Genomic DNA, 144,179 nt, shown 5'->3' with positions numbered 1-144,179 from the left:
ACAATGGCAGTTCGTCATCATACTGGGTCAAGAAAGTAGATTTTGGATTGAACTATTACTAGTACAAGGGAATCAAGGTATGATCGCTTGAACAAGAAGTTGCACACATTTACATTCCTCAGCTGTTCAACTACGAAATGGATAAAGGAGGATTATTATTAAGTTTTATTATTAGCTTGTACATATGATATTTTTTCAAAACGATAATTTAGCATGATATAAATTTTAAGTAAAATAAATCTGAATTGGCTGTATTTTATGTGTATGAAAGAACATATATGTTTGGGGAAAAATAGGTATTATGAATGAACTGAAATAAAAGACATGACATACCTTACAGAAGATATATACAAAGTTACATAACTGCTTCCAATTTATTGGACTTGTGTGCCCTTTTTTTTCCCCTCCTGGTGTTTTCCCAGACTTTGTTTATAAATAATGACACTGTCATGTCTCAATTTATGTTTGTCATAAAACTTATTCCCAACCGCAGGCGCATTCCCTCTTACATCAAAGCATGCGACAAAGCTCGGATTGAACAGGATCTTCCCATTTTGCTTGACTGTGCCTAAAAATCTCAAAGTGCGTTATCAATGAATTTACCATTAACAATTTTTCTTTGAGATTATACAATAATCTTGAATGGAATTTTGATGGCCATGGTGTGAAATAAAGTGAATAAACACCATTTAAAGGTATGTGTGATCAAAGTCTCCAAAATGACACATAAAGCTGTGAAAGTGAGTCAGAGTGCACACATGAGTTATGTCACTTGTACTATAGCAAATGTACAAATATTCTTTATTGAACAATTTTGGACAGCTAAAATATTGCAAAATAACTTCTAATGGGGAATAGGCATTCAAGAGAGACATGACTGTCTTGTCCATGTTAATAGGAGGTCATAGACGGACATGACTGTCGGAAATGATCAAACAATGAATTGCTAACTTGGTTATCACAGATCAAGGACCTCAAGATAATATGTGGCAAAAATTAAATCCATGCTTCATAAAAGACAACATAAAGTACATACATGAAAGAAAATGTAGATCTGAGCATATTCTAGTCATACAATGTGAAACATCGACCTTGATATTTATGTTTTTGGGGTCCCCCCCAAAACAAAAATACCCTCCGGGTCGATGTCTTTACGTTGTTGTATGGCTGAATATACCTACCCCGTTTTATTGTACCCCTTCCCCCGCCGATTTAAGAAACGAAAAGCATAATGAGATTTTGAAAAATGCATAGAACTTCACTCATTGAATTTATATTTCAAAACCTGATTATGACCGGTGGTGAGGTGCTGTGGGGGTCCTAACACTGTCATCAACTGCGCGTTTCATACCTTACGGACGTTTTTAGTGTACAAGTAGTCCAACCTGTAAGACCCGACGCTGATATTTATGTTGTTGGCGTCACCTTAACAAAATCAAAATGTGCTATGTCTTACATGTAGGACTAGTGTACAAGAAGACCTTGCTTTCTGGATAAGTTTATTTTCATCCAAGGGGTGAATATATAACTAACGATTTATGTGCACTGAAGGTGAATACGACGTAGTCTGCTTGCGATATTTACAATGTTGAATCAAGCAAAGGAAAATAATCATCGCTACACATTTGCCTTTCACATAGCGGTATAATTTAAGAGTAAATGTGTGCAAAGGGTTATAACTCTCAATTTTATGATAATTTACGGAAATATCCGGCAGTTACCAAATAAGATGAACTACTATCACTGCGTTGCCGAGTATAATAGAATCTTCCATAGTGTACGCAATATGGCGCATTGTTAGTATAGAAAGTCCGTGAAGAATAAAACGCGCAAGTTATGACATGTCAGGGCCAACCTATCAGAGTCAGGTTCGAAATTATAAATCAATGAGAGAAATGACTAAGTTCTTTCATTTTTAATCACATTGCCGATTTATTTTTGATATTGAAGTTGGTAGGAAGGTACGAACAAAATGGGGATTTATGCAAAAACTATAAATGATACTCGTGTTATTCTCGACATTTCGGAATCCCTCAATTTTAGACAGAGGTCTTTATCATAAAGTTTATGATTATAAAACTAGGCGATCACATGTTGTGTAATGAGCCAAGAGATCATTTATCAATTGTTAGTTGTGTAAGTACTATTTTCATTCATATTTATGTCAAGTGATTCTGCAGTCCTTAAACCAACAAGTTGTACTCAGCGTTTTTTTTTCCCCCTCCGATATTAATAGGTATCCAGTAATGTCAGAAAAAAGGCAGCTAACAATTTGTTGGTCTACTGTAGTCCTTAGTCCTACAGTGCGAGAAGACTATCGACCCAACAACATAATGAACTGGGTAGGCGTCCCACACTAGACTAGTGTTTTGTCTTTTGACATTTACTTTATGTAAGCGGATACTCACTTTCAGACTTGATTTGATCTGTTAAAATCCACGTCTGACATTTGGAATTGTCAACGAGAATGTACTTTTGGGATAGATCCACTGATATTAATGAACATAAAATTACAGGAGAAGCTCAGCTTAAGGTATGATTTCACTTTTCTCATCACCTGTTTTGGCACCTCGACAGAATTTCAGCCATAGAATGTAAATAAAATATATGTGTAAGGGAAGCTACTTACGCTAGCTTGCTTTGTCCAATTACAGGTCTCACACAACTATTTAAATTCATTCTAATTGCATAGTGTAAAACATTTCAACAAACAATTTGAAGATTTTTTTTTTACGTTTTTCCAGTACATCATCTTGATTTTTTACCAGATACATAAAACAGCCCGAGAAAAAAGTATGTTGTGCAGGAATTTGTCGTAGTAGTAGTATTGTATACTCATTTTAAATGCAGACAATATCAAGAATATTTTTATATTTTTTTAAACAAATGCTCCTCAACGTAGTAATTTCATTCATTGATTATAAATTCTAACTGACAGTGGCTAGGAGGTCCAAAACCTGTAAACTTATTGAAGTTTCGAATCAAAAGTAGTTTCTATGGCAACATGGTCGCCATATTGGCTTAGGAAGTCTGTTTTCAAGCAACAGATATGATGTATTTCATCGTCTTTGAAAATCTCAGTAACTAATCGATAAAGGACGAGTTACTTGAGCTTGCCAGACATTATGATCTTACTGAAGCAAAGGCTTCTTTAACAATACAAGAGACAAAGAATGTTTTGATTCAGTATTTGGTGGGAAATAGTGTTTTGGATAAAAGTGGTTTGGATTTTGATTAACAACTCTGCATCTAGTTTTGTTTGGAAATTAAAAACATTACAGTAAATAAAATATAAAAAAAACTAGACGTAATTAGAGTTAAGAAAGCTTCAGCTGAAGAAAGAAATGTTGCTGTTGTAGGGTTTAACGCCATTTTTCAGCACACGATAGGCTATACATGGCGGCCAGTATTAATGGTGGAGGAAGAACCCGGAAAAACCCCGGAAAGAACCACCGACCCACGAGAAGCTACTGGCAAGCTTTCTCACATACCCACATTAGCCGAATCCGAGACTCGAACCCACGCAGACAGAGGTGAGATGGCAGTGATCCGTAACGGATAGTGCTTTAGACCACTCGGCCACTCGCGGCCCCCGCTGAAGAAAGAAATGATGAAGGGAAGCAGCAGAGAGGGCCAACAGACCACTTAAGGGAATGGTCACCCGCCTGTTTTTAGACAAAAAAAAAATAGTGACCCTTCATAGAGGTCAATACCACGTCTACGATTATTGTTTGTCCCAAACAGAATTGTAGACAAGCCCCTCTCTGCTGCTATGTTATTCTGAATAATCCTGGGAATCTTCATCTGAATCCTGGGAATTTGTATCTAAATCCTGGGAATTTATTCTATGTTTTAAGTAATATTCAAGTTCTGATGGTGGTTTTTCTATTTTTGGATTTATGTTCTTTCTTTTTCTGTAATATATCATGAAACTTATGTATCGATCTCCACCGCAATTTTTGCAAATCTGATATAATCCTCTAACGCCGTTGTTACATCCAACACAACTTCGTGGACCAGCATGAGGGTTTTTCTTTATAAGATAATTATGTTTTTTGCAATATTCTCCACGACAATTTTTATCACATTTGTTAGTGGTTCCTTGACGCAGCCACGTACAGTTGTTCATTATATTAATGATATCTTTTTAATTCAATTTAATTTTATCATTACCCCTACTATCCAAATATTTTATCAAGACCTACACGATATCTTGTTCTAGGATCGTGCAAATTTATTGTTATAAATCCATGCGGAGTAGCTTGCGCTCGTGAAAAGAAATTTCTGAATTTAATTATATCCATGTCACCGCTGCACCAGGTTTGATGAATATTTCTAAGTGTGTGTGTATCTACGCCATTAAACACAACTAAAATATTACAATTGTCCCTGATCACTTTTGGTATTTGTGTATATCGTTGAGTAACATAGATCACATCTGTATTTTTATGTCTACCACGAGAAAATATTCTGGCTGGATTTGATTGTTTATCTAGCATCACATCATCATACACAACTAAATTATTAATAAATCCGTCTAAAACATCAACGGACGGTGCTTCATCAATATCTGTTATAAACTCTATGACATCATTATTTTCGTCCAGTAATCTTGCATTTTCGTTAAAATCTTTTAATACTTCATAATATCGTTGATCATCAGCGGATGGTGCTACCAAATATAATTTATCCCATTTCAACCATCTCATTATCAGATTAAGTAATAATTGCGTCTTACCCGATCCAGATGGTCCTATGATAATCATTCTGATGGAATTCGGTAGCGCAGGATGATGCTTAACAGGTTCTCGTTGCCGAGTTGCTGAGAAATCAATTATATCCATATATATTATAACATGAATTTATATTGTTTACGCTCTAAAGTTAAAACTCCAACCACTGATTTAGCTACGGTTATAACAAAAAATAAAAAAATAGCGTATGGTGGAAAATGTTATGTGTGCGGTAGAAAGAAATTTTCGTTTTTACCTAATAAGCGCGGTGGTGATGTTGCTAATTTGATGTCAAAGTTTCCAGGTGCTCCATGGGCTAAATACCCAGGAGAAAAACATCTACCAGGATATAATTATTGCGGTCCTGGTACTCGACTTGATATCAGGCTCGATAATTAGGATCAACCAAAACCAGGTGAGGAACCAGTAAACGCTATTGATCGAGCTTGTCATGTTCATGATGTAGCTTATAAGAGTAAAAATCTACAAGACAGGCATATTGCAGATGTGAAATTAATTCATGCATTAAATTCTATAAAAAATAAAAATATTAGAGAATCATTAGCTAATTGGTTAGTAAGATCCGCGATGAAAGGTAAATTAGCGTTTGGGGCTGGTAATTAATAATGGAATTAATTTATTATTCACCAAGAGGATACTGGAGAGGCAAAGCAGCAATTGGTAAACTTGCTGATGAGCAGCGGTTAAGCATTCTACTGCTAAAGCGTGGTTATCCAAACAGGCAATATGGCAAATTTATCTACCACCACCGAAACGAATTCAGTACGCGTATTTCGATGTTAGTGTTCCTAATGAAGTTCATCAAGCTGATATTTTTTTTTTATCACATGATACTGTTCGTGGAAAAACATACAAATACGCGTTAACTGTAGTTGATGTTGCAAGTAGATATAAAGAGGCAGAGCCGCTATCAACAAAAACAGCATCTGAAGCAGCCGATGTGTTTGAACGAATTTATCAACGAGGTGGTCTGCGATGGCCACAGCTACTACATGTTGATCCTGGTAAGGAATTTCTTGGTCCAGTATCATCGTTGATGAAACAACATAATACCAAAATACGACGAGCTCATACTGCAATTCACTGTGATCAGGCAATTGTTGAGCGATTTAATCGAACACTTGCTGAGCGGTTATTTGGATATCAATACGCGAGGGAATTTATTCAGGATACGAGATCTCGCGAATGGGTTGCAAGATTACCGAGCGTGATAGCTGCGCTAAATAATGAGATTACACGAACAACCAACATGAAACCTATTAGCGCAATCACAAAAAAAATATACTAACACAACGAAAAGATATTGAAAAACAAAAAATATTGGGTGATGTTACAGTTAGATATTTATATGAACCGGGTGAACATGAAGGTGGTAAAGCGAGAGCGACTGATCCTATTTGGAGTGTTACCACACACAAAATATCCACCGTGACAAGATCCTCAGGTAGACCTGCAATCTACAGATTAGGTTCGGCTGCTCCTCAGCGTGGATTTACACGTGAACAATTACAAATAATTCCCACGGATACACAACTACCACCGCGATCACTTAACTAGCGCCTCTACGTCGATTACACTCAAGACAGGTCAGCATGATATTTTCTCGTGTATGACCGCGACTATTATCTTTTCTGTCTACGGTAAATTGTCTTGAATCATTATTCGAATACCTCCACAGCATTATACAATTACAACTTGCGCAATGATTATTCTGCTGCTGTTTTAACTCAATAACAAATTCAACATCAAGATCAAAGTCGCGTTTATTTTTTTTATCAGATTGTTTGTATCCGATTAATTTTTTTCTTATTATATCATCATCGATGACGTTGAATTTATTAACGATTTCAGGAATTATAATTCTACGTAATTGAGATATTTTTCTGACCCTCGATACCGCTAAATAGACTAAATTTGACCACTCGATACGATCGTCTGCAATCCAGACTCGTATATCAGAAATAGTTAATCCTTGAGACGAGTGGATCGTCATAGCGTATCCCAACACCCATGGAGATTTGTCAGCGCGTAATGCATCTTCGACCACACTGATATCAACAGCGACAATATCATTTAATACGAGATTTTGGTTCTCAGTCTGTCCTGGAATATCAACATTAATATTCTGTTTTCGTGTATTTGATGGTCTATAACACAACGGAACAGGCAATTCTGAATGTTTTTCTTTATGCAGCTGAAATAACTGCTGTTGTAAATCGTCTCTGATTATTTTTCTGCTTGCTACTATAAAATCGGTGGGTCTCCATAAATTTAAAAAATCACTCATTGAGGTCTCTACGATTACTCCACGTATTATTTCACACTGAATTTTGTTTGATTGTAATCTGATTAATTTTTTAAATTCCTTTAAATTTGCATCGAGAGCTCTATGATTATCATCTATTTCTTCGTAATAGTCAACGAAAGTTTTTAACCAATCATGTGGAGATGGTCCAACAAAAGGCGGCGGTTGACAATGATCGCCACACATTATTATAGCGGTATTTTTCATCAACAACCAATCAAGAAACATTTTTAATGTATCCAATGACACCGTACATATCTCGTCCCAAATAATTATTTTAGGCATATATTTTTCTCCCATTCGCTCAGGAGTCCATGTATCCCCGCGCCACCGAAAGAAACTATGATACGTGCACGATTGTACTTGCCTTTGTTTCATCTCCCGTGCAAGTCTGTGTGTGGGTGTCAGCACGATCATATCTGAATTTCTAAAAACATTAATCGCTCGAGTCGTTTTGCCGCATCCACCAGGTCCATTGAGATATACTTTCTTATATCTAGTTATTGGATCACTCAACGATGGCACTTTCGACATTTCTGATATTTTATTACCCTTACGATAAAAATCTCCCATTGGAACATCTGCTGATTCTGTATAATTGTGTAATATTTCCTTTTTTATTCTCCATGAACTCCATCGTTCATCATTACTTGTAAATTTCATAACAAACTCTAAATATTTACTCGAAATATAAAACGAATCTGTTGCGACTCTGACTGCGGTCTCAGGAAATCTATTAATCATCGATAATAAATTTATAGAAACATAAGCCAACATGGAAGATCTTAGATGAGTATACTGTGGGGAGATATCATTTATGTAACTAACGATCGTACCCAATTTTGTTCCGTCGGATAAATAAACACTTTCTCGATTTACAAATATATCTTTCGCTGTTGTATCAGCGATTATAAAATCGTACTCGGCATCATCTAGAATTAATTGTGCGTGATGTCTATTATGATCATATGCACCACCTTGAGTAAATTTACCTATAATTTTTCTACCTAGATCTTTTGCGGTTTTGAGTTTAATCTCGAGAATTTTATGAGCTTCTTTGATAATATCATCTTCGGAAACGCCAGGACATTTTTCCTTAAACTCGCTAATAACTTCATCAGCACTGATAGAATCTGACATGGGCAACCAAACTTCGGTCTGCGCGTGATATGATATAATCGCCTCACTGACAACCAACGATGTCAGTGCCGCACAATCTAGCATATATCGTAAAAAAAACTATAGGTACCCAACGTTTTTCACAAAAATGTCTGCCAAACCAAACATAACAAATTTGGTGAAGATTTTCGTTAACCTCGAACGATTCAACACAAGCGAATCCAGTCAGATCAAAATCAGGTAATGGTCCATTAATTGCCACTCGCGTCATCTCGTTTGTAGGGTGACCGAATCGCTCAAAATACACAGAACAATCTCCGTATCCTAGAAAACTTCCCGGATAGCATGCAACCATATCAACCGAAATGACATCATTGTAATTATACTTGGTATTCCATAATCCACCGTGTCCGTATTCGACGCAGCTTGCGCGTACATCTTCAAGTAAATCAAATCGTGTTGCTTTCCATGAATTTCTTTCTCTAGCGAAATGAGCCGTTACAGATGGAACGGTAAAGCAATTAGTTAGTAATTTGTCAGTATTTTCCGCGTGCTTGCACTCTAAAAACTTCGCCGCGAGATTTTTCATCTCGTGGAGATATTCTGTTCGATATATTTCACCGTTTGGTCTAACAAACTGATCAAATCCACCTTCCTCATTACTTTCAAATAACCATACTGATACAGGATCGTTTTTACTTATTTCGTTGATAAAACCAAGCATATTTATATCTGAGGGGTAAATCTAATAGTTTGATCACGTGGAAATATTGTTACTGCGCTGGTCCATGCGTGCGCGTTATGATCAATAATATTTATTGAAGCTCCTTTCGATTTATATTTCGATTCGTACAGTATTTCTCCTGTTATTGTCGCTACGGTTATTGGAAATTTTAATATTTTTCCTAACTCAGCAAATCTTTTAGTGTAGCACCGGTATCCTTAACTGAATCAGCCCATGAGTTTATTTTTTCACGTCTTAAATCAGTTAATCCGTTTCCACGCACCGCATTTGTAAAGTGTTCTATTACTCGTTCGGCTACACAATTTAACCTTGAAAATTTCATGGGTGTCAGTTTATCAACGTTGGGTTTTTTATTTATCTCATAGATTCCATAAATAACCGCTGTTATAGGATACGCTCGCTCATAATACGGTTTGTCAATACCCGTCAACAGACCCGGTCTGGAATTTTTACTTAATATGGCGATTTTATTATTACCAAGGACAGGGTCATATTTGTCACGGATAATCCAACTACCTGTTTCTGTTAATACAATAAATTTTACTCTAAAGAAATATTTTTGATTCCCCTCATACTCAGCGATGTAGTTAATGATAGTTGCCGCTCGCTTGTCATTCATTGTAGCGTCCTTGACAGTGTTGCGTATAATCTTGAACGTTGACCATGTATGAGATGCACCATCTGCATAAAATTCTTTCTTGGCGTCGTGAATTTTATTGAGCAAACTTTTATTTTTCGGATCAACCAGATCTCGTACTGGTAAATCAGAAGATAATCTGTCGAGGTTGAATTTATATTTAGAAGGCCTAGTTTGGGATAATGTCTCAAACTCATTCATATAATTAAAACAAATATTTAAATAAAGAATATTATATATACAATGTCTCAATGCAGATGGTTCATGATCGGTTCAGTAAATCGATGCAGTAAATCCTGTAGAGGTGAATTTTGCTGGATGCACTTACAAAGTATACGACGAGGAAGTCTAGGACCAATACCGTGTCTGCGATGTGGTATTGGAGTGCGATTATGTATTTATGTACGTATGTGTGGTTATTTATTTATCGAGTAATATTAACAACTAAATACTCCCTTGACCAATGTTCATGGATACAGATTTACGAGTGTGAAATCTCGTAATATATATTTCTCCATTGAACAGTTATAGGAAGGATGACAAAATCTAGCAGTTAGATGATCTGGACCGGATGTTCTATCATAGATGGCGTGGTATAGTAGATAGGAAATTCCTGCTTTATAAATCTAACTTGTTTGGTGAGAATATATTGTATAAACGTATTTCTTGAATTCAGAATTGTATTTTCAGTTAATATATTTGAAATTAGTTCCTTTTCAATGATTATTAGCTATATATTAACTTTCAAACATATGTTTGTAACAAGCTTCGATAGCTCAATCGGTATCGTATTGGACTATGACGCTCGCGGTCCAGGATCGAATGCCCATGGCTGACATGTCGTGGTTTGCGCATAATTGCGATTTTTATAATAATTAGGGGGCAACCGCAAACCCCCCCCCCCCGCTCAGCAAAACTCAACCACATATCAACTGGTGGTTGATACATATTTTCGTATCACCCACGGGCTTGATTATTGTGGGTGGGGTTTTTCTGAGCGTATATGTTTGTACTGTCTTTCATTCATTTCATTCATTCATTCATTTCTAACTTAATGAACTTGCTAAAAAACTCGAATAGAAGTTCATTTCATAATATATGTTTGTGCCGTTCTTCATTCATAATCTGAGCTCGCTAAGACACTCGAATAGGGGCTCGTCATTCATAATCTGAGCTCTCTAAGACACTTGAATAGGGGCTCTTCATTCATTGAAACATCCCGACGAACACGCTAACCACTCGATAGGGGTTCTATAGGGATAATTTTTTTTTATTTTAAAGATTTATATATTATATAATGAACCATGAAACTATCAAAGACATTATTTCTGCTATTAAAAAACTAGAAGAAAACGAATTAATATATCTAATGAACTAAATCCTGAAAAAATAATATCTGATTTTGAAATGTTAGAAGAACTTAAAAATGAAAATAAGTATGTTATCATCTCAATATAAGTTCATAAAGCGGATTCAGGCAGCTATGTTTCAGTCACTGGCTATGGTGAGCGATGATAAATGAATTTATTCCTCTTTCTATCGCAGTAGAAAAGGTCAGATCGGGATTATCCAACGAGTACGAAACGAAAAAAACAATCAGTACCCGCATAAGATACTTAAGAAAAATTATGTCAGTGGGTAACGACCAAAGCAACCCTGAGTAGTAATATAATTTCCCTCATCATGTATATCACATCAGAATTAATTTACATAAAACAATAAAATATTTCAGAATAATAATAAAATATTTCAGAATAATAATAAAATATTTTTTGTGGTATTTTTGGGAAAACTGATTAATTTGCATAATTTTCAGTACCAATTACCCCATCAGAATTAACAAACTGATTGATTTGTATAATTTTCAGTACCAATTACCCCATCAGAATTAGCAAACTGATTGATTTGTATAATTTTCAGTACCAACCACCCCATCAGATTGATTCATTTCAGAATAATAATAAATTATTTCAGATTATAAAAAAATTGATTAATTTGTTTAATTTATTCCATCAGCGATTATATTTATTTATTTTGAAATATTATTTTTTTAAGTTGATCGACTTTAATACAGGAGTGTGCATAATTTAGAATCTGATCTCTGTTACAAATGATCTCAATAATATGTTTTTGACGGAGTTCGTCTAACTGTTCTTGTGTTAATAAGAAATCCTCGCTTCCGTATTCATCAATAACTAAATTAACGCTAAATTGCTCTGTGTTTTGTGAAAACACTAGTCTGATGGCGTTTTCAAGTGCTTCTTTGTCATGCATAAAAACCATCACGTGCTGGTACATTATATAATATTTACTGGATTAATTAAGATTTCACGTACATATTTATTACAAGCTCTTCTCCACGCATGTCAATTAAGCGATTAAGGTGGTCTGTGAGCTTAAAATTTATTCGTGTTAACATATTACTGTGACACCGCAGATACACAGGATTATTTGATTCTTGCACGATTAAACTTCCAGGGGATACTTGTGGTGTAAATGTATATAAAATATATCCTTGTTGAGCCTGATTTGATTTTCCGAGATCTATTTGATAGCTGCCATCGACTACGTCACAAACCAGATTGACCACGATCGTGCTGGTTATATTAACGATTCCCGGAGATACGTGTCTGCCGCCGCCATGTGGATCATTATTGTATCTTAAACAGTTGGAGGTGGTGCTAGTTTTCTCCATGCATCGAGTATTTTAGGAAAATATTCATCAATGACATCATTGACATATTTTCTCCGAGCGTCCGGGTCATAATCGGGAAATCTGAACGTCGGTATATCAGATTCCTTGATTTTATATTTATCAATTAAAATCTTTTTTGAAGCAGGAGATGATTTTAAAATTAGGTCTATAATTTTGTTGTGATTGCGTTCTATAGCTTCTGTGATATAATTCAGAATTTCTATTTGTTTGATAATTTCCCCTCGTGTCTCGTGGGATGTTATATCGGAAAGATACTCAGTGACGCGTTCACGTAGTTTATTTAGTTGATCTTTATGATTAAGATTGGAACTGTCAATAGTTCTTCTAATTTCGTCTTCTTGAATATGAAGACGAAGTTTACTTTCTGGTAAACCTGAAAATATATTACCACCATAACCAATTAAATCATCCAAGCTAATATCCCAAGTGTGAAGTCCACGCCACCACCACCAAATAAGTGTCATTTCAATATCGTGACGAGAGCTACTTGTTGACGTAAAATCAGATTTTTTTGGTTATGGTGGTCCTTCATACACTGGGGGAACATCCGGCCAACCTAGTACGGATCTTATCGTGGATTGATAGATATCAACGGCATAATCAGGAGAATGTATTTCAACCGTCGAGGATAGCGTCGGCTCATGAACATTAATTGATATTTTTGCTTCTTTTCCGGTTATTGATTTTATTCTACGTTGAAATTCCTCATTGATTTGTTCGATCTCATAACTACCAGTGGGTATCCCAACATCTATCCAGTCAGGAGTACCATCTGGTTTGTTCTTGTTAGCAAATACAAGCAAATTATTTGCTGATGTACCATGAAATGATTTTGATCTGATATTTGGCCAGCTGTAATATACTCGTAATTGAGCTAACGCTACTTCTTTTACTGGAATTGCAGTAGGAAAATTAATACTAAATTCAGGATTAGTTGAACTTACCGAGATCATCGTTATCTTTGACGGAGTTGTATTAGTCACGATCTGTTGGAGTAATTCTGTCATTATTAGTATTTATGTCTTTAATACCGATACCTTTGTCGTATATTTTAGTCATCATTGAAAACTCGAAATCAGATATAATTCCATCACTGAGACTCGCTGATAACAACGAGGACAATTTCGAGTATGCTACCGTCGTTGTGTGTAATCTTGTCATGTAATCGGATAATTTTTCATTCCTGCAAGTACATATTTTTTTTGTGATGATGTTGAGCACACCTGCAATCGTTGTTGCTGCTGAAATACAAATAGTTACGGCTACTGGTGCCATTGTTGTCACCGCTGATAATATAACACCTGCTCCAGCAACAACAGCGGATACTGAATAAACAATCACATCAACGATAACTAATCGTCGATATTGTTTTACTTTTACTGTATATTGTTCGACTTGATCTTTTAGCGCCGCCTGCTATTCACGCGCTTGATTGTACCTGTATTGTGCACCGTCCATATATTTTTATGCAGTAACAATTGAGGTGTTTCAGCTACAAATTCCAAACACCACCAGTAAGATGTTGCGGTTAATTTCTTATCATCTGCTTCCAGAATAAATATTTCTTCGGTTCCGCTATTTAATATAACAGATACAACCCCGGAAAACCTATCTGTTGAATGACGCCATGGAAACGTTGTAAATATCTCAAATCGCGCAGCACTGAACACAGACAACCTGTACACGCCAGTGACTGTTGCGGTATATTTGATAGTTTTATTTTGCTGCGACCAGGTTTCGAATTCAGATGATACTGTGTATACGATATTTGCGATATGTCCGGGAGTTATTCCGGCTGAAATTTTAATCAAATTGGTTTTATTAACGATCTCAGGAATCCCCGCTACGATGTCTTGCTGTGTTCGTTTGATCGTGTCTAGGTTTGTTTTGATATCAATGAGTTTTATGTCAACGACAAACGGAGTGCCGAAGAATTCTTCTGCGGTTCTTTGATGGTTTCTGCGAAATCTTGCAAAAGCACCCACGTGAACGTCATACTCGGCCCGCAGCGTGGATAATTTACCATCTACGGTGTCGACGTATTTTTTTGTTGCTTCATCTTCGTCGGATGTTGGATCTCTTAAAACTACTATTTTATTTCCGTTCATGCTGATTTCACCCGTCATTGTGTCACCTGTATTTTTCACGCGATTAGCAACACTTGCTGTAATTTGGTCTCTAATTGTTGTAAACGATATACTTGAATCTCTGATTCTACCACCGTCAGTAAACACAGGAATATTATCTGTAACTGCACCAAGTACTCGTCGAACTATATCATTCCATCTGATATTGTTCGTTTTTTGTTTACCGTATCGATCTTGAAAAAGAACAACCTCATCTGGATCAACTCCAGCCAGGTTCATAATGTCAGCAAGTTCATCTTTAGTCGCATACTTTGACAGATCATTGTCATCGGATTTTCTATTAACGCGGGAAGATCTTCTTCCGTAAATATTAACCATTATATTTTAAGATCCAAGATCTGTTTAAAACGCTTTACGCGCAACGAATCGGTTGCTTGTATAATCATGAACAACTTTATGTGGCGCCGCGGATGATTTTGATATAGCGTTAAGTACATTAATTACCTCACGGCCACATATTGGCGGATCTGTCATTTTTTGTGTGGGTAGCGTTGAATACTAAACTTTACAACCAGAGGTTCTTGCGTGAAGTGGTGCGACATACTTGATAAATTCAACAGGTGGAGCTAACCCTTACGAATCAAAATAAATGATTCCACGTGGATCTACCGCGTATGATACCCAATGAGTGCCGGGTCCTGAATTTGAGTCGAGATTGATAATACCTGTTTCGAGTTTGTTTGGTTGTTTTGGTAATTGATCTCGCATAAAAACACCTCTAAAGGCTTTTATTTTTAATCGTTTAGCAACATCAAGTAAATCAAAATTTGATGTTGGAACATCTAACGTGGAAGCCCCAGACCTCTTCCCCAGCGAGATCCCGGCAATCTTAGGCCGCGTCCTTTTTTTTTTGTACCCATTTCCTGTCACTTTCTTTACAGCCATTCCAGCAGCTGTTCCAACAGCACCTAATGCGGCTGCTTTTGCTACGGCTGGAGCGGCAGCAGCTATTAACGCTGGAATAGCCACAAGAAGTGAAAATATACCACCAGTTTTAACCATGTCCTTGATGGCGCTCGGAGAAAGATGGAACTGAACTCCAGTTTTTGATTCTAGGGCTTTATTGAAATGTTTAATCCGATTATTTGTCAACGATAATTTGTTTGGACCACCACCAATCTGATCTCGTTTTAGTGATATTTTAGTTCCGCATTTGCTGGTGGTTTTTTATTGAAGATTGTTGACCTGACCAGGAGTCAGAGTAACATTAACATGACCATACGACATTTTTATATAAAATATATTTTTCTAAATAACATGATCAAAGGTTTTCCACTGGTGCATCAACGACTCTTATTCGACCACTACCACCTTCAAGTAACATGGCTTTATCGCTGAGTATGACCGCGATTGCTCTGTAGGTGCCGCGAATAAGAGGTGGACCAGCTATATAAGGAGGAGAGTTAGTAACACGAGCTCGAAAGTGTATATCAACGACAGATTGTTTGGATAAATCAAGATGTTCCAGTGAAAAATAATAAATCGGATATAGATTTGTAAAATCTAGTTGTGATATTTGCAAACCAGTATCGATATTTTGATCACGTCCCATGAATGACATTAAACGATGATACGCACGCGCTACGTGATTTTGATCAAAATTTAACAAGATATCTTCAGTTGGTTCTTGATGTCCATTTATCCGCAAGGAAACTTCATTAACTCCAAGGTTGTCAAATATCATATGTGAACGTTCTTGATTATTCGTCCGAACATTATCTTGCAGCGCAATAAAAATATGTCGTGGTGCAGAAACACCTTGTTTTGATGCTATATGCCATGTGAATAAACCATTAACATTACTTTGAATAGCATCTGTGGTTACTGTTAACCATGATAGCAATGATTTACCGCCTTGATCCATAAAAGAAATTAATTTTTGTTCCTCATTAATTGATGGAGTCATTACTGGCATCCACAGTGAAAGCTTTGATATATTTACTTTTCCATCAGCAACACCAGCACCTCGCCAGATTGCATCATTATCATCACCTTTTCTTACGAGCACAATTGTGTGTCTAGCTCCAAAGATGACCTTTCAAACATTTCTGCAAAATCCAAAGATGTGAGATAATGGAATTGCACATGAAAAATTTCTATCATTTCCTGATAGCTCTACTCGGCGTGCTGCAAACCTAAGTTGTAAGTCGCATTAACACTTTTTATAATATCAAAATCAGCACCTGGTCTGTCTGCGTGTTCAAAATCAACTGGTTGTGGATCAACTGCAGTATTTCGTGGTGCCAGTAACTTAGTATATCGAACATAATCAGCGTGGTTAGTAATATCCTTGGCAAACATCATTGTTGGACCGGCTGATCTTGTGTAATCATCAGAATATCTCGCTAGACCAATTATTGTTGAAGCAACATCAACATCCTTCTGAATTGATTCAATATTTTTTGCATCAATCATGTATGTGGCGCTCTCAAACAACGCCATAATCCCGTTGTTGACAAAACCAACTCGTGCATTGGCAGCATATGGCGTATTAGCTACAACATTCGTTACAAGTCTACCTTCTACTTCAATAAACGCCTCAGCGGGTAAGAAATATCTACTTGTATCATGAACCTGTAATTCTATTCTCCCCCGCTGATTTGGTTGTCTTGCGTCATAGGAGTAAAATTGATAATCACGTACCGATTCATATTTAAGGACAGGTGCTTCCATATCAAATGCTGTGTCTGATTCATGTCTGAACATTTTTTATTATAATTACCATTTTTCCAAATGATGATCTAAATCATCGTCGACGAAGACCGCTTCCTGCTATTAAATTTGCTGTTATATTTCTTTCAGCTTCTTCAGATAATTCCGCTAGTTTTTGATTTGCAGCCTGATTTATTATTCTACTGACATCTGCTGGCATAATTTCAGTACTTGGTAATTTTACTGATGGTTGTTGTTTTCGTCGCATTAATCGTGCTAGTCTATCTTTGATTGCCGAGAACGCCTTACCAGCAACATTGACAATTGCTCCAGGAGCTTTATCACGAACAATGTCAATAGCTTTCATCGATAATTGTTTTGCAATGGGTGTTACTTTTGGAGCTATCCTTGTAAATAATCCCTGAATAACATCACAAGTCCATCTCCGTAAGTAGCTTTGTAGATTGGTAATCGTGAGTTTACAGCTCTGACCTGCACGGGTTTACGATGATTATTATGTATGATCATCTTATTTTATTTGTTATTTATCTAACAATTAGTCACTATAATCATCAGCATGTTCATCGATAAGTTCTCGGTAAACTCCGATATCCATGATACCACCTTGAAATAATCGTCGACAAATATCAGCTGCTTCATTAATTATTTCTGGGGAATTATTTCCGGCACGTTTTCCTCCTATGAGAACTTCTAACCGTGACACATCATTAATGATATTATCAGGACATAAACCAGATCCTGTTTTAGGTTCATCTTGAGGTGTTTTAAATACTGGTGGTTGTATCGCAGGATAAAGTACTTCAGTGGTGACCGGGGATATGTCAGGTGAGTATAATCCTTTCATTCGTCTAATTTCATCCAATTCCAGATCTTCCCTTTCCCTTTATTTTCTTGCTTGTTCAATTGTTTTAAGTTTTGAGATCAACCTTTGCTGCGGTGAAGAAGATTGTTGTTGTTCTATTTGTTGCGGGGGGGGGGAGGAAGTTGATACTGGGAGAGTTCTTCTTGTTCTGGTTGTTTCAGTCTCTCTCTATAAAGTCTTTTTATTTCTTTATCAAGATTTTTGTATTCTTGACCTTCAGCTTGTTTTTTGTTGTAATATACGCGATATATCCATTTAATAAGATTATCATCATTTACTTTTTCATGACGGGGTTTTAAAATATCAGATTTATTAAATATACTATTTAATATTACTTCGGGTAATTGTTCTTTTTTAGTATTTCTAATATCTTCGACAACCCCCTTCCTAAATTTTGCAATCAATTCTACGTTTTCTTTTTCTTCTACTAGTTCGGGTTCAGGTGTATGTTCTTTTTGCACGTCGGTGACATCAGCACGAAGTCTTCCAATATCTTAAAGTATTTCTTCGCCGACAGGTGGAGGTTGAGCCGCAGCTATATCAGTTGGAAGATCTCGTAAAATCTTCTTTGTCTGTTTAGTTCTTCTTGCTATTTTTTCAGTTTGTTCTGCTGTTTGTTTTGATACCGGAAGAAGATCTTGTTTGATGACAGCTGTAACTTGTTCAGTAGCTGCAGTGACGGGTTTAAACAGTTTTTTAGTTTCTTCTTCGTACTCAACTCGTGCTTCTTGCTGCGCTTGTAGATTTTTTCTAAATGAATCTCGCACGGGAAGAAATTTTTTAATTGCTTCTTATCGTTCTCGTGCTATTCTTGCAGTATGAGATTCTGGATGTACCATTATTTTTAATATAACAATTTTTTAATTGATATCAGCAGAAGGGGTGTAAATTTAATTAAACAGATAACATTAATATAATGAACAATTGTACGTGGTTAATTCAAGGAACAACAAATAAATGCAACAAAAGGCGCCGTGGAGAATATTGCAGACGACATAATTATATTTTAAAGAAAAATCCTCATGCTGGTTCACGAAGTTGTGTTGGATGTAACAACGGCGTTAGAGGATTATATCAGATTTGCAAAAATTGCGGTGGAGATCGATACAGAAGTTTCATGATATATTACAGAAAAAGAAAGAACATAAATCCAAAAATAGAAAAACCACCATCAGAACTTGAATATTACTTGAAACATAGAACAAATTCCCAGGATTCAGATGAAGATTCCCAGGATTATTCAGAATAACGCAGTAGCAGAGAGGGCCTTGTCTACAATTCTGTTTGGGACAAACAATAATCGTAGACGTGGTATTGACCTCTATGAAGGGTCACTATTTTTTTTTGGTCTAAAAACAGGGGGGTGACCATTCCCTTAAGTGGTCTGTTCACCCTCTCTGCTGCTAGGGAGTAGAGAGAAAAATGAAGATGCAGAGAGAATATAGGCAGATTCAGAGAGAGATAGAGAAATGCCAATTCCGTCAGAAAGAGAAAAAGAAGGGGTGGGGTGAAGTGGGGTGAAATGCAATTGAAATTAAAAGAATTAGAGCTGGTAGGTGGAGCACCACCGCCATCCGAGTCATACAAGTTCGGGTTTTGATATTATTAGAAGTATCAAGTTAGTAATCCCTTCGATAAATTTGTCTTAATTTTGAAAATAAACTTTGCTAAAAACTTAAAGCCATGGAATTTGTTATTACATAGCGTACTTAGTGATATCTATATTTCACTGTTAGTACAACAAAGCGATGCTTTTCGTGTGGTCAAATAATTGATTACGAGTTGTTACCTGAGGCATATCGACATGTGTTTAGGAAATGTGTAAAATAAACTGGATAATCCTATTTCGAATTTGTGCGGGAAAAGGGTAAACTACATGTAGGTGTTGCTCAGCCAAGAAGGTTGATCAAAATTACGATAACTTCAGACAGGTCATATTAACTGAAGTCATCAAAAATTCCATCCTTAGTAATTTCAATACCTATATTACCGAGAAAATTTTGAAACTTTGGAAGATACTGCGCGAGAGCTGCTGATTATTTAGTGACTCACAACGTTTCATTTGTCAATAAGTCTGCCTTTCAGCAGTTGTTTGTCAAAAAATAATCTCGGTCTCATACGAGTACTTCCTCATTTCAGTTTGGCAAAACATTTTGAAATCAAATTTCTGATAAGACTGATAAGAAATCTTTTTCTCTTGTGGTTAATCGACATGTAACTTACAAACCTTGTTCGTATCAAAAGGTTGATCTTGTTCAGATCGATATACCAGATTTATACCCTGCATGTGCAGTTACAAGAGCTATAACAAAAAGAGCTTTTGAGAATGATGCTGATCAGGAAATTATTCATTTAGCTGACACATTTATTGGTCAAGCTTTGTGCGAGGCATTGCTCCTGGTATTATCAACCAATAGGTATTGATTACAGCAATGCTCTTTTTATTACTCATTCTCTCTATTCTAATCAGGGTCACAAAAGAGAATCACTCGCTGTATAACAGGAGCATAGTCCTGAGAGTTCCTGTCTATTTCAGAGGGCTTTAGCGAACTTGAAGCTGCACAAGTACCAATCAATTCCTCTGAGGAATATTAAAACTAAAACCATTGTAAAAGCTTTGATAAATTTATTGTACACACTTTGTCCATCCCAAATTTGTTCAGTCTGATTTTATGTCTGGAATTCTCCAACAAGTTACGCATGAATTAGGCATCCAACTGTTTAAATATTATGCCTATTGCCCTGAAACTCGTGGGGTGTTGGAAAGATTTCATCACACTTTAAAGAATTTGATTCGTGGCTATTAATTTGATACAAAAAAACGATTGGGATGAAGGTGATCGTTTGCTGTTAGAAAATCAGTTCAAGTATCATTAGTTTTTAATCTCTTTGAATTAGGATTTGGACATATTGTACGTGGACCATTGAATTTTTTTTTAAAAAGAGTTACTTATTTCAGATGAAGATTCCAAGATTAATCTTCTTTACATCTTTCTGATTTCAAATATAAGTTGTCAAATGCGTGTGAAGGAGCAAGAACTAATCTTCATTTTACTCAGTCAAAACTGAAATTAAGGTATGACAGAAAAACAAAGGGATGGGGTTTTCGGTCTGATGATCAAGTTCTGACTATCTTGTACATAGATCAGAATCATCATCGGGCAAAATTTCATGGTCTATATGCAGCTGAAAAGAAAGTAAACAACTTTAATTACAACATTAATGCTCCTGGGAGGCAGAAACAGAAAGAATTTCGTGATATAAATATATTAAAAGATTATTTGGGTATAGATGACGCAGTTAATCATTTAATCAGTTTAGTTCCACCTGTTCCACACAGCGAGGATTTAAACGTTGGAATGCAGTCCGACAGTATTGTCTTTGGTTTAACCAATCTTCGGAATTCAGAAATATTAAACAATCTGGACTAGAAACATTCAGATCTACACCCACAAGAAAAGAGGGAACTAACAAACTATTATGTGAATACGAGCACGTGTTTTATGATATTCCAACATGAATAAACTATTGCATAGTGAAGAAACTGATTTTTTAATGTTGCTGCTGCACACAGTTTAGGAAAGAAAATGAATTTTACTGTTGCAGTAGCACACATTTTAGTGTAAAGAAAATTAACCTTTTCCTGTTGTACTAGCACACACTGTAGTAGATCAAATTGACTATTACTCTTTCAGTAAGACACACTTTAGTACGAAAAAAAACAGACTTTAATGTTGCAGTAGCATACAGTTTAGTCATGAAAGAGACCTTTGCTGTAATGAAGAAACCGACCTTTCCTATTTTAGCAGCACACATTTAGTGAAATATTACTTTAACTGTCTGAGTCTTGGATAATAGTTAACTGGGTTGATTGGGGATTTGGCGTTGGATATTAGATCACTGGGTACCAGACGGTACATAACTGGATGCTGAACCCTCTTAACGGCATGTTGTTTGCATAGTTTGGGTACTAGATACGAATTAACTGGGTGCTATATAGCAGATAACCATGTTGACATTTTCATTTGTTTAACAATGCCTTGAATCTAACAGGTACTTGTTAAATTTGCTTAAGCGCTATGATTTGGCTCATCGCTATTTGAGCTAGCGGGACTTATTAATAGGTGCTTGTTTTGAAAACCAGGCCCCCACTGTTAATTTTGCTGTTTCAAAAACTTGCGGAAATTCACATCTTTATAGTACAAGTAAACTTTCAGCTTACACTAAAGTCTAACCGTTTGAGTAGATGTTGCACACGTATAATAAAAAGCTTAATTTCCAATCAAAATCATGTTTGTTTTTTTGTAAAAGTACCTAAAATAAACTTTGACAGTAATGTTTAGCATTTTACATCTTCAAATTTGCAACCTTTCCAGAAGAAACAAAAAGTCATAACTTGCATATGACCAATATTTTCCCGTGCGTGCCCTATATCCGGATATAGACATGATTATTTTTTTTTAAATTCGAACAAAGTTGGTTTGTATTATGTTACGTGTTTAGGCTTTAATAAACAACAACAAAAGAAAGAGTGAAAACAACAAGCTTTGAACAATTTAACAAATAATTTTATTTCCATGGAAAAACAAAGTAAAAATGAAAAAATAAAAACTTTTAAATCCAATAATAATCCAAGGATAATCCACGAATTAAATTTTTGAAGTCCTAGTAATGAAATGTTCTAATGAGTTCACGTTCAGCAGCAGAGAGGGTGAATCCCACAAGCTATTTCGCTTAACAGAACCTTCTATCGAGGACATTTTAGATAGAGATATTATTTTCACAAAATCAACCCTCTATTCAGAAAACATGACAAAATGGGCTTTCTCTGCTGACTTGAAGGGTTATATCGTGAAAATATCTACCTATACAACTATTTCTGTTATACAAGGGTCTATCTTGCGAAAACACTCGGGGATGTTTAGCCCTCTCTGCTGCTCTGTGAAAGTCCCTGGCAGGGTTTGCCTGTCGTCTCCGTTTCTGCTGCTGTAAATTAAAAATTTAAGTTAACAATAATGGCCAACATTGGAGAAGCACATTCCGCTAGACTAGCTCGAGAGCGACTAGAAGCAATAAAAAAATTTATCCCTGTACGAGATAGTGTAAGACAAAAATTACAAGAACGTCAGCAAGCACAGGAAGAATTTGCGACAGGTGCAGAAGAATTATTTAAACCTGTTACTGCGGTTACTGAAAAAGGTGTAACTGCTATCGAAGGAACCCCCGATGATGGTAAACCGAAAAAAAGTCTTCTTCAAGCGATAGAACAGATTACTGCGGCTCAGCAAGCGGCTAAACCCGAAGACGAAACAGATGTCGCTGGTAAAAAACAAAGGGGTTTTGAATTTATGATAAAATTTACTAACGACGGCATAAAACAAATAAAACGATTTCAACCATTAAAACCAAATGAAATATCTGATTTTGGTGCGTTTGCTGCTGCTAGTTATCCTTCAAGGAAAGATTTTCTAAAATCCGAGTATAATAAACATGTAAGTCGTAATGATTGGATTGATTGGATGTATAAGGTAAATAAGGGTATTGGTCGAATAAATACAAAAGAATTATCTTATATTGCATATCGGGAGGGAGCAGATAAATATGATGAAATGATGCGACAACAAAAACAACAAAAACAACCACAACAAGAGCGAAAACGAGTCTCGAGACAGAAAAGACAACCATCGCCAGAAAAACCCTCTCATTCGCTGCAGCCCATAGAAACAGCGAAGGGGAAACAAAAACGTGGGAGACCCAAAAGAATACCAACTGATGTAATTACAGTGCCACATGCAGACATCTCAGATTCTCCTCCGTCTCCAGAAAGAGATATTCTTGCGGATCTTGGGCTTACTGAATATAAAACTGGAACAGGTCTATCTGTTTGTCCTGATAATATCATCAATGATGTATCGCGGTTAGAAGTTCTCTTAAGAGGAAGACGTGCTGGAAATAACTCGCCAGAAATAATTAATGAAGCGGCTGATATCTGTCAGCGATTATTTCGCGGCGACATCATGGATGTTCACATTTATCGAGAACTTATTGATGAACTCGCGGACAGCGACTTAAAGTCGCCGCGATTAGAGAAATAACAATTAAATAAAATGATCATACATGACTCTCATCATATGACTCGACGAGTCAGAGTGGTAAATTCGCGATATCCTGTTTACAGTGCATATTATGGAGATGGACTTGGAAATGTTATTCAAGGATTGTTTACAAGAATAGCTCCAAAGGCGGGTCCAATTGCAAAACAATTATCGTCAAAAGCTATTGATGTTATTAGAGATAAAGCTTCTGGTGTAATCGGTGATGCTGCCGGCAAAGTGTTCTTGGCAATCAAAGATAGACTAGCACGACTAATACGTAGAAAACCTCCGCCGGTTAAATTACCAAGCACCGCGGACATGCCTGCAGATGTTAGCAAAATAATAAATAAAACTGCAAATCAAAAACTAGCGTCACTGATACCTTCCAAAGAAATAGAAAAAAAATATAGCTTCAAGTTTAATAGCGGGAAGTGGTCTTCGTTTTAGATAATGATACATTACAATAAGATGTTTCAACGCGTATCCAACGTAGCATTTGATATGGATAAACCAGTCAGAAAGGATGAATCGCTGCGCGATTATCAATATTATTCCTATGACGCAAAGACACCTAACGCACAGGGAAGAATTGAATTTCAAATTCATGATACAAGTAGATATTTTCTGCCCAGTGAAGCTTATATTGAAATTGTAGGGAGAATCGTAAAAACGGATGATCCTGGATATGGAATAGGCGATCGTGTTGGCTTTGTTAATAATGGTGTGATGGCGTTATTTAACAAAGCCACATATTCGATTGATGGAAAAGATATTGAGTCGTGTTTGGACAATGTCGATGTTGCCACGACGATACTTGGTCTTACAAGATATTCTGATGATTACACAAGATCAGCTGGTCCAACAATGATGTTTGTAAAGGACACATCTGATCATCCCGAAAATAGAAATGTGACGATGAACGTGGCTGGGGATGCAGTTGCATCCATGAACGAAAATTTCAACTTGGGTTTTCCCGCGCGTCGAGCAATGCTGAACGGCAACGAAGAGTTTTCCTGTGCTATTCCACTATCTCATATTTTTGGATTTTGTAGAAATGTCCAAAGGGTTATATTTGGTGCCAAACACACAGTAGTGCTTGTCAGAAAAAACTCTGATAATGATGCAATATGGCGAGCTAATGGAGTTGATCCTGGTAAAGTAGTGTTAACAAAACTATCTCTGTGGATGCCAACAATGACTCCATCAGCCACTGAAGAACAACGGTTACTTTCTTTTATGGATCAAGGTGGAAAATCGTTGTTATCATGGTTAGCAATGACAACAGATAGCACTTCTATCAACGCTGCTGGATTGTTTACGTGGCAGTTGGGATCACAACAGGGAATATCAGCAGCACGACATATATTTATCGCGTTTCAGGCAAATTCTAGAATAAATAACCAAGAAGCAAGTCCAATGATATTTGACACATTGGGAGTTTCTGAAGTTTCGTTAAGAATAAACGGACATCAAGAGCCCGCTGAGGACATTAATCTAAATTTTTAACAAAATGATGTTGTACGGGCATATTATCGATTGATGTCTTATGATGGGCGTGATCAAAACGTTGATACTGGGTTGCAGATATCCAGCGTGATTTTACAACGTTGTATCCGAGCTATTACTTTTCGTTGGAACATTTGGATTTATTCAGAAAATCTGTCGTTGATATAGTTATTCGGGCTCGCCTGGCTCGAGTACCAGCAGCAGTAGCTGGTGGAACAGCAGTTCCTGGAGGTGCTAGAGCAATCGCGGTCATCCTCAGTGATAAAGCAATGTTACTTGAAGGTGCTGGTGGTCGAATGAGAGTCGTTGATGCACCAGTGGAAAACATGTAATGTTTTCAAAAACATGTAGACAATTAGATCAATCGCAAAGTTATAAGAAATGTCATACAGTCACGTTAATGACTCCTGGTCAGGCTAAGAAATTACAATCGAAAAACGCGGGCACATGTGGGGCAACGATAACACTAAAAAATGATCAGATTACTGGCGGTCCAAACAAGTTATCGCTGACTAAAACCTAACTAAAACATTTTAATAAAGCAAAACAAGCAGCGCTGGAGTTCGACTTGATTTCTCTCCAGCCGCGGTCAAAGATATGGCTAAAACCGGTGGTATATTTCCACTTCTTGCAGCAATACCAGCACTGATAGCCGCTGCTGCCCCAGCTGTTGCTAAAGCCGCTGCGTGAGGAGCAGTTGGTTACGCAGGAAGTAAACTAGCACAAAAGTCACTGGTGGAGCGATCCAAAAAAAAGGGAAGATCCGCTCGCGGATCAGGGCTAAGACTTCCAGGAACTCCACCATCATGGTACCCAAAAAGGTTCTAAGTGTTTTCACACCGATGTCAAATTTTGATTTGCTCGATGCTGTTAAACAATTAAATATAAAAAATTTCAGAGGCGTCTTTATGCGAGATCAATTACCATAACAACTAAATAATCCAGAAACCGGAATTATTAACCTTGATAACAGCAATGGTCCAGGAACTCACTGGGTCGCTTACGCGATCGATCCACGTGGAATTATCTATTTTGATTCGTATGGGTTAGCACCACCAGTTGAATTTCTAAAATATACAAAACAACATCCCCCTGTCAAAGACAACGACAAAGGTTTGGTACTCAACACTACCCACACAAACACTGACCGGTCCTCCGATATGTGGCCGTGAGGTATTAAATGTTCTTGATGCGATCTCGAAATCAGCGAGTTCACCTCACAAAATCGTGTACGAGTATACCATGGGTCGATTTAAACAGTTTCCTATCAAATAATGGTTGATATTTATGGAAGATCTCTTCTCGAAACAAAGACAAAAAAACGCGCCGATGTGGATTTATCAAAATATGCGACCAAAGATGAAATCGATAATCTTTTAACGTTAACCTGAATAGACCCAGATGAGGTTGTTATTTTTCAGGACCGGCACAGAAAACTAAAAACCAGCGATATCAAATGGCATGAAATAATTCGTAGGGTTCTTGGAGCTCTCCCGGGTAACCTTCCTGTGTTCACCGACAACGGAAAAATCAGAGATTCGCTGATATCAATCGCGGCGCTTCGAGATGATACGCAAAAAGCTGCACTAACCCGTGTAAGTAAATCCGGCGATACAATGACTGGTCATCTCGATCTTGGTGGGTTCAAAATAATAATGCTGGCAGATTCAACCTCGCCAACCGACGCCACTAACAAACAATACGTGGATGCGCAACATAGCATCGCTGCGTCGTTAATCGGACAGCGATTAATAAAATCCGGTGATACAATGTAGGGTGAACTTAGCCTCGGCGGGTTCAAAAGAACAACACTGGCAGATCCAACCTCGCCAACCGACGCTACTAACAAACAATATGTTGACACAGGCACTAGCACCACTGACGGTAAACTAACAACGTTGCGGGCCGAGTATGATGTTCACGTGGGTGCTTTTACAAGACTTCGAAGAAACTTTCAAAAAACCGATGATGCCACGGATAAGTTCTTTGGAACTCCTCACGTCATCGACATGAAACTTTCTGATATCAAGACGAACATTGACACGATCAAACAAACACAGCAAAACATCGTAGCGGGTATTCCTGATATCGTTAAAAAAAACCAGTTTGATTAAAGTCCCCACTGGAGTTACGTCTGGGCATTTTACCAACATAGTGTACACGGTATCATCTGGATTTGCAACATGGTCTCGACAAAATAATACGTTGAAATACATCGCAACAGCCACTGGCGTGTATAGGTTTTCTGTGTTCAGTGCCGCTAAGTTTGAAATTTTTACAACAACATATCCCTGGCGTCATTCCACTGACAAGTATTCCGGGGTTGTGTCTGTTGTTTTAAATAAAGGAACCGAAGAGGATTTTATGTTGGTAGCAGCTGATGATACATTAAACTCAACATCTTACTGGTGGTGTTTGGAATTTGTAGCTGAAACGCCTCAATTAGTTACTGCGTAAAATAATAAAATGGCCTCAACGACGCAACAATACAGATACAATCAGGTGCAAAAATGTCATTCAGAGTTAAAAACCATCATTGACACATGCACGATAAAGATAAAAAAATATCGTCGACGTGTAACCATGTTAGACACAATAGTGTATTCGGTATCCGCGGTAGTTTCGTCCACGGGGATATTATTGTCGGCGTTAACACCAGTAACAACTGCAATCGCGATCACAGTTGCAGTTTCAACATCTACAACAATTGCACGAGTTGCCAATATCATCGCGAAGAAAATATCCTCGTGCTCGTCAACGAAATTACACGAGTATGAAAAATTAAACACCGATGCCACAAGCGCGTATATGAGATTGTCATCGTTGATATCGTCTAGTCTCGACGACACAATCATATCAGATTCCGAATTCGCGCAAATGGCCAAGATGTACGGGGATTACACCAAAAATTTTGATTTGAAACAACAGCAGATAAATAATGACAGAGTCGCTACTTCAGCAGATAGTCGCAAATACAAGTCCGTCGCGAACCTCTCTGCTAACAGTAACCTCAACTAAGCCAGAATTCAGTATTAATTTTCCAACTGCAATTCCAGTAAGCGAAATCGCGGTAGTACAATTACGAGTATATCACAGTTGGCCCAATATCAGATCAGCGTCGTTTGGTAAATTACCAGCAAATAATTCGTTTGTGTTTGCATAGAAAAATAAACCCGATGGCACGCCAGACTGGAACGTCATTGGGTTACCAACTGGGTCTTATCAAATCGAAGAAATCAATGAGGAATTACAACGTCGAATAAAAAACATCACAACAAAGGAATCTAAGATAACAATAACTGTTCATGAGCCAACGCTGTCGTCCGCGATTGAAATAAACACCCCAGACTGCACCGTGGATATATATAATAGTTCAATCAGAACAGTGTTAGGATGGCATGAAGTCGCTCCGCCGACACAACCAATACCACCAACACCTAAAAAGTATGACTATGTCACTGACGCGCAGTCATATCATGAAATTACCCCGCCATATAAATGGAAACTGGATGAAATAAAAAATGCATTGGTGGGTAGTTGGTTTGAATTTCGCAACAAGGACAGTATGGAGTGGAATTTTACTCTTAAACCAGGAGGAAGAACAAGTGTGTTTACTGCCGGTGGTGAGGTTAATGATAATTTTAAAACCATTAATCAATTACATCAATCACAACTAAATCGGCTACGCCGGCTCTTCCAAGAACATCTTTTCGATATAACAAGTTCACGCAGAGAAATTATTACGCGGATTGAAATATTAAATCAGCTTCCCGCTGACATGGAATATTTTAACCAGCGATTAATTCAGGTGATAATCGATCATGTTGACGGCGTAACCAAATATAAGCAACAATTTTTAAACTTCTTTAGAATACGAGAGGCGAATCTACCAAATTTTAAACTTCTCTGGTATAATGTTCCCGAACTAAAAAAATCCGTCACCGACCTCATCAATGAGTCCTTCGACGACATACTTGCACAACACAGAAAAGCACTACCGGAACCAACTGTCCTCAGACACAATAACAGTCAGGTCAGCGATGGCCGGCATGTATCCCCGAGCATCGTAAACATAACCGATGTGGCCGTGGTCAATCTTGTGTGTGATGTCATTGATGGCAGTTACAGCACAAACACGACAATATCAAATCAAACCCAGCAAGGATTTATTCTTTATTCATTTACTCCGAAAGAACCACCTGGATTTCTGGTTGTGCAAGAGCCGATCAATCCGGTCTATCTACGATGGCATAATCCGTGGCTGACCAGAATAAATTTCGCGCTGAGAGACCAGCGTGGGAATCCTCTTGATTTACGAAATGAAACACTACATATTAGTCTCCTGGTAAAATCCTAAAAATCTTGATTTTCGGGTCTTTCATCGTAAAACGATTTTCAATTAATAAGATTTTATTATAATAATGTCCTTGAAGAAAAAATGTGATGATGATTTCATTGATGATAGCACTGACGATGACAGTGATGATGATTTCATTGATGATAGCAGTGATAGCAGTGATGTCACTGACGACGACAGTGATAGCAGTGCCATCACCGTCAACGTAAAAAATATTTCAATAAATTGTTTTAAACAATAAAAAATATAGCATGTACACGCACGTGAAATGTTTTATACACGACAAACAAGTTCTTGAAGAATATATCAAAAAAGTATTCAGCGGATCGTTGATAGGCGGTGTTAAAATAGTTATTGATGAATACGGCAACGATATTGCAGTAAAAATATATTTTCTGCAACACTGAAATTTATAGGGTATTTACTAGTAAAAATTATGCGAATTTAGTATATAAAAAAATACCGAAAATCGCGGAAGTCTTCGACTTCTGAGATTTCCACAATTAATCAAGCAAGTATTATATAATGTATCACGGTGTAAAATGTTTCATACATGATAAAGAACTTCTTGATAAAGCTGTCAGAACCGGAAAAGTTACCCCGGTAAAAATAATGGTTGATATATACGGTCATGACAATTTTATACTGACTGATGCGCAACTACAAGTATTGATAAAAGATCATGTTGTGATTGCGCATTGCAGTGTACATCAAATCCGCGAGTACATACGCGTATTTAGATCGATAAATCTATAGATAAATCTCAAATATGTATCACCACACAGATGTTTTCGTGTATGACAAACAATCACTCGAGCAAGCAGTTAGCACAAGACGAAATTAACGTTAAATTGCTTATTGATGAATACGGAGACGAAGACTTCTTACTAATACAGCAACAGTTAGATAGTCTCAGACGCAAGCATATTACCGCAATAGTATGTGACAGAGATCAAATTCTCAATTATGCACATTCCTGCATTGAACCCCACCGACTAAGGAAACTACTATCACCTTGACGCTGTCATCTTGACTTTGTTGTCCAGGGACCTTGTTGTCCCGGGACTTTGTTGTCATCTTGATTTTATCAAGGAAGTAAAAAAAAGTGATATATTTTTTTTACTTTCGATTTCATTTCCAAGTAAATCAAGGTGAGGTATTTACTTCCTCGTCGTCCTTAATTTCATCACTGACTTCGTCCTTGATTTCATCAAGGGACATACAATGTTTCAATTTTCCAACCCGAGTATTTATTATCTTTTTTGTTTCATACTCGGCTGCCAATGACATCCTAATCTTTTCAAATGTACGAGACAATGAAACAAATTCATTTATTTGTGCTTCTTCTACTGTAACCAGCGATTTATACAAATTATTTTGAAATTGTTTTATGAATCGATATTGAGTAGGAAGAATATAAGGCCCTGCACATTTAGTTTCATGCAATGATTCAAAATCGGACATAATTGTTTCAGAATTTAGTGATAAATTAAATCCGCGTTCTTCTAAATTTTTAATAGCAGCAATCACATTATTGATATTTTCGTAATTCATATTTATATATATTTTTATATATTTAAAAGAAAAAAAACATCACATCTCCTTGAGTCTCTAGGGTGTCTTATGACATCTTACCAAACTCAGGAGCGGAAACACGACCCCCATGTGAGTCCCTAACCTGTAAAATAACAGTCTAGAGAGCCCAGAGGGTGTGTTTGCGAGCGACGAGACATTCCCCATGTGAACCCCTAGCTTACCTGAATGATATGCTAGCAAGGTTCATATAGGGACAACACAACATGTATTTACATTGTAAAGCTTCTAAATTGCCACCGCATTTTAGCCAGCTTACAGTAGGACAGTACAACATATAGTATTTACAGTATTGTATTTACACTATATAACTTAATTCTCACTTATCCTAGGACAGCACAACATATAGTATTTACAGTACTTATCCTAACGGAGTCATTTTCTACACTGAACAGCGGGATAATGCCATCCCGAAAATCAACTCCTGGATGACGCAAAAAGCATCCGCCATGAGCGGATATGACGAGATGGTATTGATTGCTGTTGAACTTCGAAGACTCCGTCTTCTAATAGGATCGTATCGTATATAAACCGACTAATACTTGGAAGTTCAAAAATAGCTCACGCGTGACTTGTTTAAAATGTTTTTCCTTAAACATGATCGTGTGGAAAATACAGATGAACCATAACCCCGAACAAGTGTAATAAAATATAGATTTTATCCGCAAAGAAAAAGATAAATAGACAATTACGCCTTTGTCAAGGATAAAATCATTCTTGACTTTGTTAAGGATAAGGGGAAGTTATTTACTTCCTTGTACACAGAAAACCGTCTGCTCGTTGTGTTACCTGTAAACGATTTACCTATGTAGTGGTAACAGACAGTTAAGAAATTCTAAATTGAATTTTAAACACTGAATTTAAGTTCTGAACTCAAAAATACCTATAAACGCGGAAGTGTTGGCTGTAAAAAAAATAATATACCGTTAAGCCGCACTGAATAAATTTACCCACAACAACATCTCAAGGAGTATTGCACAACGGAGGGAACTAATTGCATGAGATATACTTAACGGAGTTATCTCCGTTTGGAAATCCTAGGATTTTAGTGATAATGAAAAACAATCTTCTGCTTATTATATTTCTTTGACAGAGCTGATTTGGTTATATTTTCTGCGACTTTTCGTACTGAGGGTACACAAATATCAAAATACTTGCCAGCTGAGTTCATAGATGGAAATATTATTTCTTCATTCGTATCTAAATTTATGGATACAACTGCCCTAGACTCTCTTTTCCCCCCAGCATCCCCACGTGTAACATTTTGGCGTTGTGTAACAGCCCTTAGATTTGATAAATTATTATTAAGTCTTTGTCCATCAATGTGATCAATTACAAGACCGTCTTTGATCTCTCCATGGAAACACTCGAACGCGAACCTATGACAGAAATAATTTTTCTTTCCAGCAGTAAACATTAAATAACCAGAACTATTAACAGCACCAACTGGTTTTTTCAACCTGCTATTTCTGACTATTCCTTCACGAGATGCTTCGTAATTCTTAATGGTTGGATGTGGAACAAATTCTTGGCTCATTCATATAATAACATATTTGTCTAAATCATAATTTGTCTGAAAACTTAGTTATATAATCACGCTTGGATATATCGTTATTTTTTTGTTGTAATATCGCTTGAGTTCACGGTATCGTTTTCCTCCGCTACTTGCACATAACTGTGTTTTACCCCTGACTCCGATGCCATATCGCAGGCATGGTATTGGTCCTAAACTTCCACGTCGTACGCTTTGGGAATGTGTCCCGCAGAATTCACCTCTGCAGGACTTATTACAGCGAGTTGATGATTTTGTACCAAGCCACTTACAATGATTCATATATATAATATTTTCTTATTTAAATATTTGTCTTAAATATAATATGAAGGAGTTTTCGAGGTTATCTACCATTGGCACCGGGAGATTCGATCTTGACAGATTAACCCCTGACTCGCGACGATGTTCCCTGACTGATCTGTTTGATATTATCAGGAATGCCAAAAAAGAATTCCGCGACGACGGCGCATCTCACGTATGGTCGTCATTTAAAATTATCCGCAACATTGACGAAGTCAATGTCGTTGACTCTCTCATCGATGCTACAATGAATGATGCACGGGCAAAAACAATTATCAATTACCTCGCTGATAGTCGGAAATATTTTTTCAGAATAAAATTTATTGTGCAAGCAGATTCCGATACTTTGATTATCCGTGACAAACTCGACCCTGTCCTTGCTAGCGGAAAGACCATTCTGTTAAGTAGTGGTTGTAAACCAGGAATGCTGACCGGGATTGATAAACCATATTACGCTCGAGCATATCCTGTGACCGCAGTCATTTATGGAATCTATCCGATAAAAAAAACCAAAAATTGATAAACTCACCCCGATGAGGACGTCATCAACGACTTCGTCGTTGGCGCTGAATTGTGTAGCCGAGCGAGTAATGGAACATTTTAAAAATGCGATGCGGGGAAACGGTCTGACTGCGTTAAGACAGTCCAAAATAACAGCGTGGGCTGAGCGGGTCAAACACACAGGAGCATCAATAAACGATGTCGCCAAGCTAGAAAGCGCATTAAGATTTCCCATAACCGTAACAACGATAACAAAGGAAGTATTATACAAATCGAAATATAATCGATACTGAGCTCCAATAAATATCATTGATCATAACGCTCATGCTTGGACTAACGCAGTTACGATATTTCCACGGGATCGTATTGTGAAATATTATCGCGGGAACATATTTGATGCTATCAAACAGATAAGCAAAACCGACCCTGTGTCGATGTGGCTGTTTAAAAGTTCCGAAGATTCCGAGTATGATCAATTTGTAAAACCCAACGGTGAATTATACCGGACGGAGTTGTTGCAACAACAAATGAAAAAACTCGCAGAGAAATGTGAAAATCGAAGAAAACACCGAGCAGTTGTTAACTACTTGTTTTACAATTCCGAGTGTTGTCGCCCACGCTGAAAGAGAAAGAAATTCGTGGAGACCAACCCGAAGTGAGTTTCTTTCGGATATACAATTGAGTTGTGTCGAGTATGGCCATGGCGGACTGTGAAATACCCAGTATGACTACCGGGATATGATTTCCGTGGATATGATTGCGTGCTACCCGGGAAGTTTTCTCGGGATGGGCGAGTGCCGCGAGTATTTTAAGCGATTTGGACATCTCACGAACTCGATGACACGAGTTGCTATAAACGGTCCTTTACCCGACTTTGACTTGACAGGATTTGCTCGTGTAACTTCGTTTGAATTTGCTGAAAAGATTCATCCGTGCTGTTATGTTTAGTTTGGCAGACACTTCAGTGAAAAGCGTTGGATACCAATAGTGTTATTGCGATATATGCTTGACAGTCGAATACTGGTATCGTTGACTGTCAGTGAAGCAATCATATCATATCGACCGCAGACTTTAGTTTGGTTACCAACACCGAAGCGTATCAGTGTAGATGATGTTATTAGCGAGTATGCACGAGAGAGTCCAAATACCCCGATGGATGTCATTGTCGGTGAAGCTCCTAAAGTTCTCAAGATCAAACTTAGCAATAGTGAAAAAACAGCAAAAGATCTTGGACGAAAAATAATCGGTAAATTTACTCAAGGTGGCGCATATGATCATAAACTACATCACTCACGGCTGATTATCGATGATGCTGAATTGGATTTTATAATTGCTGATGCCGTTGCGAGAAATATATTTTGTAATCGGGAGGATGCTTACTTGTCCAACGGGGAAAAGTTGGGCACAATTGTAAGTTATATCGACGGAGAATCACCTTAATATACACATTTAAAATCTTCGATGCTGGCTTATGTTTCTATAAATTTACTATCAATGATAAATCGATTTCCTGACACTGCAGTTAGAGTTGCAACGGATTCATTTTATATCGATAAAAATATTCCGAATCACTGGCTCGTTTTACAAAGAAAGTCGAAGACTTTTGCTACGAATCATGGAGTTCGTGGAGAATAAAAGCGGAGATGTTACATGGATATTGTGAATCCGCTGATGTTACGATTAAGGATGATTATTGTAAATCAGAATTATCAGAAATGTCGAACGCACCATCTGTGCAAGATATAATCACTAGGCACAAAACCGTTTATTTGAACGGACCGGGAGGGTCTGGTAAGACAACTCGAGCGATTGAATTATTTCGAAAATCGTCAGATATGATTGTGCTAACACCTACACACAGATCTGCCAGGGAGATGAAACAACGAGGAGTTAATTCTTGTACTTGACACAGCTTTTTCAAATACAGCGGTGGTGTATGGACGTCAGATCGAATGGGAACAAAATATATTCCCGAGAAAATAATTTGGGATGAGATATGTACGGTACCGTTGGAAACGTTAAAAACGTTTCTTGATTGGCTGCTAACAGCAAATACTGCAGTGATAATGTGCGGCGATCACGGTCAGCCACCTCCGTTTGTAGGCGTATCTCCACATGATTGGTTAAAAGATTTTGTTGATTATTACGAAGAAGTGTCTGATGATCATAGAGCACTTGATGCAATGTTGAAGGAATTTAAAACATGAATCAGATTACAACCGAATAAAATTCAATGTGAAATCATGCGCGAGATGATTCCTGAAACTTCAATGAGCGACTTTTGGAAAACATGGAAACCAGATGATTTGATAGTGGCAAGTAGAAAGATTGTCAGAGACACACTTCAACAACAGCTATTTCAATTACAACAAGAAAAGTTTCCAGTGTTGCCAACTCCGTTATGTTATAGACCAGCTGATACGCGGTTACAGAATACAGATGTTGATATTCCTGGGACAGAGTCAAGGAAACAGAATTTAGTATTAAATGATATTGTGCTAGTTGATATTAATGCTGTCAAAGACGCACTAAAAACGAATAAATCCCCGTAGACGCTAGGATACGCAATGACCATTCATTTATCTCAAGGACTGACTATCAGTGATACAACTGTCTGGATCGTTGATGATCGAATCGAATGGTCAAACTTGGTCTACTTGGCTGTGTCCACAGTCAGAAGAATATCTCAACTGCGAAGAATTGTCTTGGAAGAGTTAATAACTGATAGCAATGAAAACAACAGCGACATAATAAAAAGAAAACTAGCCGGTTACAAACAGAATGACAAAAAAAATAATCGCGATTTCGACCTCGACGATGACTTCGTCATTGCGCTGAAACAACAGGAGAATAATCACTGTGCGAGCTGTAATTGTATAATGTACTGGCAGTATTCGAATAAAAATTCAAGACAATTTACCGTAGATAGAAAAAATAACAGTCGCGGTCATACACGTGATAATACGATTTTGACATGTCTTGAGTGTAATCGACGTCGGGGTGCTGGCACCCTTGGCGCTAGTTAAGTGATCGGGGTGGTAATTGTGTGTCCTCGGGAATTACTTGTAATTGCTCACGTGTGAATCCACGTTGAGGAGCAGTCGAATCCAGCCTGTAGATTGCTGGTCGACCAGTGGATCTTATTACGGTGGATATCTTATGTGTAGTTATACTCCAGATAGGATCAGTTACTCTTTTTTTACCACCTTCAAGTTCACCTGGTTTATATAAATATCTCACAGTGACATTACCCAGTATTGGTTGCGCTGAAGAATCACGTCGTTGCACGGGTATATATTTTTTTGTGATCGCGATGGCAAGTTTTTATGTTGGTTGTTCGAGTCATTTCATTATTTAACGCAGCTATCACACTTGGTAATCTTGCAACCCATTCGCGAGATCTCGTATCCTGAATAAATTCCTTCGCGTATTGATATCCAAATAACCGCTCAGCAAGTGTTCGATTAAATCGTTCAACAATTGCCTGATCACGATGAATTTCAGTATGTCCTCGTCTGATGGTAACCTTATGTTGCTTCATCAGCGATGATACTGCACCTTGAAATTCTTTGCCAGGATCAACTTGTAGCAGCTGTGGCCATCGCAGACCACCTTGTGGTCCAGGTCCTCGTTGATAAATTCGTTCAAACGCAGAAGCAACCTCAGATGCTGTTTTAGTCGTTAGCGGTTCCGCATCTTTGTATCTACTTGCAACATCAACTACAGTTAACGCGTATTTATATGTTCGACGACGAATGGTATCGTGTGGCAGAAATAATGTATCGGCTTGGTAAACTTCATTGGGTACACTAACATCGAAATGTGCAAAGTGAATTTGTTTAGGACACGGTAGACAAATTTGCCATATTGCCTGTCGGGATAACCAATTTTTAGCAATAACTCGCGTAACTTTTGCTGCTGCAGCGAGTTTACTAATTGCTGCGATACCTCTCCAATATCCTTTTGGGGAATAATAAATCGACTCCATTATATACCAGCACCTAGCGCTAATTTACCTTTCATTGCGGATTTTATTAACCAGCTAGCTAACCTTTGTTTGAAAGATTTATCAGTGATGGCATTTAACGCGTGAATTAATTTCACATCCGCGAGATGGCACTGTTGCAAATCCTTACTTCGGTAAGCTAAATCATGCGCATGACATGCGCTATCGATAGCATTTATCGGATACTCACCTGGTTTTGGTTGATCTAAGGCATCAAGTCTGATATTAAGTCGGGTTCCAGGACCACAGTAATTATATCCTGGAAGATGTTTTTCTCCAGGGTATTTTCCCCATGGAGTTCCGGGTAACTTTGTTAACTTAGCTGCAATATCACCGCCTCGCTTTTTTTTTTACCCGACGGAATAAATTTAAACTTTTTTGTACCGCAACGTCCACACTTGCCTGTAAGCGCTTGTCGATTATTTTTTGTTGTAATCGTTGTTATGTCCGCAGTTGGGGTACGTGTTCTACATTTCACACAATATAAATCCATATTATTTTATAATATATCTAATGGACATCACTGACTTTTCTGCTACAAAACGACGAGAGCCAATCAAACATAACTCAGTGCTACCAAACTCAATTCGAATGATTATTATAGGTCCATCTGGGTCGGGTAAAACGCAGTTGTTACTTAATTTAATAATGAAGTGGATGAAGTGGGATAAATTGTATTTGGTAGCTCCATCTGTGGACGATCAGCGATGCTACAGCGTGCTAAAAGATTTTAACGAGAATGCAAAATCGATAAACGACGGTGATGATGTTATTGAATTTATTACTGACATCGATGAGTCGCCGGGTATCGACGATATTAATGGAAGTATTAACAATTTAGTCGTGTACGACGATGTGATGTTGGACAAACAGACAAACCCTGCCAGGATATTCTCACGCGGCAGACATAAAAACGTTGATGTGATTTATGTAACTCAACGATATACACAAATCCCGAAAGTGATTAGGGACAACTGTAACATTATCGCGCTGTTTAACGGCGTTGATACTCATACACTGAGAAATATACATCAGACTTGGTGCAGCGGCGACATGGATATAAATAAATTTAGACATTTCTTTAGTCGTGCTCAGGCAAAACCACATGGATTTGTAACGATAAATTTACATGATCCTCGAACACGATATCGAGTTGGGTTAGATACAATTTTTAACTAGACAGGCGACGACAGGCAAACCCTGCCAGGGACTTTCACAGAGCAGCAGAGAGGGCTAAACATCCCCGAGTGTTTTCGCAAGATAGACCCTTGTATAACAGAAATAGTTGTATAGGTAGATATTTTCACGATATAACCCTTCAAGTCAGCAGAGAAAGCCCAATTTGTCATGTTTTCTGAATAGAGGGTTGATTTTGTGAAAATAATATCTCTATCTAAAATGTCCTCAATAGAAGGTTCTGTTAAGCGAAATAGCTTGTGGGATTCACCCTCTCTGCTGCGTTCGAGTCCCGACGAAACATCCAAAATGGATGGCGATGACGTATAATGCAGTCAGTATAGCGCTGGTGTGTTTGTAGTTCTTTGTGAATCACGGTAAATAATATTCCGGTGTTTGAATTCCGAATAAAAATTAAAGAAATGTCTTCGTCCAAGAATTCTGTATGAACACTCAAATATTTGCAGGAAAATTAATTAATCTTTTAGAATCCAAATAATCTGAATAAAAATTAAAATGGTAGCAATGAAACACTTTCCATTGCCCAAAGTAAAAGCCCAAGTGCGAAATATCTCTCTAAACATCACTATTAAATCTAACTACTGTGCAATTTCGGAAAACCCAGAATTGCGAAATAGAGGTTGTTTACATATCTAAAATTAACACTCCCAGTATGACCTTGATAAAAACCAATCATTTACTCCGAGAAAAAAAAAAGAAAGTTGTTTACTTGTCTCAGTGATATTTTAATCCAGCTCGGAAACTAAGGCAAAAATAGAAACAGTGTTTCTGTTATTAGGTGTTTATGAAAAGAGTCGGGTCAAACTAAATTTTCTGAAGAAAAGCGCCAAATCAAGTAAACAAGATTACATTACTTTGACAGGTAATGAAATTTAAAAAAAAAAAAATTTACAAACAGACAATTAAATGAAATCAAATATAAATTAAATCAAATATACATAACAGTTAGTATCAAACTGATTAAAACAAATTAACACCTTATAACCCCAATCTGTCTCAGACGAAATAAGGCATTGTTCAGTATAGTTGCAATTGCCAATTGCACACTGCGCCATGAGTATGTTACTTTGTGAAGCTACCGGCATATTGTAAGAAATTCACAAATGAAAATTCTGTCTGCCTTGATCATGACCAAACACAATACCAGTATATGGTGCAATTTATTTTAGTGATCATCATTTATTTAGATATTGTATACATTTTAAAACTCCCTTATTGAACTTCTTGCAAGCTTTGTAAACGATATTTTGGTTGTTGTATAAAGTAAGCTAGTTCACTATTTGTAAATCTCCATTCTACCTTTCATTTTTGTTTAATCCAGTGGTCAAAATTATATGGATTCCAGAATGGATCAGGTAACAGTATAGTAACTTTATCTCCAAGCTAATGATGGAAGAGGGGGTTTGCTCTGTTTATAAGGGGATAGTAGGGAGATAAGGGTATCATTAAGTTAATTTCTGTTGATAAGGAATTTAAATTCTCTTTTTATACCTCTTTTTTGTGTGCAGCTTACCACTGTTTTATCTTCAAAAGTAAATTTTAGCAATAACAATAGTTACCGTTCAGTTGTAAGGGATGCAAGCTATATGGTTTAAGGGTATTGGACAGTATGGGTGGGATAATGGATAGCACGACACAGTGTATAGGACAAAGCGTGTTAATTCGATTTCTTCATGTACCTAGAAACACCCATCATGTTAACTCTATGGACATCGGAGTCCGATTGTTACTATTGGTGGGTATTATTTCTTTTATTTGAAGAGTGTCTTTATCGATCTATTGAGACCAATATCCCCGATATCTCTTTCTCATTTTCACACATATAATCAGATGCTCCCCTCTCCCCGCCAAAAAATATCTAGGTGGGCAGATATATCTCTTTTTTTTCCTATCTGTTACTTGCATACGCACACACACATCTAGGTTGGCTGAGAAAAAGGTGCATTAGGTTTGTATAAATAAATAAATCTCTCTCTCTCTCTCTCTCTCTCTCAATAAACCAACGACAAAATAACTTCAGTTAGAAACTCCAGATCATCGCCAAAACAGGAGTATATAATCGCACAAACTGATCTCGGGTCAAGCCCCCCCCCGCATAAAAAATGGCGCCCAATGTTAATCCACATACCTTCGCAGTCTTAGAGGCAAAAATGACCCATCATGTTAAATCAATAAACATAATTTTATCATAGGATTTCCATTTGTTCCCAGAATCCTACACAAATGGAAATCTAATTTAATTTTCCAGTGTACCCCAAAAGCGATACAAATGTCTGCATAATGTTAATTCCCATAGTGCATATAATCCACATACCCTCATCGGCAGGGGCGGATTAAGGCTCACTGGTGCCCTAAGCACTGACAAATCTTGGTGTCCCCTCCTTTCCACGTACACCTGGGAAGATAACCCTAGGGTGCACCATGATCAAGAAACAGAACATTATGATCAATTTGCACTAGTTTTATCAATTTTTTTTTACAAATCTTCATTCGTTCTTTTTTTTTCTTTTCACCCTTTTCTCAACTTTGTGGTGCCCTCTTTGGCCCTGGTGCGCTAAGCACGTGCTTAGTCTGCTTAATGGTTAATAAGCCCCTGCTCATCGGGTTTCAAAAAGACCAATGATATTACAATCGTATGATTTTCCACCAAAGTAGAATGATGGCGGTCATATGGTAATTTCCCGCTTGACTATAGAACTCGTTCTACTCTGTTTGACATAAGACTCCAGTTTGGATCTCAAGCTGTTGGATGTCGGCCTATTCTGCGCGTCGGGTGATTCTGCGCAACGATGCATCATTTCTGAAAACATTGGATCACGTGTTATTTTGGGTCAAAAATTCATTCTGTATCAAGAAAGAAACCGTACTTTTAATTCAGAAGAGTAATATTCATAAAGTGTACAAAAATCCCACATTTCGACTCGAAATGCATATGAAAATGTGATTTCTACATGAAGACCCACTCCATGACTTTCTTGAACCTGTAACCTAGAAAATCTTACTTGCTGTGTATCTTTTTTTAGAATCAAGCAAATAAACACATTATTTAAAAGATGGAAATGTACATCTTAAAAGAATTCTGCATCTTAATCCAAATTTCCAAGTTTGCAAGAAGTTGTCCCACATGTACAAAATCGTCTGCTACCCTCCGTGTCAACTTGCCGATAGAACGGGATTCTCAAGAAATTCCTCGGTTTGTTTCTAAATTATTTAGTAATTTTTCCCCATAAACAAGACGATGTAAACACATTACATCATATTCATTGTTGTTTCTCTTCCACATAATAGCTTATTTTTGTTTTATAAAATGTTGAACTTAACTAATTTGTTTACAAGATCGGTTTTGTTTGCTTAATATCTCTAGCCATTTATTGCATTGTTACGTTGAATTTTACAAAACTAGCTATAAACCTGACCTAATTGCTTGACTGAAATGTTGACAGAAACAGTCCAAAGTAATGTATTTCATTTCTATTGTTGTTATGGGGTTTAACGCCATTTTTCAGCACACTATAGGCTATGCATGGCGGCCAGTATTATTGGTGGAGGAAGAACCCGGGAAAACCCCGGGAAGAACCACCGACCCACGAGAAGTTACTGGCAAGCTTTCTCACATACCCACATTAGCCGAATCCCAGACTCGAACCCACGCAGACAGAGGTGAGATGGCAGTGGTCTGTAACGGAGAGCGCTTTAGACCACTCGGCCACTCGGGGCCCCATTTCATTTATATAGCCCTGTGGATAAACATTTCATCTTTTCTAAGCTGTGCGCAGAATAGGCCGACATATCGCGAGCCATGAAAACACGGAGGTGGTATCCCGTGTGTCCAAATTTACTATTATTTTGAACAGAATATTTTGGTGACAATTGCCTATTTTCAAATGGGAAGCATTGCAATATTTATTTTCGTCAATTGGTCGAATTCAGTATGCGTTTTGCTTCAGCAATGGAGACGGAAACCTTACGTGCGCAGAAATGCCCAACAGCATTGCTTTATACAATGTACGTCTCTTTTATCCTCGTTTGATCTCTTTCTGCTTTGGTTCTCCACACCTCTTTTTGCCCCGTTTGGTTGATTTTAGACCCCATAGAGAAGCTAAAATATTTTTACACTCCATGTAAGACTTTTCGCCTAATGTTAACCTCGTTTCGACGCATTTTAATCTTTTCGCTTCTTTGCATCCGTTTTCAATATTAGGTATGGCGGTCTGAAAAACACGGAAGTGACGAGACCCGGAGTAAAGTCATCATCGTTGACGATGATGAAATGGTATATTTGAAACATCTTTCTTGTTTATGGTCTCGGAAATCCAAATATTAGTTATAGTTGCTGGATTTCTGGTGCTGAATAAAATATGAATTAGCCGGTAAAATCGACATAGAATACGAATTATTTTGTACAAGTGCTTGCCTCGAGATTCTAGTGAGGGTCTACTTGCACTTTAATCGTTTATCAAGTTATGACAGCTATGAATTTAATCCTTCGCATTAATTTGTCGACACAGATCAATCAGTTTTGGAATCTTTTGGACCCTAAACATTTTACAGAGTTTTAATGATCGATACAATGTTAAACACTAAAAGGGGCAAGAAGGAAAACGTAGGAGATCCTGAAGAAGTTGGAGATGATGCTAGTTCAGAATCAGAATCGTTAGAACCTCTTCATGAGAATGATAACAAACCAAAACGAAAAGCTCCTCGTAAAAAATCAAAGACTGTGTCCAGTCAAGTACAGTGTAAGCTGGATTTCCCACCATGCCGTGTATGCTTAGGGAAAGGGTCCGGTTTGCATTATGGTGTGAATAGTTGTGAATCTTGCAAAAGTTTTTTTAGACGTTGTCTGACAAGGAAAGAGGAATACAAATGTTCAAAAGAAAGTAATTGTCCAATAACAGACAGAGCACGTGGAAACTGCTCAGGTTGTAGATTCAAAAAATGTTTAGAAGTTGGAATGTCAAGAGAAGCAGCATGTCTTGGACGATACACTTTATCAAGGAGAACCCAGACTATCAGGGAAGCAAAAGGAGGTGACAGTGTCACTTCCTCCAGTCCCAGCACGTCAGTATTTATATCTAGTGATTATGAATCAGAAAATACATCTCAGTCACTATCATCTCCAATATCACAAGTAAAAAGTACAAAAAAAGAGCCAGAACCAGAAGATAACTTAGATCCTGAATTGCTCGACAAGCTCATGCATGCAATGGATCAGATACGCCCATTTGGAAATATTGTTACAGAAGTTGAAATAAGACAGAGGATTAAAGAGGAATATGAAAATTATGTAGCCAAAGCTCATTTGTTTGGTAAACTTTCAGCTGTTCCAAAAGAAGAGTATGCAGCCTTCTTTGAAAGCACAGGAATAGATATTGATGGGCGTCAGGAATTCTTGAGACAGTCTGCCCTCTCATGTCAACCAGTGCTAAATAGTTACATCTCTTTTGCAAATATTGTCTCTGGTTTCTCCTCACTATCTCTAGAAGACCAGTGTAGTTTACTCAAGGCTTCTCATTTTGAATTCATTCTTCTGCTTACATACAAGGGTTATGACCCTGATCTGCAAATGATTCTGACGGAGACAGGGAAAGCCTATCATATTGATCAAGCTGCTGACATCTTTTACACTAGAGAACTTATTGATTCAATATTTGATGTTTGTAGGAAAATCCAAGCTCTGGAACTCACACGTGAGGAAACGGCATTCTTGCTAGCAATAGCTGTTACATTTGGGGACAGATGTACATTAGATAATTCTAACCAAGTAGAGAAAATTCAGGAGAAGATGGTCAGTTGTTTTAGGACTCTTTTAAAACAAACAAGAAAAGAAAATGCATCCCAATGTTTCACCAAAGTTGTGGATTGTTTTATTGCAATGAGAGCTGTAAATGATCGGTACCAGAAAGAATATGGCATTATCTGTCAAGACAAACTTGTACAGAAAGAGGCACCAATTTGGCTTGCTTTAGTGTAAATCTTTTTTGTGTCTTGCCAAAATAATTAAAGGATACTGTTCGTATTTGCATAAAGTTTGATTCAGTTGCAAACAACATCACTGGGTATATCATTGCATAATGCTTTAGCATGTCAGGGTCTATTCTGTGTGTGCAAAAGATTGGCTCAAACAAACTGCATAGACCCAGATCTGCAGGCATATTATATGACATTAGATCTGTGACTATGATGTTTGCAGACTTTGGATCCATTGTATATGTCAGTATATAGAAAGAACTGTTTGACATTTAAATCCTGCAAGAAAGTGGAAGCTGTGATAATAGTGCCATATTTTTTTGTTAGCTGTTTGTTTTGTTGAAGTTTCCATAGACTGTCAGGGCTGAGCAAATTTTGTTTTTAACCACTAGTCCAGGACAAGTGGTTTCAGAAAATTCACTAGTCCCACCTTTCTCTTCACTAGTCCCACCTTACTCGTCACTAGTCCCACCTTATTTTTCACTGGTCCCAAAATGGTAATCACTTGCAGAGATTTGATGAGACATATGTGCTTAATCCTTAGAAAAAACAAACAAAACGATATACAACATAATTATTTCTTAAAAGAATTTAATTTTTCAAAAACATTGGTTGTTATACATTTAGCTTCTTCAGGTTCATGTATATATGTTTTAGCTGATGGATTTGAAAATATGTCCATGTATATGCCTGCCACCTGCACCAGCACTAAGCCAGCAGTTGATAGCTGTATCTGGGTTAAAGTCCTCAAGCTCTGGTCCATTTGCAGAAATGTTCATTAGCATTTGTAAACTCTTTTGGTTTAAGGAATTCCTTAAAGAAGTCTTGATTAAGTTCACACTCAGAAATAGCTACTGCACACTCAGTATCCGTCTTACGTTTTAACCCTCCATTTTCAAACAAATTTACCTTCGCCGAATCGCCGTTATTACCTTACTTGCGAAAATAATTTAGCAAACTCATTTTATCCACAGAGTAACTATCAGCTTGCTTGACAACTACTTCTAAAGTGATCATAACATCAGTTTTCTCCTTTAAATACGAACTGAAACAGTTCATTAATTAGCATAATTGTTTCGCTTCAAACACAATATCGCACGTGGAAGTTAATCATCTGTATAATCAATTTTAATTAAAGAATCATAACTGTCATTTAATCAGTTCATAAAGGAAACCAACACTGGTGTCAGTAAAGTACTTTTCATTAATTTAATTACACTGACTCGCTGGATTAAAATCATAGTGAGCCGCTCGTTATGATCTAGATTGAGTAAACTTATTGCAACAAAATGGTTACAACACTGCTAATTGATCATACTGGCTTTCTTTTGTTTGACGTGTTTTGATTTGCCGATAATTTGGTTGCTTAGCCCAATATGCAGTCAAGCGGTAAAAGGATGTAAATGTATATACGAAGAGGGGTAGAATCAAGTATTCAGTACGCCCAGAGGGCATGATTGGCCAAATAAAGGCAGATATAGTGATTAAAGCACGAAAATAAGGACTAGCCCGACTTTTTTAAAAAGCACTTGTCCCGGACTAGTGACTTGGAAAATTTTACTTGTCCGGCTTCAAAAATGACTAGTCTGGGACATTGGGCTATGGGATTTGCTCAGCCCTGACCATGTTTCATACAGAAATCATATTCCAATAGCAGTCAACCCAATCACATTAATTGTACTAAATGAAAATGTTTTTTTGATATTTTATGGTGTAATGAAACTTTTTCTTATGGGAATAGTTAGAATCAGATCACTGAGACAAAATGTTACTGGCTGTAAACCTTGTTCCCTCATTTGCATTGGAAAATCCTTATTAAAGGAACAGAATGTTTAAAATTTAAGAGACTTGCTTTTCTAATTACAAATAATTTAACTTAAGATCTGAGGTAAATTAAGCAATATTTTCTTAGTGATTATAGCTCATGCTTACTTATTTCTTTAAACTTTAGGTCACTTTTTAGATCTTGTCTGTTACAGATTTGCATGGTAATTAATCCCTTAACACTATGCAGTCACTAGTCGTATCCCTGCTATTGGTGGTAGGTAAAGAGATAAGGGAGGTTCCTAAAAGTAAGTTGTAACTGTTCATTTTTATCTACAGAAGACTTTTTGTAAGACAGAGTTGCAGGATTAATGAGGGTTATTTCCCTTACACTAGGATTTTTTTGTGTTTCATTTCCTACCAGAATTTTTATTTAAAAATATACTTTTCCATTTTTGCTATAAATGAAATAAGAATTTTTTTAAATCTGTCATTAGAATCACTTGTCTTCTGTACAACATAGTTAAACAAGATCGGGACAGAATTGAGAAAAGTTCGGGTCTCACTGCTGATTGGTTTCTTTTTGAGAAGCTTCATCATTGTATTTTTAATATTTGTGGAACATTTTTCTGTATATTTTAACATCCTAAATATACTCAACCTACAGTCTGTGTGAGAGATTGGATGTAATGAAAATCAAATTGGTTGTTTTAACAAGAATTTTACCATGTTTTTTCAGTTTATAACAGTATGGTCTAGAGAACTTATGGTATGGTTCATTCTGTACTGTCTTTTCCCAGTTACTACTTATATCTTCTCAAAAGTGCATAACCAATGCCATGATACACCACCTTTTGATCTACAAGAGCATTATGGCATTAAAACTTTTCAGATTTGTTTTATTCAATATGGGCTGCCTATGCTGCAAAGAACAAAAAATCTCATAAGCCACTCAACAGAATTTTGTCAGATTTGACAGAATGCTTCCAGACAGGAAGCGTATTCAGATTTGTGATAATGGTGGCCAATCCTGCCATTCAGTATCTAGCTACAGTTGCTACAAGAAATTAAAACTTTAATGTTTTCTTGAAACAGCTTGATAGAATTTGACCACATGTAACAGAAATTATTCTGGCATAGATTATGTTCTGGTTTGTACTGATGCTAGTCTGCTGTCAAATACGGCTGCAGTTACAGAAGATAATAAAACTTTTAAACAACTTCTTCTGACAAACTTCCAAACTGAATTTGGCCATAAAGTGTTAAATATGGCCTTTCAAATTAGCTCTCAAAACCACTGAACAGAATTAAGCCAAGATTGACAGAATGCATCCTGGCATAAAGGGTTTTTAAAGGTGCACAGATGATATATGCAAATCTGCTATTAAATACCGCTGTTGCTACTAAAAATGACGATTGCTTCTTCTTAAAAGTCACTTGACAAAAATGAGAATGTGAACAATTTGACAGCATTGTGGCTTCAAGGTGTTTCATGTTTATATAAATTATTCTGATTAACAGCAGTGCACTGTATGTCCACCTTAACCAAAAATACAGACATTTGCACAACTTTATCTCAGAAAATCACTTATCAGATTTTAAACAACTCTGAGGCCAATGGAGAAGCCTTGAAATAATTGTTTTATAAAATAAAACAGGAATCAACAGCACTGAAAGAAATTTTAACAAAGCTTCCAACTGATCCTGATTTCTTAACTAATTGCACTTTTTGCTGGATGAGGATTAGTAAGCTTACTTGGGCCTCTTGCTTGTTCATACATTTATGGCTTTATAAATTGTTTTAAGTTTGGTAATGGTAACATTTTGTCTGATTATGTGTAAGATACAGATCAGTTATGGGGGTGGGGTGGGGTGGGGAAGGCCTGCTATTTTTTGTTAAATTGCAAAATCTGTTTTTCTTATACATCAAGAAACCTAATGAATATCATTGTTTTGGTGTTTTAAAAAAATATAAATCAGAGCAAGGATATTTTTTTCAGGCTTTTTGAGAGATGCAAATTTTGTTTTAAAAAGTTCCAGGCCTTTCCTTCTGAAAACTAAATGGTTGGTACATAAGAAATACCAAAATCTGATGTTATGTAAAGTTCATTATAATTTAGATATTACACTTGAAAGAGATACTCACTTGTTACTGTGATAAGGGCTGCACATTGTCAAAGACACATTTGTTTTTTAATGGCTTTAAATGGGAGGTTTACAGGACTACTAGTGTCTCTCTGACCATCCAGACTCCTGCCTAACTGACCATCTAGACTCCTGTCTGTCCATTACACAATTTTGTGACTGCAACTAGTTTTGCACTTTGCAGGTTTTACTATGCTGAACAATCAGCTGATATTGCATCCTGTTTTAGTTATAAGAAAAATGATTTTTCCTGTGAGAATAATGTTGTTGTTGATATTGTTGTAGTAGGGTTTTCGGAGGCCAGTATAAATGGGGAGAACCCTGGAAAGAACCACTGACCCACAAGAAGCTACTGGCCAGCTTTCTCATGTACCCACATTGGCCGAGCCTAAGACTTGAACCCATGCAGACAGAGGTGAGACGGCAGTGATCAATAAACGGAGAGCGCTTGAGACCACATGGATACTCTGGTCCCTGGGAGAATAGTGTAATCCATCATATGCATTGGTGTGGGATAGAGAAATCCCACACTGAGTCAAAACTTTGTTGTAAGGTATGGGGCTTTTTGATTCTAATCTTGTGGGAGGGATTTCCCTTTCCATTATAATCATAGGCACTGGTTTGAGATAGAGAAATACCACCTGAGTTCTCAGTCATTTTCTTTTGTCAGGTGTGAGACTTTGCAAGTCTAATCCAGTGGGAGAGATTTCCATATCCATTGTGTGCACTGTTTTGGGAAAAGGAAGTCCCACATGAGAGTCAGAATTTGTAGGCAGGATAATGGAGTGCTAATTCTGATCCTGACAGAAGGTTTGATCTATCCTGCATCAGTGCAATTGATGGATTATTTTTGTCTCATTTCAAGCTTTGATATAGTTTTGTTAAGAAAAGATGGCATATCATTGGTAAGAATGTAGCTTTGTTAGTACAGAGTATTTTCTAAACATTATATCATTAGAAAGACCATAAAAAGGTAAAAAAGATTTGTTGTCAAGAGTCATTCCTGTTTGTAGGCAGGTAGATATTTTTCGATATACATGTAGTACCAGTACTGAAACAACATGACATTAGCTACAATGTCAGTGAGTGTACATACTGTATCTGGGATAGGTACATGTATATCCCACATGACTCTCATATGGGAAAACTTTATCATGCATACAGGAATGAGAAATAAGAATCACTTTTAAGATTTGTTTCTTACATTAAGTATCTTTATAGCAATATGTTGATTGCTATATTCAAATGAAACTATGCTGTAACATTACTGTATGCCTTCAGTTTGTACCATTGATATGAACTGGTCTTTTGCCATGATTGCAAAAGTAATGTAAGTGGTATTATATTCTGCCTTGCTTGCAACACTGACTTGAGTGGCCTCAAATGTAAGGGTTTATCATCATTTACTGTTTTCACTTCTTTAAATTAATTCATGTCTAAATTTTTTACATATAAAATATAGGATTACCTGTCTCACCTGCTTAAGCAGAAAGGCATTTTCATAATGCCATTTACAGTCCTGTACAATTTTAATTTTTCTTTTCTATCATTCTTTCATTCTTTTGTTGGAAACATTTTTGAGAATGCTAGGATTTGCATACAAATAGCGTTTTGCAGAGTTATATGTACTTATTTTGAACCTCTTCAGGTTTTAGATGTATTTAATTGTTTCCACCTACATATGGTACAGTAACAAGCTATGTTTAACAAGGAAGCCAGTGTGATCATTTGGTAAAAAAATAAAAACAAAAATGGATCCACATTAATAAGGACCCTTTATCATGTGTATAGTGGGACTCTTATAATTGTGTCACATTGTTCTAGATGAAGTATGTATTGTCCAGTGAAACTTCAGTTATCAGAATCTCAGTTGTCCATATTATTGATGATGTGTGCTTAACGTTACTCTCAAGTTATCTTTCTGATTATTTGATATTGTACATATTGTCTGATTATCTGTGTTCCCCCTGGCTGCTGTCTTTTTTCATTCTATATTAAAAAGATTAAAGACATGCTGTGAGTACCAACAAAATCATAATTATTTATCAGGATTTTCAATAAATGATACCCTTATGTTTTGCAACTTCGAAGTTAAATTTAAAACACTTCTGCAACATGGAAATTCCATCCTGTTTGTTTGTATCACACACATTGATTTTGGCCTGAGGAGTCTTAATTACCCTTGATTCACCTTCAGGTAATATACTATTGAGCATGCGCTATCCCAAAATCATATGCACCAGTGATCAACATGCGGGACTCTGTTTACCCCTTATCTGCCAGTATTATTGCATCCATATCAGTAAGTACTGGGTTGAACTAACAGTTTGCTGATGTCACTCTTTGGTGTTTTTAATTGGATTAAGGTCAGATTGTTTTGAGATTATCTTTGATGTTTATGATAGTAGAAGAGAGAATCATTTCTGACTTGATTGGATTAACTTTTAATCAAATATCAGTTGCTTGTTTGAGTGCCCTTCCAATTATTATCAGTTAGACAAAACTGTGGAAAAAATATGGCAGTTCATGAAGCAAGTTATCAGAGGTAAGTGGACAAGCTGATTGCTTTTTATTGATGATTAATTTGCTTTAATTGGTGAAAAGTTAATAAATTTAGATCGTTTAATTAATGTATCTTTCAGCAAGAATTTAAAAGCCATTATGCTCAGTTATTTATTTTGTGCTTTGGCATTAGTCCAGATTGAGTATCGAGATGGATTTGTTTTGTTATGTTAGATGCATTTGGGAACTGTTTAATCACATTGGCTTATTGAGTTATATTTTCTTTTCTTCACAGTCTCAGAAACAACCTGCCAGGCATACATAATTAGAAAAGAGAAACACTTTACCAAAAATCAGTAATGGCCATGTTTGTTTGTCTGCTTGTATGTTCTTCCAAAATACTGTACAAATTTTTCTCCTTATTCATTATGGGACAAGAAATCTTACACATCAGTTCACTTGACGAATAACAATCAATCCCAGCTATGAGTTCATGACTGTCAAAAACAAATTACGTTTGAGATTTCAGTTTTGACCTGAGATTTTCATTGTGACTCTTGGAATTTGGAGTCAAATGACTCTTCAGTTTTATAATATATTAGAAGCATGTTGCTTTACTTCTGTCTACTTGTGGGATTATCCATTTTTATTTAATATATCTAGATATATTTTTTATAATTAATTGTATGTATATAGTTGGACAAGAACATTAATAATGCATTACACATGCACACACCAGTGAATAAAAAATTGTTTTTGGTTTATTTAAAGTTTTTTTTATAGATAAATTAGATATTTTGACAATGTGTCAGTATTGTTCACAGACACATTCTTTCAAAAGTTCCTAATATATTCTTGTCTGACCCTGGACTGGTTTCATGTTTTTTTTGTTACTTGATGTGTAAAGCTTTTCTGTGTATGTGTACATGATTCAATGTGGATTGTCTTTGGAAGCATACTGGTGTGTTTTTGTTAAATTAACGATGTCATATTTTTTAATACTGGAATGCAAAAGTATTTTTATACCAGATGTATAAAATAAGGTATTTGACACAGTATATATAAAATAAGGTATTTGACACAGTATGAGTGTTATGATTTTCATATATAGTCTATTAAAGCAAGAAGATTTTAAGTGAGGGTATACAATAGAGACGAAACAAACGGTTGTTTGTGTTATAACCTTCTCTCTAGAAAAGCTGGTCAATTTTTATGTTCTACTGGATAGAAAATCATTGCATCACATTTTTAATACATTATCTGTCTGTAATGGAATGAAACATTGCATCTTAGTTTCAGTAAAGACTAATTTGATTTAATGGTATTGTCATTTTCCATCACTACCCATCTTAAAAATATGCAGTAATTTAAAAAATATTCAAAATTCTTTACAAAGTTATGGGTTCATTTTGAAAGTTGCTGTCTTTAGGCTGTGTGGGGGAATTTTTTTAAAATCAGTTAAATTTGGAAAACAATGTTGCTTATTAATGTGCATGTAGAGTAACGGTCCAATAAAAATGAGTTTTATGGTCACAAAAGTAAATGCTAAAGTGGATGAGTATGTTGAGTACAGTGGGTTTTCAGTCATTGTCATCAAATACAAACCTACTCAATGTACTTTGAGTCAGAGTTGAAATAGTGCCAAAAAAATAATGCTTCACACAGCTGTTATAATTTTACAGCCAAGCAATTGACATCCTTTGACAATTACCATATATACTTGCTTATAAGTCATGTCCAACTGCAGACTTCACAAACGCAGATCTGTTATTGCATAAAATGTGCTGGCAGATCTGGGTCTGTGTTGTTGGTTGTAGGATGGGCTTGTATACAAGTATTTTTGGTATTCAGATGCTGTAGTCTTTATTAGACTCTTACACTTGGAATTCAGGGACTTACATGGTAACAATTCTCATGGTTTTGTGAAAATTATGTTTGGTACTTAATTTCATGAACAGAAGAAGGGCTCCTGTCATATCCACAAAAGGATTATCTTATGTTGGGAGTTTAAATTCATGGTTTTAGCAAACACAAATTCCATTATGCTAATACAGTAGTGAATACAGTTAGTACCAAGAAGACGGGTGATGCAACAACCTACACCAGGAAAGCCGTACATAGAGCCTACCATCACAGTAAATGGCGAAACCCTACTGGCAGTCGACAAGTTCACTTGTCTAGGTAGTACAATGTCATGTGCATCAATATTGATAATGAAACCAATACCAGAATTGCTTTGGGGCCCCGAGTGGCCGAGTGGTCTAAAGCGCTCTTCGTTACGGATCACTGCCATCTCACCTCTGTCTGCGGCGGTTCGAGTCAAAGATTCAGCCAATGTGGGCATGTGAGAAAGCTTGCCAGTAGCTTCTCGTGGGTCGATGGTTCTTTCCGGGGTTTTCCGGGTTCTTCCTCCACCATTAATACTGGCCGCCATGTATAGCCTATCGTGCTGAAAAATGGCGTTAAACCCCACAACAACAACCAGAATTGCTTAAGCAAGTATATACTTTAGCAGACTATGTGCAGATGTGTGGGAGCACAGAGGCAACAGTGTACAAATAAAACTTAAGGTCTACAGAGCCATTGTGTTGCTGACCCTACTCTGTGCTTGCAAAACCTAGACAGTATACAGACACCATACCAAGATGCTGAACCATTGTCATTGGGCTGCCTGATGAAATTGATGAGAATAAGATGGCAGGACAGGTTTTTATTTGAGCAGGCATTCCAAGCATCCACACTATGCTAATGAAATCACAGTTGGGATGGGCAGGCCACATCACCAGGATCTTGGAGGAATGTCTACCAAAGATCTACGGTGAACTGAAGGACGGAAAACGATCTAAGGGTGGTCAGAAGAAATGTTTCAAAATCATCCTTGAAACATGTCAATATTGACACCATGTCTTGGGAAGATCTCACACAGGATTGCACCATCTGATGGAGCTACAGATTTTGAATGCAGGAGAACTACAAAGGCAGTGCAGAAGCTTAGCAGTGTAAATCTCAGACAAATAGCACATACTCCATTGATCAGGCAAACATAAGTGATATCTCCTTTCAAGTGTGTCACAGAGCACACTAATTAGCCTGATCAAACACACTCGGAAACAAAATTGGTCAGGTATGTCATGGTCATTTTTGAACTTAACGGATGAAGACCAGTGAATTCACACAAACTCATATTGGTGCACTGATATCTCCAGTTATCATTTCTTTTCATTAATGGAAGTGGTATTAATAAACATTGTGAACAAATAATTTTTGAGAATTCTGTGCAACACATCAGTTAAAAGAATTTAATTGTCAAAGAAACACATACAACTTTGTGAAGAAATCCATCACTTTCATTACCTAATAGACATCATTTTTGCATCATTGCCACTTGACTATATATAGAATTCATTTGTTTCCATGTTAATAACTCATGGAATGCAATTCAGTAAATTCAAATCTAAATTCTTGTACCTGGTCAAGTTTGTATATTGCATCACTCAACAATCTCTGCAACAATGATATTAACCGTGTCATGGTTTTTAATTCACCAGGTTGTAAAGCCAAGTTTGTTCATGGCATGGTTCTGTTGATTGTTAGCTGCTTTTTACCACACTGGATGCCATATTTATGAGATGATGTTAATAAACTTGGAATATGTGCTTGTATCATCATGATCTCAAACAAGTTTCATAATGAGTGAGATCAACACATTATCATGCACCTGAGTTACTGAGCTTGTTGTACCAAGGAGTTGGAATATGTGCTTATATAATCAAGATCACAGAGACATTCAGTGATAAGCAAGCTCCATGTATATTAATATAATATTGCATCTACTTGACTGAGCTTGTAAAGACTGGAGGCCATATTTCTTACCCGATTTTGATTCGACTATGAATATGTACATTATATCATCGTGAACTCTAATGATCAAGATCCATGAATATTAACGAAGTGATCTTGCATCTGTCTCATTGAGCATGTCAACACTCTAGGGATTTTTTTAATCAGAGTTTGATCCAAGTTGTTAACTAGACTGATATAATCACGACAAGCTGTTGAACAAGTCTGATTATTATAAGTTCTACACATATCTGTGAGACATACTTGTATCTGACTGGCTGCTTGGTTGAGTGTGTTGCCACTGAATTTGGTAAGAAACATGTACAATTCTGGTTCAGTGACAAGTGATATCTGCATATATTGCATTTGGTTGGTTGAGATTATTTCTCTTGACTATATTTCTCAAGTGATTTCAATAAAACGTAGTAAAAAGGTTTATATCACCATGGATATATTTGAATCTCTCCCTCTCTCTCTCTCTCTGTCTCTCTGAATTGTGAGAAGAAACCAGCCATCACCAAATATTAAGAGGTATTTGTTATAAACGAAAAGTGAAAATATATTGAGGTTAATGCTATTCACTTGGAGATTATATCATATACAGCGTTTCACAAATACTGCAGTTCAAGAAACTTGTGAGTGGGTGTTGTGTTTGTGAGTGAACTTAGTGTGAAGTTGCATAGACTATACATGCAAGTACCTTAATAACATTAAATGTGTGAAGATGACAGATTGTTTGAAAATGGTAAAAGCAGAATTTTGTCTGCTTAGGATGAGAATGATTGGAAGTATAGATGGAGGATGCTTTCCTTAAAAGTTAAAAACTCCCCCCAACTTGTAATGATATTTCTTCTTCAAATACATTTCCCAATCACATTATGTTAGGAATGTTAGTATTTTACCTCACGAATCCAGCCCTACTAAAAGAAAAATTTGTATTTTTCTGTCAGTTTCAATAGACAAAGCGTAATAACTCTTTCCCATTACTTCCTCTTGGTACCACCAGATGTCACTAGTTTTTAGCTTCACTGCTTTACTGGATGATATCCTCTAGTTTATCTTCCGACAGTCCAAACTATTTTTGTGTTCTATTTGACTTGCTCAACATTACTTTTGGATTTATTGTGTGGATTAATCATATATTCATTTTACAATTTCTGCCAAATTTGAGTGATTTTGTCACCTTTAGGACATTGTCCTTTTAAGACCATGTCACACCATGCTATCGTTGACCTCTGCAGGGTCATTATGATTTAGCGTGACTTTTACTTTTTTTTGCTTGCTTTGTTTGTAATGGAGTTGGTGTTAGCAAGTTTTTAGCATACTGCATTTCAATTTTTCCCTTCTTGTGTAGTTTCAGTAGAATGGTCAACTAAATATTTGAAATGCATAAGTTCAAAGCATAGTCTATAAGTTTAGAATGCAACACTGAATTTTTCAATTCCTTCGCTAGTAATTGGGAATATATGTATATTAGTGAGTTGGTAACTTGATGAATTTCTAAGTGATGCTTTGCTTTCTCTTGTGTCTTTTCAGCAGAATGTCATTTAAATGCTATTTAGGCAACTTCAGAGAATGGAAGCCTACCATTACTCGTGTTTTGTTTCTGCTAAGTATACACTGTCTTTGATATGCAGCATCTGTAATATGTGAGCAAAGAAAGTCTGGGCTACCATATTAGCTAGTTAGTCGCATACTGATTTGCTTATCTATTCTTTTGTTCTTGTATTGTTTCCAGAGAAATATTTATAAAATACATGAAATGCATTTTCAGAGGCATAGTCCATTACGCATAGAAGGAAGGAAAGATGGAATAAGTGAACAGAGACAATATATGGTTCGTTGTTGGCAATACCAACTCTTTGGGAAGTATTCACCAATTTTAGGTAGCCCGTTGAGTGTAAGTACCCTGCATGTCCAAGAATGGCCTTTCGACCTGTGAGTCGGTGCACATGGGATTAGTATCAGATCAGTTGGATCCACCTCCTTATACCAGTGCACAGTTACCGGCTGTCCAGCCTTCACCAACTGTCCAGCATGTGAGACCTTTTAAGCAGACAGCCCAGCAAACTCCTATTCATTGGGGTAGTGTTCCCCAATTCTAGGCAGCCCAGTGGGCGTAAGTCACCCTGCATGTCCAAGCACGGTCTTTGGGCCTATAAGTCCAGACACATGGAGTTTGTACCAGATCCATTGGATCTAATGCATATTAAAACAGCATCATCACTGGTCATCCAGCAGTTCCAACATGGGAACGTTTTCACTGAATCGGTCCAGCCAGCTATAATTTACAGGATTACTAGGGTCGGTAACCAGGGCTGCTCACCATACCAAGGCCAATACTTTGATGGTTTGGCCATTTTACCTCTAATATGACACGTTGCATGACTGCGACCCCTGTCTCTCAAGCCTTGTAATACCCTCCCTTTCTGGACGACCCTGTTTGAGTCGCTGTTGCTTTCGAGGAAGGATAGTGGAAGTTCGGATGCATGCGGCTCAGGAACTGCCCCTCCACTCTGCCGCTCAACCCACATGGGTGTTTGGAACCATTTTATCCCCTGCCAATGTGAAGGTATATTAAGGGGTTCAGGAAAGGGGATCGCAGTTATATATGCACCAATATCAATCCCTAGAAAGCAATGGTACAGAGGCAGTATGAAACCATATTTTGAGTTCAGAACGGGGAGGGGGTATCCAGTTCATTCAGAGGGGCTTTGGGTTTACTTCATCAACAGTCCTCTCTCTTCTTCCCTCTTCACTGATGCACTTTCAGTTTGGGAGAGGGTTGCCTTTCTACAACAGAAAATACGGTCACTCATCCAGAAACAAAAAAAAGGCAGTGGAACTTTTGCAAAGACCACAATCACTGGGGTTTATGCAAGGCTTTTTCTTTTCGGAAAGCAAACAGCAAGTTGAGAACCACCATCGACTAGAGTTGCCACGACCATATCAAGATTGAGATGGCAAGTCGTGAACATTTGCTCTGTTTTTGCTTACCACAGTTTATCAGTTCAAAGTTCACCCTTTGGCCTCAACATCAGCCCTTAGGCTTCTACCGAAATCATGGATTAGGTCGTCATCATGTTCTGGTTGACGTCATCTACAAGGATGGCAGCGTAACTGGATGACATCCTCCAGAAACATATGGTAAGTTTTATTCCACCCCAAGGCAGGAACGATCTCCTCTCTTTTAGATCATCCAGGATTTCTAGTGAACTTGGAAAAGTCAGACCTCCATCCATTCCAGAATTTTGTCCATCTGGAGATGGAATTTTTAACCAACCAGAATGTGGTTTGACTATCTTGTGTTCCCGTATTCAGAATTATCCAGTTTGTTGAGTCCATTTCCAATAGGACTTGGATTTCAGTGAGAGAGTTTTGAAACTCCTCAGTTTATTCAATGTGACAGTGGATTTGATCCTGCTAGACCTTTTTTATATGGACATTGCAAACACAAGGGTGACCCTTTTCAAGTCCCCTTGATCAAACAGTCGTGATCACATCCAAGATTCAGTTATTCCTGTGTCATCGGTGCAGTCTAGGTTGGCTGACCATGGGAATTGCGCTGGAAAAGCTCCAAGTGGCAATAATGGTTGGTACCGATGCCAGTGCACACGGTTGGGGTGCCCACCTGTTGCCAACTTTCACTACCATGGATGCATTGTTAATCACTTTTGAGGAGTTGTGGGCATTTGTCTCCCCTCCCACAGTGCTGAGACCTAAAGTAATCCAAAAGTTACAGAGTCAGAATGGCAAGATGATTCTGATAGCCCCTCTCAGATGGGAAAAACCCTGGGTTGCTGATCTACTCATTCTAGAGATAGATATGCCCAGGTAGTTTCCGGCCAGTCCGAATATTCTTCAGCAACCACAGTCACAGGTGGTCCTTCCCTACCCTACCATCCTCTTCTTCTACATGCTATGCTCTTATTGGGACAACCTTGTGTGACAAACAATTCAAACCTTCAATTGTGGAGAGAATCTTGAGAGCAAGAAGGCCCTCTACTCTGAAGGCTTATGAGGGAAAGTGGCCTGTTTTCAGGGAATGATGCAATGCCATCAACTTCGTCCCTCTCCATACCTCAATCCCTCAACTGGCCAACTTTTTTCTCTAGCTCTTTTAAGAGAAACATTTGGTCCCAATCTCTGTCAAAAGCTACTGCACCATGATATTGGACACATTTGGCATCATAGCAGACATGATTTTGGTCAGGATATAGACTTTTCAGTTGTTTAGACCTTTTTGATCTCAATCAACCAAAATCTGTCACTGTGTTGCCAAATGTAACCAATCCTGGGTTTCAACATTGCTCAGTTAGAATCCGTTCAAACCTCTTGCCCACAAATTACCGTAACCAAAGTCTCTGTCATGCAAGTTATGTTTCCTGATAGTTTCAGGATATGAGAGCTGCATGTCATTTATGTCAACCTGAACTCTCTTCAGTTCAGATCGGAGGGATCAGTGGTTCTCTTGACACAACCAGGATTTGTAGCCCAAAATAGGTTACCGTCTCTTGGTAACCAACAAGTCATCACTTGCTTGCCCTCTTCCATAGACAGGTTGAAAACAGCAGCCATGCAAGATCCTGTTTGTGCTCTCAAGCACTACTTGAAATGCTGAGACAAGTTGTGGCACATCCAAATGCCTCTTCCTTCCTCTTTGAGCCAGAACACAGGATATCATTCCTCAAGCTCTTGCTTCATGGCTGAAAAGTGAGTTGTATGCTTGGTGTACTCGGACATCTCACCAGATCAGTCACCTCACGAAGATTGCTGCTCAGAGGCTTTAAGCCATCTCTGTGAGCTTTGTGTTAGAACGCAATATTTTGATCCGAAATATAATAGAAGCTTGTGGCTTGCATGCAGAATCAACCTTCACGAGTATTCATCAAGATTCAAGATTTAGCGTAGCAGAGGCAAACCTTGAGTCTGGTAGACAGCACAGACAGCCACCAGATCCAACTAGATCAATCAACACAGCCTATTGGCTTTGCTGGATGCACCAGTGAAATTTTGTTGATAAGATTTCAATATTTATCTTTTTAACAGATTAACCTTTGGAGGTTTTTGTCATTTTCGCCTGAAATTCGAGTAGGAAACACATTTTGAAAGCTATTTCTGAATAGATCTGAAAACACCAAATTCCAGGTGATCTTTCAATTACATACTGCCAGGTTGTGTTAGAAACATCGTTTTTCATTGGCTATTTGGCTCGTGTGTGAGCAGAAGGGTAAAAGTTGGATTTTTTTATTATTTTTTTTGTGCTAAATGGAGCCATTATTTTTGTATCGAGACCACTCTTTATTCCAGATGTCCATCTTATCCTAGTTTTTGCAAAGGTTCATCTGTCTGTATGCAGTTCATACCGGTTTGCCTTAGATCTGAGACCAAAAAGTCTAAAATCCAGACACAAAATTGAATTCCGACCACGGGCGAATTTTTGGTAGAAAAAAATTAGGTCCAAAAAATGAGGTTTTTCCCTCTGTTTTTTGTAGTGCAACTAGATATTCCAGATTATTTGGTATCATTGTAGAGCTACATCTGTTTGCCATTCTGTAATGCCACCCACTTTAGGGTATCGTGCATGACCATGATGCTACAGAGCTCGGCAGTAGGCTACTACCTCCTGCCCCATTAACTCGTCGCTAGGGATTAATGTGTTAACAGTATGTTAGGATCACAGGTCAATATACCTCCAGGCTGTGTTACGTAATTAGGATAAAGGGTTATCATTCACATGGGGACTCCAGCTATTCTTCTCTAGGATACGTGAGGTAGTCAGATGCTCATCATCATCTCCTATTACTTATTCTCCTAACCTACTGTGACAGGAGTGTATTCGAAGGAGAAAGTAGTTGTTGTTGTAGGGTTTAACACCATTTTTCAGCACAAGATAGGCTATACATGGCAGCCAGTATAAATGGTGGAGGAAGAACCCAGGAAAACCCGGAAAGAATCACCAACCCATGAGAAGCTACTGGCAAGCTTTTTCACATACCCACATTAGCCAGACCTGAGACTTGAACCCATGCAGACAGAGGTGAGAGGGCAGTGATCCATAACGGTGAGCACTTAAAACTACTTGGCCAATTGGGGCCCCCAAAGGAGAAAGCAAATTGTAAGTAAACTATGTTTCTCTGAGAATACTTACCCAGTCACATTACTTAAAAACCCATTGCCTTTTTTCTATTTAAATAGACATAAAAGATGATTTTTGTGTTTTAATAGGGCTGGATTCGTAACGTAAAGTGCAAATATTCCTAATGTAATGTGATTGGGTAGCTATTGTCGGAGAAACATAATTTACTAAATATTTTTGCTATCTTCTAAAAGTTGATTCTCGCTTTTGCATAATCTTTCATTTTTAACATGAGTGGAAGTTGTGACAGATATTCACGGAATTTGCCACCGATCCCTATACCAAGGGTAGATCACTCTGCCTTGCACATACCTAGGTGGCATCTAACTTTGGGTCTGTGTTTGTTCTACTTGCTATGCAGTGGCATATCTGGGTCTGTGTTGTTTGTTTTACTTGCTATGCAGTGTCATATATGGATATGTGTTGTTTGGTCTTTCTATGCAGTGGCATATCTGGGTATGTGTTGTTTGTTATATTTGCTATGCAGTGGTATATCTGGGTCTGTGTTGTTTGTTCTACTTGCTATGCAGTGGCATATCTCAGCTTGTGTTGTTTATTGTACTTGCTCTGCAGTGGCATATCTGGGCCTGTGTTGTTTATTGTAATTGTTATGCAGTGGCATATCTGGATCTGTGTTGTTTGATCTACTTGCTATGCAGTGACATATCTGTGTCTGTGCTGTTTGTTCTACTTGCTATGCAGTGGCATATCTGGATCTGGGTCTGTTGTTCAACTTGCTATGCAGTGGCTTATCAGGGTCTGTGTTGTTTGTTCTACTTGCTATGCAGTGGCATATTTGGGTATGTGTTTGTTCTACTTGCAATGCAGTGGCATATCTGGGTCTGTTTTACTTGCTATGCAGTGGTAGATCTGGGTATGTGTTTGTTCTACTTGCTATGCAGTGGCATATCTGGGTCTGTTTTACTTGCTATGCAGTGGTAGATCTGGGTATGTGTTTGTTCTACTTGCTGTGGAGTGGCATATCTGGGTCTGTGTTGTTTGTTCTACTTGCTATGCAGTGGCATATCTGGGTCTGTGTTTGTTCTACTTGCTATGCAGTGGCATATCTGGGTCTGTGTCGTTTGTTCTACTTGCTATGCAGTGGTATATCTGGATCTGTATTGTTCTTTTTGATATGCAGTGGCATATCTGGGTCTGTGTTGTTTGTTCTACTTGCTATGCAGTGATATATCTGGGTCTGTGCTGTTTGTTCTACTTGATATACAGTGGCATATCTGGATATGTGTTGTTTGTTCTTTCTATGCAGTGGCATATCTGGATCTGTGTTGTTTGATTTACTTGCTATGCAGTGCCATATCTGGGTCTGTGCTGTTTGTTCTACTTGCTATGCAGTGGCATATTTGGGTCTGTTCGAGTTTCTATGCAGTGGTATATCTGGGTATGTATTTGTTCTACTTACCATGCAGTGGCATATAATGCTAATAATAATAATAATGAGGACTTTGTATTGCGCCTAATCTTTAGAAGCTCGAAGCACTTTACAACATTAGACAACACCTATAAGATAAAAAAAACATAATGATATGATTACAAGAACAAACACCATGAAATTAGAAAACATTAAAAAACATGCTGAGAATATTTAAGGTAGGAAACATTATTAGATCTTTAAGTTTGTTCATGCAGTCCAAATAAGTGAGTTTTGAGAGCCCTCTTGAATGTGATCACTGTATCTTTGTGTCTAAGTTCAGTGGGCAATTCATTCCACGTTGCTGGGCCGTGGTATGCAAAAGAACGCTGTGCATATGACTTTGTTTTCATAGTGGGAATAATGAGTATACGATTGTCAGAAGAGGAGCGTAAGTATCTTGCTGGTGTGTAACGTAACACAGAGAACAAATTTTGTGTTTGATTCTGGATCGAATGAATAGCCTGTGTAGGGTACAGAGCAGCGGGGAGGTGTGCTCTGATAGTGGTACTCTAAGTATGATCCGAACAGCTCTGTTTTGAACTTTTTGAAGTTTCTGGAGCAGATATTGAGATGAACCAGACATAACTGAGTTACAATAGTCCAGTCTTGAAAGTACTAATGAACACACAAGTGTTTTAGTGGCATCAACTGAAAGATATTTACAAATTGAGCTGATACTTCTCAGCTCAAGATATGCAGCCTTGCATATGTTCTTGACATGTTGGTGCAAGGTGAGAGTACTGTCCAAAGTAACACCTAAGTTTCGTACTGATTGTGTGAATTTAATGTTAGTGCTGCTGATATTTATTGTTTGAGGTAAAGGATGTGAATGAGAAAGTCTTTGTGTTGTGATCAGAATGGCTTCAGTTTTATCATCATTCATCTGCAGCTTGTTCCATGTCATCCATGATTTCACATCAGAAATGCACCTCTCTACACCTTGGATGATAGCATCAACTTCATTTGTGTGGCTAGATTTGTATATTTGGGTGTCATCAGCGTACAATTGGATGATGATGATCTATGACACTTGAGAGCGACTGAGTGTACAGAATGAAGAGAACAGGTCCAAGAACAGACCCCTGTGGAACACCACAACATAGATCAACTGGGCTGAAGTGTATTCCATTTGCCGATACAATTTGTGTCCTCTTGACCAAGTAGGACTTGAACCACAGTATATATCATGGTCTATTGTGTCAAATGCTGCAGACAAATCAAGGAGGGTGAGGACTGTAATCTTTCCGCTATCCAATGTAGAAAGAATGTCATTAACTACTTTTAGAAGAGTAGTTTCACTACTGTGGCAAGGACAATATGCAGATTGTACATTGCTAAAAAGACTGTTTGAATTTAGATGAGATACAAGCTGGTATAGAACAACCTTTTCTAAGATTTTTTATATGAATGGGAGATTAGAAACTAGGCAGTAGTTCTTTAAATCATTATGGTCTAGTGTTGGTTTCTTCAGCAGAGGCTTTACAATGGCAGTTTTGAAAAATGATGGGAATTCCCCGGATGAGAGAGAGGTATTAATAACATCAGTTAGCGAAGGCAATACTGGATCTAAACACTCAAGCAGCAGTGATGTTGGAATTGGATCAAGTTCACATGACTTTGGTGCACTCTTCATCACGATTGTACATACGAAATCCATAGAGACAGGTTCAAATGCTGCTAATGGTTGCCGCTCAAATTCTGTATCCCAACTGTTTGGTGACGATGAGTCAATTGAAATTGTGGTGTCAAGCTTATCTCGAATGGTTTGTACTTTGTCACGGAAGAAATTTGCAAACATGTCCGGAAGGTCGACTGAAGACAAGGTAGTTGGAAGTGGTGTAGATTTGTTCCTTGACATTAGCTTGTTAGTAATCTTGAAGAGCTCTTTGCAGCTGGAACTTTCCATGAACTTAGTAGTGTGGGGCTGATTTCGCTGCATGGACTATATTTGTGACATTCTTCTTAGAGGCTTCATAGATTTGCTTATGAATAGTGAGTCTTGTGGAAAGCCAAAGCCTGTCAGCTTTAAGGCAGTCTCTTTTAGCAGTGCGAAGCTGGTCCCTATATCTGGGTCTGTTCTACTTGCTATGCAGTGGCATATCTGGATCTGTGTTGTTTGATCTACTTGCTATGCAGTGACATACATGGGTCTGTGGTATTTGTTCTACTTGCTATGCAGTGGCATATTTGGGTCTGTTCTACTTTCTATGCAGTGGTATATCTGGGTATGTGTTTGTTCTACTTGCTATGCAGTGGCATATTTGGGTATGTGTTGTTTATTCTACTTGCTATGCAGTGGCATATCTGGATCTGTGTTGTTTGTTCTTCTTGCTATGCAGTGGCATATCCGGGTATGTGTTGTTTGTTCTACTTGCTATGCAGTGGCATATCTGCATCTGTGTCATTCTTCTTGCTATGCAGTGGCACATCTGGGTCTGTGCTGTTTGTTCTACTTGCTATGCAGTGGCTTATATGGGTCTGTTGTTCTACTTGCTATGCAGTGGCATATCATGGTCTGTTGTTCTACTTGCTATACAGTGGCATATCTGGATCTGTGTTGTTTGATCTACTTGCTATTCAGTGTTATATCTGGGTCTGTGCTGTTTGTTGTACTTACTATGCAGTGGCATATTTGGGTCTGTTCTCCTTTCTATGCAGTGGTATATTTGGGCATGTGTTTGTTCTACTTGCTATGCAGTGGCATGTCTGGGTCTGTTCTACTTGCTATGCAGTGGCATATCTGGATCTGTGTTGTTTGTTCTTCTTGCTATGCGGTGGCTTATCTGGATCTGTGTTGTTTGCTCTACTTGCTATGCAGTGGCATATCTGCATCTATTATTTTCTTGCTATGCAGTGGCATATCTGGATCTGTATTGTTTGTTCTTCTTGCTATGCAGTGATATATCTGGGTCTGTGCTGTTTCTTCTACTTGCTATACAGTGGCATATCTGGATCTGTGCTGTTTGTTCTACTTGCTATGCAGTGGCATATCATGGTCTGTTGTTCTACTTGCTATGCAGTGCCATATCTGGGTCTGTGCTGTTTGTTCTACTTGATATGCAGTGGCATATCTACATCTGTTATTTTCTTGCCATGCAGTGGCATATCTGGATCTGTATTGTTTGTTCTTCTTGCTATGCAGTGATATATCTGGGTCTGTGCTGTTTCTTCTACTTGCTATACAGTGGCATATCTGAATCTGTGCTGTTTGTTCTACTTGCTATGCAGTGGCATATCATGGTCTGTTGTTCTACTTGCTATGCAGTGCCATATCTGGGTCTGTGCTGTTTGTTCTACTTGATATGCAGTGGCATATCTGCATCTGTTATTTTCTTGCCATGCAGTGGCATATCTGGATCTGTATTGTTTGTTCTTCTTGCTATGCAGTGATATATCTGGGTCTGTGCTGTTTGTTCTACTTGCTATACAGTGGCATATCTGGATATGTGTTGTTTGTTCTTTCTATGCAGTGGCATATCTGGATCTGTGCTGTTTGTTCTACTTGCTATGCAGTGGCATATCATGGTCTGTTGTTCTACTTGCTATGCAGTGCCATGTCTGGGTCTGTGCTGTTCTACTTGCTATGCAGTGGCATATTTGGGTCTGTTCTCCTTTCTATGCAGTGGTATATCTGGGCATGTGTTTGTTCTACTTGCTATGCAGTGGCATATCTGGGTCTGTTCTACTTGCTATGCAGTGGCATATCTGGATCTGTGTTGTTTGCTCTACTTGCTATGCAGTGGCATATCTGGGTCTGTGTTGTTTGTTCTACTTGCAATGCAGTGACATATCTGGCTTTGTGCTGTTTGTTCTACTTGCTGTGTAGTGGCATATATGGATCTGTGCTTTTATTCTACTTGCTATGCTATGCAGTGGCATATCTGGGTCTGTGTTGTTTGTTCTACTTGTTATGCAGTGTAATATCTGGATCTGTGCTGTTTGTTCTACTTGCTTTGCAGTGGCGTATATGGATCTGTGCTTTTTGTTCTACTTGCTATGCTATGTAATATCATATCTGGGTCTGTGTTGTTTGTTCTACTTGCTATGCAGTTTAATATCTGGGTCTGTGTTGTTCTACTTGCTATGCAGTGGCACATCTGGATCTGTGTTGCTTTTTCTACTTGCTTTGCAGTGGCATATCCGAGTCTGTGTTTGTTCTACTTGCTATGCATTGACATATCTGGATCTGTGTTGTTTGTTCTACTTGCTATTCAGTGGCATATCTGGGTCTGTGTTTGTTCTTGATATGCAGTGGCATATCCAGATATGTGTTGTTTGATCTACTTGCTCTGCCATGGCATATATAGGTCTGTGCTGTTTGTTCTACTTGCTATGCAGTGGCATATCTGGGTCTGTCCTGTTGTACTTGCTATGCAGTGGCATATCTGGATCTGTTGTTGTACTTGCTATGCAGTGGCATATATGGTTCTGTGTTGTTTGGTCTACTTGCTATGCAGTATCATATCTGGGTCTGTGCTGTTTGTTCTACTTGCTATGCAGTGGCATATCTGGATCTGTGTTGTTTGTTATTCTTACTATGCAGCGGCATATCTGGGTCTGTGTTGTTTGTTCTACTTGCTTTGCAGTGGCATATCTGGATATGTGTTATTTGTTCTACTTGCTATGCAGTGTCATATCTGGATATGTGTTACTTGTTCTACTTGCTATGCAGTGGCATATCTGGGTCTGTGTTTGTTCTACTTGCTATGCAGTGGTATATCTGGGTCTGTGCAGTTTGCTTATGACTGTTGAGCATACATGGTACTAAAGGGACCAGCAGATTTGTCTTTTATGGACAAGCATCATTAATATAGAGGATTAGAATGGTTATATAGGGCAGGGGTCGGCAACCTTTTGATAATAGTGTGCCAAAGAAGGATTTCTAATTCATTCAGCGTGCCAACAACCTATATTCCTATAAGTCTACCTGCTCTACCATATTTTTATATATTATAAAAGTACTCATATATATGAAACTACTATTAAAACAAATAAATTTGATCTTGAATTTATTAATGTTTAATTAAAGAAATTGAACATAAAAACTTCAATTGAATGTAATTAATCTGTATCTCAATTAATGTGAGCCTTGTCCTTGCATGCTCTTAGTTAATTATTCAATATCAGGTACATATTTGGTCACTTTCAGCTTCACACAGGCTTCTGAGTGTTCAGGTGTTAGGCGACTTCTTTGTGGACTTAAAACAGCTTTCATGTGAGAGAAAATCTGTTCACAAGTATAAGTTGAACCAAAAGCTGAAAGCAGAGCAAATGCAACTTTCTTCAAACAGATGAATGCTTCAGGGAGGGATGTCCAGCAGTTGAGAATAGCAGCTGACTTTTCTGAGCAGTTTCTTTCCAGAGATTTCCACAATTCAGCAAATTTTGATGTCCATAATTTTGATGTCTTAAATTCAACATGCTGCATTTCAAAATCGTCAATATCCATCCACCTAAAAAGATCCAGATCTAATTGGGTAGTAGTCAGATCAAGCAAGTCAGGCTTGATGAGGTATGAAAATATGGGTCCATGAATTTGAAAATCTTGACATCGTTTAGCAAACTCCACTTTGAGTGCTTCAATGTACTTCTGAAGCTCATCTATATTCACTGTAAATCGATCTGAATGAGCCTTCACATTTGGGAAGTACTTCAATGTTTTGGCATTGATATCACGACAAATTATGTCCAATTTCAACGCAAATCCTTTCCAGTAGCCAAAAAGTTAAAGTACTGTTTGACCCTGTTCTTGTAAATGCAAGTTCAATTCATTTAAATGTGTCGTTATGTCTGTCAGAAACATCAGCTTCAACAGCCAGTCCTCATCATTCAGTTCCGGAAAATGTTGTTCTTTTTCATCAAGAAACACCTTAATTTCTTCCAGACAAGAAATGAATCTATTCAAGACTTTACCTCGACTAAGCCAGCGAACATTGCTGTACAACAGGAGATCTGCATATTCACTCTCAATTTCTTGTAGAAGAGACTTGAATTGCCTGTGAATCAATGGAGAGCGGGAAACTATAAAGTTGACTATCTTAACAAAAGTTGCCATCACAGAGTGCAAGTCCAGTGATGAGATCTTTGCACACAAACTCGCCTGGTGTATAATGCACTGGAAGTTTAATAGTCAACATCCAACGTGATTCTGAAGAAGTGAGACAAATCCTTTCTTTTTGCCAACCATTGCAGCAGCACCATCAGTTGTTACACAGAATAATTTATTCAACTCGATGTTCTGATTTTTGAAATAGCTTATGAGTGCAGTCAGAATGTCCTCTGCTTTGGTTGTATCATGAAGAGCTAACAAGCAACACAACTCTTCATAAATACGAATATTTTCACAATATCATGCGACTACAGCTAGGCGTGACAAGTCCTTCAAGTCAACGCTCTCATCAAGAGCGACACTAAATACAATAGCTTGATTTAATCCAGTCGTTTGTTTAACTGTTAAATTTTCAGCCAAATCAGTTATGCGCCTCTCAATTGATCTTGCAGGAGCTGGTATTTCTCAAATCTGAGACAGTATAGTTTCTTTATTTGGTAAATCACTGAACAGAATTTCAGCACTGCTCAAAAAAGTTTCTTTGATGTACTCTCCATCTGTAAAAGGTTTGCCTTTTGAAGCCAGACACTGAGCAATTTTGTAACTACATTCAGTAACTTTATTCTTCATTCCAACTGCTTGACTCAAAATACCAAGTTTGTTTATTGAAACCAGAAATAGCCTTTTAGATGGCTTCACTTTTCTTTTCAGAGGTTTTAAACTTGGATTGATGTTTGGTTTCATAGTGTCTTTGTACACTAGACATACAACACACAACACTTTCACAACAGAAAGCACAAACAGCACGATCCGTTTGTTGTATAAATCCATATTCTTTTGTCCAATTTTCTTGAAATGGGCATTGATCAAGTTTTTGCCTTTTTTCGGCCATTTTAGGGGTACTGTATTTAATACAAGAACATAAGAAATAGCAATAAAACTACAAACGTTTAACACGTTGGCCGCATCCCTCAGTAGCTGCAGCATGCAGTGACTGGTGTAGCGCTTTCGGCGCCACACTAATATAGCCTGCTGCTGGCCAAATATTAAGAAAATGATATGGCGCCGTCCAGTACGCGCAGCAGCCATTATGCTGACATACGTTGTTTTGACTTGCATTAAAAAAAATCTTTCTTTCCACTTATTACCTTTTTGGGGGGGTCTTCTGCACGCCATTGAAAATCGCTCTGCATGCCAAGTCTGGCACAAGTGCCGTAGGTTGCCGGCCCCTGATATAAGGGACCCTCTCAGCATAAAGAGGTTAGTGTTATGACTGGTTGGCCTTTATTAGGATAAAGTGACTAGATGGGACATCATGCTACATGTCTGCGGCATGATGCCCCAGTGCTTGTCATCACTATAAACTGCCACACTGCAGAAATCGTAGTGATATGGATAAAGTTGTTAAAGCAAATTTTAAAATACTAACAATTCAACACATGTGCAAGGAACCCATAAATCTTGCCCTTTTTGAGCAGGTGTTTTTTATTTAAATGTGTCTGCTGTTATGAATTTCTATGTAATATGTACACTACCTTTTGGTTGCCTGACCTGCATTGTCTTTCATTGCTATGCTATAAAAAGCTAAAAAAGAACGGATTCTGGGCAGGCCAAGACTAGTATGTGATTGGTAGGATAATGGAATTGCATCAAATTTATAGCTAACATTCAGGTATATAAAGCATAACATGTAAGTATTCTCAGCAATTAATGCATGATGATGGTCAAGATTTGCTGCCACATATGCCTTTCTAGTTTGTGATTTCTTCATTGGCAGGGATTCACAAAAGACTAATATAATGTTACTCCATGATGGATTTTCTTGTCTTGGTGTCAAACCTCAGCCTACATTCCTTTAATCCCAAGTTATAGAAATGTCAGAGAAACTGAGCTAAATACAAAGAATAACCTAAAGGAAATTGAACTTAATGCAGAGGTATGCACAGATTCCTGAACTGTGGAATCTAGGTCACAGTAACCTAGTTTTCGTTGATGACTGTAGTAATGATGCAGTTATATACAATGTTATTATCTGACTCAGTATTCAGTATTAAGCTAAATGCAATAGTTACAAGACCATGAAACAGTGGCCTAATTTTAACTTCATGGTTTAGTGCTTCATATGACACATCAAAAGATCAACTTAAAGGACTGCACAAGTAGTAGTTTTTGGAAAGCAACAGAAATGCAATACCCTAGCCTAGAGAAACTAAGCTCAAGGCAAAGATAAATCATTAAACCATGAAATATAGGTCATTGGGAGATAGTTTTAAATGATGGATTTAGTACTCGTGACACAAATTGTGATTCCTTTGACAATAGTACACAATTAGCTAAATGCAATGGCTAACCAAATCACACAACCAAGAAATTATGTGACCCAATTTTTAACTGATGGTGTAGTACCTGTACTTCAAATGACATCTAAATTTGAACTTAGTAGTGGCTGAGAAAGCAGCAGACATGCAAACAGTACCTTAGGGAAGCTAAACTCGACAACACAAATCATGAAACCATGAAATGTAGGTCTAATCACCAAGTTTTATCTGATTGGTTTAGTACTTCTAACACTGTTACACATCAAGTTATGTAACAGTTTCTCAATGAAAGGAGTAGTACTCAAAATGAGACGTCAGAATACCAGCTTATGTGACCCCTTGAGGAATATTGTACAAAAAAATGACTTACATGAATTGCTTTGCAATCCAGCCATACAAATACAAGTTCAGGAGTTTTTAATTGCCTTGCAACTCCCTCTACACTTGAGATCTTTAGATATAAACATAGCAACTGTGTGACATACAAGAAAACCAGGTCTAAAAGCAAGAGATATGGCCCACCACCAGAACAGGTGACTGCACGTGCAAGAGGAAATACATGCTCCAGACAGAATAAAGAGAATTAAAGAATCTACTAGACTCCCAAAAGGATCTGACAATTCTACTAAGCTCTTTGATAAGCTTGGAAGTCTTGTGAGTATGGACACTGGAGGTCTCTGTTCATACAATACCTGAGAAAATTCCATGAAGTAAGTACTTCCACAACTTTCATTAAGTAAAATACCTACATGCATCCTACTATAGGATTCTGCTTGTCCTTGAAATTGACCATCTGCAATCCATCTCTTGTACTTAAATTCTTTTTGAGAAATCGGTAATAACCGTTGTGGTCGTGGCCACTTTCCGATATATTTGAGAAGTAATACTTCCAAACCTAGAGTATAGGATAGAGACGAGAATTGCGGATTGGGAAATATTTCAGTTCCTCTGTTGCTGTGGATTCAATGCCAAAGGCTTTGTTAATTTCTAAATATATCAACAAACCATCGCTTAATGATGCTTGTAAACTGCCATCTGAGAATGAGAAAAGGTCCTTAAATAATGTCAGCACCAATCAAAAGTGATGAAAATCTAATAAATACCTTGTACCTCATCAAACCGTTCGAGAGAACAAGAGGAAAACACGGACCCATTCTGCTGTTAAATAAGTATGAAATATAGTACAGAAAGTCACTTGCAAACTAAACATAGCTACATCAAGAAATCTGATGAACTGAATGTGATATTACCATAAATTTTAATGCATTGACTAAACCTTATCCAAAACCTGCTGAAGTGAACTGTTCTGAAAACTTTCCAAAATCTAGAAGAAAAGAAGATCCTCTAAATTTCAAATATGTTAAAGATTACTAACAAACCTTTTAATCTCAAAGATGTCCACAACAATACAATGGTGCATAAATCTGCTGTCATGATGGCAGATGCCCTGAAGGTGCATAGCATCCAAACTTTGCCAGATTCTCTATACAGCCACAATTGATTATTGACTGAAGCTTGTTATAAAAGATTTACTGAGGAGCAGATCATTTGAAAGATGCCATGTGGTTTTGAGTGGTGTCCCTCATGTATGTGTATGTGTGTGACTTGGATTTTTAACATAGCTTTAACAATTCTTCAGTCATATTGCTATGTCTGCAGTGTGGCAGTTTTTAGTAATATCTAGCACTAGGGCATCATGCCGCAGACATGTGTAGATGATGTCTCACCCAGTCACATCATCCTGACATGCAGACCTATTGTTATATAGGGGATATTCTCTTTTTCCTACATGTGTATGTGTGTCTGTGTGATTTGGATCTTTAACGTAGCCTTAACAATTTTTCAGTCTTCTTGCTATGATGCCTGCAGTGTGGCAGTTTGCGATGATGACTAGCACGGGGGCATCAAGTCACAGACATGTAGCATCATGTCTTTCCCATGCAGTCACATTATTCGGACACCAGACTGACCAGTCCTAACACTAACCTCTTAATGCTGAGCACCAAGTGACGCAGCTGTTAGTACCATTTTTGTAAGTCTTTGGTATGACAACTGGGGATCGAACCCATGACCTCCCGCATCTGAGGTGGACGCTCTAACCACTAGGCCACCGAAGCGGTAGGCATGGCGTTTGAATACACATATAAATACAGTTTCATCAGTAGGCTATTGATTCTATGCTCTCTAGAGCAGTGGCAATTTTTCCACTTATCATACGTTTTTGACAAGAAAATCGTGAGACAAAAGTATTAAGAATCCCAATTTTGTAAATGAATTAAAACATGGTACACTATTTCATCTAAATCCTCTCTACTCATGCCTATCCACCCCTACCTCCCCCCCACACACGCTAGGGACACAAATCTGTGGAATAAGAAGAAATAAGAATTTGAGCTAGCTGATACCCTGGAACATGAACCTAAAACACATAACCTACAAGAATCTGTGTTGTTATAATGTTATGTATACAAAATGCCAATAATACCAATTGCAAAAGCATGTAGAGTCCGCTAGGTAAGTTTTGGTTAGGAGACATACACATACTGTAATATATTTAACACTTTGTTTTCTTTCTTAACCTATAATAAGGTTCTAAGAGCAAAACATTTCTGAATGTTAAAATGTCAGACGGTCGCTCTCACTGTGTGTGTGTTTTGATTGGTCAAAGCCGCAGACTGAGTGACCAATAGAGAAACATATACGGATGGAGGATGGACAACACAAAAATACCTTATGGTAAGTCTCCCTAAACCTCCATCACACCCTCTCTCTCTCTCTGCCCATCACATATCAGACACACATGCCAGATTCAAGCATACCTCCTGACTGGAGTGTACCCATTGCCAGCATACATAGACAGTAGAATCCATCCTTGTCGAGCATGTCAATTTCCACCTTGTGAAACAAGATTTTATTTGATCTATAAAAGATTTTATTTGATCTATACAAAGAAGGAAGATTTTATTTGATCTATACAAAGAAGGAAGATTTTATTTGATCTATTCAAAGAATTTATTCAGTGATGAATCACATGAGAAAATCTTGGACTTTTTGCGGGAATCTTGTTTATATAACAAATTCGACTGTGTTTAAGGATGTTACATTTTTAATATTATATTTTATTTTATATAAACTTCACAGAATTTTAACCTTTTTACCTTTCATATTTCATCATTTAGTACTAATGTTTAATGTTTAGTTGGAATGATTTATCTATTTTGTGAAAATTCTTCAACCATATTTAAAGTTTTAGAACTTTACTTTTAATTGGCATATAGCTAGTATTGTGCTGATGTGCTATTAAACCCTCCATCTTTTTGTGTATGAGTTCATACAAATATTGATGACCTTCAGTGTGTTGAGAAAGAAGCAAACATAAATTGTCAAGAAATCAGGTCTGAATCTCAATGGCACCCATGCATGACACTTGACATTTTTCATTTTGAATGCCCTTAGCCTTGCCTAAGGATCTGTGGAATATGGGGTTGCTTCTGGAATGGAGATTTAAAACGAGTTTCCTGATCATACAGTCCAAATAGGTAAGGCACCCCTCCCCTTTTGGGTTCATAATCTCTGACCATTCAGAAAAAAACTGAACTAAATTTGGTGTTGTGCACATAAAGATGTATCCACATACCAAGAAATGAGACTGGCTGATTGTATCTCAAGTAACTGAAAACATACCAAGTAATAAGACTGGCTGATTGAATCTCAAGTAACTGACAACACACCAAGTGACATGACTCTGTGGCCAATTGTATCCCAAGTAACTGACGATATACCAAGTGACATGACTGTGGCCAACTGTATCCCAAGTAAATGACAAGATACCAATAGACACAACTATGTATCTCAAGAAAGTGACATTATTGACATGCAAGAAACTTTAACAATGAGGTAAATCAAGTGTATAATCCTACATAATGATGGATGGACATACACAGATGCCACAGTAATTGTTGTCAAGCTTACACCAAGGTTGTCTAGGCAAATATGCAAAATGGTCTAAATAAATACCCAATTCATTAAAATTTGATCTGCAGCTCTGGTCTCAATGAAAACATAATACAAATAGCTAGAGTTAACTTGTACAACAGAATGAACTACAAAGAAGAAAAAAGTAAATTCTTTTATTCTTGAAAACTATGTTTCGTGTGTCATAAAAGATCTCCATCTTACATTTATGCTATTTTGCCATCCAAGAGTTTCCAAAGTAAAAAAACTTTTATAGTAACTAGTATTAATCTAACTGTTCTGATGTACATGTCACATCCTGTGCACATACAGAATCTTACATATGTTCTGATGTACATGTCACATCCTGTGCACATACAGAATCTTACACATGTTCTGATGTACATATCACATTCTGTGCGTATACAGAATATTACATATGTTTTGATGTACGTCACATCGATTGCATATATAGAATCTTACATATGTTCTGATGTACATGTCACATTCTGTGCATATGGAATCTTACATATGTTCTGATGTACATGTCACATTCTGTGCATATACAGAATCTTACACATGTTCTGATGTACATGTCACATTCTGTGCATATAGAGAACCTTACACATGTTCTGACGTACATGTCACATTCTGTGCATATGGAATCTTACATATGTTCTGATGTACATGTCACATGCTGTGCACATACAGAATCTTACATATGTTCTGATGTACATGTCACATCCATTGCATATACAGAATCTTACATATGTTCTGATGTACATGTCACATTCTGTGCATATGGAATCTTACATATGTTCTGATGTACATGTCACATCCATTGCATATACGGAATCTTACACATGTTCTGATGTACATGTCACATCCATTGCATATACGGAATCTTACATATGTTCTGATGTACATGTCACATCCACTGCATATACGGAATCTTACATATGTTCTGATGTACATGTCACATTCTGTGCATGTACAGGATCTTACATAGGTGCTGATTTCAAACTCGCTGAATAATTTCAATATTTGCTTACAAATTTAAAAGTTTCATTTGAAATAAGCATAAATGTAAGATTCTATTCATTCCATGACTGATTTAATTTACCAAACCACATAATAGTTTAAAGAAATGAATCTGAAATACACTTAGATGCCTAGGTCTTTTCTTTACATGATGTTATGATATAAACTTTGTATAAAAGGAAATTGTGATATGGGTTGTTGTTGTTGTTGTTGTAGGGCTTAACGCCATTTTTCAGCACGCGATTGGCTATACATGGCGGCCAGTATTAATGGTGGAGGAAGAACCCGGGAAAACCCCGGAAAGAACCACCGACCCACGAGAAGCTACTGGCAGGCTTTCTCACATACCCACATTAGCCGAATCCGAGACTCGAACCCACGCAGACAGAGGTGAGATGGCAGTGATCCGTAACGGAGAGCGCTTTAGACCACTCGGCCACTCGGGGCCCCGTGATATGGGTACATGAGAATATATAACAGTAGTTGTGTGATAAATTGATAGGAAACTGATGTATTTTACATAATTAACATTTGGATACTGTACATACTGTTTAAAGAATGCAATTCAAATGTTACACTTAAAATTTATAAACCAGCAAATTAATATATGATACCATTATAAAAATAAAATTCTGTATTTAATGAATATTCATTAGTCAAAGTCTTCTTACTCCTGTGCTTTTTCACATTTCTTTGATATTGTTGTTGGAAGCTTTTCTCAGAAAAAATGTTAGTTACAAAGCATTATAGCACATACCAAGCTCATTCCCATATTACATGACATGGTCACATGAGTCATCATTCGAATCCAACAATGGACGGCATAATTACACAGACTAGTAAGTCAAACAAATAAATTATAAGTGCATTTTAACATATCAAAAGATGATAACATTTCTTAAGTGGGTGTGGTTAATCTATATACAGATGATTGGCAACTTGAAATATGATGAAGAAATTTAGTTGTTATCTGTCCATGTTAAGATTAAATAGCATGTAACAAGACTAATCTATACAAAGGTTTCCTCTTTTTCACACTGACGAAGCCAACTGTTTTAAAAAAATAAAATTTTCTTGGATTCTCATAACCTTAAGACAACATAATTATGTTTAAAAATTATATTAAAATTACCTGTGTCACCTCTTTTATATGAAAAGAAACAAAATTTCTCAAACTCTCTGAATTTTATCACATCTTAAATAGGTGATGAAATATATACAGTTTGATGTTAGGGATTAAATGAACTTTAAGAAAATGAGTAAAAATATCACAACCTGACATCACATGATGAAGATGTTCATCAAAATATTAAAAACCTATGTCAATTATTAGATGTTATTATTTCTGAGAGAGTTTCAGGTCTTCTATGCAGTGCGAACTTCTGAAACATACACAAGGGCTCTTTCAATATACATTGAGGTGTGGTGAGATGAGAGCAGGTGAATTCATTTTTTAGTGCGTGAATCATATTGTTGATTGTGTCACTACTTCTTTTGGTGGTGCCTCTCCAAACCTAAAAGAGATGTCCCTTCCTTTAGGGTAGTAGATTTAAATGAAGCAGCTCAGGGTAGAAGATTTTAATGGAACATCCAAGGGCAGCTGAGTTAAATGGAACAGCCCTAAGAGTCATTTCCTCTCTCTTCTGAAAACTCATTACTCCAATTATAGGGCAAAATTTGCATACATTATTTGGTAAAATAATCAACTTCAGCAGGTTTCTTAACCCAGTTGCCAAGTCCTATCAAAGCACAATGACGCTTGTACGCCTCCTTGGCCTTTTGATACTGTGTAGCCATCTGCTTGGCTGTGTAACAGTTTGGTGCCTGTTCAAATTGTTTCTTCTTCAACATTTTGGCTATTTCTCTGAATCGGAATAATAATGCTGCTTTACACAATCTACTGGCACAGGGCTCTTTTGTTGCTGTATTACTTCTATGAGGAGACCTGAAAAGGACATTGTACAACATACATCATCAGCTTACAAAACATATCACACAAAATGTTTTGTCATTAATATGATTGAAGCTAACATGCATATTATCATTAAGGACATCTTGTCATTGCTGAGGCAGCTTTTGCTAATACGAATTCCGTATGCATTAACAAAATAACCATATGGCCTTGCGGGTAATTCATGCAACAGTTTTTCTAGTAAAATATATTTGTCTAATAATATTTACCAAATCATAATATCTTAGGAGTACTATTACTTTCTTGCAAATCCAGCCCTCCCTGGCTGAAATATTTTAGCAAAAAAAGTTAAAAGTTATCTACCCACCTATGTGGCAGTTACATAGAGTGATCTCCGGTGAATTCTTTCTAATGGAGTGGAAGGCATGCCCTCTATATGGATGTAACTGCCAGAAGGCTGGGAGGGTGTATGTATATTATGATTGGTTAATTGTTATCAAAGATACATTTTACTATTAAAAAAATCAGTTTTTTCATCAAATATATCACTTAATCATAATACGTTACATGGACAGGTAAGAGGTGGAGGGAGATACATCCTTTTACCCCAGAGAAACCATCTCTGGTCCTTAATATATGTGAGACAGCCAGACTGGAGAACAGACTCCATATGCTTGGAAGTGACTTCAAAAGGGAAAAATGTTCCCTCCCACAAATTCAGTGGAAGTCATGAAGCCACATCATTATGAAACAGTCAAACAATTTGGGAAGGTAACTTGTTGCAACAGGTTTATAGGTCCCACGAGATCGAGTTGAGCCTTTTGCAATGAAAGATATCTAAGATAAAAGCTGGCAAAGTGTGCTCAGATCTCCATCCCAAGGTATGGATAATAAAATGGATAATAACAAAGAACAGTTTCACTCAAATTCAATCTTTGTGGCGACTGTTCAAACTTTGATTTGAGTTGCAAAGCAAATTGATTTGGCATTAGGTTATTTTCTCATATGTTAAATAAATAACCCACTTTATCCAGGTCAAAAGTGTCTGTGCTGATATATTGTCCTTTCCCTCTGTGTGGGGTAAGAAGAGGCATGATTTCCCTCAATGCAATGCCTCTGTCCTTCTTAAGGACCACTTCCGAGCTCAAACTGGATCCTGTAGATAAACTTGAAAAGAAGTGTCTAGAGTTGACAGGAATTCATTTCAAGTCTGATTCCCATGAATGAAAACCTGTTCTCGGCAATGCAAGCAGGAGCTGTCATGAGAGATACTGATCCATCTTGTCAGAAATACATGGCTTTCCTAATCAGCCAGGAGCTGGCTGATTTACCTGTTTAATATACATTCTGCTACTTTAGGGGGAGGTCCCCCAAATGCCCTGCATACATTGGCAAATCACCCTCCTACTTCACTCAAACGGAAAGCCCTGACAGAACATATATTTCACTGATTCTGCCTGCAGTATGCTAATGCACTGAGGAAGCAGGTCTTGTATGAGAGGCGAATCAATGACGCTCTTGAGAGCAGTTCAAATGGTGTCTTGTTCAGCCAGGTTGGTACGCATGATAGATTACACATGGGCAAGGATCTAATGTCATTGGATGTGTGCAATGGGCAGAAGATTCAATGGTCTATCCAATATCTTCTCTCCCATGATGACTCGAGGTACCAGTGATCATGGAACAGTATGTTTTAATAGTAATCGATACTGTTTCTTGTCAAAGAGCTACAGGAAGTTAGCTATTGAGTCAGATATAGATGCCTGCATTGGTATAAAGTGCTATTGTGAGCACTATTGTGAAAATATATTCCAGTGCCTTCCTACACCTTTAAGGTGTGGGGCCATCTCACTATTGCAATTTCTTCACCACTAGTATAAGAACTTCTTATTCCTAAGGGCATATTTCAATAAGATCCAGACATCAGGTTCAGAAACTCTGGGTTGGGATGAAACACCTGCTGTTGTGGTTGCTTAAGCAGATGCAGGAATATTTCAATTTCCTGGAGGTTGATGAGGTCACTGATCCAAGATTTCCCATTTGAGTGAAGCAATCACGGCTAGGTAACACTCCAATGCTCTTGCTTACTGTATCACCTTTGAAATCAGAGGTGTTGGAGTATAAACAGATACATTTAGACCATTCCAATTTATAGAAAGAACATCACCTGTCCAGGCCTTTGGATCCGGGACGGGTGAGAGGATGGGAGTTTGGCATACCACCTTGTTGCAAATTGGTCCACCAAAGTTGGATCCCATTGGGCACCTACTGAATAAAAAACCAAGGGATGAAGAGACCATTTCATCTGTATTAATTCTTGCAGGACAGTGAGTCCACAAATACATTTAGCCAGTCTAGGATATGTTGATCTTGGAAGTGGACTTGTTGTCGAAGACACCAATTTAGAAAACCCAAAACAAGATTTGCTTGGTTCCACCTTGCCATTTGAGATTAGTCACCACATTGGTGTTGTCGGAGAGAATGAAAGCTCCATTTCCATATTGGTTCTCCAACCATCAATAAAAAGCTTTAACACAGTTTTCATCTAGAGAATGTTATATTAATGACAATCTTGAGGGGGCCACTCTCCACTGGCATCCTGTAATGATGGAAGGAGAATTGCCACCAACCAACCCATCCTCTGTGTTTGCACCCATACTATTTATGATTGCCCGAGGTTGTACTTGTTGAGGTATCACCCAAATGAATCCATTGGTTTTTTAACCTTTGCAATGGAACTTCATATTGTGCAGATTCTGAAAGTTGGTCCAATTGTCAATGTTTTGACCTCCAATTCGACCAGAAAAACATCTGTAATGGGAGCACAAGAAGGCTGCCAAGGACCTTGTTCTTTTTCCTGATCTGACATGTTTTGAAGTTTGAAAAGATCCATCTGCTCTAAAATTTTCCATCATATTACATCCAAAATTGCACTACCCGATATATAACATTTAATTTAACATGTGGCACCATAATCTTTAAAAGTACTGACTGGTCTGTGAACTAACTAGCTTATCAATATAATAAAAATCTGTGAGGCAAAGGTCAAGTTTGAAGAAACCCATATTTTAGGAAATGGGTCATATTGCTGCTATAAATAGCAAATAAGGAAGATAATAATGCTATTCCTGGACAGCAGTCATTTTTTAAAGAATATTCTCACATTTATACAAGTAGAATTAAAGAGTTGACAATAAAACTGACAAAAAGAACTATTTATTGCTTTATTTTTTATTGTACCAAGAGAGCAAAATCCATATACAGGTAGCCATAATAAGTAATTTGGTGAAAAAAGCATAATGATTAAGCCAAAAGCATAATGGTCAACATGTATGTTAATACTTATGAAGTGGTCACTGAAATATCAATTTTAATAAAAAGCTGCATGTAGGAAAGATAAATTGACTGCCTATACAGATAAAATCAATGAAGCATTGCTCACAGTAACTATGAAGAAGATGCTTTCAATAACCAATGCATAGAAGACTTCCCTGTGTGTATAAGACAATGCCAAAAACTATACAGTAATATAAATGAATTTTCTATTGCATAACCATAGATGCACATAAAAATGCACTGAAGCATCATGGTTGCTACTATGAAATGGATGCGGTTGTGGTTGTTATGGGGTTTAACACCATTTTTCAGCACAAGATAGGCTATACATGGCAGTAAGTATAACTGGTGGAGGAAGAACCCTGGAATACCCAGAGAAGAACCACTGACCCAAAAGAAGCTACTGGCAGGCTTTCCCACATACCCACGCTAGCCGAGCCTTGGACTCGAACCCACGCAGACAGAGGTGAGATGGCAGTGATCCGTAATGGAGAGTGAAATGGATGCTTAAATATTCATTGTAAGACAATGTTACATGATGGTCTATACAGGTAATAGTAATAAAGTGTCACATATGTAACTATAAAGTGGATGCTAAAATTATATAATACAGAAATCCTCCCTGTATGCATCCAAACAAAGCAGAAATTATACTGCAATATTATACAAGTTTTCTATATCAAACACCAAACTAGTAGCTATTAAATACAGCTAAAGCAATGTAAGGGGATGCCATCATGACCCATGCATATACCAAGGATGTAAAGATGGCAAAGTGAAAACACTGGAAAGTCAGTAATTTTGTTGTCAAAGAAAGAAAGAACAGAATAGATGGAAATTTATAGATGGATTATAAGTCCTACAATGATGAAACTCTGAAGACTTGCTACAAGGTAGAAAATTCCCGTCATACTTGAATGTATTTTTGAGAGGTCTCATTGTCTGTAGACAGTATGCTGTTCTGCATGAGCAGAAGTAGTAACTGGGGAATTCAATGGATTTGGTGCCACTCCTGGTATCAAGGGGGAGATCACTCTAATTGCCACCTAAGTGGACAGATAACTTTTAACTTTTTAGCTTTAAAAGTGTTAGCCTGCAAGGGCTGAATTTGAGAGGTAGTAGTAGTTCCTCATAGGTATTACGATCACGTAAAGTATTTGAAGAAGAAAAAGGAAAATATCTTTCTTAAAATACAGATGAAATATACTGAGCTGGAAAGTTATCAAAATATCATGAGTGTCACATTAAGTGACAGTGTTGCTCTAACAGGTAAAAAGAATTTCCAGTAATCCAAGATAAGACACATTTCTTCCTTTAAACTGTTGAGTGCTGAAACCATCTCTGATAGTCTTCAGCAATAACAGGATTTCAATCAGCTGCTGTGGTACACATAATGGATGTTAGCTTCATACAGTTTTCATTTAGGACAAAGTAAACATCATTAGAAGTCTCTTGGTGAAAAGTTTATGTTATAATTGTCATCCATTTAGGGGAGTAGTGACAGCAAGATTTTTAAGACAGTAGTCATAGCAGCCATATTGGATGTATGACTGGCACCATTTTCTTTTAGGACTTGGTGAAAAACTTGTGATAATGATCATCCATTCAAGGGGAGTAGCAAAAACAAGATATTGAAGACAGTTGTCATTACAGCTGTACTGCATGTAAGACTAGCACTATTTTCCTTTAGGACCAGCTAGGTATCATAAAAAGTCTATTGGTCAAAACCACATGTTGATTTAAGCATCCATTTGGTGTGTGTGATTAGGAGCTTTAATGTCACTTTAAAAAAATTTCAGTCATATCACTACGATGTCTGCAGCTTGGCATTTTATAGTGATATTTAGCACTGGGGCATCATGCTGCATACATGAGCATGATGTCCTACCCAGTCACATTTTTTGACATTAGGCTGATCAGTCCTAACACTAATCTCTTAATGCTGAGCACCTAGCGAGACGCTGTTAGTACCATTTTTGTAAGTCTTTGGTACGAGTCGGCCTGGGTTCGAACCCACGACCTCACGCTTCTGAGGAAGATGCTCTAACCACTAGGCCACCGGAGTGGTCACATCCATTTGGAGGTGTAGAGAAAAATAATATTTTCAGATCTGACTTCAGAAGGAGTAGCAATAACAAGATTTTCAAAATGGCTGCTGTGGTGGTGATATTGGACATCAGATCAGGACCATTTTCTTTTTGGACCAAATTGACATCATACGAAGTCTTTTAGTGAAAACCCATGTTGATATGACAATCCATTTACCAATTATAAAGGAGGAAGCCATATTTGATGTCAGATTGGCACCATTTTCATCTAAGACCAACAGGACATCACAAGAAGACTTCTGGTGAAAACCCCACATCAATATGATTTTATGTTCAAGTACAGTTGTGATGACCAGATTTCTAATACACCAATGTGGTCATATTGTATGTCTAATTGGCACCATTGTCACTTAGAACCAGCTAGACATCATAAGTTTTTTTTAGTGTAAACCTCATGTTGATATGACTATCCACATTTGAAGAGAAGCAATAACAAGATTTTCAAGATGGCTGCAATGGTGGCCATACAGAGCTTCAGATTGGAACCATTTTCATTTAGGATCAATTGGATATCATAAGAAATCTTTTGGTAAAAACCCCATGTTGATATGACCATCCATTCTGGAGGAGCAGTCATAACACGATATTCATGATGGCCACTGTGGTGGCCATATTTGATGTCCAAGCAATCCTTTAAGTATTTTAGGAAGAGTAGCGATAACAATGCTGTGCTAATGGATAGCTGGATGATGGACAACAAACCTTCACACAAGCTATGTTGTAAAACTAAACAAATAAATCACAACAAAGACAGTAAACTGATGTTAATAAAATGTTTTTACAACAAAATTAGTAATGGCAATAAATCTGGCTATAAGGAAAACAAGAGTCCCTTGAGGGACTGGCATTCAACTGGGTAAAACTAATTTCTATAATTCAATACAAGACCAGGTCTTGCTTTTAACAGCTAAGAGTTGAAACCATCTCTGATATTTTTTTAAAGCAATAACAAGATTTTCATATTAGCTGATGTGGTGGATGTCAGCTGTGCACCATTTTCATCTAAAACAAAGTAGACATCATTAGAAGTCTTTTGCTGAAAACCCCAATGTGATAATAATCATGCACTCTAGTGAAGAAGTGACTAAAACATTATGACAGCCACCATGGCAAACATACTGTATGTATGACTAGCACCATTTTCATTAAGGAACAATCAGGTATCACGATAAGTCTGATGGTGAAAACCCCATGTTGATAAAGATAGTCACCATGATGACCATATTAAGGGTTAGACATTTTCATTAAAGGGTAATTAGACACCATAAGAAGTCTTCTGATGTAAACATACATTTCAAATTGATTTTCTACTTAAGAGAAGTAGGAAAAACAAAATGGCTGTTGTGGTTACATTATTGAGAATCAGATTGGCACCATTTTCATTTAGGTCCAACTAGACATCATAAGACACATTTCAGTGAAAATCCCATGCTGATATGCTCATCTGTTCAAGATAAGAAGTAATAAGATTTTCAAAGAAGGCAGTCATAATGAATGTCTGACAAAACCATTTTCATCTAGGACCAAGCAGACCATGGGATGAATGTGAAGGTAAAGCTTCATGGCAATCATGCCTGTAGGTTTGGAAGAGTAGCTATAACAAATCTGTGCTAATCTACAGATGACGGATAGTGGATTAATGACTGCCCATTAAGCTCTTCTGACCAGAGAGCTAACAAGGCACAAAAATTGCAAGCAAAATGGTTGCTTTGTAATTCAGTGGAAAAAAACAGCACAATCATGTAACGAATGACGAAGCACATATACTTTTCAGTATGTCCCAAGTTGGTAAAAGTTAGTTTGCATATTAAGCTGCCATTGGTAGCGTTTGTAAGCAGAAACTTTTTTCTTGCAAAAAGGAAACTTTCACAGAACAGTAAACGTGTTCCAGTCACATTGGAAGATGAAAGGTTCTTCTTCGTTTTTACGGAAGATTGTAGTTGGCTATCTTTGATGAAGGGTGCATTGTTATTGAAGTCACCACCAAAGGACAACTTTGGAAAACCAAACAAATGTCAGTTTCTTATTGTGGAAGCAACATCAAATAATTGTATTGCATGATTAAGACTGATTTTTTTCCCATTTGCTTTCTATGTTTTCATAACAATTGGTGCTTCAAAGGTAATGCTTGTTTTGAAATTTCAGTAAACTATTTTATCTGGTTACATTTTTAAAAAAGAAATTGTTATTTGGTCAAATGTAGTTACTGTTTCTTCCTGCCTACTGAATAGAACAAGTAAGATCTTTTTAGAACAAGCAAGATTTTTTTTTTTTTTACATTTGTCGTAGTGGAGTGATGATGCTTTCCATGCATGAGTCAGAAATTTAAAAAAGGATCAACAGACAATAGAGACGCAGGTGTTCTGGTTTGATGACAGGGATTACTACAGAAAATGTGTGTACTGACGGCTTTAATTCTGAGTGAAAAGAAGAGGAATTTTACTTACTATCTACTTACAAATGTCAGTCTATGTGAATATATTAATTACTAGCAAGGGGCATAAAATCAAACAAAAGATAGATTATGAGAAAATGCCTTGTCCAGTTGATCTCTGCTACTAGAAATGTCAACAAAGAAAAAAGTGGATATCTCATAACATACAGAACTCATGCTAAGCGGATTATGATATAACAATGTGCTGTTAAGATGGTTTGTCAATAAGGATAAAGAATTTGTTTATGTAACAATCAATAAATTTAAGTGCATTTTATATCAAGTTTACGGCTTCCTTTCATGGGGCCTCTGAATTTCTCCACATCAAACCAATTGTTGTATATACAAGTTTAAACAGCCAACAATGTTGCCAATAAAACAAATGCTAGATGGTATATTTTGCCACCAATAAGGAAAAAAAAAGTATGAAAATTTGCAACACTGGCAAAGCCTAGTGCGATCCCTGAGTAAACTTTTTACACTTTATTTATCGTACTTTTAAGAAGAAAAAACTATTTTTTCATGCACGAGAAAAATACATAAAAAATTTCAGGAGCCATGCCATGATTGTCTTGTATTATTCATACTAGCTCTCTTCCAAAAAATGATAACAAACTTTGTACATTTTTTTTGTTCTTTTAAGAAAGACTTTTTTTTTCATGTATGAGAAAAATACATGTATATGAAATTTTGGGAGCCACACATGACTTATATCCAAATTAGTGTTATAACGAAGCATGCTATATAGCAGGGTCATACTGTACTTATGACAAATTATATGGATTTTGAAATTAAGATTACAATTTTCAACTAGGTTGCCTCACTGCTGCTAGAGTTTAAAAGGTATAATGAATGCTGATAAAGTAAGATTCTAGCTAACTGTGAGATATAATGACAGCAGGTATAGTGCTTTAGTTATATTAATTAGTTCAACTTGATATAGGTGCTTTACTTGAAAAACATTATATTAAAAAAAACAACTACAACAACGCCCACTGATTACCATATGTATAGTGCATTTAAGTTGGATCTGCCATTGTATAATGCACCAGCAGATTAGTGTCTATACTGTTTGTTCTACCAGTTTATCCTAAGAAACTGCATGTTCCCAGCAACGCTTGGGTATGTGTTGATTGCAGATGTCCTGGACTCACTAGGAATCACATATGGTAGTGACAGAAAACACAACTGATTTCCTCCAATGTCTATAACACTCATGTGTGAAAACACACACACACACACACAAACACACACACACATTCACTGGAAAATGTAGATACTTACTCTGCTGTGGTTGTTCCAGAAAATCCATCCACCAGCTCAACTAGTTCATCCCCATGAGACCAGTTTATGGAGAAAGGTGTGAGGTTTCCCCACTCCTCTTGAACCTGGAAACTGACAGTTGTCAGACACGGATGGTTCAGATGGTATGATGGTGGAAGACTTTTATTAATAACCTCGTATAATCGGCAGCAGAATGCTCTTGTTATGTGGCCATGATCAAATCGGGTTCCTGAAATCATAAATTTCATACTCAGTGATGATGCCTATTTTCCCAGGTATGAAAATTGTCCAGTTTCAGCATAGATTAAGTATAAACCTGAAAAAAAAACCCAACAATTTAATGATGTCCACTTCTGCAAAATCGATGCATACTGATATCATTGATATGATGTCACTTTGTAATCTAGGTATATGATAGTGCTATGAAGACCATCAGATTTTACACAAAATGATTTGGCTGCAACTTCTATCTATTACTAAACAATGGGAAGAAAAATTCTTACACAACTTTATTAAAAGCAATAACAGTCCAGTGAAAGAAAATGACAAAGTGAATGAAAATGATACGAGATCTTTTGAAACATCTGGCAATTTATGACTTGCTGTAAATCAGCCATAAAGGCTTTCTGGTGTAGTTCTTGTTGTTGTTGTAGGGTTTAACGCCATTTTCCAGCACAAGATAGGCTATACATGGCGGCCAGTATAATTGGTAGAGGAAGAACCCTGGAAAACTCTGGGAAGAACCACGACCCATGAGAAGCTACTGGCAGGCTTTCTCACGTACCAACGTTAGCCGAGGCTGAGACTCGAACTCATGCAGACAGAGGTAAGATGGTAGTTATCCGTAACAGTGAGTGCTTTAGACCACTCGGCCACTCTGGGCCCCCTTTCTGGTGTAGAAAACCAGTTGGATTTCAATAATTATAAAAGTGGAGTCTATGATTCTGATCCTGTACAAATTTAAAGCATTTTTAGATACTCTTTCAGTGATTATTCTTTCAGCAATTAGTGACAGGGTACTTCCGACCCTACTTTTCTATGTAATAACACTGACTTTGGGGACAGATATTTAACTGAGAAATTGCAGACCAACAGAGGTGCATGATATTACTGGTATATCAATTTACTGCAGTATTTTTTATTGTGGTATGTACCACAGTACTTTTCCACTGCACTGATATTTTGGTAGTTTCTGTCAGTAATGAATAGGCGGAAATTCCAGAGTAATCTTTTTTACTAATGTATATTGAAGTTATCAGCATATTTTCATTTTACATCACAGAATAGTTAAATCAAATTATTTTTCTTTTTATGAGACAGTTGTATTTTGTCACAAATTAATTTTGAATATCACAATTGTATTTATGATATTTTAATCATATGTTGATGTATCACGTATGCCAAAGTGGTGGCCAATTTAGATGTTGTGAAAAACATTCACAGCAAATGTAAATGTTTGGAAAACGTTATGTTTAAGTTACTTCCTAGGGTATGATAATATGTGAAGCACATATATTCCTTTGTTAGACCACAATTCATCATAAAATTTTCAAGATAGCAGAAATAATTTATTGTTTGTTTAGTCAGCATGTTTTGTTTACTGATCCTCTCTAACAAATAATTTGACTGGGTGTTGGCATCTCACTCCAATTTTCCCTGCCTATTATATCAACAATGTAGCTTGTAAACACTCCTATTAAACAAGAACACTTAAGGGACATCCATTTTTTTGTTTATGTTAACTGAAGAGACATAGTAACAGATTTTAGTTTTAGTGAAGGAAGGTAATGCACTCAGTAATTTTGGACAATCTATTAATCTTTAGATTCAATTTTGGGAACTATAATAAACTTTTTGGAAAAACTAAATTTTGGAGTAAAATATGTCCTTCAATAATGCCTACCAAATCATAATACATTAAGAGTACAGCCATTACCTCACAAATCCCTCCCCGCCAGGCTTTTACTGGCAAAAGTGTTCAAATGTTGCCTGCTTGCAAGGGTGGTCTCCCTGGTAGAAAAGGACTGGCACAAAATAATATCAATTCATCAGTTACCACTTGAGTGGATGCGCATGGCTTTCCAGGGACGTAACTGTGGGGAGGGTTTGGGAGGATGTGCATGGTTTTCCAGGGATGTAACTGTGGGTAGGGTTTGGGGACTATGATCAGAGAAATATTCTCAATGAAACATTCTACTCCAAAAATTAGTTTCTTCCTGAAATATGTTACTCAATCATAATACATTCCCCTGAGCAGGTGCCTGTTCTTGGCAATGAAGCAGGGGTCATCATGAGTAAGACTAAACAATGATGATGATGCAAATGCAGAGAGTTTGGAATGACCAACAAGCCATACATCTCACAGCTTTTGCCTGCTGTAGTGAGAACAGCTAGAATTTTATATCAGTGATGAGTCAAGGGAGCTAAAGACAATGGTTCCAAAGTGTGCTTTATTCAACCAAGTCAGAGCCCAAAGAAGAATTAATTTGGACAATGGGGTCAAAGCCTTCGGTTGGGACAATTAAAAAGTTCATACAATGGTCAGAGGTCATTGTTCTAGCCCATATCCTCTCTTCCATGATGTCAAAATGTGTCTCTCATTGTGAAATCGGCAGCCCATGAAAATGTTGAGTTAATTTTTTTCTGCATGAAAGAGTTCAAGGGAGGAAGTTAGCTATCTGTGGTACTGAGACATTTTAATGACACCACTGGAAGAACACTCTCCATCCCCATTCCCCCCCCCATGCTTTTAAAGTGATAGGCCTTTTTTATTTCAGTAATAATTCTGTTCATCGCTTGTTCTGAGAACCATATTTTACTGAGGGCTTGCTTAATATGAGCCAGGCATGCAGGCTGAACATTTATGGGTACAGATAAAAAATCTGCATTCATTTTTGCTGTGAGAAGGTATGTATCTAGGAAGTCTAGGCTGACTGCAAGAATTTCACAATGAACATGTCTGTTTCTCATTTATAAACATGGTGACTGAATGACGTGGATGACAGACTTTAAATCAATGACCCAAAGACTGACATTGCTTTTGGGACCTTTAAAAGCTTTAAAGTAAAATCCCAGTGAGTCTGTACTGTGAACATAATCTACTACCCTTATTGCAAGGAGAGTGTCGATTCTTGATGCAGAATGTCTGCTACGAATTAGTCTCATGGGACATATATAGTGAAGACAGTCCTTAACAATGGGATAGAGGTGCTGAAAATGTTTTGAAAGCCCTGCAAACAACTTGCAATATCCATGAGTTGCTGAGGCAGTACTCTCAGATTCTGTGTAAAAGTGTTGATGACACAACTGGCAAAACAGGTTGTGCAGGTAAGTGAACAATGGCTCTGAACATGTTTGGATTCAGTTATCTACAGGCATTCACAAAGTGTATTATGTTCAGTCTGGTACTGGTACTTGCACTTGGATACAGGTTGTTGCCATAGTCAGTGCCTGGTTGTAATAGCATGGGGAAATGGTCTGGCATTGAAGGTAGATAGCAACTCAAATTTTGTGTAGGCATACAAAGTCAAATGTCTCAGCTAAATAATGGTACCAAATTTAATATGCTATGTGGCTTGAAATATCACTTTGTAGCACTTTTTGTGCTAAAACAAGCCTAAGACAACTGGATTTTCAAGGTAGTGGATGCAGTCCTAAAGTATTATCAGCTGGTAACATTTAAAAAGAAATGGATTTTAATCTACTCATAAATGTTCAAAATAAAGGTTGAACAATATACATTGTCTCCATATATGACCTTAGAAGGTCAACGTTGTCCTGGCCTACTTGTGGCCTACAAGGATGAGGTATATCTCCTGGATGGCTACCAGTCTACCGCTGAGTTTCATTAACAACTGGATAAGCTGGATGACCGATGACTGTCTTTCACTGCATAACAACATACCAAGGATTATTTAATGCCAAGGCCAAAGATCACCACTTGTACCAACAAAAGTGGTATCTCAGGACATATGGTCTCTCATTAGTGGTCATCCCATACATAACACATCTGATATAGACATGAAAGAGCAGACAAGTGATTTTTTTAAATGGTGGTCTTTCAAGTCTGGATTTACTGCAGTAGTAAATAAAGTCTGGAACTAGAAGGATAAATACTAATTATCGTGAATTCTAATTGGTTTATTGCAAGATAATTCGGATTACTCACCTAAAATGACTGATTTGAGATATATAGGTTCAAGAAAGTTACTGAAGAGTGCACCCTGAAGTCCTACTACATTCCACTGAAGAAGTTTATCACTACAGGACATCACATATAACTCCTGGCCACTCTCTATGTCCTGTAACTTCTGTTGGGGAATCTGATCCTCATCAACTGGATCCACCACACCTGAAATGGGCAAAAAGTGGAAACATCCAAGACATTTACAAGTGGTTAACAGTCATGTTTCCATCATGTGTCTTGTTGAAGAATTTTAAATTGGTTTTATCCATATTCACCCTAACATGATGCAAACAACGTAGACCCATACCTACTGTTGCATAATGTGCTGGTAGATCAAGATCTGCACTTATTACTTGAAACTGTCTGTTAAGTGAAGGTGTACACTGTTGGGTATACAATATATATGCATAAATAAACTAAAAGCATATCTTATGTGTGTGTTATTCTTTTATAAATACATAGCTTTAAAATAAAATTCAGTCATATCTCTATGATGTCTGCAGTGTGGCAGTTTATAGTGGTGTCTAACACTGAGGCATCATGCCGCAGACATGTAGCATGATGTCCCACCCAGTCACATTATCCTGACATAAAGCCAACCAGTCCTAACACAAACCTCTTAATGATAAGTGCAAAGCAACGCAGCTGGTAGTACCATTTTTATAAGTCTTGGGTAAGACTCGGTTGGGGTCCTGCATCCAAGGTGGATGCTCTAACCAATTTGGCCACCAGAGCAGTCACATATCTCATAACTGACCTTGGAATTCTTTGAAAATGAAATTCACAATATTTATAAATATTTAAGTCCTATTTAAAGAAGATAACACAGTACTCTGTAGATGATGTCCCACCCAGTCACATTATCCTGACAACAGGCCAACCAGTCCTAACACTAACCTCTTAAAGATGGGCGCCAAGCAAGGCAGCTGTTAGTACCATTTTTATACGTCTTTGGTATGACTCGACCAGGGATCAAACCCACAACTTCCTGCATCCGAGGCGGACGCTCTAACCACTAGGCCACAAAGAATCTCCTAAGTCATACAGCTGCTATAAATAGAAACTGAGGTCAAAAGTTTAAGTAGAAACCAGCATGTTTCTTGGAAATCGGGCAGCTGCTATAAATAGAACATAATACTGTTAGGAAAGTGCATGCAAGTCTATGGACAAGTCTACTCTTATGTCGTAGTTGTGTAGAAGCTGTCTTTTCTAGAATACGGTTTGAAAGATTAATGGGATGTTGATAAAAATGAGAAAACAAATTATTAATTTTTTGGGAGAGGGATATACTGAAAATACGTAATCTAAATACATTTATGCATAAAGCGTAATTTAGTGAAAAAAAGCATAAGGATTACACCAAAAGCATAATGGTTGGCATGTATGTAACTTGCCCAACTATTGTCATGGTGGGACATGAACATAACTTGCCTTACAACTGTCACTGTGAGGCAAAGACACTACTTGCCAAATGACTGTCATTGTGGGGCATAATTGTAACTTTCCTTACCACTGTCATGGTTGATGCATAAACACTACTTGCCTACTACTGTCATGGTGGGGCATAAACATGTCTTGCCTTACCAATGTCACAATGGGACATAAACATAACGTGTCTTACCACTTACATGGTCTGGCATAAAACTATGTCCTAACACTGTCATTGTGAAACATAAACACTACATGCTCCATGACTGACATGGTGGAACATAAGAATGCTATTTAATAATGTGAAACCACATCCTAATTAATTCTCACCAGTCAAGAACTATAATCCAGCATAACAAATAAAGCAGTCATTATACAGGTAAACTGAAACTAATCCATGATATAAATGATCATATTCACATTGCCTGAGGGATAGAAGTATAATAAGGAACTTAAAATAGAGTAACCATTGAACGTACCCTCTTCATTCTTGACTGAAAACCATCCAGGAAGCTCATCGTTGAATGCAGGGAAGTGAGCACCCAACTCGATCAACATCTCTTGTTCTTGTGTTCGGCTTGCATATGGGCTGAAAGTTAACAAATGAGGAAATTTATTATGAATTAATTTGTGCTCAATAGGTAAACATTTTCATTTATTTCATGGCTGTTTAAATTAAAAATTGAATTACCTGGCATAAAATGTCTTCACACAAAATTGAATTACCCAACATAAGATTTCTGCACACAAAAAATTAGTGTGTTGGGCATTCAATGTTCATGCTGGAGTCAGGGGTGGACAGATCTGTTCAAGTACCATAACAAGAGGCATTTTTGGCACTGGTTATAAACTTCTGTGTAGGTTAATAGTGAATTACAGAAGTGAATTTCATAGAGAGAAAAAAATCCATTATGATCTAATACTTGAGACTCCATTAAGAAAAAGAGTTGATAAAATATAAATCTTGTTGGTCATTTTGGTGGTGTAACCTAGAGGGTCACTATCCTGGATAACATTTAAGCTGCCAATACAAAAATTCTTGAAGAGTTCATAAGTCACTCTGAGTGTAGATTATATTTCATGGCAGCATGTTTTGCAATTAAAACAGTTTAACTTTTAAATTATTTCTGAGCAAACTATGATGCACATCAGCCTGTACATGAAATATAATTTAAACATTAGTGCCCATTATTAATATAAACTGAAATATTCATAAGGATAAAAACTTTGCAGTTTTGTACTAATGGACAATTTGGGGAGGGGGAATAAAGTTGTATGGGGTCACACTGTTTAATTTAACACCCTATTAACAAACTATAGTTTTGTTGGCTTTAATCTTGAAACAGTTCTTATCAATCCATAAAAAACCAACAAACTGCAATTAAATCTTAAATGACTATTTCTGAGTTTGCAGTAAACATGTTAGAAGAATGTACCAAAACAGAACTTGAATACTGTAAAAATTATGCAATATTTTATACAATGAACACTTTAACAGTCAAGGACAAGAACTCTATTCAACATGAGACCAAAATGGACTTGATATCACTCGAGTCTAGGATTCGGCCAATGTGGGTATGTGAGAAAGCTTGCCAGTAGCTTCTCGAGGGTCAGTGGTTCTTCCCGGGGTTTTCCCAGGTTCTTCCTCCACCATTAATACTGGCCGCCATGCATAGCCTATCGTGTGCTGAAAAATGGCGTTAAACCCCACAACAACAACAAGAGGTGTTAATCTGTGCAGCCAGCATTGACTCCTAAGTCTGTCCCTACCCACCTAGGAACCCACCTTTTCAGTAAATACTTGGAAACCACTGACATCCTCACCCATGGGTGCTGTGGTGGCTCAGTGGGTAAGGCACTTGACTTGTGACCAGAAGTTGGTTGGTTCTGATCAGCCTGGATGGAGTACTAAATATCTCAGAATTTGTATATTTTCAAGGTCATTAGTTTTCTTCCTGTAGGTAATTTCATATGAAAGGTTTTAGGAGGATGACATATAAGGTGATTTTGTAGGTTATTTTTCTTTAATAAAACCTAACAATACAAAAATATACCTTGAAATGATTTGTGTGTAATCATGCTAAATAGATCAAATAATGAACAATAGATGTGATAACATGTAAATGAAAAATGCTTCAGACACTTAAATTGGCAATACTAACAACTGTCAAACTCTTTTTAACCAGGTATATCAAACTTGCTTTGAAATATTCAAATGATAAATGTGGTCAAGGTCTTAACAATTATTCTCCTTAAATATATCTATAAACTTGGTCATGGTTTTTATAACAAATATGTTCTTCTTAAAGCAAAATCTTTCTGTTGCACATAATTAAATAAGTAAAGAAATTCTGACGTTTGCTGGTGCTCATCATGGATGCTTCACGTTATTCAACATAAAGACTACATAATATTCTTAGTCAATTCTTACACAGCTTTCCCCTTTAGTAAACCAGAGTGTAAATTATCAAAGCTTTTAGTAGTCTCAAGAAGCCATAATAAACATTAATAATAATGCAGAAATTAGTCTGAACTAAAGTTTTCTTCACTACAAAATGATATATTACAAAAAAAAAATGTTCTTTTCTGTGCTATGAATGTAAAGGTATTGGAATGAGTTGATAAGTGTAATTAAAATTAGTTGATACCTTTAATGTGAATGATACAATAGATGCTCACCCCTGAGTTACTAGTCCTCTAAGAATGTAACTGAAACTTTTGCAGAACCACTCATCTACTTTCAGTCAACATGACCATGACCTTTAACCCCAAAAACTTGTATGCTTCTACCATACCCTGGTGCAATCCATCCAAAGAGTTTGGTCGCAGTATGCAATGTAGAACTACTGTCATTCTGTGGAAACAATTTTTATTTCTGTCACAGTGGCCTTGACCTTTCAACCCAAAGCTGATTGAGTTTTTCTGTGCCCCAAGTGTAAGCTATGAAACCAAAATTTGGTAACTATAGATGATAGTGACCTTGAGTTCTTATGCAGAAACTATTTTTCTTCTTTCAGCAAATTTACCATAACCAATAAGCCTTTGACCCTGGAATCGATGGGGTTTCTCTTAAGTCTAAGTGCAAGCCATCTGCAAAGTTTGGTAAATGTAGATGATGCCTAACTTGGTGGGTTTTGTGCAGAAAACAATTGGTAACAGACAGACAGATGGACAGGTAGATGGACAGACATCATACCATAATATGCCCAACCTTATGGCAGGAATATAAAAACTAGAGATTAATACTGTTTTTGCATTATTTTAAATAACTGCTCTTAAAATTTATTACCATTATCCATCCACAGAAGCCAGAGTTTACTGGTTCAAAGTAACACTATGGGAAACCTTTGAGTGACATTAACTAGTCATGCATAATTCATACAACAATAATTACCTTGATTAGCCACTAATTCCTATTCTCATTTCCAGATACAATACACAACTAAAATATTGGGGGGTAATCTACCATAATATACAATGCATCTTCATAACTATGGAAAATTTATAATTAAATTTAAAATATTGTATTCATAATTCCAGCTGCACTGGTCATGAAGAGGCTTTTGAGTAGGTTCAAATGTATATAGCATGGAAGAATCACAAACGATTAGCTTGTATAAGCAAAGCTTAAAATGTAGTTCATTGGCATCTTTAACTGTAATGGTGTAAAGATGCAATTATCATGTTTCATGACTTGAACATAAACAGCAACCAATAAATGAACATAAAAAACATTTTAAAAATGTAACTGAAATATGAAAAAAGATCAGAGATGTCTTGTTGCAAAATAATCTGAACTTATCATAATACATCCATTCATCAACATAATGATTCTAGGCTGAACAGTACTAAAGTTGTGCAGATATCAAGAAAATTAATCTAAGCCAGAAAAGACAAAATATAGGACACAATGAACTTCTATTGTAGAGCTGAGGTAGTAACAGAGATGTATATTATCTCCAATTTCATGATTCTAACATGAACAGTGCCTGAGGAATAAACATAAAAAACAGAATATGACTCAAATCAGTGAAGTGTAAAAACAGAATATAACTCAAATCAGTGAAGTGTAAAAACAGAATATAACTCAAATCAGTGAAGTGTAAAATATATAGACCATAATGACCTACCACTTAAATCATGGAGTAGTGCTCATCAAGACGATTCCAGGTTGGACATTATGTGTACTGAATGCAGAAAACCTAAGTGGTAATGAGTTAATACAAAAACTTTACCAAAACCAGTAAAATTAGAAACGTTATGTCAAGTAACCTTTTCTTGTCCAAGCAAGAGGTATAATTTCATCTGGTTTATTAATTCAAGCCAGAACAGTTAAAATATCAAAAATTTAATGTAGGTGAAAGATGAAACATGGACCACACTATATCATCAAGTCTGATGAGCAACAGTATATCATATATATTTAATTTGTATTGTGTGATTGACCTTCATCCGTAACTGAGGGTAGAAGTTGGGCCTACATTACTAATGTAATTTTTTTAAATTATAAACAACATATTAAATAGCTAATATTTATCTAATAGATTAAAATTCATTGTAGGTAAACATGTTAACCTAAGTCTGAATTCTTGGTACAGCCATGAGGATTTAATTTATTTATTTAAATTATTCATTGGAATCACAATGAGCTCACTGATTCAGTACTAAATCACTATTTTGGAATTACTGGGAATTCATTTAAGGACATTTTGGATCATACCATTGTGATACATGAAGACTGCTGGCACATTACCACTCCAGTGGCCTAGTGGTTAGAGCATCCGCCTTGGATGTGGGAGGTCGCGGGTTCGATCCCTGGCCGAGTCATACCAAAGACTTACAAAATAGGTACTAACAGCTGCTTCGCTTGGCGCTTAGCACATTAAGAGGTTAGTGTTAGGACTGGTCAGCCTGGTGTCAGGATAATGTGACTGGGTGGGACATTATGCTACATGTCTGCAGCATGATGCCCCAGTGCTAGACGTCACTATACACTGTCACACTGCAGACATCATAGCGATATGACTGAAAAATTGTTAAAACTAATTTAAAAATCGAAATCACGCACACACACACACACACACACACACACACGCACATCTGAGACTACTAGGGCAACATCATTTTCAAGGTTGAAATTCATTTAGAAGACCACTGGAATTGATTCAGAATACTCTCTATTTTTTGACTTGTCATATAATTTTTAGGACTATCTGGGATTTAATTCACAACACTGTAAGTTCTTTAATAAATTTTCACTTTGTATTTCAGAGAAATAAATTATTTGTTGAATTTTACAAAACTTGATGATTTTCATTCTTTTCTGCTACTTAGTTTAAGACCATAGAGTCAAAACAATATACACACATTAAAAACATATGAGACCAAGGGCTAAATACTAAACCATAGCATAAGGCAGTAAAATGTTGGTCGTCGTGAATTTCCATATTTTCGTTTTTTAATGATGAGGTACTAACACAGATGCATACATTCATCCAGTTATGTGATTCTGGCAAGAACAGTACATGAGACTAGACCCAAGTTGGTGAAGCATAAAGTATGGTTCACAGTGACTTGTATTTGTACTGAAGGCATAGATTAGATAAGTTTTTGTACTAGCCTATGTTCTCCCTTCCACAATTGTAAAACTTTGTTTTGGCATATGGTCTTCCTTCTATGATGGTATAATTGGTCTAAAAGCATAGAACAGTAGCCTCTGATTATGACTGGGGCTAACATTGAAAAAAACTACAGGAGTTAGTTATTTGTAATATTGAGGCTCTAAAGGAAGGGATGTTTCTCTGCTTCCACCAATGGAAGAAAACTCTCTGCTTCCACTCACTGAATTTCAAAGTGGTATGACTTCTTTCTTGAGCACTTCTGTCCTCAACCTTGATCATTGGTGTGAAAGTTCAGCATTTCTGGGCTGTGACTGAAGGCAGGATTTTCCTGAATTTGATAGATTTTTTTAGGTTGCTGATCCATAACTATTTCCCATTTGAAGCAAGCAATCCAAATTAGTCTGTGTACAGATTCCTTTGTTTACTGAATGACCTAGGGAATCTGAAGAATTTGGGTAAAGGTGTGTCCAAGAAAACTATTCTAGTTACGTGAAAGAGTGCAGAGTACTGAGGCTTTTGGATCTGGGACAGAAACATAATCTGCATGGATCTCACCAACCAAAGGTTCAAAACAATAGGATCTGCAGTGGCACTAACAAAACCCATGAGGTGAACAGATGAAATTTGACTGGAGTGGATGAAGGCCATCATCAAGATGGTCTTCATGACATGTTCTTGAGGGAGATGAACTCAATTAAAAGAAATCCTGAATTCCATAGTCATATGAATTAAGTGTAGGGATGGAATGAGATTAGATTTGCCCTTGCTGACAAGGAATCCATGCTAAAGCAAGAGCCCAACATGGGATTTCATGTCCTCTTACACAAGATTGTTTACAGTATGCTTTCGGATAATGTCACAAGGTTGTTTTAATGTCATGGATGTGGCTGTGTAATCAGACATGACTGTGTCTCTATTTCTTATGAAGAGCTAACATGGAGACTGAAATGGAAATGCCCTGAACACAGTGTTTCTTGAAAGTGAGCCTCAGGAACTTCTCCCAAAATCTTAACTGAAATATATAAGTGCTGTTGGAGGTCTAGATTGACTGCAAAATCTCCTTCCTGTATAGCATTTAAGACCAGTGTTGTGGTATTCATTCTGAATCTGGTTGCTCAAATATATTAGTGACAGACTTAGATTCTTGGCTGGATGGAGCTTGCCACTCACCTTGGGAGACAGTAAAGTCTGGGAGCAGAATATGAGTTTCTGCAGTGATGGATCTTTTCACACAATTTCTTGAGGAGGGTGTCAATTTCCAGTTACAGGAAACTGTTCTGTTTCTGTGCAAGTCGGTAGCAAGGCAAACCCTTGAGGGCTGGGTGGGGTGTCAACAAACATCTGGAATGGTTTGGGGAAAAGCTGAATAGGAGAAAAACCAGCGGAAACCAGCTCCGTGTTTTGTCATCAAATAATTGCTCTGGAAAACTTGTCTCTTGCCAAGGAACTAGATATGGTATGTCTCTTTGCCAAACTGTTTCATGACCTCTTTTATGTGGCTGTGAAAAAAGAGGCTGTAAGATCAAGGCTGAGATTTATGGATGGCCTTGAGGAGACTCTGTAGCAGTTTAAATGTGGAAAGGAAAGCATCTCTCTGAGTACTGAACATAACTTAAAAGCACTATTGGCCATGTCAACGAGTTTATCATATCTTGTCACAAAGTAGGTAAATGAAATGCAAACTATTTATCGATGATGATATAATGAAATTTATTAAGAAAAAGGATGAAGTAGTCTGTCCTTTGATAACAAGAATCCCAAGTATTGCTGAGCTGATGAAAAGGCACAAAAAATGGAAAGTATCTGAGAGATCATGTTAACCAGGCATGATGATTTACAGGATTTGGCATCAATGCCTGATCAAATGGAAAAAATCTCTTGTCTGACGTCCATGGCAAGATGATCACTGTTTAGCATTTTCATTGCTAAAACAAGCTAAAAGACATGACTAACATTCATTTTCATTTGGAAGTGCTCGGTTGGCAACACAATGAATTGTCTCCTTCCATATTATAGTTGGGTGATGTATTCCAAGAAAGAAAAAAAAAGTATAAATAATTTTGCTTATTTGAGGGCAGATCATTCTGTTTTCTAAGCTACTAATCACAGTACTTACATATCTAGACACTCCCTGTAGTCTCCTGGAGGTGGCTGACTCAGGAATAAGTGAAAGGTAACATAAGGCTTCAATCTGAAATGATCTGGCTGTTCTGTTTCTTCAAATATTGACAACACCTTACTTCCTTCAATATAGCTTTTAAGTTCTTTGTGGAAATACCTGAAATTTAAAGAAATTGTAAAATGTAAACCAATTGGTTTCCATCTGCATCCAAAGATATATAAGGGTGTTATGAAACACCATGTCTCAATCAGCATTATGTGATGCAAATGATTTTCATAATCTTATGCACAAAATCTTCAAAATGTTGATACTAATGTAGTCAAAGTAAATATATAAGAATAGCTGAACTTTAATCATAGTACAATAATATATATGTAAAGAACTGAACTTAAAGAAGGAGGAATGCACAGAAAAAGAATGAACAATCACAAAAGGCACACCAGAAACAAGGTCAACTCAAAATTTGCCATCCATTTGAACTCAGGCAATCCTTGGAAACGCTGCCCAGAAAGTCAGATCATTGATGAGCTGATCAGGAACTGACCACAAATACTGCCAAATGGAGAATTAGTGGATACAGTGAAAATGCATGGTAAATAGGACTTAAATGAAAGACTCCAGTCCCCAAAATATTTGGTTTAACTTACCAGTCACAAGTTTCTTTTTGCTCAGTCTGAATCTCTTTTAGTGACAATTCACTATTATTGTTAAAGTTATTATTATCATTACTTTCATAATAATTTTTTTGTATTATCACGTCTTTACCTTTGATCTTTAACCTTGCAGTACTTCAGTTTTAGGGGGCCCCAAGTGGCCAAGTGGTCTAAAGTGCTCTCTGTTACGGATCACTGCCATCTCACCTCTGCCTGCGTGGGTTCGAGTCTCAGATTCAGCTAATGTGGGTACGTGAGAAAGCTTGCCAGTAGCTTCTCGAGGGTCGGTGGTTCTTTCCTGGGTTTTCCCGGGTTCTTCCTCCACCAATAATACTGGCCGCCATGTATAGCCTATGGTGTGCTGAAAAATGGCGTTAAACCCTACAACAACAACTTCAGTTTTATATTTGATAGGGTTTTTTTTCTAAACTTGCAATTCTGTATATATTTTGCCATCTATAATGTATCATGCAGTACTTGGTGACTGGGTTTCAATGGGAAGGGTCTATCTTCCTGGATGTTTATTTTGTGTCCAATTTTCTGTTTTCTGGGGCTTTGCCTTTGATCATTTCCACAAAGCTTATCTTCCTAGCATTTTATTTGAGGGGGGGATCTTCTAAGGTTTAAGTATTTTATTTTCTTTGTTATTTGTATCAACTTTTTTTAAATTTACTACAGCATGGTGAGAATACTACTGTGCTGATGTACCACTGGACCCTGGTACAGTAATAGAGACACTGCCGGGATTTAATCGGGGGTGGGGGGTGTAGGGGCACTCCTTTTCCTTTATCACAAAAATAAGTGGGGAGCAGCAAAGAAGGAGTCAGATGAAGGAAATGGCCATAGTTCATTATTTACCTAACACTATTTCCTTCTTTCTTTCTTCTTGCTCCACTGTTAGAGCTATACTGAAATCAAAATCTTTAAAAGATATCACCTCTATCTGTTTAAGCATTAATATATTCATTGTTTCTGTCTTTAATCTGTGTATGAATATTGTTATGTGCTAAGAACCATCCTTTCAATCTGCTGTCAGAAGAGGCATAGACACAGCTTGCTCTGTCAGCTTGAATAAGTTGGGAAACTGATCTTTTTTGTTGTTATGTACAATTTTCCAGAGCTCACAGATACTATCTTACTTCTGCTCCAAAACTGAATGTTTTACTAAAGTAATCTCTGCCATGCTAAAGTTTCACTTTCTTGTATAAGTGTTTTACTGACTACTACTCCATATTTCTTAGATGTTCTATATTGCTGTTTTATGGTTTTAAGCCCATCAATTCCACAGTTTGCTAGTTTAGACAGAGGTTTTGACAAAATATCTTAATTACATAATTTCAATTTTTTCATTCTAATTTCTATTATTTCAGTTATTCTTAATCTTTAATAAAGGCCCATAAAACTGCACTCTACTTTCAAAGCGTATTTAATTAGGCTTGGTATTCTGTTATTTCTATATTTAATTTCAAAATATCACTGAAAGGAGGGTTTACCGGCATACCATCTATTATTGTCCATCCAGCATGCACGTGAGACTCATATTTGACACCACTTATTGGCTCAAAATTACTCACTTGCATCTCCACTGACACGTTCCAAGCCCCAGTAATCGGATATACTACATAAATTAAATATTCATTGTCATCATCAATGATATCAGCCAGTATCTGCTGAAAAAAATCATCATATGAAGATGAACCATGCTGGGATTCAGCCATTTTAAGTTTTTCTAGGTGGCCCACATTTTAAACATGCATCTGTAAAACCTCCCTGATGCAAGGTTGAAAATATAACATAATACTTAATGTGCCAATCAAATTAAGTTTAACAACCATTCATGTCAAGCTGAAGAACCCAGACACACTGCAACAAGCTCTATGTGTCATGACAAGCAGTTTACGGTTGAACAGTTAAATAAACATTCTATACTGCACAGCATACAATATTTTCATGTGTGTGACTTTAAACTAACTTTGCAGGAGTTCTTGTGCATCCCTGTACTCCAGACTCCAGGTGAATGAATTCATATATATGCTTTGCACAATTCATGCAATCATGTACCCTGGCAGCATCCCTGCGTCACATATATACATAATACATACAGGTGATGCTCACTATATGCCAATATGATTTATGCACTTTCATTTCAACACCATTTATAATGAAGATGTACTGTTCAACGTGCTAATTTCTGTGCCATCACCATATGTTGCAACTTAAGCACAGCAACTCATGTATGTGCATAGAAGTATCTTATCACTCACTGAAAGAGCACAATTACTTTGACAGTTGCCATAACCTCAAGAGCGCATGTATGGTGCAAGTCAAGTGTCACCAGTACATGCACACTTTCCACCAACATTCCTTGTAACATAAATATTATCTCATCATGGCAATTATCCAGGATGTTAAGCTAGAAACAAATAATGCACTGCTATGGATCACAGAGAGTACCAGAAGAAACCCAATATTCTTCAATGGCTTAGATAACTTTCATCCCAAACAGCTTACCGCTACCAAGCAAAGAGCTTACATCAAATACTGATTGCATTTTCTTAAAAGATAGATCTTTCCTAAAAACATGTTACTCCTAGTTATTTTGTTCATTTCCTATAGACCTTTACATTATGTTTGATATTATTTCTTCTCTGTGCCAAAAGGAACTTATTGTTCTACAGGTGTCGCATGTTTGCCTTGGTGTATATATTTCCTTGCTTATGTTAAATGGTGGGAAACTATTATTTTCTTTGCATTGTTTTCCAACTTTGAAAAGTAATTAATATGGAAAGTTTACCATTAAATAAACTTATTTATATTCAACTGTACTGGTGATAGAGGGCTGTACACAGCATAAAAAACTATATTCTCATGAGCTAGAATAAATACCTAACCTATGTTAGCAATGCATAAAATGTAGGTCACAGTCACATTTATTGGTTGCTAGGGTGTAGTACTAACAGATGCCTTGAATTATCATGTTTCATATTAAAACATAAACAGTATCCAATAAATCATGTACGAACAAACAATATCAACAAAGTCATCAAATCATCAGATATATAGGTCAACATAATTTGCTACGAGGGTGTAATACTTAATCAAGATTCATCCTATAAATATTTTTCATGATTCTCTGTACGACACAATGCATGTAATATACCAAAACATCATGTAGATAGGAACTATGGCCCCAAAAAGGTGTGTGATTCTGGTCGGCTCAATGTCCTTATTTTTTGTTGCTGATGTTAGCACTTTTTCCCCAGGGTAAAAAAATCCCACAGTTCATCTGTACTTTTAATTGAGCTAGTTTTGCCCAGTACTTGATATGCTTAATACATACACACACACACACACACACACATATATATATATATATATATATATATATATATATATATATATATATATATATACACACACACACAAATAATTGTTATTATATAATATTTAAAGAAAACCATACCTACATACCCTAATTTTAAAACCAGCAAAATAGAAAACACACATTTATTTTTGCTAAACATAAAAACTTTAACATAGCAAAGATTAAATGTAGATCATCAACAGTTTCTTTTTTATGTGTGGTAGTAGCAGAGATGCATATCATCATCTATTTCTGAATTTTGGTATCGACACTGCCTGAACAAGAAACACAAAATTTTTATTTCGTCTATGAAAGTCAATTTTTAAGTAAATTATGTTTCCCCAAGAATACTTACACAATCACATAACATTAGGAATATTAGCCTGCTACCTTGCGATTCCAGCCCTACTAAAAGACAAAAATTCTTTTTCTGCCTATTTCAACAAAGGGCAATAACTCTTGCCTATTACCATCCCTTGGCACTGCCAGATGGTGCTACTTTTTAGCTGAGTGAGATACTAAGGAGAATGCTTGCATAGTGGGGTGGTTGGGAGGATTTTTTAAGTAATGTGATAGGGTAAGTATTCTTGTAGAAATATATTTACTTAAAAATTTGCATTCTCCTTCGAATACATTCCCCAATCACATTACATTAGGAGAATAAGTAATAGGAGGTGGGATGCTGAGCATTTGACCTCTACCTCGGGTATCCTTCAAGGGAAGAATAGCTGGATTCCCCATGTGAACGAAAACCCATTGTCCTAATAACATATCAGGAGTAAAATGAATGAACCTGTCAAAGTACTGGCCATGGTATCATGAGCATCCCTGGTCAATGACCCTAGCAATCCTGGCCGTTGCCTCCCAAGTGTGGCGATTGCCAGGATTCTCCATTGAGTCTGAAAGGTGCCAAAGAGGCCAAATTCAACAATGACGAAAGTGCAATGACATCCCAATAAGCATGAAGCATATTTGCCCAACTTATGAAAGACGAGTGGACATTTGAACAGCTACTATATATTTTTAAATTGTCAGGAGATCTGAACCGAAGACATCTGTCGCCTTAAGACCATCTCTTCCTCCTTGTCAAGATCTACCAACTCTTTAGAACAGTGATAGGGGTAGAGGGCATTTCAAATTAGCCAACACCCTATAAATGTCCTTGACGTGGTTTGAGAGCTAAACTTGAGTCCATTTCATGATCCAATCTGAAGATGTTAAGGATGGTGGACTGAATGAGTTCTGTCACACTCACCGTGTATTTGAGGCCCAAACTGAATCTACTTGCAGCTGTGGAGAAGAAATTCCTGGTGGTATGAAGACTCAATTCCATCCTCATGAAAACATCGCTAGCTCTCCCTTGTGGACAAGCAGTGAACATACTGATGTCCGGCACTGCCAGACTGCAGGCTGGAGGTATATAAGACAGTCCGGCTATCACCAGTACCGACTGCTAAAAAAGCCTGGCTAGACAGACAGATTTTTCACTGAAATCTCAGTCATAGAAAGGTTATGACACCTACGGATCTGTCACAAAGATGCCTTTAAAACATAGCTGGCTGGACCGATCCAACAAAAAGGTCCACATGCTGAAATGGCTGGATGGCCAGTGATGGTGCAGTTCTATTATGTATTAGATTCAATAGATCCAGTACAAATCCCATGCATCCAGACTTATTAGGCCCAAAGACCATGCCTGGACATGCTGGTTGATTTATACCCACTGGGCTGCCTAAAGTTAGGGTATACTGCCCTAACGAGTCGGAGTTGGCTGGACTTTCTTCTCAAAAGGTCTCCCGTTCTGAACAGTCAGTGATGACTGGACGGCCAGTAACTGCAGCGTACTTTGACCCATTTTAACCAAGATCTACATTCTTATGCCAACACAAACAGTATGCCTTCTATCTTTGGCCCATTACTTTCCTGACCCAATTGTAGCCAGGCAGCCAATTGACCTCTCTGCACAGCATATGTAGCTCCACCCTGTATGGGAAATAACCCTTTCTGTTGCTGCCTTATAGCAACAATGGCTGACATTTCTCCAAAAGTTGTCTCCCTATTGTTTTTTATACGAGAAATTGATTAATCTTTGAAAAGCAGACAAAAGGGGTTCAAGCATTTAAGTGAGGGATACATTCACAGTGTAAACATGTGTTGAAGCAAGAACTAGATCATATTAATATCTGCAAAATGCCACAGAAAAAGAATGAAAAGCCCCATCCTATCTATGTGGACGTAAAGCCTATGGATATAACATTTACACACTGTACTTGTCAAGCAGGGTAAGTTGTATAATTTTTTTATGCCAAAGTCTGACAGATGCTCTTTGAATAGCATTGAGTTTTCCAGGGATTATGTAACATTATGTTAAGCAAATAAAAATATATCATACACATATCTGGAAACTCAAATATCAGTGAAATTTGGGGATCCTGTGAAAGTATTTAAAAGGCCATTTGAGAAAATTTCAAGTCTGGGTTGAATTTAAAGACTTTTGAAGACTACCAGTGAAATTCAAGCACTTTTCAAGGCTGTGTGAGAACAGCTGGCCAAGAAATCTGGGGCACTAGCATGTATTCTTGGTTTCAATGCTGATGATCACATATGTTATGAAAATAATTGTTTCATGGTTTCTCAAGCTTTAATATCTTCATCCATATCAGAAACCACATCAGCACCATTTGTTGAAAGTTAAAAGGTCTCTGTGCATGGACAATTTAAATATTATTCTGTCTTTAGTAATGGTGGCTCTGCATAATTGCTGTCAACCTGAAATGCTTTCGAATTAGGATGCTATTGGTCAAACTCTGTTAACAAGCTATTTTAGCACAAGTTCTTAAATGTCTTACCATTTTTTGAAGCAGTATTTGATCGAAATATGGTATCATTTTTGCATCAACTACTTCATGTCAAGATATTTTCTAAAAGATTTTGCTACATTCTACTTAGTGTTTTTCTAAGAATGTATTCTTTAAAAGGATTTTCTACTTTTTGTACCTTATCTTATGGCAAAAATGTTGTATAGTCTGTATAAATTTCAACCTCTTGCAACTGGAGAAACAAGTGTAGCACTATACGCCCCTGTTCTGTGACATCAGAGACAATAATAGCACTATATGCCTGTCTTGTGGCTGCAGAGACAAAGGTAGCACTCTATGCCCCTGTCTTGTGGTTGCAGAGACAATAATAGCACTATATGCCTGTCTTGTGGCTGCAGAGACAAAGGTAGCACACTATGCCCCTGTCTTGTGGTTGCAGAGACAATAATAGCACTATATGCCTGTCTTGTGGCTGCAGAGACAAAGGTACCACTCTATGCCCCTGTCTTGTGGTTGCAGAGACAATAATAGCACTATATGCCTGTCTTGTGGCTGCAGAGACAAAGGTAGCACTCTATGCCCCTGTCTTGTGGTTGCAGAGACAATAATAGCACTATGTGCCTCTGTCTTGTGGCTGCAGAGACAAAGGTAGCACTCTATGCCCCTGTCTTGTGGCTGGAGAGAAAAGTGTAGACCTATTTGCCTGTTTTGTCGCTGTAGAGACAAGGGTAGCTCTATGTACCCCTGTCTTGCGGATGAAGAGACAAAGGTAGCACTCTATGCTCCTGTCTTGTGGATGGAGAGACAAGGATAGCACTATATGCCACGTTGGCAGAACCTGAGACTTAGCCCACACAGTGCGAGGCCAGACGATAGCACACTGGACCCCATAATTTCATTTGATTAATAATTTAAGCTACACTGTATATTTCTTCTAATTATAGAAAGAAAAAAACAAACAGATTAGTAATGGTTCATGTTCATGTTCTTTTTCATAAATATATGGCAAAAACAGTTTCAATTAATTGTCAATATTAAGTTTGAGACAACTAAGTGCTGAATGTAAGAAAAGTTAAACAAAAATTCAAAAAATCAAAACATGACATAAACCATTTTATATTCTTTGACTGCTTTTCAATTCATTTTTCTGAACCTTTCAACACGTTACAATTTTATCGGTCTAAATGGTTATAATCCGAATGTTTATCCACTGAAAATGTAACATTTTTTTTAGGGCTACCATATTCTCTCTTCTGTAGGTCATTGGAAATATTAGAGACTTGTCCACCCATGGGTAACACTATATGCCACTATTGCATGGCAAGAAAGACTATACATCACTATCTTGTGACTGAAAAGACATGTTTAACGCTATATGCCCCAAACATTATGACTCAAGAGACCAGCTTAACAGAGTTACTATTTTATGGCTGCAGTAACAAGAGTAACACTGCATACCCCTATATTATTGTCACAGAGACAAGGGAAACACTATTGGTTGGAGATTCAAGGGTAACACTATATGCCCTGTTACATTCATGGTGAGGCATAAAAAAACAGAAAACTTTATAAATTACTGGAAGAAGCACAATTATATTACGGCTGTTCCCATAAAAGAAAACAAGGGTACCACAAATAGCACACAATGTGCCAATCTCATGTCCTTTCTCCCCCTAAAGACCTTGACCTCTGAGCTTGGGAATTTACTTCTGCATGATTTGGTTTTAGAGAAGGGCAAAGCTTCATCAAAATATCACAAGGGGTTAAAAAGCGAAAGCCTGGATAAGTAAACAGATTACTGACTTTATCCCTTGTTGTGACTAAGACCCCGAGTCATGGGACATAACTATCAAAATGGGGACACTGCCATGATGATATATTGTATGCAAAAGTTTTATTAAAATACGATTAGTTCAAATCTGACATGGATATAACTTTTATTTTTCCCTGCAGTGACCCTGGCTTTGAGGGTTGTGGGAGGATGGCTATTATGTGTGACACTGTCCAAGTCATGATATACAACTGGTTGTAGTTTAACAAAAATATTAGTGCTTCAAAATGTATACACCAGACAAGGATACAAGTCAAAGATTATATTTTCTCTTACCATGATCTTGACCTAGAAGCAGAGATGTTGCTACTGCATACAACAAACAATCTAGTGATAATATATACCTTGGGAAAAGCAAGCCTGATAAGCAAATATAAACAAATGGATAGATGGTTGATTGACTGAAATGTCTTATGATGGGCAAATAAATTGGGAGGGGGGAGAATATGGCCCATCGTGTTAATTAAATGTGGGTGATGAAGGTGCAAATGCAGGCTATTTTATCAATATTATACTCAATTACAACATCGTGAGCCTGATAAGCAAATATAAACAAATGGATAGATGGTTGATTGACTGAAATGTCTTATGATGGGCAAATAAATTGGGAGGGGGGAGAATATGGCCCATCGTGTTAATTAAATGTGGGTGATGAAGGTGCAAATGCAGGCTATTTTATCAATATTATACTCATAGATAAACCAACATCATATGTGAACTGGCTTTAATAGCAAGCTGACACTGAGTTACTATCAAGTGAGGCTATTTTTATTTTCCAGAGTAACTTACTTAAGTAAGGCTCTCCTGGCAATTGCGACAGCATAACAATCAATCAGTGTTCTACCATTGGTCTTTAACATCTCCCCTGATAAACACATATTTCCTGACCCCAAGGCCACAATTTCTGCTTCGGAGTCACCTGAAGGTTAAACACATATATGATATAATATTGGTACTCACATAAAATAAAATTCATTCAAAATCAAATAGTTTCCATGCTTTGCAAAGCTGGCTCAAATTAAGAAAATATTTGTAAATAAAAAAACATATTGATATTTTCTTCTCTTCAATCAGAAAAGGCATTAAGCAAACTGATCTTGGGATAGATGATTCTAATCATTTCCAAAATTTAAGTTTTATTCTTGCTTTCATTATAAACTTTATGTAGCTAGCTCAGTTACAAGCAATGGGGTTACAATAATGCCATTTATGATATAGCCATGCTCAGTTACAAGCAATGGGGTTACAATAATGCCATTTATGATATAGCCATGCTCTGTTACAAACAATGGGGTTACAATAATGCCATTTATGATATAGCCATGCTCAGTTGCAAGCAATGGGGTTACAATAATGCCATTTATGATATAGCCATGCTCTGTTACAAGTAATGGGGTTACAATAATGCCATTTATGATATAGCCATGCTCTGTTACAAACAATGGGGTTACAATAATGCCATTTATGATATAGCCATGCTCATGATAATAGTTTAACCGGGTATTTTACTCCCTGGACTGTAATTAATTCAAAAGCTATTATCACAGTCCACACTTAGAAGCCAGATTTTACTGGATGAAAGTCACAAACCTTGAGTAACACTGGAGTCACAGTCTGCATGACCATTATTAAACGCAGTTTATGCATCACTCACTACTTTGATTAGAAGTCTGAAGCCTTAAATTAAATGCATGCACTCATCTAATTCCTGTACCCATTCGCATACATAATACACAGCTAATCTGTCAAAGGTAACCTATTATAATGTACAATGCATATTCATTAATATAGAAAGTTTACCACAGAATCAAAAACATCATCCTGCTCCCAAACAGCCTAGTCAGAAAAGATTTTCTGTGTAGTTTTAATAAAGCATAAAATGTTGATCAAAATGACCTTCTTTGGTAGGAAGGGTGAAGTACTAATAGACATGCTATTATCAATTATCAAGTTTCATAATTTATACATAAGCTGCAGACAACAGAATAACTTTAAAACAAAATGTGAACCAAGACATTAAAGCATGAGATAAAGGTCACAGAGACTTCTTTATGCAATAAGAGTATATGACTTATGCATCGTCTCACTAAGTTTCATGGTTCTAGGTGGAATAGTATGTTCAAAAAATGCCAGAAACCTGTATTGTAATTAGCTAAATGCAAAAATATACCCAAAGTCAGTGGAAGATTAATCAAAGATTATGATGAGATTAGAACGATGGAATGGTGTAGCACTAGCAGAAATGCATATCATCACCAAAATTCATAATCCTAGACTGAACTGTGCCAGAGAAATATATAGCTAATAAAATTTAACTCGTCAGTGAAGCATAAACTACAAGCCATAATAAGCCACTTCTGAAATGAGGGAGTAATGCTATGCAACCTATCATCAAGTTTAAGGATTCCAGATAAGACAGTTTGTATATAGAACGCAAAATACCCATGCAGTCATGAGCTAAAGAAAAACCTTAGTCTAAGCTGTAAAATGTGAAATGTCAGAGTAAACTTTTTTTGTACAGGTAAGGTATTAATACATATACAATAAATATCTAGTGTAATAATTCCTTCATGAATAGCTAAAACACAAAATTAAAAGACTTATGATGTCTGGTTGGCTCAAAATGAAGACATTCAATATGGCAACCACGATGAACATACTGAAAGTCTCCTCACAAATTCTCCTGAATGGTGTAACAAGATAACCGGGTGGGATATTTCGGATTAACAACAGAACACGTTTTGACGACACAGATATATGGTTTAATGTAGCGATTTATGTGAGTAGTGGATTATGAAGATGTGTGCGTATTTATAATCCAAATATTGGATCTATTTAACAAAAAAACACACAGTTTCAAAGATGGAAAAAATATACAAATAAATTTAGTTCAGTAACCCTAAAACACAGGATAAATGATTTCACAAATGATTCAATAATGGAAAGATGAATATAGTTCACTCAAATAGTAAACAATGTAAGTCTTTACACATAGTAAAAAAATGTATTCGCTCAGGTAGCGAAATTGTCACTAAACAAGAACGGATATACAATCTATCCTTCCAGTCCTGAATAATACACTGGGTCTTACTAACCCAAAATTAGCATACAGCTAAAAATACATGTGTGGAGATGCACTCTGTCACCCGTGCACCATATCCGCTCCACAGCTCCTCTGAATCAATTTCACAACCAATATAGACTCCGGACCCTCGGAATACTATGATCACTTGAAATATTAGACCCTCCGGACACTTGAAATATTAAACCCTCCGGACCCCCTGGTCCTTTGACAGCTCTACAGCTGGGTTACCTTAGTCCCTCTGGACACTCCGGACGCTAGACATTAGACGCTCCGGCACCTTAAACGCTCCGGACACACGGACGTTTCTACACTCTGACAACACCGGACACCCCGGATATTCCTACCATCAAAAACTCAGCTGAAAATATACCCGATACAGTGTACTACACTTGATACAGACATAACGTAAGGACGTTATACATGGTAAGTTAAAAAGATTATATTATAATGGCAATTACAAAACAGAGGTTCAATAGTAAACCTAACCCTACTTGATAAGACAATAGTAAACAATTCTTTTAAAAAATGTAGCTTTACATTACCAATACAAATCTACATCGCAACAAGAATAAAAAATGCACGCATAATGGTATGTAAAGAAAACTATAACAAACATGCAAAGGCAAATATGGTAATACACTAGTTATCACTTAAAACCCAAAACATTACCTACCCCTACAGCTGGAGTTGTGCGAATCCTTTTAGCAGGACGCTTGCTGACAAAACCATTAGTATTGTAAAGGTCCTTTACATGTAGTAACGTATTTATACCTTTAGAATTTTCGTTATTCTTTATCAAAGGCACCTTGCACGTGTGGCACAGGACGAATCGTACTCACGATTTCGAAATACATAGACCATATTATAATCACCCTCGGGTATCGTTGTACAGAGAAAAAGAAACGAAACCCGAGTACATGTATTTAATTAACAACATTTACACCATTCCGTGACAATACCTCCCCCCTAAAAAAAAAGTGGTATCACTTTTAGAACAATCACGGAATGTGAACAATGAAACATTATTAAAACTTCCAATTTTCAGACCGAACGAAATGATTTGCTAATTACACCCTACTTAAAAAATCAGCTCCCACATTTTCTGACCCTCGAATTGCCTCGATTCGAAAACTGTATGGTTGCAAAGACAACGCCCAACGCATCAATCTTGCATTGGTGACCTTTGCTTTATTCAAATATAAAAGCGGCTGATGGTCCGTTTGCAAGGTAAACTCCCTCCCAAAAAGATATGTATGGAATTTTCCTATTCCCCATACTAAACCTAGGCACTCCTTTTCAATCACAGAGTACTTTTCCTCTCTAGGGAGCAATTTCCTACTTGCATAAGCAATGGGCAATTTCATTCCCCCTTGCTCCTGTAGCAAAACAGCCCCAAGACCCGTATCGGACGCATCGGTCCTCAGTACAAAAGGTTTATCTATTTCCGGCAACTTTAAAATTGGTGCACTTACCAGTTTGTGTTTTAGAGTGTTAAACGCTTTTTCCTGGCATACACCCCATGAAACTTTATTCGGTTGCCCCTTCCCAGTCAAATCCGTTAATGGGCTGGCAATAGCCGAAAAGTTGGGGACGAATTTCCTGTAGAACCCGATTAGACCTAGGAAAGACCTTACTTGTTTTTTTGTCTCTGGTCTAGGGGCATCCCTGATTGCTCCTATTTTATCTGGATGAGGTTGCAAATGGCCTAGTCCACTTACCAGATGTCCCAAACATTCCAGACTGGAATACCCTATGCTACACTTAGTAGGCTTAACTGAAAGGTTTGCAATGTGAAGTCTATCGAACAGATCCCGTAATACCTTAACATGTTCATCCCATGTATGCGTGTAAACAAAGATGTCGTCTACGAAGCTGTCGACGTTTTCCGTTCCGTTTAATAATTTGCGCATGAGACGAACGCACGACGCACCGGCGTTGACTAAACCGAAAGGCATAACTTTAAATTGAAACAGTCCTTTGGGAGTCACGAATGCCGTCAACTCGCGGACATTATCGGCGATGGGTATCTGCCAATATCCCTTGCTTAGATCTAATTTGGAAATGTATTTATGACCTGCCAATTTTGAAAATACACTTTCCATATCTGCCATTGGTTCTGCGTCAAATACGGTGATCTTGTTTAATTGCCGAAAGTCGATGCAAAACCGGTTGGTCCCGTCTTTCTTTCAGACTAACACCACAGGGGACGAGTATGGGGAGTTTGAAGGTTCGATCACTCCCTGGTCTAACATTTTCATCACTTCTTCGCTGATTGTCTCCCGTGCATTAAAGGGTATCGGATATCCTTTAATCCTGATAGGCTCAGTGGTATTCAATTTGATCTCGTGTCGAATTAGACCCGTACAGCCTGGTCTGTCTGTGAACACATCTGGATATTTGGACAAAACCTCCATAATCTGTGTACGTTGACCCTCCGATAACTCAGGGCATACATTTATCTGGTCAATACTTTCTTTACCAACGTCCATGGGGTATTCAAGGGGTATTTCTGTGCTGGAGACGAATTCCGCTTCGTCACCAGACCTATCCTCTATCACCGCAACCCATACTACATTCAAAATCCCTTTATCAATCGTTTGTCCAGGTCTCGCTACGTAGAGTTTAAGCATATTGGCGTGAAATGTCTTGGACTTCCCCTCCATATCAATGATATAATCCATTTCGCCTTTCACCTGTCTGACTTCATATGGCCCTTTCCATTGGACTAGCAGCTTGTTGTTATTCGTTGGGAGAAGCACCAACACTTGATCGCCTACGTCAAACTTTTTACTCCGAGTTCCTCGGTTGTAGTACTTGGCGTACCTACGACTAGATTTCGCGAGTTCGTCTTGCGCCATTTGACAAGTACTTTCTAATCTTTCGCGCAAATCAACTACGTAATGGTATGTGGTCTTAACTTCTTCGTCCGCGACCTCGTCTGTCCACAGTTCACGAAGTATGCGCATAGGACCACGAACTGTCCTACCGTACAATAGTTCAAACGGGGAGAAACCCAAGCTTTCCTGAGGAACCTCACGATATGCGAACAGAAGGGCGTTCATATATCTATCCCAATCCTTCGGTCTTTCCGCACACATTCTCCGCAACATTTGCTTCAATGTGCCGTTGAATTTCTCGACCAATCCATTGCACATAGGATGGTAAGGTGTTGTGCGTAACTGTTTAAGGGACAACAACCTACTAATTTCTGCCATAAGATCTGAGGTGAATTGCGCTCCACAATCCGTAAGAACCTCTTCGGGCACTCCGACCCTGCTGAACATGTCTACGAACGCTTCGGCTACACGTTCGGTTTCAATTGATGGCAAAGCTATGGCTTCTGGATATCTGGTAGCGTAATCTACCAGTGTCAAGATGTATCGGTTTTTCCGATCTGTATGCGGAAATATTGGTCCTACAATGTCGATAGCTACTCGTTTGAACGGAGTATCTATCAAGGGCATCTGACCTAACGGTACTCTAGTTACCCTGCCCTTAGAGATCGTCTTCTGGCAAACGTCGCACGAGCGACAGAACCGCGCTATGTCGCTATTGACGCCAGGCCAATAAAATTCTCTTAATACCCTATCCGTTGTTTTCTTTACACCTAAATGACCTGCCATACTCGACTCGTGCGTGACCTTTAGTACATGTGCCCTAAATTTCTGGGGAACTACTAACTGCAAGAACTTCCTATCCGATGTAGAGTATTCCCTGTACATTAAACCCTTTCGAACAAGGAATTTAGAGGAACCCCCGTTCTTACACTTTCTCACGGTACCCGTTAATGCCTTCTCAGAGGTTGCACGTAAAGACGCATCACGTTTTTGCTCATTTTGAAATTCTTCGCGGGATATATCAGTAATGGCTTCCGGTACTTTTAACTTACGCAAAGGTTTATTTTCCTCCTTTACCTGAGCCCTAGTTTGCACTGCCTGGATGATAGGGAATCGGAAATCTGCTATGGTTGGAAGTCTAGAACCCGGTACGTTGCCAATCGTCAGTTCATAGATCGGGTTGGCTACGCATAAAGCTTCCACAGTCCCGGTCAAAAAAAATGTATCTATCATTATCCTTGCAACTGGAACGTGGTCGATTGTCTGGTCAAGCAACATGCAAGGTGATTTAAACCCAAGCAATTGATCATCGCGGACTAAGCTCCGTTTCACGACTACAGTAGTGCATCCCGTGTCTCGTAGAACGGTGACTTCTTGTCCGTTAACAGTGCCGTTTGCGGTCGGCACCCGTGCCTCTGGAAAAATACACGTGCCGATTGATTGGATCACATTGCGACTGGTCTCTGAACGCACCACCGGTTCACGCACCACTTTCCGCTTAACTTGCTGGGAAACATTAAGTTTTCCATTTACCGATCTTCTGCCTCTAATGGCTACTGCTACTTTCTGGATTGGTCCCTTCCGCTTAGGACAATAGTGGGAGATATGACCCACTTCCTTGCAAATGAAACATTGCATGTCACTCCGCTTCCCCTGGTTACTCCTACCAGATTTTTCAGGTTCCCTGGGTTTTCTGTCGTTGACCTGATTCCCACCTTTGACATCTCGCGTGATGACATTCTGCGAACCTCCCCGAGCTTCGGCGAACAAATCCGCCTGTGTGGCCATTTCATGTACATTTGTGAAGGATCTTTCCTTCAAGAATAAATATAACTCCTTGCCACAAGTTGTTAACAATTGGTCACGAAGCAAGAAATCGACAAGACCCTCAAATGTCTTGACGACTTTACCACATTCCACCCATCGCTGCAAATAATTGCAAGTCCTACTGACGAACTGTGTGAATGTTTCGCCTCTCTCTGGTTTACTATACTTAAACTTCTTGCGAAACCCTTGCTCGGTTAGTTCATATTTCTTGAGAAGTGCCTCTTTCAACACGGGGTAATTGAGCGAATCGGCCGTGGATAAACGCGAATACACGTCTAACGCTTTACCTTTCAATAACGCGCTAAGATGGAGCGGCCAATCGTCTTTCTTCCATTTTTGTACCGTAGCATACCTCTCAAACCTATTTAGATAACTATCCATATTATCTTTATCGTCTTCAAATGGGGGCAATTTTGGACCTCTCAGTTTAACATCATGTTCCCCCTCTTTTTTAGCTTGCAATAGCTCAGAATTTCTTAGATATTCCTTCTGCCGATTTCTATCTTCCCCTTCTAACTTCTCCCTCTCTGCTTCCCTTTCCCATTCTATCCTTTCCCTCTCAGCCTGTTTCTCTAGTTCAATCTTACCCTTCTCTACTTCTATCATTTCCTTCTGGGTTTCCCTTTTTTCCTTTCTAATTCCCTCTCAGCCTGTTTCTCTAGTTCGATCTTACACTTCTCTAATTCTATCATTTCCTTCTGGGTTTCCCTTTTTTCCCTTTCTATTTGTTGTTCCCTTTCAAATTTTTCCCTTTCTATTTGTTGTTCCCTTTCAAATTTTTCCCTCTCTAATTCCCTCTCCTTTAATCTTTGGTCCCTCTCCCGGGCTTGTTCTTCCCGAACGAAATTTCTAAGGGACTCCCCCTCATAACCAAACTGTTTCCCCAGTTCTACCAGTTCTTTCATAGAAGTCATTTCAAAAGTTTGGTGGTGACCAACCTTAAAGTGCAGTTTTATACAAACCACGTAATTACCACAAACCGTATTTTCTTTCACGAAATGCAACAAAAATATTAAATACAAAAAATAAAGTAATATTAGGTATCTACCTAACCTTGGTGCTTTGTCAAACGCATCTGAAACACACAGAAAGCATACAAATATAATAAAACAATTTCAGTGCTCTGTTATATCCGAAATGATCCCACTTCTGACACCATTTGTAACAAGATAACCGGGTGGGATATTTCGGATTAACAACAGAACACGTTTTGATGACACAGATATATGGTTTAATGTAGCGATTTATGTGAGTAGTGGATTATGAAGATGTGTGCGTATTTATAATCCAAATATTGGATCTATTTAACAAAAAAACACACAGTTTCAAAGATGGAAAAAATATACAAATAAATTTAGTTCAATAACCCTAAAACACAGGATAAATGATTTCACAAATGATTCAATAATGGAAAGATGAATATAGTTCACTCAAATAGTAAACAATGTAAGTCTTTACACATAGTAAAAAAATGTATTCGCTCAGGTAGCGAAATTGTCACTAAACAAGAACGGATATACAATCTATCCTTCCAGTCCTGAATAATACACTGGGTCTTACTAACCCAAAATTAGCATACAGCTAAAAATACATGTGTGGAGATGCACTCTGTTACCCGTGCACCATATCCGCTCCACAGCTCCTCTGAATCAATTTCACAACCAATATAGACTCCGGACCCTCGGAATACTATGATCACTTGAAATATTAGACCCTCCGGACACTTGAAATATTAGACCCTCCGGACCCCCTGGTCCTTTGACAGCTCTATAGCTGGGTTACCTTAGTCCCTCTGGACACTCCGGACGCTAGACATTAGACGCTCCGGCACCTTAAACGCTCCGGACACACGGACGTTTCTACACTCTGACAACACCGGACACCCCGGATATTCCTACCATCAAAAACTCAGCTGAAAATATACCCGATACAGTGTACTACACTTGATACAGACATAACGTAAGGACGTTATACATGGTAAGTTAAAAAGATTATATTATAATGGCAATTACAAAACAGAGGTTCAATAGTAAACCTAACCCTACTTGATAAGACAATAGTAAACAATTCTTTTAAAAAATGTAGCTTTACATTACCAATACAAATCTACATCGCAACAAGAATAAAAAATGCACGCATAATGGTATGTAAAGAAAACTATAACAAACATGCAAAGGCAAATATGGTAATACACTAGTTATCACTTAAAACCCAAAACATTACCTACCCCTACAGCTGGAGTTGTGCGAATCCTTTTAGCAGGACGCTTGCTGACAAAACCATTAGTATTGTAAAGGTCCTTTACATGTAGTAACGTATTTATACCTTTAGAATTTTCGTTATTCTTTATCAAAGGCACCTTGCACGTGTGGCACAGGACGAATCGTACTCACGATTTCGAAATACATAGACCATATTATAATCACCCTCGGGTATCGTTGTACAGAGAAAAAGAAACGAAACCCGAGTACATGTATTTAATTAACAACATTTACACCATTCCGTGACAAATGGAGTGTCATGCTTGCATGGGGTTTTCACTAGAAGTTTCCTAATATTATCTAGTTTATTTGAAATAAACTGTTGCAGATCTAAGTTCACTGTAGAATATCAAAATATAGTTTTAACACTCAGCAGTAAAGAGAAGATAAGGACTTTTCTTGAATTCCTGAAAAAAAATTTTGAAGTAGTGTCATACTCTTTGAGTAATTCTTGTTCATGGATTGCCATGAAATTGGGTCATCATCTGAAGATGTGCATACTGTCAAATCACTCTGATTCCACTGTTATATTTATTGCCTTTTTGTCTGAGAGTTATTGCTCTTGTTGTCTTGCAGCTCAATGCTTTGTATGACACAATCTAATTGGTGTAACTAATTCAGCATTTATTTACAGATTGCCATTAATCTTGCTAATTATTATGGTCATTACCTAATATGTGCAAACTGACCAGTCACATTGCACCCAAACAAAATTTGTCAAGAGTTACTGCCCTTTTTGTCGTGTAGCATAATGTAATCTGTATCACAATTTTGTCAGTGCAATAAATCCTAAAGTTTTTTAATACATTGATTTGAAACTTCTTAGATATTGTGGTCATCACATGAAAACGTGCTTGTCAACAGACGACTGTGTCACGACTTTTGTTTGAGTTACGGCCCATTATGTTTTATAGCACAATTAGATACATGACATTAGCTTATTTGCGCAACTAGTTATGCAGTATTTCTTTAAGTTTATTTTTACAGACGGATGTGAATCTTGCTACATATTGTGACCATCATTTAGGCTTACAGTTCATGGGGCTTGACACTGGGAAAATGTCAACACTCTGTATATTTCCACTCCAGCCACTTTAAAGCTGTATTCCATTCATTCCAAAGTAGGAGTTGCATACACTGAATCTTTGAAGTTATTTCCACACTCACTGTGGGTTTGTCCTCATCAGGTGTTCTGTCAACATCAGAAAAAAACATTTCAGGGGGCAGTGACAAGGATGTGCCATCATCCCTGTCTGCTATTCGATCTCTTCCCAAGGCATAATCTGTAATGGTTTGTTCTAGTAGCTGCATCAGCAACTAGGCATGTGCCAGGGTTTGTCTATTTTAGTGAGAAATGTTAGTAATCACGGTGACTGTTCAGTTTGGCTATATAGTGGATGATTGGTCGGTACAATTCTCAGCTGGATGGCCAATCTGGCACTTGGCTGGACTGGTATTCAGCTTGTCAACTGGTTGGGTAAATGTCTGGATGAACTGTCCAGAAAATAGATGGATTGGTTCACTGGATCCAAATGTAGGTCTGCAAAACAATGTGCAACTAGTTGGTGAATGGCATGGCTCACTGAAGTGATGGATTCCCAGTCACTGATTGTCAAGTACGGCCAGTCCGGATGCTGGAATAGTGGCATTACACAAACTTGGCTGGTGACCATTTGATTCATCGATATCTGGAAAATGCTCCATGCGCCATGACTTACAGGCTATATGGCAAAGTTCTGACATGAATGATTACAAATACCCATTGAGCAGCCAGGAAAAGGGAGGACAATCTCCCATAAATTTTTAACACAGTAATGGAAATTTAAGAGGGATAAGATGGAATGAATTTACCTAAGGCCAGCAACTGTGTTTTAATCTTCTGTATTAGTGACCTCATCTGCAATTCCAAGAAAGCCTGCTGAGATGGTAAGTCCACAACCACTTGTTCTTCTTGATATCATGGTAACTGTTGGTACTGAATGCATCACTTTGTTCCCCCACAACACTGGCTAGTACTAACATCTTAGGATGTAAACTTAAAATGTCACATTCCATTTCTCTGGACTTATCTCCGAAAACCTCATCTTAAGATTACAGCCCACATTTTTTTAATCACCTTGCACCCACTGCATGTGGTTGTGGATAAGTATTTAGTACATGGAGACAAGTGACATGCAACTTCATTGCCTTTAAACTTTTACATTTTGTGCATTTAGTTGACATCTCAATTTTCTTAAACAAAAAAAAAAAAGAAAATATTCAGGAAATTACAACCCAAATTATGTTACCTCCACAAAGAAAGAATGCTTATTATTAAATAAGCAAATAAATATCCACAGTGTATGCTAAAACAACCAAATAAATATCCACAGTATATGCTAAAACAACCAAATAAATATCCACAGTATATGCTAAAACAGCTAAATAAATATCCACAGTGTATGCTAAAACAACTAAATAAATATCCACAGTGTATGCTAAAACAACCAAAACCTGGTAATAATAACACCATGTTGGAGCATGAAGTCAGAAATTGTTAATGAAAACACAACTACAATAAATTCATATAAATCAGAAAATTAAAAGAAATAATGATTGCAACATTTAGTAGAAATCTTTACCATCAATAATATACTAAACGTGTCAATGGATGTTTATAAAATCCACTAGATTGATATTGATTCCTTGAGAGATGAACACACAAAATAGCTAAAGCTCTCAAAATTTTTGAAAACTTTTACCGGGTACCCATCAGTGCATATGATCGGTTACTTGGGTACTCCATCAAATGGAAATTATATTAAATGTTTACAAACCTGAAGTCAACATTTTTTTAAATTCACAGTATCATTTAAATATCACTACTTAATGTAATATGGTACAAAATCCAAGAATTCATCCTCACTGTCTAACAAAGTTCTGAATTCCTCCATCATCATCTAATAAACTGTCATTGTCTAGTCATCATAAATATTGTCTAACTCCCTTTCCTTGGCCTCACTGTCATATGCAGATGTTTATTTAGAGACTGAGCTAAAAGCTTTGTAAGTAACACCTGGATCATAAAATTTATGAAATCTATTCAAGGTTGCAAATGAACACATCAGTTGTGTGGCAACATCAAATAACCACCGTCTGGTACTTGCCATTGTTCCACTTGCAGCTTGATCAAAGAGTTGTCACATGGGAAACAAGCTAAGGGATTAAGGTCAGTATTTAATGGAAAAGGCAGACCTCTATTTGGCACAGATCAACTACATGTATTTGTAGCTCAGTCAAATGGATCGACAATCTAAAAACAGAGTGCTACCTTCATGAGCACTGACAGAACACCTACACATGGTAAATCCCATGACTCATTCTATTACCTGGGTTATTATCAATGGGCTGGTACCAGAGTACCCAGATAACCTATTAGCATCTTTCGATATGACCTATAACAGAAAGTGGCAGACAGAAGGATGGACAGAACACTTTGAGGCTACTATTGATTTTGTCAATTACAAACACCTACACCATGTACTGAACCTTGATTACAGAGGTGCAAAACAAGTATAATGACTGCATGATCCATGTTATACGCTTTCACAAAAATGTTAAAATAAAGATTAATTACATGTTTACCTCTTTTCACCAAGAAAACAGCAAAGGAGTTCTTGGCATGCAGCAATTGTGGCACTTCATTGAGTTTATCTTCAAAAAATTTGTAGCACTTCAAGCCAATCAAATCTTCCTCTGAGATTTTACTCTCCAATTCCTGTTTCAACTGAAGGCAACAAGAACTTTCAAAATATTATTCCATAAATACATGCTGTAACTGGATTTCCTGACAAACAGAAACCAGTCACATTGAGAAATTTTGTAATAAGTACTTTTCAGTATTCAAGAGCAGACAGTTTGTCAGCCATTAAGAGACCATTTGACTGTTTAGACTTGGTAATTACGTTCGAAAAGTTAACAATATTGATAAAAGCTATAAATATTTATGTCCATCATCAGTAGTATTACAAGCACTACACTGTAAAAAATAGCCTTGCATAAAGCAGTGGATATCAAATGCAAAACACTACTACAATTTGCAGTGTGTTCAACCGTGGTTTATAAACATTTAAATCAAGACTCTCAAGCTAAACTTTTCATATTGCAAACATGCAAATTACCCATTAAGTACACACCTGATATTGGTGCATGGCTTGGGAATTAAAACTTTAATGATCACTGGAATCTTCTGACATTAATAAAGGTTTTGATTTCTTTTGCCTCTTGCCAAAACTTATTCATATTATTTTCCCATACTTTCTCATATATTTCAAAACCTTTAAACAAAATCTCAGCATTGTTAGTCAAGACATCACTACTGCAATAGACCATTTGCAAAATTACCAGCTGGATGAAAATTTTTACAAGAATTTCCCTATCTTAGCAAATTATACAGGATATGACCAGTCTTAATTTGCAAGAAAAGTATTACAGACACACTTAAAGTGACTTTGCCTAAGGGTCAGTTTTCCATAAGCTAACTGGGTTACTCTCTCAAAATAAGAAACAAGAGTATCGCAAATGGCATATGATTAGCTCATATGACCATTCAATCCTAAAGATAATGACCGTGTCTACTGTACATATCATGTGTGAACTTGTTTATCATGTTATCAAAATATTTGTCAGGTTTAAAAAGTGAAAACCTGTACAAAGAAGCTGACCACTAGTTTATTCGCCCTTGCTGTGACCTTTCCCCTGAAAGCATAGAGTAGGACAGAAAATACAAGACAATGTCACATCAAGATTTATAAAGGGATCAAGTTTCATTCAAAACTGATTTAAAAATTATCAAATTAGACCAATACTGATTGATATTTTCCTCTAACACGAATCTGATCTGACTCTGGAAGTACAACTTTAGTATACAAGTCAGAGTTACATTTTCTCCTACAGTGACCTTCATCTTGAGGCAATGGGAATGGCCATGGCATATCAAATACTGTCTAGTAGACAGGATATATAATTCAAGAGACATTAACAGGGATGGTCCTGGCTTTTAAAAAGCTGTCGCCAAAAAAATCGCCAACCTCAATATTTTGTCGCCAATTTTCAAAAAGTGTCGCCAGAACAAGTAGTGTACATTTTTTCAAGTGTTAATTTAGTCTATTAATGTAACAGGCAATGAAAATTACAAAAGATGGGTTAGTTAATACTCTAATTACAACAAGCATTAACAAAATGTTACAAAGTGTTACATGAAGATACGTCGCGATTTTAGGGCTACCCACTTGTTGAACGCAGTTTCAAAGTCTAATTTTTCACATCTGTACATGCTGATTCTCATTAAATTCTCGAGAGATGAGATGCAGAGTTTATTTCTGATGTCAGTTTTTATGAGGTTCTTCTTACTGAATCCACATTCACAGTCTACAGTGCTGACAGGTGACACCAGTAGTCTCTCAGCAGCCCCCCCCCCCCTTACACCCTTATGGCTAACTTCACAAAGCTTGTAGTGAATTGCTTCCTAAATCCCAAGAATGATCACTGAATGCTGTATAAATTTTCTCGACAAACAAAATAGGATCTCCATTCCCACGAATGAAACTTACACGAGTCAACACTTGGCAATATTGGACCGTATATATAAGCATAAATTCACACCCTATTTAGGTATTCTTTCACTCCTGTATTTTGAGAAATAAATAATTATTATTAACTATGCAAAACTGTTTTCTTTTTTGCTATTTTTTGTTGCGGAGTTTAAGACTCTGCAGCCGTAACACGGGATTGATGGCAAAAGGAAAAGATCAATGAGTAAAATGCTGCACTGGCGACAGATATAATTGTGATTGAGATTTTTTCCATTTGCTTTGTATATATACGCAGTAGTCGGTACTTCAAAGGTTATCAGTTTTCTATGAAGGTTCAACAAAACTATTGTATTGGTATATGTAAAAAAAAAGAAAAAAAATAACAGAAGGATTAGCCATTCAATTAATTGTATCTGTTCTATTCGCGTCTTCAGAAGTCGGTCAGTTGTAGGTATAGTGCGGTAGCATGATTGACTGTATCGCAGCATACAGTACTCAGTCCAGATGTCAGCATAAGCAGATTATGATGTAACAATGCACCGTAAAGATGGGGTTGTCAATAAGAACAAAGGATCGTTTGTGTAACAGATTGATTCCAATGCATTGCTTAGTCAAGTTTGTGGCTTCCTTTCGTTCTGGCTTTAAATTTATTCAGTCCAAATCCATGATTGTATGTACAAATTAAATAACCAAAAAGTCTGTCGCCAAAAAAATCGCCAGATGGGATATTTTTGTCGCCAATAAGGAAAAAATATCGCAATTTGCGACATTGGCGAAGCCCAGGACGATCCCTGCATTAAAATATCTTAAATGGTTCAAGAGTTATACTCTGGACTTTGATACAAGTCAAATACATTGTCCTTTGCCATGACTTTAGGGCAGGGTACATGGCTACCATGGGACACATCGTCTAATATATGATAAACAACTGGCTAAAGTTTCATTGTAATATCTCAAGAGATTAAAGAGTTGTAGTCCTAGCAATGATACAAGTACATTTTCCCTTGCTGAAACTTTAACCCTGTGGTAGCGGACCTCTCAAGTTATATGACACACAATCAATTTACAACTTGGACAAAGTTTCATTAAAATCTCTCCAACACTTACAAAGTTACTGTCTGGACAAGCAAATGTTAATGGATGAGTGGACATAAAACACCATAATATGTCATTTAACACAGGTGTGTTATTATTATTATTATTAGTTCTAAATGGGCCCCCTATACGACCAATTCAAGGATATTTTATTTTGCTCCAAGAGTAATACTAAGAGATAATCAGTCCATCAAATTTGTCTAATAAAACTAAACTTTTCTAATGGTCCACTGTAGTTCTTTATTTTGCATACCTAAAATAGGGTAACAGGCCTTTGGCCCATCATTAGGGTCCACTGGTTTCCTTAGCTAGGATGATCACGGGATAATGGGAATAAAAAATTTTATTACAAAAATTGTTCTGCATGATAATTTTGTACTGAAAGGTTGAGAAGAGCAGTTTTTGTTTCTATTAACAGCTATCTTAATGTTTAATTCAAATGATAAGTCTTCAAATTTTGCCAATGAAAGCCAAAGATGAACATCTGAAATGATAGTTTGATTAAATATGACCAAAAGCTCAAATGGTAAATTTGTACCACTATAATAAAAACTCTTGAAAAAATTCAAACAATCTGCAAATATTGCCATCTTTAAGCCAACTTTTACCACTGGAATGGAAGTTTACAACTTACTAACAAAGCAAGACCAAATACATGGAAATACGCTGGTTCAATGCTCAGTTTTGGTTGCATTTAAGTGCAGTACAAAAGTTATTTTATCTATTATAATATACCAGCTCCTCAATGTTGAGGTCATCCAGTGCATTCTGTATGGCCTGGTTCTTTGCATCCTTTTTTGAACTGGCACACGCTTCAGCTACCACCTTGTCGTCCATATATACTCTTGACACAAACCTAAAAGGTAAATCAGATGTAATTTATACACTCTATTCCCAACAACCATTCAAATACATCTATGTTCATTATAAAGCAACATTTTCAAATATTTTCCACTCGTCACAAAAAAATACTTTTCTGGTATGCAGCTTTTCTGATGACAAGTCACTACACCATGCTGCTGACATGTACAAGAATTAGGTTGTGCCTAATTATCACAGAGATGCTTGATACAAACCAATATAATAAATAACAAATAGTGATTATCATTGTGATTTAAAGCGATCATCAGTCAGATCCAATGAAGATGGGAATATATTTCACTACATTTCTTCCTTTCACATGACTATGTCCAAGCAAAAGCAGATGAGCTGGCCTCCACCCCCGCCAAAGAATCTGGTCATAGCCTGCATGTTGATCCAGCCTGCACCAAAGCTTCAATATTGAGGGTACTTATTTTAAGATAAGTGCATACTAAAGAAGCAGGAACCCTTACATTCTGATAAACTTCAGAGGGCTTTCCTTATCAGTAGTCAGGTGATTTACCTGGCTACTTTTACTTTATGCCCAACTACTTTAAAAAAATATCTATATCATCGCTGGGGGAGTACCAAAAACCTACTGCCTACTGTATTTCAGGTCATTTTTGTACAAGAAAAAAATTATTAATTTCAGTGTACGAACAATTATATGTAAAATAAATAATTATCATTTGGTGGTTCTGACCGTGTATGAAAAATAAACAGATCATACCTGAACAAGTTCTATGGAAAACACGCTACTCGACAACCTAACTAGAAAACAAATGTACAAAGTGAACATATATTTTCTGTCTCATTCTGCTTTCAACTCAAGAATCTATTTACAATAAAAATAAAAGTACTCAAAGATTTTTGTTGTTATTAGTGAATGAGAGAGAGAGGATTATGTCTCAGTGTGCAAGCTCATCTGCATTTAGAGCATATGTAGCTGTTATTTTGTGTAATGTTGGTAAAAACGATTAAGATGGTTTGAACAGGAATTAGTTATGGGTATTATTTATTGGTAAATTGTACATAATGACATGAGACCACACTGTCAAGAAATTAAGTGCAACTTGTATTTTTACATTAACAATAATCTCATTATCAAACTGCAAAATAAAATAAAGAATTTGAAATCACATTTTAGTTAATGTGCGTGACCAGGAATGATTCCAAAATTGCCATTACTGTCCATTTACTGACACAAAGTTTGGCATTTGAAAGGGATATTACTCTGACATTTAATGCATCTTAGATCATAACCATCCTGGAATGGCCTAAGGTTGTTGCTGAAGAAACAGGGTTACTAACTCACAATAATTTTCATAAACAAGACAGACATCATGCCCCTACTGCACCATTGATACACTGAATTAGCAAGCACCACAGCAATACCTGCAGGGATAAAAATATAAGCACTTCAGCACAGTAACCACTGGGTGCATGTGCCTGCATTAGCCATGGTGACCCAGTGGTGGCTGGTCTAGTGCCCTGATAACCAGTCATACCATCGACAACATAATTGTGAATGTGGTAGTGGGCATCAATTATGTAGATGAATGCAGACATATAAAAAAAATGTTCAACCGTCCATCCCATCTCACATTTGACATGGATGTTCAAGACACAAGCAGCTATTTCCTGCCCATGATAGCTTTCCATGAAATTGAAATGCAAAAAATGGTTGCACATGTTGGTAATAACCCAACTGCAGAACATTCACCAGGGACCTGGATTGGTTTTGGTTTGTCAACAACTGAATAATGGCCCTTTTCAGCAGCTCCTGATATGTCATAAATGTAAAAGAAATCAAAGTGTGCTTCCAAAAAGTAAACCTGGCCACAATGATACCTGGACTGGGACAATGCAGCAATGATCATTCTGGCAGTGCTGGCCTGTCAATGGTGTTTGCCAAAGACATTGTGAATCATCGTGATAAGAACCCATATAATATCAGAGTACACCAAAGATGGTGACAACTGTGTTGATGCAGGTAGTACACCCATGGAAGGACAAGGCAAACCAGCTGTTCTAAGTGGTAATCCTGATTATAATCTGGGATTCGCTACATGTCTATTAATGCTGACCATGTCACACTGATTCTCAGGCACAATAAAACTATAGCACACCTTTGGTGTTTGCAGGGACATCTGAAAAGTTATTTTTGGCACCAAGCACACAGCTGCAATGACAATGAAGCACTGTAGTAGATGATGACCAAACTGTCTCTGTGGATGCCCATGCTAACTCTGTTACTCGAAGAACTATGGTTACTGTCATTCATGCTGTCAATGGGTCACTCTACGCTGTCGTGGCTCATAATGACCGCCAAGGGGTGAAAAGCCTATGTCAATACAACTTTTTATTTAAAAGAAGTAGCAATAAGAAGGCATTTTTGGATGACTACCATGGTGGCCACAATGGATGTCAGATCAACACAAGGTTCATTCAATTACTAGTCTTCTGATGGGCCACATCAGAGCAACTCAATTGTTATTCAAGACCAACAGGATGCCATATGATGCCTTCCACTGAAATCCCCATTCTGATACAACTTTCCATTCCAAAGCAATATAGTGGCCATAATGGATGTCAGATCAGCTCCATTTTCATTTAATATCAACTGGACATCATAAGAAGTCTTCTGGTGAAAACCCAGTGCTGACGACACCATTCATTCAGGTAGAGTTGCAATAACAAGATTTTCAAGATGGTCACTGTGGTGGCCATATTGGATGTCCAGATGGCTCCATTTTCATTTCCGGAGAAACTAGACATCATAGAAACTCTGGAGAAAATCCCTTTATAATATGAATTTCCATTAGATGGAGCATCTACAACCATGGCTCCCATGCTTTTTTAAAGATAAATTTACAGGGGTTTTCCATGAAATTGATTTTTTCAAGGTTCACATATAACCATTATTAAATGGAATTAAAGAACATTTTAGATTATAAAACATGCATTTTCTAAATCAAAAAGTGTTTCCCTTTCAAGACTTCAAAACATCTAAGTCAGAAAAGATGATCATGTACAAAACCACAAAATGTATCACACAAAACAAGTTTGACTTTATTCCTATAAACTGGCATGTAAAGTCATTTCAATCTACAGAATACAAATTCCAATTTTACTTTGCTGACCTGCATTATGTTGCTAAGTGGGAACAACATAATGAACATAAACTAGTTTGGTTTCCTTTCAAACCTTTAATTCTAAAGAATTCTAAAGCAATATATATATATATATATATATATATATATATATATATGTATCTTATACAAAGTAAACATTTCCTATTACAGTATAAAAAACAATAAATGCAAAGAATTATAATCTTGTCTTGTAACAAAAAGAGTTCAACCATGAATTTACCTGTGCCAATAAAATCCCAAACAGATTTTTTAAACCTAATCTCCTTAAGATGATCTAGTTAAAAATCTGTCATTCAAAAAGCATTTTCAAAAGGACTAATTTAAATTTTGACAAAATTATATATTGTTATATTAACAAGGACCGGATTTTCTGTGAAATCAACTTGTCTTCTTATAATTCGTTAAACCAGTCCCCAAACCTGTATTGATACAAGGGCTTGAATCAGTTTTTAATAGATAATACAAGGAACGATAATTTCTCATATCAACTCGGAGATTCTGCATTTTGAACATTCCGAATATACGCACCCCATTTTTCACACTTGGACATTTATGTTGGGGTGGGGTAGGGTCACTGCAATTACATACTGAAAATTTGGAATTTGCCACCACCATGTGGTAGTGGCATATGGCAGTTGCTTACCAGCGGGCCTAGCAAATTTAAACTTATGTTATATCAACTCATACCTGCACGAAATCAATAGGAAAATGATTTATTTTCTCTGACATGGCAAGTATTATAATCATTATGTCTTTAATCTGCTGATAGACCAGATGAAACTATGGCATAGATGAAATCTGACCCTGTACTTGCCATTTCCTAGTCAGATGACTTCACAAATCTCAAACGACTCCATCGAAGTCCAATAATAACGTGATATCAACAACACACTCCTTTTTAATGTTGTTGAACTGAAATTCAATTATATTAAGTTAAAGTCAGATACCTTTTGCAAAAACCAGAAAGAACATATAATTCTCAACATATTTATTTTGAGAACAACGTCAAGAAGCTTGTGACTGTTGCAGCAATCTGGCCAGTCTGATTCATCAAGCAGAGAGCACATGTCAACATGATAATCACGTGATAGAACAAAACTCCGGAAGTTGTTTTCTGAATAAATATGGAGAATTTCGTGTTCTTTCATTTTTGTATTTTTATTACAATCAGTATATGACTTTCACATAATATTTTTGTTAATTTTTTTCTCTACAACATTTGAAAATGTGGGTTGTGAAATTTGTGTACTCATTTGACTATCAATGCAAATACCAGGTCACATTTCATCAATGCTGTAATTTTATCTTATCTTTCAGCAGATTAAAGACATAACAATTTTAATACTCGCAATTTCTGGGAAAATAAGTAATTTTCATATCAATTTCATGTATGTATGACTTGATTTAACAACATTTAAGTTTGCTAGGATATCCAGTAAGTGGCTATGCTTTGCCACCACCATGTTGGCCTCTTATGATGCTAGCCTGGTTTTCATACCTTCGATGTAAGGAAAGATACTGATATCAAGCTGACCGTGAAAATAAAAGTCTACTAGATGAATCTAATCCATTGAGCATTTGGATTGACTCAGCACATATGTATATTGCAAGCACTCAAATTATCCATACTGCACCCTCCGAATATTTTAGTTAGAACTCGATAACTTTAACTCATGATCAGTCTAGTTACAACTCAATTACGTGATTGTTTCGGTCATCTAGTGGTGGCAGAAAATTTCAGGGTTTTTCCCGACTTTCATCAATATTTGCGAAATTCAAGAACATTTCACAGGTAGCGTAGGAACCCTGTACAACAAGATTTTCAAGATGGTTGCTGTGGCAGCTTTACTGGATGTCTAAGCAGCACCATCTTCATTCAAGAATAACTAGATCTTGGGATAAATGTGTGTACAAAATTGGAATAAATGTGTGTGTAGTTTCGTAGCAATCCTGCAGGAAGTTTAAGAGGAACAATAACAAACTTGTGCTACTGGTGGACAGATGCCAAACAACAGAAAACAGGCCATCCAGTAAGCTCTTCTGGTGTATCACCAAAAGAGCTAAAAATATAAAGACAAGACAATACACACTGACAGCTAAACTCCACCTTAAACAGTTCACAGTCGAAAGAAAGACCAATAGGAAAATGGTTTTGTATTTTTCCAAAATGTTCCTACACTTCAAGGCAGCTGTTACATTAATTAAACTCACCCAAATGGACCAGGATTGTCATCTACTTCTACCCTCCTTGTTATCTTCAGCCTGGAGCAGTATTCCTGCAATATGGAAGCTGGATCCTTATTTCCTGGAGTCATTTGTCCCTCATGAGGGATCTGAAAAATAAATTTAACATATCTGTACATATAGTATAGTCAATCTAATAATGTTCTAGTTCCATATTAAAATATTATTAGTATCACAGTTGTATGGCTTTTTAACCAGCTCACATAAATCCATTTATTTTCAAACTCCATCGATTTTCCAAAGAGTTATAGTTTTACTGGTAGTCAAAAATATAGACAAGCCTCTGGCACATATGGCATCATTATTTTAAGGGGCCCCAGATGGCCAAGTGGTCTAAGGCAAGCGGCTTTACAGGTCACTGACATCTCAATTATTTTTACTGGCTTCAGTTTTCATAGTTTTGTATTTTAAAAAAAAGGCATTTGCAATGATATTGTGTTCATGGATTCCAAGAAGGGTTCCTACTGTATCCAAATAAGACTTGTTGTTTATTGGGTTTTTAAATCTGTGGTTTGTAGCAACCTAGATGTTACTGAAAATTTATAAACCCATAAAAAACAGTAAATTCACAGGATATCAGAAAGATTTTCTACAACATGCATTTAGATCTTTGGTTCAGAGAAAATGAAATAATCCATAAGAATTGGTAACCCATTATTAAAAGTGATTGAACAAGATATTTCCTCGTATTTCAGCACTGAGCCTATTGCAAGTCTTGATTCCATGCAATTTTAACAGCAAGGGATTCAATGAAGAGGTCGTAGAAAAATTCTGCTTTAAACTCTTTTTTGTCCTTTGTATGTTGGACTCTCATTCTTTTAGACATGTAGCCATCAACTTCCATTTTAAATCTTACAAACAGCTTTCACAAGAGCTAAATCAAAACGATGAGTTTAGTGTACATTAATAGTTGTTGTTGTGGGTTTTGTGCCATTTTCAGCACATGATAGGCCATACATGGCAGACCGTATACCTGGTGAAGGAAGAACCTGGGAAAACTAAGGGAAGAATCAATGACATACAGGAAGATACTGGCAAACATTCTCACATACCCACATTGGTCACACCTGTGACTCTAGCCCACGGAGACAGGTAAGATGGCAGTGATTGGTAAAAGCAAGTGCTTTTCATCGCTCTGCCACTCTGGTCCATAAAGCACAAAATCAAGGAGGCTATTATAATAATACCTGTTGTTTGACTGTGAGATCAGGGACATCCTTCCATTTTGGCCGCAGTGGAGCATGTGGGTCAGCTGGAAGGACTAATTTTCTTCCAAGGGAGTCATATATTACATTGCCTTCTGTAAAAATATATAACAAAGAATGTAAAAAAATCCCTATTAAATAGCTGTCTCTATGAAAATTTTAATAATCTCCTTCTGTAAAAATATATAACAAAGAAAGTAAAAAAATCCCTATTAAATAGCTGTCTCTATGAAACTTTAATAATCTCCTTCTGTAAAAATATATAACAAAGAATGTAAATAAATCCCTATTAAATAGCTGTCTCTATGAAAATTTTAATAATCTCCAGCAGCATTTATAAACATTAATTAACAGGCAGTAAATCAATTCATACCAAAAATCTTGATAATGAAATGTCGGCCCCTGTGACAGGGAATAACAGAAAAAAATAAATAAGAAAAAAACCCTTCTGTGATATCAAAACACAGATACTAAAATGAGTAGACAAAAAACATTTCTTTTCTTTTCTTCAAAAGCAACATCACTGTTGTTAAAATCTGCTTTAGAAGCAATTATCATGTCCACCCATAGAAGCCAAATTTTACTGGGCAAAAGATGAAGATTTAAGTGGCAGCCATTATACCACTATTGGAACCCTAGTTCATGCATCAGTGATTACAATGATCATCCACAACAGATGATACATTAAATGTAATGCATGCAATCCACACATCTAATTTCTATACTAATTCACAGACATCATTAACCTGCTGACAGTATCATTAATGAATAATCTGTAAATCAAAGATTAATAATAATAATAATAATAATAATAATAATAATAATAATATTAATAATAATAATAATAACAACAGTAATAATAGAAAGCATTAGCAAAGTTGGGGACTCTCTACATTCAAGCTGGGCTTCTGAAACTGACGGGGGAAATCAAGTTTTGGGACCTGAGAGTCATGGAATCCTAATCCAGAAATTCTGTAGAAACTCCTGTTATTGTAGTTATAGTCCAGACAAAGTTAATTCATGGATGGATGGACAGATGATGTAGGTGACAAGAACTGGTAACCCATGAACAAAAGTGAATAGTACTTACAAATTTAAAACAAGATAGTTCCTAAACATTCTGCAATTAGCCCCTCATCAAAAGAGTCAAGTGCCATTTCTCTATCAGTGGATACGATACAATTAGATAATTTAGTTTATCACTATGAGAATTGGCTAAATAGAAAGCTTGCAAAGATTGATATGGCCCAAATTATTCATAAATGCATTTGTTCTTGTGTTTTCTTATGAACTGAGTTGACATTACCTTCCTTAGTGGGAGCATCATTATCATCTAGCCCTAGCAATTGAGTGAAGGCAATCTTAGCAGCGTTAGTTTTAGCCTCCTTCTTGGTTTTCCCCACACCCTGAGCATATGCTTTACCATTTACTGTACACTGGCTGGCAAATTTATTTATGAGTGAGTAGACCTCAACTGGTACTTCCTTGAAAGTAGGTGACAGTCGCTGCATTGCACAATATTCCATCAATGCGCTGATGGCCTGGAATGAAAGAAATTACCATATATGCATCATATTTATTATTTATAGCTGTCATAATGTTGCATGGCACCTTGATCGATCAACCTGATATGTACCTCAGTCACCTTTAAAAGATGAAGATGTGGGGCTTTATTATATTTAGCAGGACACTGGCAGAGTAACGTGGTCAAATGTCATCTGGGCACACTCAATGTACAAGAATTAATCACTGGAAACCCTGCATGAAAATGTAACTATTACTGTCACATAGAAACATAATTAATAAAGTTTTAGTATTCTGCAACAAAAAATAAACACATCCTGGCTCATACCCCACACAAAATGTATATAACATTGTTGAATAATACAATATAAAAATGGAACTAATGTACTGCTCTTTATTTCTTTTCATATGACTTTCTGCATGCTACCTTGTGTTTATTTAATCTGCCAAGTGAAAGTATTTGAAATAAAAAGAAAATGGATTCAGACACTTCCAAACAATTAAGTCATCTGCTGCCACAAAGTTCAAACAATGAAAACTCTTTTCAGGATTTTTGCCTAAGACACTGAAAAGACTATCTGTGATAAACTTGAAGGTGCTTTCTTTAATATCAACTCTCGACTACTAATGATGTAAAATATCTCTGACTACTTTCTGAAGATGCTAAGTCTGGAATATTTTGGCCAAGCTGGCATGAATAAAAACAGATTTACTCTGAACACACATATACAGAGAATGACTGTACGTCTAGTCCTAACCAGAGCTAGTACAACTGTTAAAATATCAGGACCATAACAAAACTATGTGGACATTCAGAAGAATTTCAGTGAAACTGTACTAAAGATTAACTAGTGAGATTTTTTTCTCTGAAGAAAATCTCACCATACAGTCCAGATAACAAGCATTCCAGTAGCAACCACAGATATAACCAGACAAATTGCTGCTTCCTTATTGCACCCCCCCCCCAATACAAGCACTATTCCTTAATGCCAGCTTTGAAGTTTCCCTTGAGCAACAAATGGCAAGTCTTACTGTGATCATTCACTATCTCTATGCACAGATTGCATCACTGAAGTAGCAGTTAATCAATCTCACATCTGAGTTTATTAAGCGGCCACTACTGTTGCCTCCAGTACCTGTCCCACAACATATGCCAAAGAAGGATGTAACCCCTCAACCTGTCAAAAGGGCTCTAGTGTAATTCACACTTCATCTATGATTCAAACTGGAAAAAATAACAAAGCTCCATGTAAACAAAAAATGAAGTCCCATAACAAACAGCATACAATAAAATAGGCAGAACACAAGCAGTCAAAGAAAGCAATGCTCCCAGTTAAAATGTATCACTCAAAATAGATGGTTTCTGGGAATTATTTTACTTTAGTATTTTTCTAGAGACAACTTGATGCATGATCTTGAGACATCTTAGCATAGCAGAAATTACATTTGGTACAACCTATGATTTTATATTTCTGCAAGCTAAGCAATTCACCATGGTGGGAGTAGCTGTTGATCCCGTTGATGTTGGCAGGTAACAAAAATATTTAATTTCATATATTAATGCTTGTAAAAGAATTGTTTTTCATTTAAAGTGGCATTCGAATATGTAATGCATAACTGATTAGTTTTGTGTATTAGGATAAACATTGTAGCTATTTATAATCCTAATTAGATAATTACTAATGGCATGGTTTGATCAGCAGTTTGACTGGACATTTTCTTCAATTACTGGCACAATCAGCATTGGAAAAACAACACTGGTTTCCTGAATTAGATACCAGGGTTCATACTGAACTTTGAATGATAAATTCAAAGACTTTTCCCAAACTTTCAAAGACCACAAACAGAGATTTCCAAGACCTATTTTCGCTAACATTTTGTATACAGGTTATATGAGAAAACAATGAATGCAAAATGCTATATTATTTAATGATGAAATTCAAACTACAATTATTTTCCTAAAATTGCTTTATAATTATCTGGAAGACAGGTTAACATTCATTGTTATTTCAAAAATATTTAACTTATGCATCAGATTTAATACAAAATAAATTGTTCTCTTAACAAACATCAGCACTGCTTTAAATGCATTATTATAATTGCCGTTTTTTCCTCTTCAATCATTTTGGAAAGAGAAGCCACCACTGCCATCTTTTCCTCTGCTCTTCTCTTCTTCTAAGAGCATTTGACTCTGTTATATTACAAGTACAATGAGTCCTTTTAACTCTGCTTCTTCTGCCTTCTGAGCAGAGGAAGCATGCAGGCTAGGAATGTCAGCTTCAAGACACTGATTTTTGGCTCAAGTTCTTCCACTTTATCCATGGCTAACTCCCGTTTCTTTCCTTTTCTGATTTTCTCCTCATGCTCCTCCTCTGCTTTCTTCTTATCCAGATAGGCATGGTACTTATGTCTTGCAGAGGAGGAATGTCATCATTTCATTGCTAATGATGATTTCCAAAGGTCCACCTGCTTTTCTCATTGTGTCAATGATTAGCCTCTCTCGACTGTTGCCTGCCCATGTGAAAACAACATTTTCTGGAGAACATTCCAAAGTTCAACATATTTCTTTCTTTTGGAAAGGACTTCATCAAGGCTGTCATCTGTTCTATTGATGTGATGTGATTTATATTTTTAACATACCTTTAATAATTTTTCAGTTATATCGCTACGATGTCTGCAATGTGGCAGTTTATAGTGATGTCTAGCACTGGGGCATCATGCTGCAGACATGTAGCATGATGTCCCACCCAGTCCTAACACTAACCTCTTAATGCTGAATGCACAGCGAGGCAGCTGTTAGTACCATTTGTGAAAGTCTTTGGTATGACTCGGCCGGGGATCAAACCCACGACCTCCCGCATCCAAGACGGGCGCTCTAACCACAGGGCCACCAGAGCGGTCCTGTTCTACTGAAGCATTTCAAGGGTTGATTGTCCGACTGGATAACTTCATCCACTAATTTTCCATACTTAGTCAATATTAAATCACTCTACTTCTCTTCCTGTCTCACATATAATTCATAACAGTGTGAAGTTAATGTGTACTAATTTGCATATTACCTTTGGCATGTCTTGTAAGGGATCCATCTCCCATCAAAGCCAAGTTGATCGTCTTTTTACACCCTGTATAAAACGCCTTTCGCTTACATGTTTTATCCTTTTTCAGCCATTCCTTGTATTTCTTTTGTTCAAGACAGATATCATCGAAAGAGCAAAGACCTGGCATTTTTAAACATGATGTGAACAAAGCTGAAGACGTAAATCAACTGAACAAATTTTGAATCCTCGAGCATGTTACTTTCACACATTTTCTACATATAGTGAGCGCTTGTTTAATGTAACCAAAATTCAATTGGCTGAATGTCTTGATAAAAATATCGTGAATTAGTGTAATGAACATTTTGATTGGCCAAAGTTGATGATCTCGTCTAATCAAATTGAACGATTCATCAAAAGAAAGAAGACAGTAAAACAGACTACATCCGAATCTAACAACCTTGACAATTTTATTTGTGATAATAAGCACATAATCTTTAGAAACTCTAAGCGCTTTACAACATTAGATACATAAAAACATATAATGGTAAGTTTGCGAAAAACAAACAGCATGAAATTAGAAAACAACAAAAACGTGCTGAAAACAGTTATGGTGCTGACTTCCTTTGATGAAGGGTGTATGTAGCAGCCAAGGCCAACTTTGGACAGCCAACCAAATGTTGTTATTGCGACAGCTATGAAACTGAACAGGTCATCAAAAGAAAGAAACCGGGAAACTCGACTACGGTCTGACTATACATCCCCGTTTGTTTGTATCCTGCTACCAATTTCAATAATGAAAACGTCTGATGTGATAAAAAGTGCACAGAACTAAGTCAATTGAATCACTGATTTATAATTTATAACCTGAAAATGTCAAAACTGTAGGTATAAAATATCCAAAAATTCTACTTGCATGGACCAGTTGATTTCCTGAAACAAATTCCACGTGGACCAGTTGATATCCTGAAACTCCATAAAATTCCAATTTGTACCCATACATGGATTTGGGTCAGTATCTTTCTTTACTTGCCAGCCAAAATGTGTACGTTTTCTCAGACTGCTAGACAAATCTATATTATCCGAGCCATGAAAAACTGCTCTTGACCCCCTCACTTGTCATTATCTCCTTATTCAAGTTAAGTTTTCCTTCATCAATTTATTGATTGAAAATATAACAAGTTATATAAACTTGGATGATTCTTTTGGGCAACTTTAACCACAGCTTACCTGCTTTTTTCCCTCTAGGAAATCTTGGACAAGTTCTGGTGGAACATTTTTGGGTGTATTGCTCTTCTCTACGGGGGGCTCATCCGGTGGCCTCTGGGTAAGCCCAGGTATGTACCTATACTGCGCAGACATACCGAGTCTTGTCTCTCTATACAAATAGATTTTAATATACAGTGAAATGAGAATACAAGTTACAAACAGGGTAGTAGTTGGTGTAAATCATTTTCAATGAGCTTCAAATTTACTTAAATTCAGGTAAATGACTGTAAGAACTGATTATTACAAATTAAATTACATAGTATAAAGTCTATTCAGTGTTAATCACCATGATTATACAAGTAGAATGAAGCAAGGTCATGAATAATTTTAAAAGAAAAGGTTACAATAAATATGACCATCTTAAATACGGCTTCTGTTATTAAACACATTGTGTGTAAAACTCTGATAACACAAACAACTGCCTGTGAAAATGTCTGATAATGTTTTATGAGCATCATAATGCATATCAAAAAAATTTATTTCAAACTTCAAGGAGGTCTGAACAGAGCAAGAAACATCCAGCATAATGAAATTAAAGAAAGGCACTTTATCAACATAATAATTATAAGTGTCTGTTTCCTTTATGAACTTATTAAATGACAGTAATGAGTCTTTATTTTTTATTATACAGAGGATCAACTTCAACATGTGGTACTGCGTTTTAAGTGAAACAATGGTGCTAAATTGGTCTTTGCATTTAAAAGACAATGTGTATGTTATGATCACTTTGAAAGTCTTTAGAAGTTGCGGTTGTCAAATGAGGATATCTTTCTATTTGGATAAAATGAGTTTACTGAATAGTTTTTACAATGGAAGGTCATAAGATTCAGAGAAGGAAACCTCACATCAAAGTGGAAGAATAAAACATAAGGTTGCCACCAAGCCTAAGGTAACTATTCCTCCAAAGAGACATAAATAGAGGATCTCAAATGAGTAATGACTTAGCAATGAATTTATCAAATGAGCTTAATAACTTTTGCAAGCCTGTTTAAACGAAATATTTCGGAGATAAAGAAGAAATGATTTGATCATTCTGCTCAGATGCTGCACAATACATTATTTGTGCGTATACAGTCCTCAAAGCTAGCTGAATTAATAATGCACAGTTCTATAACCAGTAACATTTATAAGTAGATTTTTATTTTTACAAATTGTACTTCAAAGAGCAACTGTTTTTAAATATCAATAGAATATTTGACACAAACATCATGACACAAACATCATTTTTCAACACCTGACTGATGATGGATTTACTGTGTGATGTCACATAGTTAGCTCAAGCTCAGTTCGACAAGTGATGTACATCTTCTTCATCAAATTTTTACAATGCTTCCACCTAATGTGTGATAATTTCCAGATGGTGGATATTCATACGAAGGGATGATAACTGGGTGCAGAAATATCAGATTTACTGTAATGCATTTTTGACAGGATATTTGTATTATCTGATTTGGACTGGTAGACAAAAACGGATTTTATTTAGAGTCAGAACTGCATCACATAACAAGAAACATCACCTCGGCGGACCTATTTTACCGTGTAAATTTCTGTTAGTTGAGAGACCAGCACATATCCACATTCTTCTCTAAACCAAGGTGAATTTATTTACTCTTGTAAGCTAACATTTAAACCATGTTAATTCTGTCATAGCATGGATTCCATTTTACAGCCTTTTCTCCAGCCCTATATCCTTTAATTGATAGACCTGCCAACCCTAACAAGACCTTCACAGTACAACAGCTGAATATTAGACCAGATTTTAGTAAGGTGTAACAAAATTATATTATGTACTGCTGTTATTCATCAAGCTGGAAAACATACATTTTAAGGTCCAGAATTATGATTAAAGACGTGCAGCAAATGTAAACATGTTCAACTAAAACGTTTGTAAAGTTTACTTGCACCTTAATTACCTCCAGTACAGTTGCACAAACTGCAGTTACAAACCCTACAGAGTTTAAAGGCTTTTTACAATCTCCCAACTTGACATAATCCTTAAAAAATTAAATTTCATGTAGGTCATGGCAGCTTTCCCACAATGAGATTACCAGATCAAAACATGTCCACCAGACATACTTCCTTCTTTTTCCTTTAAAAATCTGAATATTCCCTTTTATTCTTCTGTATCATGAAATCATTTTAAGAGGCTTATTGTCCCTTTCATCCTGAAAATACAAAGCGCCCAAGGTGCTCCTGTAAAGTTAATCTATTTCCCTGACCAATTCCACTGAATCTGATATGAAACCAGATCTAGACCAAACTACAGACAATCTAGAATCTGGATTTTACCACAAACAACAATTTCCACAATTTTTTTTTATTCTGTTAAGTCCATATTTTTAAGAATCATTTCTTTCAGACCTAAGGCAAAATCATAAGGGTTGGCAGGTCAGCAATAGTTTTTGTTTCGTTTGTAATGAGCCCCACTGGAGTAAATTGCACATATTCTGACAGACATAACCTTTTTTCCAATGCCCAATGTGCAATCGGTTACAAAAATGTCCACCACAATGTTTACAGTAATAGTAAAACTAAAAGTCCCATTAGTCATAGTAGGAAAATATCCAAGGCTTATAGTGAACAAGAATTTCATAGGCTTATTTGGACCAATCAGAATCACATAAAGTGATGTCATATCCAAAATATCAAACTGCGTACACAACATGTAAAGTGTATCAATTTTGTTATAAGCCAAACTCTGTCAGCAAACTTTGTCAAATATTACACCAAGAAAAACTCTGCCAAATTGGGTTGATAATTAACCATGGCTTCAATTTATCAACTCTGAATAAAAGATGTTTTGCAGTTTGTTCAAACAATATCCCAAACTGACTGGAAATTCTGCCAGTGTATTTGTTAATGGAACTGACTATTTCATTATTTAATCAAGCATCTCTCATGAAAGTTTTGGATCTCATTAAATACCTGGGGCAAGAGACTTTGTTATGTCAACTGATAAGTCTTGAGAAGGAAAGTCTAAATTCTAGAATAACTTTTCCATATGTACATGTATATATACGACCATAATAATAAAAAATGTAGGTCCTTTTATGAAATTCATTTGTTGAACAGTGTTTCTTTTGTTTTTACTATGGACTGAAATGCATACATTTCACTGAACCTAGGTGAGATTGAAAATTTTGTGACAAGTGAATTTTCTGAAACCCCGTAGGACATAGAACATGTTGATTTTTTTAAGGTGCTATGTCTTACTATCCAAATAACGACCTTGTATAGTGTGTTCCCATGTCGTTGACATCGGAATGAGTAAAGTTTCAGGAATATCTCACGCATCTGGCAGCATATATCGACACTCTTCCACTAATTTCTGTGTAATTAATATACTTACTGTGTTGTCTTTATCCTGGTGTAATGAAAATATGACACTAGCAAATGGATGCCTTTTCATGTTCCGTTGACATATTTCAATTTGTTGCAGTGCCATGGTAGTCCAAGTATGTTTAAGTAGCTTCATGTGGCAGATATGTTTTTTGAATGAAACAAAACATTGCTTTACAGTTCCAATAGGCATATTATATTTTTATTCATTTCGTTCAAGAATAATATTTCCACTCAACCCAATTTCAGCATACCCAGCTTTCATCACTTTCCAGTCAACTGAAATGTAGGACAACGAAACTTAAAAACAGGTCCATTTCCTTTGTGAGAATTTGAATTCATTACAGAAAAGACATCAGAGTAGGAAACGTCTGACTAAAACATTATTACCTTACTTTGCTGAAAAGCACCATTATTTTAGTTGCCAATTGTGTGAGATATATTCCTGCAAATTTTACTTTCGTTATGATGTTAGTCAACATCAAAACACACTACACAGCGCTGTTAGTTAGGCAGTAAGACCTTGACGCCCAAAACATAAATTTCAGCGTCAGGTTTTACATGTAGGGCCCTGAGTGGCCGAGTGGTCTAAAGCGCTCTCCGTTATGGATCACTGCCATCTCACCTTTGTCTGCGTGGGTTCGAGTCTCGGATTCAGCTAATGTGGGTACGTGAGAAAGCTTGCCAGTAGCTTCTCAGCGGTCAGTGGTTCTTCCCGGGGCTTTCCCGGGTTCTTCCTCCACCATCAATACTGGCCGCCATGTATAGCCTATCGTGTGCTGAAAATGGCGTTAAACTCTATAACAACAACAACGGGCACGTGGCACATACGTAGACGTTTGCTTACCGTGCAGTCGGTTGTTACAACTTACATGTAGGACTACGGTAGGACGTACCGATTGAACCCACAGGGGTTCGTTACAAAAAAATTTTTTGGAGTATCCGTCCTTGAATCAAGCGATGTTTTTGTTTCATATCTGTAACAATATAGCACTTTTGTGCGATACTGTTACAGGTTAGAACCCCCATCCCTTGATTCAAGAACGCATACTCCAAATTTTGTTTGTAACGAACCCTTGTGGTTTAATCCACTGTGAGGCAAGACAGAAATTATGTTATTGTCTTCAGTCATTAATATTTACATTCAGAATGAAAATACCTTTTTATGTTACAGCTCTATTTAAAAATAAAACCAAAAAAGTAAAATGTCAGTGAAATTGTTTGAGAGACAACTCTCGAAAACCCAAGCTGCTTCTTGTGCGATTAGACTGGTCCTAGGTTGTACGTTTATTAGACTGGTACCCTGAAGCTCATATGACTAAAACTAAACATGTGCTACATAGGGGCCGGTAATCAGGTTTCTTCTGGACTCGGACTCATAACTGTTGAATCAGTGCCCGATTTAATCTCTCCTTTTATAACTATTCCACGTAAACACACCCATAATAATAATAATAATAAGGACTTTGTATAGCGCCTAATCTTCAGAAGCTCTAAGCGCTTTACAACATTAGACAACACCTATAAGATAAAAATAAACAAACATATAATG

General features: G+C 37.1%; 4 protein-coding genes across 6 annotated transcripts in view; 1 reads left to right on the top strand and 3 right to left on the bottom strand.

Moving 5' to 3' along the window:
- The window catches only part of LOC149775724 (vitamin D3 receptor B-like), a 9,094-nt gene extending 6,516 nt beyond the window's left edge, over nt 1–2,578 (bottom strand). The window contains exon 1 of one of the 2 annotated variants that reach the window (XM_089943952.1): nt 2,409–2,578. The gene's annotated coding sequence lies outside the window, so the exon portion shown is untranslated. Of the gene's footprint in view, nt 1–1,351; nt 1,448–2,408 lie in introns of those variants that run through there. The other variant, XM_089943953.1, reaches the window with a different exon arrangement.
- A 40,712-nt stretch (nt 2,579–43,290) lies between these two features.
- Nucleotides 43,291–52,765, top strand: LOC149775723 (vitamin D3 receptor-like). Its single transcript, XM_089944275.1, has one exon. The coding sequence runs from the start codon at nt 43,624–43,626 to the stop codon at nt 45,037–45,039; it is 1,416 nt and encodes a 471-aa protein (XP_089800401.1). The 5' UTR covers nt 43,291–43,623; the 3' UTR covers nt 45,040–52,765.
- Nucleotides 52,766–67,970: 15,205 nt separating this feature from the next.
- Nucleotides 67,971–69,536, bottom strand: LOC149775722 (general transcription factor II-I repeat domain-containing protein 2-like). The gene is made up of 2 exons (XM_089943516.1): nt 69,413–69,536; nt 67,971–68,563 (listed from the first exon to the last, which is right to left on the bottom strand). Exons 1-2 carry the CDS (start codon nt 69,534–69,536, stop codon nt 67,971–67,973), a joined length of 717 nt encoding a protein of 238 aa, XP_089799642.1.
- Nucleotides 69,537–75,338: 5,802 nt separating this feature from the next.
- On the bottom strand, nt 75,339–143,901 carry LOC149775721 (adenosine deaminase domain-containing protein 1-like). 2 transcript variants are annotated; one of them, XM_089943940.1, is made up of 13 exons: nt 143,787–143,901; nt 139,250–139,397; nt 134,767–135,001; nt 133,443–133,555; nt 132,223–132,344; nt 126,731–126,851; nt 122,952–123,093; nt 110,107–110,236; nt 100,645–100,806; nt 93,387–93,496; nt 91,462–91,644; nt 87,294–87,522; nt 75,339–78,164 (listed from the first exon to the last, which is right to left on the bottom strand). In XM_089943940.1, exons 2-13 carry the CDS (start codon nt 139,379–139,381, stop codon nt 77,906–77,908), a joined length of 1,938 nt encoding a protein of 645 aa, XP_089800066.1. In that variant the 5' UTR covers nt 139,382–139,397; nt 143,787–143,901; the 3' UTR covers nt 75,339–77,905. The 2 variants fall into 2 exon arrangements, with proteins under 2 accessions (XP_089800066.1, XP_089800067.1); XM_089943941.1 differs by lacking the exon at nt 143,787–143,901 and adding an exon at nt 140,825–142,186.
- Between the last annotated feature and the right edge of the window lie 278 nt (nt 143,902–144,179).

The sequence above is a fragment of the Sinohyriopsis cumingii genome, chromosome 19, assembly GCF_028554795.1.
Source record: "Sinohyriopsis cumingii isolate HCF-2022 chromosome 19, ASM2855479v2, whole genome shotgun sequence".
In the NCBI taxonomy this organism is placed as follows: domain Eukaryota; kingdom Metazoa; phylum Mollusca; class Bivalvia; order Unionida; family Unionidae; genus Sinohyriopsis; species Sinohyriopsis cumingii.
Note: the sequence above shows the minus strand (reverse complement) of the source record. Positions and strands in the feature narration are given on the sequence as shown.

Coding starts and splice junctions, on each gene's coding strand:
- LOC149775722 (XM_089943516.1), bottom strand. CDS start 69,536: ATGAAGAATAAAGTTACTGAATGTAGTTACAAAATTGCTCAGTGTCTG. Junction 68,564..69,412: donor CAGTGCTGAAATTCTGTTCA/GTGATTTACCAA, acceptor GCTACTGGAAAG/GATTTGCGTTGAAATTGGAC.
- LOC149775721 (XM_089943940.1), bottom strand. CDS start 139,381: ATGTCTGCGCAGTATAGGTACATACCTGGGCTTACCCAGAGGCCACCG. Junction 132,345..133,442: donor ATCTCACAGTCAAACAACAG/GTATTATTATAA, acceptor TTTATTTTTCAG/ATCCCTCATGAGGGACAAAT. Junction 78,165..87,293: donor TCTGGAACAACCACAGCAGA/GTAAGTATCTAC, acceptor TGTCCTTTTCAG/GTCTCCTCATAGAAGTAATA.
- LOC149775723 (XM_089944275.1), top strand. CDS start 43,624: ATGATCGATACAATGTTAAACACTAAAAGGGGCAAGAAGGAAAACGTA.